Here is a 133,388-nt window from a genome sequence, read left to right on the forward strand (position 1 = left end):
ACTCCTGAAGGTTCTCATATGTGGTTTCCATTTTTAATGCCCGTATTCAACGGTCAAAATTAATTGGCTTCACCCTCTCAAATTCTACATATGTCTGTCCAGCCAATCTCCGTAAGTTCTGAAACCTCTGATGGTAAGCTTCAGGGACTAACTCACAAGCAACGAGAATAGCCTTTTTTGCCATCTCATACTCTTCAGATGCCTCTTCAGAAACCATGGTACAAGCTTCATGAGCTCTGCCTACCAACCTGCTTTGCATAAGCAGTGTCCAGCTTTCCTTCGGCCATTTCATCTGTTTGGCTATTTTTTCAAAAGATATGAAAAATGCCTCTACGTCCCTTTCCCCGAACTTAGAAAGAGCCTGTATAAATTTAAACAACTTTTCGCTGGGTCTTGAGCTGAATTCAGATTCTTCCTGACCCAAATTTTCCCTGGATTCAAGCCTACCTTTTTGTCTTAGTTCCATCTCTTTTAGCCTAAATTCCCTCTATTCTCTTTCACTTTCTCTCCGAAATACTCTCTCTTTCTCCCTTTCCTCTTTTTCCAATTCAAGTTTTCTAATTGCTATTGCCTTTTCTGTTTCCTGTTGAAGCTCCAGTTTTTTTCATTTCTAACTGAATCCTAGTCAATTCCACTGCATTACTCTCTGACTTACAACCTTCTTGTTCCTCATTTTCTCCTTCTTCTTCTAATTCCAGATCTTGAGCTATTATGTCAATTATCTCTGCTTTTTTGGCACCTGATTTCAATTTGAACCACAATTTTGCTGTCAATTCTTTTAATTTGTTCTTAAAGTCATCAAATCACTGAGGAAAGCACCCTGCTTTCCCAAAAACTCTAAAATTAGCTTCAACCGTTAATGCCATTACTATGGTATAGGTGGTACCTTATTATACAAGAGACCTGGGTCCTTTTATTTCTTTGTAATTGGCATTAGATTTAGATCCCAACAATTGAGTTTCCAATTGATATGATCCCAGACGTGAGAGCAATTAATATGATGCCAGATGCAAGACCCCAATTTGTATGTTATCCCAGAGATGAGCAATTAATATGATCCCACACGCGAGCCCTCCAAATTAGTCTGATTCTGATCCCAGACACGTACCGCCTAATTAAAATATGATTCAACCACAGACAAGCCCCTGATTTAATATATTTATATTTTATATTTAGAGATACAGCACTGAAACAGGCCCTTCGGCCCACCGAGTCTATGCCGGCCATCAACCACCCATTTATACAAATCCTACACTAATTCCATATTCCTACCACATCCCCACCTGTCCCTATATTTTCCTACCACCTACCTATACTAGGGGCAATTTATAATGGTCAATTTACCTATCAACCTGCAAGTCTTTGGCATGTGGGAAGAAACCGGAGCACCCGGAGGAAACCCACGCAGACACAGGGAGAACTTGCAAACTCCACACAGGCAGTACCCAGAATTGAACCCAGGTCGCTGCAGCTGTGAAGCTGCGGTGCTAACCACTGCGCCACTGTGCCGCCCATATGCTATGACCATTCAGGAAACAGCCCCAAATCAAAATATCTTATGATTCTGATTGCGGTGGGAGCAACGTTCTGTCAATTCAGTCCCATCGCATCACAGGTCACATCATATTTCTTTTAGTTTTCCAAATCAAAGAAAGAAGCAGCTGATTTAAAACAATCTAGTAATGAGGCGAATGAGGCGAAATAAACCAAGTATGTTTGGATATCAACAAATTAACTGTCATTAAAAAAAACAGGAAAAAACCTTAAACACTAGTAAGATAAACCAATTCCTAAAGAGCTTATAACTTTTTATTTAAAAATCTAGCTCCTGTATTTGCATACATGTACCCAAACTAACAGTAGGTTGTTTTTTAATTAGCTGCCCAAAAAAAAAAGTCTTTGCATATTATGCTTCTGACGAATGGTCTTCAAATTCAACACAGTCCAAGTTCACTTTCAGTCTTCCAAGGTCTGATGAGAAAGGTGTCCTTCCAGAGATAGGGGTCCAACAGTTCAGTTTGGCAGTTGTAGTTCTACACTCTTCTTTTTTCCCAGCGATGAACACAGCAGACCAATAATTTGTTATTTCTTTAAGGAATTAATTTGGATGGAAGCTTTTTAGAATTTTGAGAGCGAGTAATAAATCAGCTTCTCTTCCTTCAGTTTAAGTTGCCTGTCGGAGAGCTCTCCTTCCTTCACATGCTGGGTCAGTCTGTCAACTGTGTGTCTCTGCTAGCCAGTTTCAAAGTCAAAATGGATACATTGAAGCCCTGTTCTCCCTCTCTGTATGGTTGTTGCCTGGCAACTGGAATGCACTTTTGCTCATTGACTTTGGAGTTTGCTGCCTTAAAGAAGTACTGATCTTTTACAGCCCTAAAGGTGCACCGCAATATTTCCCGAGGAGAAAAAAAATTGGATCATGCCAGAGGGTTCCAGAGAATTCACTGAGGCACTCATGTGACTGCCTGCCTTTCTCTGTGAAATACACCAGGGGAAGAAAGCCACCTACAATTTTACCTAGGAGAAAAGTCTCAACCAGGTGGGCCAGCCAGAGACTTCAGGAACACAACTTCAGCCAGAAGACAACGGAATCATCCAACCTCACAGACTTTTTATTCTGGACTCTAATCCAAATACAAATCTACTTCTCACTCAGTAATCTATTTGTGTGTGCGTGATTCGCGTGTGAGTGTGTACGTGAATGTGTAGCATTTTATTAAATTATTTTTATTTAGATTGGGTTTAGATTGTTAAGTATAATAAACTCACCTTTTTCTTGTTTAAACTCAAGAAAATCTGTCCAATTGGTTCTTTTACGATCACAGCAAAGGTAAAAGGTAAAACACTCACTGAAGTGGTAAGCACATCCACTGTTTTAAAAAGGAATAAACCCTGTTGTGGTCAAATAAGAGGAAAGACAACAGAGGAGCCTTGTGACCCCTCCTAACCTGGCCATAACACAATCCACCGGAATCATTCTAGAATCTAGGGAATTTTGGAAAATCATGACCAGTGTATCCATATCTCTGCATCTACTTCTTTTAGAACCCTAGGATGTAGGCCATTAGGTCCTAAGGATTTGTCGGCTTTTAGTCCCTTAAAGTTGTTCCAATAGTTTTTCTCTGCTAATATTAATTACTTTAAGTTCCTCACTCTTATGATCCCCTTGATTACCCTCTATTTATGGTATGTAATTTGTGACTTCTGGTGTGAAGACAAACTTAAAATATTTATTCAATGTCTCTGCCATCTTCTCATTTCCCATGATAATTCCTCCCATCTCTACCTCCTAAGCAACAATGCCCCTCAAGGGTCCTTTTGTGTCATTAGGGAGTGTACAAGGGAAGGAGCCAGCAATCAAACCAGCACTCAAAATTTTAGTTGACGGCTCCTCTATGGTGAAGGACGGGATTAGACAGACAGGATGTGGATTATATGTACAGGATCATAATGGAAAACCTATTAAATACATTGCTTTACAGGTACCGGCGAGTTTAAGTGTGCAGGGTGCAGAACTAGCTACGGCCACTTTTGTGGTGACACAACCACACATGTTTCCCCCACCGGTTGACATATATTCAGATAGTATGTATGTGTGTAACAGTTTAACTGAGTACCTACCTCTATGGGAAGCGAGCGGTTTCGTGTCGGCAGATGGAGAACCTTTGTCGTCTGCCCTATTACTACAGAGTAGCAGCAAGGAGAGGGGAAGGTCAGTATGGGATCATTAAAGTTAAGGCTCATAGCAAAGAGACCCCCGAAGGGAATAGGAAGGCCGATGAGTTCGCAAAGATGGGAGCAAAAGCAGGGAAATATTGGGATCCGAGGGGAGATGACACGAACCCCATAAGTGCGGTAATAGTCTCCCAGCTTAAGATTGAATATCTGGTAGGGGCGCAAGGCCAAGATCCCATGCTAAAACAGATACAGAAGGGAGAGAACTAGTCAGAAGAGTATTCTAGATGGAAGTCAAAGATATAGACAGATACAGGATTGGTACTGAAAGAAGGAAAATATGTGGTGCGATACAGGATAGGAATCAAAAAATTTATCAGTGTCTTGATGTACAAGGACACCAAGGCTACAGAAGGTGGCCAGGAATGGGGGGAGATGTGAAGCATTATGTGGAAAACTGTTTGATTTGTGCTCAAAATAATCCAGACCAGTACGCACAGAAAGGAGAATTATGACACACGTGTCCGGTAGAAGGGCCGTGGACAAATCTGCAGATTGATTATGTGGACCATTGCCTCCGTGCAAGGGAGGATTTAAATACGTATTGGTGATTATTGATATCTTCACTCAATGGGTAGAGGCTTTTCCCACTAGGATTAACATAGCACAGGTAACTGGTGATATCTTAGTGCAGCATGTTTTTACCAGATGGGGGTTACCTCAAAGTATAAAATCAAAGCAAGGGTCTCACTTCACTGCTGAAGTGATGCAGAGTGTGATGACTATGTTGCGGATTGATCAGAAATTCCATATAGTCTATTGCCCTCAATCAAGTAGGATAGTGGAAAGAATGAACAGGACTCTAAAGGGAACATTGAGAGAGGCAGCAGCTAGAAGTCATTGGTGTAGTGAACTACAATCTGGAACAACAGTCGAAGAAGCTACAAGATGAGATTGATGAGATAAATGATTCTACTTGGTGGGAGGACTTATGGAACTAGGGCTCAAATGTGCAGATACACCCCTGGTTTGGAATTATCTCTCATGTCCTGATGGGTATCCTGGTGTTATATGTGACATACTTAATTTGGAAACTTAAGAAATTGATTAAGCAATGTGAGAGGATGCATGAGTGCAGGTTAGACAGTTATATTAAAGGCAATCAGTATTCGAACTTGCTCTATAAAAAGATAGCCAATTAATTATGTAACACAAGGATAATTGCATAACCTATTCATCTATGCTTAAAATGAATTAATGAATGATCAATGTACTCTAAAAATGAAATTGTGACTGTTTTGCGTTCGCACAAGTGATTGATTATGTAATAGTGTTGCATTACACTGCTTATGCTTTTGCTTTGAAAATGAAATTGTAATTGCACAAGTGTACTACATAAGAGACATGAGAGTGTGATCCCTTGGGCATAGCCCTGCAGAATCAAAGATGGGACTGTAGACCCAGTAAAAACACATAAGAACTTAGTTGAAACAAAAGGGCTAGTCATACAACAATACCCAGTATGTTGAAGCAAAGTGGGGATGGGTAGAAAGGGGCCACAGCACACAGACGGCCAAGGAATTGTAGACAGTACAGAAAAACAGGAGATGTTACCAGACAGTGTCCTTGCACGTACCAGATAAAGGAGTCGCCATAGACACAAGATATGTTTAGACTCACAGCAGACAATGGGAAACTGTAAAGAAATGAAAAGTGCTGACCAGGTTCTCACTGAACCAAATAAGGAATTATCATTATGTCATTACACCAGACCCCTATGAGTAAGTAAAAGGGGAGGGTCTTGGAAGCAAGATTTAACCCCTGACTGAAACTGGGGAAGGCATGAGAACCCTGGGGAAAAACACTTGAGAAGATACCCCTGGGTCAAGGACTCAGAGAACAGAGGAGCAGCCGCAAGTCTGAGACTGATCACCTTGTGCCTTGACGGCTAGTATACTGTGCAAGTAGTGAGCTCTTGTACTTAATAATTCTTGACACTTTTCAAGTTAGTGAGAGCTTGTACTTGATGATTTAGTGTGTGAATAAAACATTGACGTACCTTTCACCAATTAGCTTTCGTGAATTTTTTAAGAGTAACTGCAGATTAGGCACAACATTGGTTTGCAAAAAACCAGCAGGAGGCACTGCAGTCAAGCCTGTGTCTGTGGCTTTGAAAGGTATAAGCCTTTGTTCTAATATAATGCAAGAGCAGAGCACATATCAGAACTTATTGCACACAGGAAACATGATTCCTTTTGTATCCCAGGCACCAGACAAGGAGATAACCATCCTCAGGGATACCGGTTGATTTCAAACCCTACTGGCGACCAAACTAACTGAAATGCCACTGGAAAGCAGAACAAATACAAAGGTATTAGTAAAAGAACTTACTGGCAAATGCTTGAAAGTTTCCTTAGATAAAATTTGTCTACAGAGTGACAGTCAGCATCATTCTGAGTTTACTCATGGAGGAGGTAGATCTATTGCTGGGCAATGATTTAGCAGAAAGCACAGTATTGTAACCAGAGGGTCCAGAGCAGACCACAGAGACTGGAGAAACTGAGGGGAGAAAACAAAACTCTGTACAACTGCAGAGGACTGAGAATGTTCCAAAAATCCCACAGAGGGTGATAGAGCCAGAAGAATCTGAAAGGGCCCAGATAAGAGGCAAAAAGATTTAAAGAAGCTATGATAAAAGACAAAAAAACTGAAAGAAAAGCGACCAATGTACGGTTAGCTCAAACCTTTTTTTAAAGATTTTAATAGGGACGAAGAAAGTTCCCAAACAGGAAAGCCAAGAGTGAGGGAGATGCCTCACCTAGTTGAAGTGCCACGGGGAGTGCAATGGAAGTTGGACAATCATCTGCGAGCTGTAGTGTCCCAGAGGTCATGCATCAGATTATATCTCTGAAGTAAAGGAAAAGGGAATGCCCTCAAGTGAACCACACTTGTGAAAATCACAAGAGAGCTAAAAATGAAGTCAGCATGGATCTCCCCAATGAAGAATCACACAATCAGCTTCCAAATCCAAAACTAATCAAACCCAACCAGTCAGAATAAGGGGCAGGACGAAATCCCAGACACCTCGCAGGGGCTAAAAAACAATGTATCACTCACTATCACCCTAGAAATAAGAACTATCAATGTGCCAGAACCTCATTGGTTAACTCCATGTATTGTGGAAGCAGTAGGCAAGGGGTTAAAGCTTGTACAAACAAAGAACCTTGTGACAAGCAATACCAGAAATTTTCATACTACAAGCTTCACCAACAATCATATGGTCCTGGAAATTAACATTCCTAAAGCAGTACAAACTGGTGTGAGAGAAACTACAACCCCATTTGCCAACATGTAACTAAAAGAAATGCAATTCTTTGATGATACCTCATCCATAGGAAGGATGATGAATAGACTTAGGCTGGAAGCCTTAGGAGTGAATGAAATGAATGTTTAAAGTGGTGTGACATTAAACTGTCTTAACTCTTTCTAAACCCCCCAAAAATAAACAATATAAAAATGAAATCCAAGGAATTTCACTGTTTCCCTTTTGGGGGAGGTGTCATGCACATCGGAAGTACGATGATACAACATTCATGGACTAACTCTGAAGAGCTATGAAAAATTGACTTGTATTTAAAAATGAACTTTTATTTTAAAAAGTGAACAATGGTCCAAAAAGGCTACTGAAGAAAAAGTGAATAAGTCTTCTGTGTATTCAAACAGTCTGACAAAGACAAAGGACAAATCCTCAAAGCCAAAAGGTGTTAATGAAACCCATCTTACACTTATCCTAAAAACATTCCAGAACTGAACGTCCTCGTCTAAAACAAAGAAAGTGTGAAATAGCCAGGTTCTGGGCCATTGTGCAATCACCATGGGGACGAAACCACAATGTCTCCTAACAGGAGGTGAGAAGTGTCACAGTTTTATCTTTTAAAAAAGCCAGAGAGAGACAGAGAGACAGAGACTGACCCAAAAGGTGAAGCTACTTGTAACAGCTGGCATTCCAGCAAGCCAGAAAGCACATGTCCTGTTGAAAAAATCCGGCAACTGCATTATACAGCAGAGAGAGCTGGAAGTGACTGACCCACCATTGTCAATAGAACCTTCAATCAAGAGAGAAGTCTACAATCATTTCAGGCCTGCAACCATCTAGAACTTGAGTCTCAAGAGAATGCAACAGGTTTATCATAACCATTCTCCCCCAATAAAAACCATCTTCCTCTTTTCCTTCTCTATCTGTTTTTACTTGCATGTGTGTGCGCAAGTAAATACATGAGTGAATGCGATTGCGACAATTTTGGGATAAGGCATATTGATTAATAAACAATTGACTTACTGTTTATTAAAACCTACAAGCAAACCTGTCTCTGTCTGGTTATTTGAAAAATAAAACACCAAGGGGCTAAACTCTAATACAAATACACCTGCTGTGGTCAGATGGGGAGCATGGGAACCAGCCACGTCACACATAACAGGCAAGTTTTTCTTGTCGTGTTGGCATCAGTCCCATTTTTCTTGTACCAGTAAAAAGCAATTCTATCCTTACAAATTGTGTGTACATCTGAAAATTATGGAATATATAGTTGCAATTCTTGCCCTGAGAGTGCCACTTTTCATTGGGAGCAGGGAATTGGCCCTATAGTTTCAACTTAACCTTTATACTTGTAAGCAGCTGCAGTTTGCATGCTTGCAAAAATAATGTATTTATACTTCAAACAAAATTACAGATGGTATTCAGCCTAAGAACTGATTGCTGCAAATGTAAGCTAGAAGGCTGAAATTAGGACAAATAGCAGGCAGCCAAGTGTGCAAACCTTTCAAATGGAAACTGAGGATTCCTATTTAGTAAGATTTGCATCTAGTCAGCTGTAAACAATCGCATTGCAGCAAGAGGACTTATTACTGCAATGTGATTTTAATCTTGCAACTTCATTCTCAACAAAGAATACGTGGGATACTGAAATGAAAATTAGTCCCAGCGTAACTGAGATTGAGAATTATAAAGCACAGTTGCTGCCAGGACCATCTGAAAGAAGAGGAAGTGAGGAATTTTTGAGATTTAAAGTGTGGAGACTTTCATTCACAATAACTGCAACAGGGAATCACTTTTTTGCAGAAATTTTGTTTTGCCGTCTGCCTACAAAACCTAATGAAGGAGAACTTCCATGTCTTGTATTCTACTTGGGATCTAAAGATCTTACTAATTTGTACTCCTTTGATTTTTTTTTTTGTTCTTTCATAGGATGTGGACATCACAGACAGGCCAGCATTTGTTGCCCATCCCTAATTGCCCTTGAATTAAGTGGCTTGCTAGGCCATTTTAGAGGGTAGTTAAGAGTCAACCACAATATTGTGAGTCTGGAGTTGCATGTAAGCCAGACCAGGTAAAGACGGCAGATTTCCGTCCCTGAAGGACATTAGTGAACCAGATAGATTTTTATGGCAATCGATGATAGTTTCATTGCACCATTACTCAGTGTTGCTTCAATTAATTGAATTTAAATTCCACCTGCTGCTGTGGTGGGATTTAAACCCGTGCCCCCAGGGCATTAGCCTGGGCCTCTGGATTACTAATCCAGTGACATTACCACAATGTTAGCATCTCCCCTCAGGTTGTACAGGATAATTCCTAAAAAGTGATCAAAAACAGGAGTCCTGTCTGATTTTCTCTACACCGGGAGTGTTGAGACTAATTTTCCAAAGTTCTCACAATTCAGAAACTATTTCTTTAGTAAGGAAAATTGCACCTAAAAGGTGAGAGAGGGAAACCATGGAATTATAGACCAGTTTGCCTAGCTACTGTTGTTGGGAAATTATTAGTGCCTATAATTAGAGATAGAGGGACTGAACATTTGGCAATTTTCAGCTAATCAGAGAGAGCCAGCATAAATTTGTAAACAGTAGGTCATACCTGCAAAATCTGATTGACTTTTTTGTGACTAGAATAATGGACATGGGACTGTCTATGGATGTTACTTAGATGCACCTCCAGAAGTCATTTGAAAAACTCGCTCATAAAAGAGTTGTAGCTAAAGTTGAAACTCATGGAATTGAAGGCAAATTATTGACCTGGTTAGGAAATTAACTGAGTAGCAGGAAACATAGAGTAAGGATAATGAGCAGGTATTTGAATTGACGGGATGTGACTAGTGGTGTCTCACACAGATTTGTGTTCCGGCCTCAACTATTTACCATATTTATTAATGAGTTAGATGATGGCATAGTGAGCCTCATTTCCAAGTTTGCTGATGACACAAGATAGGCAGTATTGTGATCAGTGTAGATGGAATCATAAAATTACAAAGAAATATTAACAGATGAAACATATGGACAAAATTGGGGTAAAATAATTTCAATGTAGGCAAATGCAACGTCATCCACTTTGGAGCTAAAAAGGATAGAATAGGGTATTTTCTCAATGGTGAAAAGCATAAAAAGTTTGGTCCAAACAGAATTAGGGTCCAGGTAGACAGATCATTAAAATGTCATGAGCAGATACAGAAAACAATCAAAAAGGTTAATGGAATGTATTATTTCTAGTGGAATAGAATACAAGGGGGTAGAAATCATGCTTCAGCTATACAAAGCCCAAGTTAGATCACACCTGGAGTACCTGGAGCACCACACCTTAGGAAAGATATATTGGCCATGGAGAAAGCATAGCATAGTTTTATTAGAATGATACCTGGACTCCAAGGGTTAGATTATGAGGAGAGATTATACAACCCAGGGTTGCATTCCCTATAATTTGGAAGGTTAAGAGGTGGTGTGATCAATTTTGTATTCATTTGTTGGATGTATGCATCACTGGCAAGTCTAGTATTTATTGACCATCCCTAATTGCCCTTCACAAGGTGGTGGTGAACCGAGTTCTTGAATTGCTGCAGTCCATGCGGGGTAGGTACAGCACCAGTGCTGTTAGGAAGGGAGTTCTAGGATTTTGACCCAGCGACAGTGGGGGAACGGCGACATAGTTCCAAGTCAGGATGTGTTTGTGGCTTGTATGGGAACTTGCTGTGATGATGTTCCCATGCATCTACTCCCCTTGTCCTTCTGGGTGGTAGAAGTCACAGGTTTGGAAGGTGCTGTCGAAGGAGCCTTGATGAGTTGCTACAGTGCATCTTGTAGATGGCACACACTGCTACTACCGTGCACTGGTGGTGAATGTTTAAGGTGGTGGATGGGATTTCGATCAAGGGGGCTACTTTGTCTTGGATGGTGTCAAGCTTTTTGAATGTTGTTGGAGCTGCACTCATCCAGACAAATGGAGAGTATTCCATCATCCTCCTGACTTATGCCTTGTAGATGGTTGACAGACTTTGGGTCATCAGGAGATGAGTTGCTCATCACAGAATTCCCAGCCTCTGACCTACTCTTGTAGCCACAGTATTTATATGGCTTGTCCAGTTAAGTTTCTGGTCAATGGTGACCCCCAGGATGTTGATATTGGGGGATTCAGTGATGGTAATGTCATTTAACATCAAGGGAAGATGGTTAGATTCTCTCTTGTTGGAGATGGCCATTGTCTGGTGTAGTGTAATGTAATATAGTGGATGTTCGGGTTGTTATGGAAAATTATGTAAATAGAATGTGTGCATTATAACAAAAGTGATGTAATGTAATCTGTACAGAACCGCGTGGAGAGTTGTAAAGGAAGCATTAGATAAAGACATGTTCAATAAACTCCCATTATTTTAACTTCAGACACATATATATTCTGTACTACACCTTAATAGTTATCAGAATATTATATGGTGGCAGCAGTAAACTAAAAAGAAAATGGAGAAATCTCTGCCGTTAATGGAGAACTTCAAAAAAGTAACTGGACTGAACCAAGCTGAGGCATGGCCGAAATGGGTCTGGAGATTTGCAAGGTATCGTACTGTATTGGATTTCATGCAGAAGCCAGACAAGGAGCAGGTCAGTACGCTATTGTACGCTATGGGGGAATATGCAGACAGCATCCTCATTACTCAAGGCATAGATGAAGAGAAGGCTACATATGAAGAAGTTATAAAGGCACTCGAGACTTACTTTAATGTAAGGAAAAATGTCATCATAGAATACATCAAATTTAATAAGCCTATCCAGCAAAAAGGGGAAAGCATTGATTCATTGTACTTGTACAAACTCGCTGATGTTTGCGAATATGGCAGCTTAAGGGAAGAGCTGATTAGAGACAGTATTGTGATTGGGATAATAGACGACACCTTTTCGGGTCATCTAAAGTCGAGGGATGATCTCATGTCAACGAAAGTGATTCAGTATAGCAGACAAGCAGAGATTAGAAGGTTTAACTGATTCATTGTTCGAGGGACAGGGAGAGTCCGATCGCGACAGTAGCAGACTCCACTGAATTCGTTAAGAAAACCAAAGGGAAAAATGGTGGGAAAAGACAAGAAAGGTGGGAAGAGCATTTAGAGGTAGCAACAAACAATTGCAGTAAGTGTGGCCGAGAGAGGCACAAGCGAGAAAATTTCCCAGCCAGAGAAGTGGAGTGTTTCTCATGTAAAAAAAGGGACACTTTCAGTTAGTGTGTCACAGTAAAAACCAGTGCTGAATACAATTAAAGGAAAATCCTGAGAGAGCAAAAAAGTTACTGAAGTACATGGTGTTCAAAGTGTGAAAATATCTTTTTTTAGGGGAAATCCAAGGAACAAGTGAAAATTGTTGGATGGCAGAAATTCTTGTGGAAGGAAACAAAATTAATTTTGAACTGGACACAGGAGCAGTAGTTTCAGTACTATCAGACACAGAACCTTGGCTGAAAAAGAAAACTCTCAAACCAATAGGTAAAAAATTATATGGGCCTGGAAGCAATGAGTTGAAGGTAATGGGAGAGTTAAAGACAATATTGAGTTACCTTGGAAAGGAAATTTCTGAGACCTTATGTCATTAAAAATCAAAGTTGTTCATTCCTAAGTAGGAAGGCTTGCATAGACTTATAACTTATATATAAGTTAGTGTGTAATAAGTTCTGTTGATGGGTGTTAAATATCTAGTAGGTGAAGGTAATAGGGTGAACTGGTGTTGGGTGTTGATTAGTTAATGGCACTCAGATGTATATATAAAGAAGAGACAGCCAACACTGGTTGGACGTTGTTAGGAGTGGAGTTGTAAGCAACAAATAGTCTCCACCAAAGTGTCCTGGCCTCTGTCTTCACAAATAGGCTTGGAAGTTTCTCTAACATTGGTAGCAGAGGATGGTTGCTTGAAAGTGAATTTGGAGACTAAGATTTATTTTCAGACAGGAGATTAGAGTTTTGTTTTTTGAGAAGACTGTAATTGGTGATTCATTTTGAAGAAAAATGACTGAAACCAGGTGTATGATGTTGGGATATGATTTTCCACTTATTTTGTGAAAATGAATCTTGTAATCAATGAAAAAAATGAAGTTGATATGGGTTATCTGCTCAACAGAGAAAGCAAGGAATAGCCCTTGCACTTTTGCTTTCTGCCAGAGGCAAAATCAGGTGCTAAGTGTTCTTGGAGCTAAAGGTTCATCAGTTGGACAATGAGGAAGGTTTAGACAATCTCTCAATCTCATGGATAAAGTTTGTATGAAAGATAATTTAATGAATGCTTATGAGCTGTGGCTGGATTTTGATAAATTCAGAAAATGGTTCTTTCATAGAATATATCATGGAGTTTAACTGATGCAAGATTAGAGATTCTAATTGGAAATTCCCAAATCAGTGCTTTCTTTCAAATTGTTGGATTGTGCTAGGATATTTAACATGGATACTCTTGGACTTAACCAGAGTTGGATTCAAAGAAAGATATGTATTTTCTTCAAATGTCTGAAGCCTTAAATGTTTTGGGGAAACATTAATATCTGGCTGCTTTTATGGCACATTTGGGTTCTTCAGTGGTGATACTGAGGATGGTGGATATGATACTAACAGCCTTGAGGCTGTTTCAATGTGTGGCTCAGGTGTCAGTACAGAAGAATTATAAACCAAAAAGTCTAAAGATAGGGACCCTTTTGGCAGCAATAACCAATAGCAAGAATTGGGCAATTATGGCAGAAGGATGAACCCCAGGAATAACCAAGGGATGGTCAACAGATGTTTCAAATGTGACTCAAGGTATCATTGTGTTGAATTGTCCAAAAAAGGAATAATGGGGTTTTTGAGATGGCCCATGACTTGAAGGCAAGGATGACTCTACTGATTGAGTGGAAGGAATTGTACAGGTCATGAAAAGCTTCAGTCTAGTAATGACCATCTTATTAGCAGATTCTTTCAATTGTGCAGTGCTGGACAGTGGCTGTATGTCTATGGTATGTGGTGTGGACTGGTTAAGGTGTTGTATACTTCCTTTTAAGTAAGGAAGACCAAAGTAAGGTCAAAGGATATGTTGAGATCACTAAAGAGTGGTAATTCTGTGTAAAATAGCAGTGGTAAACTACTTTTAGTACAGATGTGGTATCCAGTGAAATACTTTTACTGTTAAGTAAGCCATCTGAGGAAGGCTCAGATGAAATTCAATATGGAACATAAGGCAATTGTCTTTGGGGAAATCTGTCAATTTGAAGTTTACACAGTCGGGACATTGTTTAGATGATTAAGTCTTGTTAAATGAAATAATGTTAAAAGGTATTCATGGTATCTGGGGTTAAGGATTTAAAGGAGAAAAGGCAAATTATTTCAAAACAATTGTTTCCATATCCATCTTGGCATAGGTTGAATGTTCTCTTTAAAAGATGCAGGATAATAGATGACTATACTACACTTATTGAGGATGTCAGTGAAAAATCTAAATCTAAAAAATTAGAGGAAACTATCTCAACCTATAATGAGTCTCCTTAGCAAGAAACTTTTGAAACCATAGTGATGGATTTGAAGGTATAGGATAAATGTTTTTCTCCTACACTTTTTATAGACATAGTGACGAGATTCCATCTGTCAATGGTAATTTATAGTAAGGATGAAGTAATGGACAAGATAATGGGAAGATGCATAGGAATGGGACTGGGAGCACTGGCTCAGTTTCAAACTGACAATGGTGGAGAATTTACCAATGAATTCTGGAGTATGTGAAAGAGTATTGTAGCAATGCGTAAGGCAGCAGAAAGTCCTTTTAGTAATGAAATTTGCAAGAGAAATCATCTCATAATTGAGATGCTCCAACCAAATTGTAAATTGACAACTGCTCTGGTGTCGGCTGTACATGTCAAAAACATGGTCCAAATGGTTAGGGGCTGTAGACCCATCAATTAGTTTATGGCAGGAACCCAAAAATACCTTCAGTAATGTATGATCATACCCTAGCTTTAGAGGACTACAATTGATTCTAATTTTGCAGAACATTTGAATGCCATACATGGAGAGCATTTATTAAGGCAAGGTTTCAGAAAAATCAGCTTTGAGGTATCTTATCAGGCCATCAGGAAAATTTTTATATTGGGGACATGATCTCTTAAAGAGGGGCAGAAAGAATGGAGATCTAGCAAAAGTTATAGGCACTGATGGAAAAACAGTAATTTTGCAACATGGCAACCAAATTGTTAGTACATTCCTTGTGGCTTATTGGCACTGATTATATACTGACAGAATGTGAACAAATGATAGAAACTGATGAATGCACCATGTAGTTGGCATACACATGCCAAACCTGTTACAAGCAACAGATTGTGGTGATGACTGACTGAGAGTGGACACTGATGGTGAAGATTGAGATGGCCATTTTAACAGAATGTCTTCTACTGAAAGTTGGGACTAATGACCTAGGGAATAGTGAATGGAGGGAAGCAACTATTACAGGAAGGGCTGGAAAAACCACAGGGAAATACAAACATTGGCTGTGCAAGATCAAGGACAAGATATCAGACCTATGGATTGGTAGGAGGAAGTAAAAATGTAGAAGGCCAGGAAACTTAGCACAAGTTCAGACAGTGTGCCTGACGATGGATCGTGTCCAAGGAAAAGGTCACTAACTTGAGTCGTCTCATAGGAGGGACAGGTCAAGTAGTAGCAGTCCAGAAAGATAGGAAATCTAGTAGGGGATGTAGTTTAACAAGAGCAAGAACCAAAGAGCAGCACAAGAGGTAGGAGCCCTGATAGTAGCCACTGGAGCTTCTCTACATTTAGATGGTAAGTTGAAGAATGCAAAACAAAAAGCTTGACAGCTGGAGAGCATTTGGCATATAGAGGTGCTCAACAGAGGACAACCAACATCATCCTATGATTGATATTTACAGAGAAAGTACTTTAAAGCTAAGGCCAGACTTGTAGCTTGAGGATTTGAGGAATGACTAGTTGACCAAGAATTGAGTAGATTCCCCAACAGCATGAAAAGTGAGTTTGAGGATTTTCCTAGCCCTTTTTAGAAACACCCTCATGGGAATGTAAGTCTATTGACATCAAAGCAGCATTCTTGCAAGGGGAGAAATTTAAAAAGTATTTTAAAGCCACCAAAAGAAGCTGGAAATAGAGAAGGGAAATTGTGGAAGCCAAACAAGTTTGTGGGCTAAATGATGCATCCAGGATGTGGTACTATTTCAGTTAGGTCTGTCCTACTAAAAGCTGGTTGTATTTGGCTAAAAGCAGATCTGGCAATGGCTTTATTGGTACTTTGGTGGGGGGGGGGGGGTGGGGGGGGGACTAGCAGGCACTTTCTTGATGCACCTAAATGACTTTCTGTGGGGAGGATCTACAGCATTTGAGAAATTTGTCATAGTTATAAAGGAATTTAAAATTGGAACTCTGGCTTCCAGAGCTTTTAAATATATAGGGTTGGATGTCAAGCTAACTAAGTTGGGAGTAACCCTAAATCACAGTCTTATCGAGAGAATGGTAATAGGATCTCTAAGTCAGGCCAGATCCTCACACAAGGAAGACTCTGCAATCAAGGAAGAAGCAGACCATTAAGAGCATTATCAGGCAATTAAACTGTGCACACAAACTAGGCCAGATGCTTGCTATGACATATTAGAATTGAGCACCATGCTGATACATGATACTATTGGGGAAGTGCTGAAAGCAAATAAGACATTGAAGAAATTGAGTTTAGACAAATGTACACTTGTTTCCAGCCTTGAGTGACTCAAGAAATTAAATTAGTCATTTTTAGTGATGCCTCACATGCTAATCTTCCTGATGGTTATTTGAGCACAGCAGGCTTCATTATATTTTTGGTGGGAAAAAATGATAAATGTTGTCCATTAGCCTGGGAATCAAAGAAAATAGAGGATCGTTAAAAGCACCTTAGCTGCTGTGACACTTGCACTGGTAGAGGCGATAGATTATGGGTATGTATTTACCAAGAATTTTAGTGGAATTCTTATACAAGGGACAATCGGAAAAATGTTCTTATAGAATCCTATGTAGAAAACCATTCTCTCGGACAATGTCCATTCAACAAAAGGTATCATGGAAAAGAGGTTGAGGATTGACTTTGAGTATAAATGTTGAAATGAAACCATTTCCAAAATAAAATGGGTTAAAACAAGTCATCAGTTGTCAGATTGTTTTATAAAGTGCCTGTTCAAAGAAATTGCTGGATGTCCTTGATCATCTTGTGTTGAGTTGATACACCATGGAAATTTAAGATCACTTTATAATTCCTAACAATAACAAAACTTTAAAGAAATGGGGGAATATACAATGTTAATGGCTGGTGCTGTTGAAGGTTGATGTTCTTCCTTATCTTGCATTATACCATTTTGTCTCCTTTATAGTTTTAGATATATATTTAAATTAGAGGGAAATCTGTTATGTCTAAGTTCTGTTGATAGATAACTAGTTGAGGGTAATAGGGTGAACAGATGTTGGGTGTTTAGTTAATTGTACTCCAATATGTATATACAGTAACAGCACTGGCTCGAGATTTAGGAGTGGCATATTGAGCTCTGGTAAGCAATAAACAGTCTCCATCAAAGTATTCCAATTTCAGTGCCTTCACAAACAGGCTTGGAAGTTTCTCTAACAATTGAATGGAAGAGCTCAAATGTTAGGAAGACTAGCCTAGAATTTTGAGCTGAATTTCCTGTGAGATTGGTTCTAGGGATAAGGAAATATCAGGTATAAAGATAAATTGGAGAAGTTGGTACCTTCTTCCTTGGAGAGAAGGCTGAGATTCGATAATAGGTATTCTGCATCATGAGGGGTCTGGACAGTGGATAGGGAAATACTGTTCCCACGCATGAAAGGATCAAGAACAAGCAGGCACAGATTTAAATTGACTGGCAAAAGTGACATGAGGAGAAACTTCACATGGTGAGTGGTTAGGCTCTGGAATACACTGCCAAGTGTGGTGGAGGCATTCAAAGGGAATTAGACTGTTTGAAAAAGGAAGAATGTGCAGAGTTATGGGGAGAAGACAGGAATAACATTAGATGAATTCAGAAAGCTAGTGCAGACATGATGGGCCAAATGGTCTCCTGCACTGTATATAAAAAAAAATAATAATTCTGATTTCCAAAGTTTAGAGGACTGGGGAAATTAAAAATGGTATACCATATTCAAAGGCAGCAGAGCCAGCATAACTGTATACACCTAGGAAAGTTCCACATCCACTTCTAGAAAGTAAAGGAAATTGAGTTAATGACTAAAGTTATTTCACCTGTAACAAAACCTACAAGATGGTGCTCCAATGTTTCCAGTGAAGAAATCTAACAGTTCAATGAGAATCTGTGTTGAACTCAACTGAATAAGGCAGAAGGAATAAAAATACATTCAATATCATGATGAGAGTTTGGCAAAAGTAGGGAGGAGCTCATTTTTTACCAATTTGGATGTAAACAGATTTTTGGCAATTATTCTCAAACAAGGAATCTAAACTTCTGACAACATTCATAACACCATTTGGAAGTTTTTTAACATTACAATTTGGAATAACATCACCTGGGATCTTTCAAAGGACAATGTCTAGGATTCTGGAAGGATTTGATGGAATTTTTTGCCTTCTGGATGATGGCCTAATCCATGGAGCTAATCAAAAACAATAGAATGTTTGAGAGAGCAGTACTATGAAGATCAGAAGCAGGAGGTCTTGTGCTGAATAAAATTTTTTCACAGCCAATGGTAAAGTTTCTTCTTCTCTAGAATAGATGGGTCTGATATTAGAGCAGATCTACAAGAGATGAAATTCCCAGAACCTAAAAATGAGAGCTCCAGAAGTTTATCGGAATAGTGAATTAAGTGGCTAAATTTTGATCCAATTTAGCCATGATCAATCAGCCATTACCACAGTTGTTGAAAAACAATGGTGTTGGAAAGAAGCCCAGCAAGAATCATTGAAGAAATCAAGGAAATTTGAATATCTTTGGAGATGTTAGTCAATTACAACAATAGCTGTGGGTGCATCATTTATGGGATTGGGAGCAGTTCTATTTAAAGTGCAGGGAGATGCAGACCTGCATAATTTGCTTCTCGTCCATTAGCAGAAACCAAGCAGATACACAGTAATAGAAAAGGAAGATTTGGTAGCAAGTTGGGCATGAGAAATTTTAAGATTACGGTCTAGGACTTCAATTCAAAATCTCATCAGATCATAAATCATGAGTTACTCTAAAACTCAAAGGAAATTGCCTCTTAGTAGAAGTTTAATTTGAGATTTGATGCAAAAACTGAACACATTTCAGGAAAACTGCAGATGCTATATCATTTTATTTCAGCAGAAGGAGATACTTTGCTTCTCGAAGTAGAAATTTGTCCTTTAATGACAATGAAAACTCTACTGCAACAGCTCAGCAACTGAGATCAGGAATATGCAGGAAACAGATGAAGTATGTGAAAATTGGAATATTGGTCAGTACATTCAACATAACTCTGTTCTAATTCAGTAATCTGAACAGAGGGCTCATCTAAGCATTGATTTACTGATCTCCAGTGACTTCTTGAAGAGATTGCACCAAGGTCATCTGAGTGCTATCAAGTGTTGATCCAGAGCAAGACATTCAGTACTGTGGCCTGGTATATCAAAAGAAATTGGATAAGATATCTAGATGCATCAAGTGTACCATCAATCAGACGAAAGAACAACTCGTCATCTTTTCCATCTAGACCATGGGAATGTCTAGGAATGGATCTTTTGAACACTGAATTAGAATTTTCCTAATAGTTGATTAACTTAAATCCACCTTGAATATTAAACAACTACAATGTCAAAGTTCAGAAGCTGTAATCACATCCTTAAAATTTTTGCTACATACGGAATTCCAAATATTGTATTATCTGACATAGAATCACAGGATCATTACAGTGCAGAAGGAGGCCATTTGGCCCATTGTGGCTGCACTGACACAAAGAGTAATTGCCTCCATTCCATTCTGCTGCCTTCTCATAACTCCACATTCTTTTTCAGATAACTCTCTAATTCACTTTTTGAATGTTTTTTAATTGAACCTGCCTCAATGCTTTTCAGGTAATACATTCCAGACCTTAATCACTCACTGCATAAGTTTTTTTTTCCCCTCATGTCACATTTGCTTCTCTTAACAATACTTTAAATCTGTGCCCTCTCATTCTCTATCCTTTCGAGTGGGAGCAGTTTCTCCCAATCTAATCTGTCCAGATGCCTCATGATTTTGAATATCACCTATCAAATCACCTCTTTGCCTTCTCTTCTCCAAGGTAAATAGTTTTAACTTCTGCAACCTATCTTCATAACTGACATTCCTCATCCCTGGAGCCATTCTCTTGAATCTTTTCTGTACTCTCTGTAATGCTCTCGCATCTTAAAGTGCAGCACCCGGAACTGGACACAATACTCCAACTGCGGCCACGCTAGTGTCTTATACAAGTTCAACATAACTTCCTTGCTCTTGTACTCTATGCCCCTATTAATAATGCCCAGGAAACTGCTTCATTAACTGTGCTCTCAACCTGTCTTGCCACCTTCAATGACTTATACATATATACACTTGAGTCCTTCTGCTCCTGCACCTCCTTTTAGAATAGTACTCTTTATTCTATAATGTCCATGTTCTTCCTACCAAAATGAATACTTCACATTTCTCTGCATTGAACTTCATCTGCCATTTGTCTGCCCATTCCACCAACTTGTCTGTCCTTTTGAAGTTCTACAGTCTACTCCTCAGTTCACAATGCTTCCAAGTTTCATATCTGCAAACTTTGAAATTGTGCCCTGTACACCAAGGTCTAGGTCATTAACATATCAAGAAAAGCAAGGGTCCCAATACTAATCCCTGGGGAACTCCATTACAAACCTTCCTCCAGCCCAATAAAATCCATTGACCATTACTGTTTCCTATCACTCGGCCAATATCATAACTATGTTGCTACTGTCCCTTTTATTCCATGAGCTACAAGTTTGCTCAAGACTCTTGTGTGGCACTGTATCAATGCCTTTTGAAAGTCCATGTACATCACATCAACAGCATTGCCCTCATTTCAAAACTTCAAGTTAGTTAAACATGATTTTCCCTTAAGAAATCCATGCTGGCTTTCCTTAATTAACTCATTTGTCCATATGACTTGATTTTGTCCTGAGTTATTTTTCTCGAAGCTTTCCCACCACTGAAGTTAAACTGACTTGTAGTTGTTGGGTTTATCTTTACATTCCCTCTTGAACAAAGGTGTAACGTTTGCAATTCTCCAGTCCTCTGGCACCACTCCAGAGTTTAAGGAAGACTGAGAAATTATGGCCACTGCCTCTGCAATTTCCACCCTCACTTCCCTCATTATCCTTGGATGCATCTCATCTGGTCCTGGTGTCTTATCTATTTTAAATACAGACAACCTATCTAATACTTCCTCTTTATCAATTTTAAACCCCTCTAGTGTCTGTCTTACCTTGTCTTTCAACATTGCCTGGGTTGCATCTTCCCTGGTAAAGACAGATGCAAAGTATTAATTTAATAACTCAGCTATGCCATCTGCCTCCATGTGTAAATTCTCTTTCTGATCCCTAATTGGCCCCACTCCTCCTTTTACCACCCTTTTACTCCAGTCTCGCTGTCTTTGCTTCTCATTTGCTTCACTTCCTCTCAACTGTCTATATTCAGCCTGGTTCTCAATAGTATTTTCTACCTGGCATCTGGCATAAGCAGTTTTTCTTTATCTTAATCTCTACCTCGTCATCCAGGGAGCTCCGGATTTGTTTGCCCTACTTTTCCCCTTTGAGGAACAGACCTTGACTGTGCCTGAACTATCTCTCCTCTTTGAATGTAGCCCATTGTTCATCTACTGGTTTTCCTGCCAGCTTTTGACTCCAATTTATTCACCCCAGCTCCATTCTTATCCCACTGAAACAAAAACAAGAAATGCTGGATTCACTCAGCAGGTCTGGCAGCATCTGTGGAAAGAGAAGCAGAGTTAACGTTTCGGGTCAGTGACCCTTCTTCGGAACTCGAAGAAGGGTCACTGACCCGAAACGTTAACTCTGCTTCTCTTTCCACAGATGCTGCCAGACCTGCTGAGTGAATCCAGCATTTCTTGTTTTTGTTTCAGATTTCCAGCATCCGCAGTATTTTGCTTTTACTTATCCCACTGAAGTTGGCTTTCCCTCAGTTAATTATTCTTATCCTGGATTGTTCTTTGTCCTTTTCCATAGTTAGCCTAAACCTTATGATACAATGATTACTATCCCCTAAATGCTCTCCTACCGATACTTGATCCACTTAGCCCACCTCATTTCCAAGAACCAGGTCTGGTAGTGCCTCCTTTCTCATTGGATTAGCAACATACTGTTGTAGAAAATTTTCCTGAACAGTCTAGCAGACTCAGAGAGCGGAGTTCCGGAGCGTGAGTATATAAAAAATCTTACCTCGGGGATTCTCGGAGCAGACTCGGAGGGCGGAGTTCCGGAACAGTGAGTTTAGAGTAAGTTACCTCGGGTGGAAAACAAAACTGAAAAGGTGATGTCACAGGAAAGGTGTGACCTGATTGGCTGGTAGGGAATCTGTACCGAATTTGAAAATAAAACTGATAAAAATTGACAAACACTAATTAACAAGTAGAGTAAACCAGAGGGAGGAGATTACTGTATTTAGACAGCATTTAATATTTATTGTAGAAATCTAGCACTAGGGACCACATAGTGAAGTGTATCATAATTTAGTAAGGATTTAATAAGTATTTATTTATTTTATATCAATTAACTAATTAGTGATAGAAATGTCAGAGAGGTGAAGTGCTTCACCTGAGATGTGGGAAGTCCGTGACTCTTCCAGCGTTCCGGGCGACTACATCTGCAGGAAGTGCACCCAGTTGCAGCTCCTCACAGACCGCATGGATCGGTTGGAGTGGCAATTGGATGCACTTAGGAGCATGCAGGTGGCAGAAAGTGTCATAGACAGGAGTTTTAGAGAAGTGGTTACACCCAAGGTGCAGGCAGATAGATGGGTGACTGCTAGAAGGGGCAGGCAGTCAGTGCAGGAATCCCCTGTGGCTATCCCCCTCTCTAACAAGTATATTGTTTTGGATACTGTTGCGGGGGATGGCCTATCAGGGGAAAACAGCAGCAGCCAGAGCAATGGCACCACGGCTGGCACTGTTGTTCAGCAGGGAGGGACAAAGCGCAGAAGAGCAATAGTTATAGGGGACTCTATATAGTCAGGGGCACAGATAGGCGCTTCTGTGGACGTGAAAGAGACTCCAGGATGGTATGTTGCCTCCCTGGTGCCAGGGTCAAGGATGTCTCTGAATGGACAGAGGGCATTCTTAAGGGGGAGGGTGAACAGCCAGAGGTTGTGGTACACATCGGTACCAATGACATAGGCAGGAAGAGTGATGAGGTCCTGCAGGGGGAGTTTAGGTAGTAAGTTTATATTAAAAAAAACAGGACCTCTCGGGTTGTAATCTCTGGATTACTCCCTGTGCCACGTGCCAGTGAGGCTAGAAATAGGAAGATAGTGCAGCCAAACACGTGGCTGAGCAGCTGGTGTAGGAGGGAGGCTTTCAGATATCTGGACCATTGGGCTCTCTTCAGGGACAGATGGGACCTGTACAAGAAGGACAGGTTGCATCTAAACTGGAGGGGCAATAATATCCTGGCTGCAAGGTTTGCTAGCGTCACTCGGGAGGGTTTAAACTAGTGTGGCAGGGGGGTGGGAACCAGAGCAGTAGGACAGCTAGTGAAGTAAATGAGGACATAGTAAATAAGGCCAGTAGGACTAAGAGGATGAGCAGGCTGGGAGATGCTGCTGAGCACAGCGGGACTGGTGGTTTGAAGTGCATTTGTTTCAATGCGAGAAGTATAACAGGTAAGGCAGATTAACTTAGAGCTTGGATTAGTACTTGGAAATATGATGTTGCTATTACAGAGACTTAGTTGAGGGAAGGGCAGGAGTGGCAGCTAAATGTTCCAGGCTTTAGAAGCTTCAGGCAGGATAGAGGGGGATGTAAAAGGGGTGGAGGAGTTGCATTACTGGTTAAGGAGAATATCACAGCTGTACTGCGGGAGGACACCTCAGAGGTCATGCAGTGAGGCAATATGGGTGGAGCTCAGGAATAGGAAGGGTGCAGTCACGATGTTGGGAGTTTACTACAGGCCTCCCAACAGCCAGTGGGAGGTAGAGGAGCAGATATGTGGACATATTTTGGAAAGATGTAAAGGTAACAGGGTTGTAGTGGTGGGTGATTTTAACTTCCCCAATATTGACTGGGACTCACTTAGTGCTAGGGGCTTGGATGGGTCAGAATTTGTGAGGAACATCCAGGAGGGCTTCTTGAAAAAGTATGTAGATAGTCCAACTAGGGATGGGGCCATTCTGGACCTGGTATTGGGGGAATGAACCCGGCAAGGTGGTCGAAGTTTCAGTGGGGGAGCATTTCGGGAGCAGTGACCATGATTCCATAAGTTTTAAGGTACTTGTGGATAAGGATAAGAGTAGTCCTCGGGTGAAGGTGCTAAATTGGGGGAAGGCTAATTATAACAATATTAGGCAGGAACTGAAGAATTTAGATTGGGGGCGGCTGTTTGAGGGTAAATCAACATCTGACATGTGGGAGTCTTTCAAACGTCAGCTGATTAGAATCCAGGACCAGCATGTTCCTGTGAGGAAGAAAGACAAGTTTGGCAAGTTTTGGGAAGCTTGGATAACACGGGATATTGTGAGCCTAGTCAAAAAGAAAAAGGAAGCATTCGTAAGGGCTGGAAGGCTAGGAACAGACGAATCCCTTGAGGAATATAAAGACAGTAGGAAGGAACTTAAGCAAGGAGTTAGGAGGGCTAAAAGGGGTCATGAAAAGTCATTGGCAAACAGGATTAAGGAAAATCCCAAGGCTTTTTATACATATATAGAGGGTAACCAGGGAAAGGGTTGGCCCACTCAAGGACAGAGATGGGAATCTATGCGTGGAGCCAGAGGAAATGGGTGAGGTGCTAAATGAGTACTTTGCATCAGTATTCACCAAGGAGAACGACTTGGTGGATGATGAGCCTAGGGAAGGGAGTGCAGATAGTCTTAGTCATCTCATTATCAAAAAGGAGGAGGTGTTGGGTGTCTTGCAAAGCATTAAGGTATATACGTCCCCAGGGCCTGATGGGATCTACCCTAGAATACTGAGGGAGGCATGGGAAGAAATTGGGGCCTTGACAGAAATCTTTGCATCCTCATTGGCTACAGGTGAGGTCCCAGAGGACTGGAGAATAGCCAATGTTGTTCCTTTGTTTAAGAAGGGTGGTAAGGATAATCCAGGAAATTATAGGCTGGTGAGCCTTACGTCAGTGGTAGGGAAACTATTAGAGAGGATTCTTCGGGACAGGATTTACTCCCATTTGGAAACAAACAAACTTATTAGCGAGGGACAGCATGGCTTTGTGAAGGTGAGGTCATGTCTTACTAATTTGAGTTTTTTGAGGAAGTGACGAAGATGATTGAGGGAAGGGCGGTGGATGTTGTCTATATGGACTTTAGTAAAGCCTTTGACACGGTCCCGCATGGCAGACTGGTGCAAAAGGTGAAGTCACACGGGATCAGAGGTGAGCTGGCAAGATGGATACAGAACTGGCTCGGTCACAGAAGACAGAGGGTAACAGTGGGTGGGTGCTTTTCTGAATGGAGGGATGTGACTAGTGGTGTTCCACAGGGATCAGTGCTGGGACCTTTGCTGTTTGTAGTATACATAAATGATTTGGAGGAAAAATGTAGCTGGTCTGATTAAGTTTGTGGACGACACAAAGGTTGGTGGAGTTGCGGATAATGATTAGGATTGTCAGAGGATACAGCAGGATATAGATCGGTTGGAGACTTGGGTGGAGAAATGGCAGATGGAGTTTAATCCGGACAAATGTGAGGTAATGCATTTTGGAAGGTCTAATGCAGGTGGGAGGTATACAGTAAATGGCAGAACCCTTAGGAGTATTGACAGGCAGAGAGATCTGGGCGTACAGGTCCACAGGTCACAAAGTGGCAACGCAGGTGGATAAGGTAGTCAAGAAGGCATACAGCATGCTTGCCTTCATTGGTCAGGGCATAGAGTATAAAAATTGGCAAGTCATGTTGCAGCTGTACAGAATCTTAGTTAGGCCACACTTAGAATATTGCGTGCAATTCTGGTTGCCACACTACCAGAAGGACGTGGAGGCTTTGGAGAGGGTACAGAAGAGGTTTACCAGGATGTTGCCTGGTCCGGAGGGCATTAGCTATGAGAAGAGGTTGGAAAAACTCGGATTGTTTTCACTGGAATGACGGAGGTGGAGGGGCGACATGATAGAGGTTTACAAAGTTATGAGCGGCATGGACAGAGTGGATAGTCAGAAGCTTTTTCCCAGGGTGGAAGAGTCAGTTACTAGGGGACATAGGTTTAAGGTGAGAGGGGCAAAGTTTAAAGGGGATGTGTGAGGCAAGTTTTTTTTAATGAAGAGGGTGGTGAGTGCCTGGAACTTGCTGCCAGGGGAGGTGGTGGAAGCAGATATGATAGCGATGTTTAAGAGACATCTTGACAAATATATGAATAGGAAGGGAATAGAGGGATATGGGCCCCGGAAGTGCAGAAGGTGTTAGTTTCGACAGGCATCAAGATCGGCGCAGGCTTGGAGGGCCGAATGGCCTGTTCCTGTGCTGTACTGTTCTTTGTTCTTGCCCCTCATTGCCCTTTTACACTAACTATCCAAAGATAGACTGGGATGGTAGTAAAGTCTCCCATTGTAACTACCCTATAATCTTTGCACTTCTCTGCAATTTCTTTGCAAATTTGTTCTCCCCCATCCTTCTCACCAGCTGGTGGCCGATAGACAACACCAAGCAATGTAACCACACCTTTTTTTTTTGTTCCTTTGCTATAGCCAAATTAATTGATTTCTGTCCTTGACCCTGCTGGTACATCCTTTCTTCAGCACTGCAATGCTCTCCTTAACCAATACCACCACCCCTTCCCCTTTTCACCCTTTCCTGAACACATTGTATCCAGGAATATGTAACACCCAGTCCTACCCTCCTTTGAGCCAGGTCTCTGTTCGAGCCATGACATATTTCCACATGGCAATCTGTGCCTATACCTCACCAGTCTTATTAACCACACTCTGTATTCACATCCATGCACATCCACCCTGATACAGACTTTACTTTCTCCCTTACTCTGATCCCATCTAATAACTTTCTATTCCCTACTCTCATGCTATCTATCTCCTCCTCCCTCCATCCTCTTCTCCTCCTTCCCCCCCCCACCCCCCCCCCCCCCCCCCACCACCAGTATTCTGTGCTTTGTATTCCTCTCATAATTTCTCCTGGTTCCCACACCCCTGACGCATTACCATTTTTACTTCCCTCTAATCTGAGCTCAGGTTCTCATGCCCCTGGACAATTTGGTTTAAACCCTCCCAACAGCAGAAACTTATCAGACATCCAACCAGGGAAATCCATCTGGGCTCAAGCCCAAAATTAGTATGGTGAAGTGGTCGAACAATCACCATATCCATATTCATACATTGTCCAAACTAATCAAGGGATGATGAGAAGAAGCAGAAGGTCATTGTTTCTCCTCTAGTTTCTGCCTCTTTGGTATCAAAGGATTGATGAACGACTGATACTGTAGTTATCCATAAACTCGAAGAATGAGTCGGCCAATAGTTCTACTCAAGCACTGCAGAGTCAGAGGAGGAACTAGAAGACTCAAAACCTCAAACACCTTTTTGAAGGAAAGAACTTGTTATGGCAGACTTGTGAAAACGCCAGTGATTATTAAACTGAAAAGTCAGACTTGGGAGATGTAGGGGAGAATTTTATGCTGGCGGCAGGGGTCTTGATGTCAGGAGAAACTGATGCCGAGATTACCATGTCGTCTCTTTTCCAGAAGACCCACCAAATTGTCAATTAAGCATTTACGTGGCAGGCCTTCCATGTTGCCAGAGGTTGCACATTTGAAGAGTTGCTGCCCAATCAGAGGTGGCAACTGCAGCGCCTCCATGGAGGCAATGACTATCCTGGACATCGAGGAGCATTGCTGGAGCCAGGCCTCAGGTAGGTCAGGGTGGAACAGGTCTCGGTTGGGGGGGGTGGTGGCCCTCAACAGTCCTTCCCGAAGCCAGGTCCACCTGTCAGGCACTAAGTGTGTTTGAACAAGGGACTCCCCCACCCCCTGGAGCTGGGAAGCAGCCTACACTGTTTTTCCGACTGCTTCCTGTGCAGCTATAGGGCCGCCCGCCAGACAGGTAATTACAGCTGTGGCGGGACGAGGCCCTTAATTGGAGTTAATTGCCCAGTTAAGGGCCTCAAGGTGGTGGAATGGAATGGCTGTTCACAGGCCTTCCCGCCCTGGACTAAATTTCAGCAGAGGCAGGATGGTGGCAGCAACTTCCTCCACCCCCGCCACTATTCCGCTCGTAGTATAATGTAATATAGTGGACATTGGGTTATTACTGGGCAGATTATGTAACTAGACTGTATGCAACATCACAGGAAGTAGCATAATGTGTACAGTGCCTTGAGTTATAGAGGAAACCGAAGATGCAAAACGTGTTCGATAAACTCACGTTATTTTAACCAACAGACTCTTATATTCTGTGCTAAGCCTTAATAGTTATCAGAATATTCTACCTGACACTTGTATGGTGTGAATGTTACTTGCCTGAATATTGTCCAGGTCTTGCTGCATGCAGGCATGGACAGCTTCCATATCTGAGGAGTTGCAAATGGTACCGAACACTATGCAATCGTCAGTGAACATCCCCACTTCTGACTTTATGTTGAACGGAAGGACATTGATGAAAACTGAAGATGGTTGGGCCTAGGACACTACCATGAGGAACTCCTGCAGTGATGTCCTGGGGCTGAGATGATTGGCCTCCAATTACCACAACCATCTTCCTTTTATGCGAGGTATCACTCAAACCAGTGGAGAGTTTAAGATATTAAGGGGAATTAATGGGTTATATAGAGAGAAACCAGTTCTGCTGGTTGTGGAGTCTAGGACTAATGGGCATTATCCAGAAATTAGAGCCAGTCTTTTTAAGACTGAAGTTTTAAAAAAAAACACTTCGACACACACAACCTGGTTGAAGTTTGGAACTTTCTTCTGCAAATGGCAATTAATTTTAAATCTGAGATTGATAGATTGTTAACCAAAGTTATAAATGGAGCTGGGGAAAAGGCGGGTGTATGGAATTAGGTCACAGATCAGCCATGATCACATTGATGGAACAGACTTGACAGGCTAAATTGCCTTCTCCTGTTTCTATGTTCCAATTGTAACCAACCATTGCTGTCCTGACTTAGATCTACTGCTCAACAGATAAATGTCTTATTCATCTCGAAGAGAAATTGTATAACTACAATAGTAGAGTGCAGATTAATTAAAACTATTAAATGAATAATTCCTGCTTACTGTCCAATCACCAATATTGTAATTGTATTTGAACTAACTCAAGTTCAACTCCCAAGATTAGTAAAAGGATTTTTTATTTCATATCCTCATTTATAATTGTGAAAGAACTATCTTATAAATGGATAATTACCCATAAAGAAATCAGCAGAAATGTCTACTAATATTTTAGAGTCACAGAACTGACAAATGTCCATTGTTACAGAAAGGTGGAAAATGTGTGGCTGGTTTCCGCTTGTCATCTCCCAACTGACTACAGATAGTAGTAGTATTTTGTTAAACTAGTGTTTCAGCCTCTGATTTGCTTGTCAAATAAACAGACAGTGATAGGTTTTCTCGTGGGTTTGAAATGGAAGGTTAAATATTTATTGAGCAATAGTCACCCAGCCACACACACTTACTCCCAAGAAAAGATAGAAAGAAAGTAAAGGGTAAAAGGCATTGGAGTTCAAGGTGTAAAGGTCTGCTGTGGGATCCTCTTGGAAGGTAAGTTGTTTGAAGTTGCTGGTTGTCTTGCATTTTCTGGGATGTTGAAGTTTCCTGGCAGTCAACACATCAGTTTGAAGACGATGCTAGTATTAGTTTAATTTTCACAGGGGGAAGAGTTGTTTCCTCTGCTGCAGCTTGTTGCAAACTCGTCTCAGCATGGATCAACTGCCTTAGCTGGAATTGATCTCTCCCTCTTAGCCTTGTGTTGGAAATAAAGATGGCTTTCCAACTTCTCTAGCTGATGTTTTAATGCTCTAATGTCCTCCTTTGTTCTCCAAAAAAGGCTACCTTTAAAGGTAAAACTCATTGTTAGTCTTGCCCATGTGACTTTAGTTTTCAGTTCCTGAAGGCCTATACAATAGCTTCTGATGGCAGTCTATTTTGATAAGATGAGGTATTGTCATACTTTATTGCAGTGATTTGTAGCTGAAGATAGGGCATCTACGAGTGCCTTTATTTCAGCTCATTTTTGTCGACAGCTCACATCCATGTGTAAGCTGTTTACAATTTCAATGCAGATGGGTTAATGAGTTTTAGTTCTAGTCGACATGAATGTGTATTTCAGTGCAGCAGAAGGTGGATGTCATATGACTTTGTCCTCCCATCTTGTTGAAGGCAAGTGTACCAGTCTGTTAAATTGATTTTTTTTTGTTATAACTCCAGTTTATTTTTGTTTCCATTGCTGCACTTCCCATGAGCTTAACACCATGCAGAACTGGTTGTACACTCATCCTTTCTGCCTATTAAATGGCACATTGGCAAATCATGTTTAATGGAGTTTGAATTATATTTTGGAGAAATTATTAGAGTATGAGGAAAGAGCAGGAAAATGAGACTAGAGAATTGCAGGTTGGAACTGGTATTAGCATATTGAGCTAATATGTTCTTGCATCTGATTCTTTTGTCAGTACACAAAACTGAAGTGCTATCACTGATTTATTTGTCTATTTATTTAGAACAGAATCAGATTTCAGCAATATTTCATCTGATGAGGTGATAGATCAAGATTCAGCTTTAGTTTTCTCCTGCTCCCTATCTCCTGCATGAGACAAAGCACTCTTGCAAGTAGTGGCTCAGCAAAGCTTAAAGCAAGATGTAAAAGACGGAGTATAAATCACATTAAATCATTGTACAGGAAGTGAAATAAAGATGGATTTATGGGAGAAACAAATATCAGAACACAAACTTTTAAAACCAGTTATCTGTTTAAAAGTCAACATTTTTCAACATTCTTCTGAGGGAATGAGACTTCACACTTAAAACTAGTTTTGCAAAGCCTGAGAGGTTGTTCAGCAGTAATTATGACTTAGTATGTCATTAAACACTTAGTAATTCCTGGTTGAACAAGGTTTAACTTTTTCATCAGCCTTTATAGTCAGAATAGTTGGAAATTAGTTTAATTTCATGACAAATCTGCACAGACTGCAATGGTGCAACCTATGGAGGAGTATCATCATCAACTTCTGGATTTCTGCAGTTTACTGCATATGTGCAGATACCAAAGTTGCTGTCAATTTTGCATAGTAATAATGGTGAGTGCTGACAGCCTTGCCTATTATACCACCACAAATTCTAGGCCTTTACTATGGGTAGATAAAATATATCTCTGATCATACTTTTAAGGTGGATCTTGATTTTCCATAATGAAAGCAACTAAACTTTTAACTATCCACAAGCTCAAGTAATGTGGAGGTTCTTTGACCTGTGAGACTATCTTTTGAGTGGGATCGAAAATGGCTAAGATACTTAACGAGCAGTACCTGATACCATGTAATGCGTTCTTTATGTTTTCTGTCGCAACATAAATGAGATGCATGGAGTCAAGTTATGCTGAAGATCTCAACAGGTTTTGTTACAGCTAAGCTGTCCTGTGCAGTATAGAGCAAACTATTTACAGAACCTTCCTCCTAGGCGTTACAGTTGCAGTGTGACTCTGGCTTTGAGTCATATGACTGCATTCTGGTACTTAATTCATTAGCATCCTAAGATCCGAAAGGGACATCACTCTCAAAGGTGATCATCCACCACCTTCCTCGGTTTGGTTTCAGCACTATCAGGATTCACGACTTCGGAGACTGACCTGGAGAGCACAACCAACGGACCGGGTGTTAGTTTGTTACATAAAGGAGTAGCTACAGCTCTTCAGAAAGCTTTAGATGCTTTAACAGCTACTTCTTTGGGTGGAATAGGGTGGGTTACATACAGCATAAGCATTTGATACATTACTGCTACGCATCTAATCAACAACATGCAAGTACAAAAAAGTCAGTTGTTAGCTTTTCAGAAGTTTTTAGGTAGCTTTTCTGTGCTTTGAAGTATGCATGATAAATCCATTTTAAAAAACTGCATTGAGGTAATGTAAATGGAAAAATAAGTAGAGATTGATTCATATTTCAGAAATTTCAAGACGGTCAAGACTGACCTAAAAATAATTGGCAACAAGCTCAAAACCAGAGCTCTCCGATAGAGGGCGTCGACAGGAGCTCTCCTAACCGAGCATGCGCGTCACCAAGGTCCGCTGGCATTTGTAATTTACGTAATTCGGGGCCTTCGTCAATCCCTCGAACTACAATAAAACCAAAGTGCTGGAATACTCGACAGGTCTGGCAGCATCTGTGGAGAGAGAAGCAGAGTTAACGTTTCAGGTCAGTGACCTTTCCTTGAACTACAATTCCCGGCATGCTTCCGGCTGGGACCTGCCCATTTTGATTGGATAATATAACCGGAAGTGGTGGAGCCAGCGTTTCCGCCCGGTGGTTCATGCGTAGTTGTTGGGAGAGCTTTCGGAAAGAATCAGGTGAGTTTGGAGTAGCTAGTAGGGCTCCGGGCCTGTGAAGCCGGTTCAGCGCGCTGACCGGTGTTCCCGAGTTATTCAACAAGGATGCTTTAAAGAAACCCCCGTCTAACCTGGAAAGTAAATGCGTTGAGAGGAAATACCTTTCTCCTGTTGTGCAGGAGTCACATTTGTGCTTGCTTTTCCTTACCGAAATTGAGACAGCGTTCAAAACCCTGTTTTGAATTTCTCCCTCCTTTAGGAGCCCAGTGGAGTCCCGACTGATGCTCCTATTCCTTCCAGTGTCATCAATCCTTGTGACACTTAACAGCCTCCGCACAGCCGATAGCAGCAGAAGCTCAGTTTCTTGCTGGGAGATTTACCCAAAATCCAAAATCAAAATGAAATGGACCAAACCTGCAATTTTCCAGGCCATTTCCACACTGGGCAGTACATTACCATCTAATCAGCGTATTATGGCGGCCTAGCAATTGTATGATTCACTTTTATTTGCATAGTAATACCATACATAGCGCTTGTGATGTTCTTTGGGGCTATTTGTTTCTGATGGTAGGTTTGGTATGTTGCAAAATTGAATCAGAAATAGATTACTCAAAAGCGAATTATGTAACTGGCAAGTAATGGGATAATGCCACTTTAAAATATATCTGCTAATGAACTAAATATTTGTCTTGTAACAATTTATTGTGCAAGCCAAATTATGAAATATAGTGCAGATCGTGTGTTAATTCACTGGGAGGGGTATATCAAATAAAAAAGGCATAATGTACCTTGAAGGAGTTTTAAAAAGAAAATCGTACTCTTCTTTGGCCTCCTTATCTCGAGAGACAATGGATACGCTTCTGGAGGTGGTCAGTGGTTTGTGAAGCAGCGCCTGGAGTGGCTATAAAGGCCAATTCTAGAGTGACAGGCTCTTCCACAGGTGCTGCAGAAAAATTTGTTTGTCGGGGCTGTTGCACAAGGCTCTCCCCTTGCGCCTCTGTCTTTTTTCCTGCCAACTACTAAGTCTCTTCGACTTGCCACATTTTAGCCCCGTCTTTATGGCTGCCCGCCAGCTTTGGCGAACGCTGGCAACTGACTCCCACGACTTGTGATCAATGTCACAGGATTTCATGTCGCGTTTGCAGACGTCTTTAAAGCGGAGACATGGACGGCCGGTGGGTCTGATACCAGTGGCGAGCTTGCTGTACAATGTGTCTTTGGGGATCCTGCCATCTTCCATGCGGCTCACATGGCCAAGCCATCTCAAGCGCTGCTGACTCAGTAGTGTGTACAAGCTGGGGATGTTGGCCACCTCGAGGACTTCTGTGTTGGAGATACGGTCCTGCCACCTGATGCCAAGGATTCTCCGGAGGCAGCGAAGATGGAATGAATTGAGACGTCGCTCTTGGCTGACATACGTTGTCCAGGCCTTGCTGCCATAGAGCAAGGTACTGAGGACACCGGCCTGATACACTCGGACTTTTGTGTTCTGTGTCAGTGCGCCATTTTCCCACACTCTCTTGGCCAGTCTGGACATAGCAGTGGAAGCCTTTCCCATGCGCTTGTTGATTTCTGCATCTAGAGACAGGTTACTGGTGATAGTTGAGCCTAGGTAGGTGAACTCTTGAACCACTTGCAGAGCGTGGTCGCCAATATTGATGGATGGAGCATTTCTGACGTCTTGCCCCATGATGTTCGTTTTCTTGAGGCTGATGGTTAGGCCAAATTCATTGCAGGCAGCTGCAAACCTGTCGATGAGACTCTGCAGGCACTCTTCAGTGTGAGATGTTAAAGCAGCATCGTTAGCAAAGAGCAGTTCCCTGATGAGGACTTTCCGTACTTTGGACTTCGCTCTTAGACGGGCAAGGTTGAACAACCCTGATCTTGTGTGGAGGAAAGTTCCTTCTTCAGAGGACTTGAACGCATGTGAAAGCAGCAGGGAGAAGAAAATCCCAAAAAGTGTGGGTGCGAGAACACAGCCCTGTTTCACGCCACTCAGGATAGGAAAGGGCTCTGATGAGGAGCCACCATGTTGAATTGTGCCTTTCATATTGTCATGGAATGAGGTGATGATACTTAGTAGCTTTGGTGGGCATCCAATCTTTTCTAGTAGTCTGAAGAGACCACGTCTGCTGACGAGGTCAAAGGCTTTGGTGAGATCAATGAAAGCAATGTAGAGGGGCATCTGTCCTGTATCTGACGAAGGGAGAACAGCATGTCAACGGTCGATCTCTCTGCACGAAAGCCACACTGTGCCTCAGGGTACTAATGTAAAGATAAATAGCTGGATTTAGTTATCTTCACTGTTTTATACTGTGGGTAATTTTCATTGATTTTTGAAGTTTGGCTGTCTCTTAAAAGAAACAGTTTGGCATTGATTGACATTTTCAGTGCTAATGCAAATTTATAAATAATCAGAAATGGGAAGAGGATGCTTGAGTACTTGCCAATATTGGTGAAATTCAGTGGTTCTGTGTTTACTGTAAGTAGATCTGGGTAGATCCACAGTTGTCCATTTAAATTTATATTCTGAAATGCAACCTAACCCAACAACGGAGCACTGGACTTGTATGCTGGAGACTTGGTTTTGATCCCAGCTACAGTTAGCCCCTGGTGGATTTGCTCTGGTTGCTCTCAGCTAACTTGAGTTGGGGAAGGGGACGTAAAAGCTGCAGCAAGCAAATCCATCAAGCATATGGAATGCAACTTTTGACAGGCAGTACATGGCTGCAAAGACGTCCATGCCCCAATATGTTTCAGTCTTCTATATGCAGACAGGATAATTTTTTCTAGCCTATAGTAGTAGATCCTACATTGAAATTTTAGCAAATGCCTTTGTTTTTAAAACATTCCCTATCGTGATATTGTGTGGATAAACCCTAAACAGATTTTCTATGAAGTAGCAATGGCTAAATTTTAAGATTTAAAAGGGCTTATAGTGTTATAAACTCTGTCTGCTGGAAATATTGCATTAGGGCTCCACTAGCTGTGTTCCTTAGAAGGGTCTCTTAGGTGATATGTCACCTAGCAATGGCTTCCCTTCTAAAAAGGCATATGAGGAAAAAACTGAATTTACCCAATTTTACTTAAGATTATTTGCAAAAATGATGATGGACTTAGTTGTTCATCTGGTTTTAAATTATATTTCTATTGTGATAGTTGAAGGAAAGAACTTCCATTTTATATAGTCTTTTACATCCTCAAGTTTTTGCACTGTTTCACAGCCAATGAAATGCTTCAGAAGTGTCGCTGTTGTAATGTGTGGAAACATGAAAGCCAATTTGCTTACATCAAGGTCCCACAACAGCAATGAGATAACTGAACCATTCTAGTGATGTTGGTGGATTGATAAATGTTGGTTAAGACACTGGAAGAGGCTTCCCTGCTCTTCAAATTGTGTTTTTAGACATTTCATACTTATCTAAAAGAGCAGATGTGACCTCTGTTTAACATCTAGTCTGAAAGATGGCACTTTCAACAGTACTGAGCCAAGGCTGACACCTACATGCATTTTTCTCGAAATAGCTTGACTACTTTTAAAAAACTTTCTGCATTTTTTTCAACATTGGAGAGGAGAGATGTGGTGAGAGCAGAGGAAAAAAATTGCTCATGGTTCATACTTTAAAGAATTTAAATGTATGGGGAATAGTTGCAAGAATTGATTGAGTGTATGGTTACATTTTGAATTAATGCTTTCAAAAGATCAGGGCTGTTTGTCAGAAATTTCTGTTGCTTGATAATGTCTCCACTAAAATGCTTTTCATATTGTTGCGCATTATAGTTCTGTTTCTTCATACAGTTGAATATATTAAATAATGCACTTGGTTTACCAACTTTCTGATTTAATAGATCAGATCTGTAAATGGATCGTGAATCGGAAGACACAGAGCTTTCTGAAAAATTGGGAACTGTTCTAAATGTTTCGGATGGTGAGACAGAGGAGAAGAAAGTGTCATCTGGACATTTAAATTGTGAGTCAACTTCAAGCAGACTATCACCTGTGGAGGGTGATATTTTGGGAGCCAGTGGCAATGCTGAGAAGCCACAATCAGATCACATTGCAGATGATGAAGGAACAGTAGAAGAGCACTTCTTCGAATGCAGAGAATCACTGGGGACTGATGGGTTTGTGGGCATGGAAGATGATGAGACAAATTTAGAGTTGGAGAACGATTCTGAAATAAAGGAAACCAAAAAGCTCGAGTTTGATGAAGAATATTTACGAGAACTGGAAAAAGATCTGCCTGAAGAAGAAAAAAAGGTAATCCTTATGACTTTAGTTCATCAGATGGGATTTGATTTGTATTTCAACCTGGTCTTCAGTTTGTTTTGTTGATTATAAATGGATTATTTTTGTTTTATAATTTAACTGATGTATTTGTGTGCTGGTGTGTTTCAACTTCTGAAATCTAAGCATAAGCAAAGCCTTCAGTCTCTGGGCTCCAAGTATATACAGTTTAGCACCTATTTTATTTTTACAAAAGAAGCATGCATGTCGTGTCATGTGTCCACAACTGCAGGCTTATATCACAATACATCATGCTTCCTTCTGTGGCCTGAATTTTGGGGTCAGCATTGAACCAAGGGCGCTAGCGTCTGGCCTCGAAGGGCGTCTGACTGAGAGTTCAAGTGGCCACTGTGGTGAGAATTTTACCTCTCGCTGTGCAATGGATTGTAACATTCTTCCATGGGGATTCCCAGAGTGGAGCTACAGTGATGTTGTCAAGCTGTCCAAGTATCCAATCGCATTAAAGAATTCTCACGGACAGCCAACCAGGAAATGAAAAGAACTAAAAACAAATCACTTTTTAAAAAAAATTTAGAGTGAAATAAAGATCAGAACATACACATGGGGTGAAGGTAGAAGCTGAAATATCACAAACTTTAAAAAAAATTATTTTAAAATTTGGTTGAAAAAATATAGTAATCATAATTGAGACATTTAACAACACGCCAGAAATATTTATTTTTTTCGGGCCACGATCTGTTCAGCAATATTTATTATTCAGATTGTTTTAAAAACCGAGTAACTCCTGATTGAACAAGATGTAATTTTTTAATGGGGTGTCTGACAGCGATCTGAGGGCAGAAAAGGGGATGTTTTTGCCACACCAACTGATTTCACTGTTGGTTCGGAGGGTGGGTGTGGATGATGTCACAGTGCAGCTTGTGGCGATGCAGTGAATGACAGGCCAGAACTTCAGGATTTCCACATTAATCTGTGTTTGTGCCAGACCCTGAAGTTGTGGTCAGTTTCAGAAGGGTAATGACAATGAACAATGACATTCATTTTAAACCCCTCACCCACGTCCCAAAGAAAATCTGGACCAATTTGTCTGTTAACTTAAAAGCATGGTATAGAATTCATTTGACCCATTAAATCCACTCTCTTGAAGCACAAAATTTTCACTACCCATACCCGTTGTAAATTTCTTGCAGTCCCTTTCCCAAAATTATAGACAAAACTCCAGTATACCTATCCAATCTTAAATGCTGTTACATGTCTTTGGGAAGGCTGCCTTGGTGTGAAATTTCCATGGTGTCAGCATTTCAGGAAGCAACATGTTTCAATCTTCCATCTGTACTTTTGTTTCGAACCTACAGTACGGTGGGGGGGGGGGAGTCATAGGTGGTTTTTAAAGTAGTTTATTAAGCAGCAACAATCTAAGTATAATGTATATTAAGCAGCAGTTTAAATATGATGCATAAGCTAAATAGACAGAAAAGACTTTCGACTGTAACAGTTTGAACAGATTATCATTCCCAGATCAAATGGTGGGCCAGAACGGTATTAGTAGTCTCCCTGATGGATGATGCAGGGGAGGTAATGGTGGTCTCTTCGGTCCTCCGTCTTCATGAGCTAACCAAAGTGTCAGGCCAAGACCCAACACTCGGCCGAAGCCAAGCTTTGGGAAGCTCTTCTTTGTCCTTCAAAGACTGTGTCTATTTTCTTCCCAAGCACCTGTTTGTATAATTTATTTCCCGGGGCTGGTAGTTTACCATGCCAATCACTGGGCAATTGGAATCGAACAAATCATCAAGGGACAGGTACAAAAAGTAAACACACTACCCCTTCCCCCTGAAATCGCTTTTCACCTTCGCTCATGCTTGGTATCTTTTGTAACCTTCTGCCAGGCACTTGTCTGAGAGGGTACGAGGCTCCTTCTTATCAGCTTTAGGAATGTTTTGTTTCAGAGCTTGTGTTGGAGTCATGTCCTTGGCAGAGATAACAGGCCTACGTTGTCCTGGCTGCCTGCTACAGAATCTTTCTAGAGAGAGAGGGAACTATTTTTCTATAAGATGCAATTAGTTTCTTAAGATTTTATAAGGTTATTAGAAGGTCATTTCTTGCCAATTACCCCAGGTTTATGCAGGGTAGAATGTGGAAGTTAAAATAGTCAAGTCTGGAGGTAACAAACATGGATGAGAGATTCAACAGCAGATAAGCTGAGGTAGGGGAAGAGTTGATGGTGATACAGAGGTGGAAATAGGCAGTCTTAGTGCTGGCATGGCTATGTGTTTGAAAGCTCATCTTGGTCAAATATAACTAAAATCATTGGTTATTGAAGTCAGTGTTAAGAGGAGAAGGCTGTAGGTTTTTCTTCACCAAAACTGCCGCATGTTCTAAAATGGAGCATGCTAAAAGTAGAAATTGTACCAAGAACCAGGTGGCATTTAAATTATCTTGTGTTTTACAAAAAAAATTAGTAAAACGTTTAAGAATTTGAATTTGTTAGGCTAATGAGAAAAAAAAAATTGTGGTATGCAAATTAAAACTTGGAAAACATTTGTCAAAGTAATTTTCTAATTTTCTCCTCTTCCTGACACTTCGCCTTACCTAAGACAGATCATGCTGTAAGTTTGCGCTGTCTATTCGCTTACATCTCTCTACTGGGTTTGTAGGACTAGAGGAACCTGAAAAGTGATGAGCTCTATATACGAGACCTTACAGTTGTTAGTCTGTGCTCAACAGATCTTTGGTGGCAATAGTAGGATTTAGAACATCTTGTATCCCAGGCAGCGGAGGCACTCAGGTTAAAACCTCCCTGTACATGGATGATGCCGCCGTCTTCTGCTCGGATCTGCTGTCTGTGCGCAGATTGATGAGCATCTGCGACCAGTTCGAACTGGCCTCGGGAGCCAAAGTTAACCACGGCAAGAGCGAGGCCATGTTCTTTGGTAACTGGGCTGACCGATCCTTTGTCCCCTTCACCGTCAGGTCAGACTACCTGAAGGTGCTGGGGATATGGTTCGGAAGGGCCAGGCGTGCACCAAAACCTGGGAGGAGCGAGTAGCCAAGGTACAACAAAAGTTGAGCATGTGGGGGCAGCGATCTCTCTCCATTGTGGGTAAGAACCTGGTTATCAGGTGCAAGGTGCTCACATTGCTGTACGTGGCGCAGGTCTGGCCCATACCCCACTCCTGCGCTGTGGCGGTCACCCGAGCCATTTTCCGCTTCATCTGGGGATCTAAAATGGACTGGGTCCGGAGGGACACGATGTTCAAACCTCTGGATAAGGGCGGGAAAAATGTACCCAACGTGGCCCTCATCCTGATGACCACCTTCATGTGCAGCTGCATCAAGCTGTGTGTAGACCTCCAGTACGCAAACTCCAAGTGTCACTACGTGCTGAGGTTCTATCTGTCCCCGGTGTTGCGAAGGATGGGCCTGATCACATTGCCGCGGAACGCTCCATGCAGTTGGACCGTGCTGTACCACCTATCCTTCGTGGAGCAGTTTCTGCGGGAAAATACCTTTGACCACGATCCATCAGGCAGTGGTCTGCACGGAATGTCCTCGAGGCCCTACGGGAAAAGGAGACTGGGGATCCTGTCGGATGGTTCCCCGAGCAGACCGCCAAAGTCATTTGGCGGAATGCCTCATCACCAGAACATTCAAACAAGCACCAAGATGTAGCTTGGCTGGTGGTGAGAAGGGCCCTCCCTGTCAGATCGTTCCTGCATGCCTGAAGTCTCGCCCCCTCCGCACAATGCCCCCGCGGTGGCTGTGGTGGGGAAGAGACGGTTGCCCACCTCCTCCTGGAATGTGTCTTGGCAAAGCAGGTGTGGAAAGAGATGCAGTGGTTTTTGTCGAGGTTCACCCCAAGCAGCTGCAACACAGGAGTCTGTGCTCTCCGGGCTATTCCCAGGGACGCACACCGAGACAAACATCAACTGCTGCTGGAGGACTATCAATTCGGTGAAAGACGCCCTTTGGTCTGCCCGAAACTTGCTGGTCTTCCAGCGCAAAGAGTTGTCCACGACCGAATGTTGCAGACAGGCACATTCCAAGGTCCAGGACTACGTGCTGAGGGATGCACTAAAGCTTGGGGCAGCCGCAGCAAAGGCTCAATGGGGAAAGACCACAGTATAAGGTCCCCCCCACCAAGCTGAACTGAGGGGCTGGATCCATGGGAAACCCCTCGAACTGTATCGGGAAAATTTTGTGTGCTGTGAAATGTAAAAATGTAATTGGCATGACAAATGTGAAATGGAAGGGTTGTGAGTCAACTCATGTAATGAAGCAAACGGACCTCCTTTGCACTGTTTGTATTTTTTGGTGCTGTGTGAAACTGTTTGGTAATGTAATTCTTACAGATTTTTATGAATAAAGTATATTTTGGAAATAAAAAAAAAAAAATCTTATATGCCTGTCCACCATCTACAAGGCACAAGTCAGGAGTGTGATGAAATATTCTCCACTTGCCTCGATGGGTGCAGCTCCAACAACACTCAAGAACCTTGACACCATCTAGGACAAAGCAGCCTGCTTGATTGGCACCCCATTTACCACCTTCAACATTCACTGCCTCTGCCACTGATGCACAGTGGCAGCAGTGTGTACCATCTACAAGATGCACTGCAGCAACTCACCAAGGCTCCTTCGACAGCACCTTCCAGACCTGCTGCCACCTAGAAGGACAAGGGCAGCAGGTGCATGGGAACACCACCACCTGCAAGTTCTCCTCCAAGCCACACACCATCCTGACTTGGAACTATATCGCTATTCTTTCACTGCCGCTGGGTCAAAATCCCGGAACTCCCTTGCTAACAACACTGTTGGTGTACCTACATCCCAAGGACTGCAGCGGTTCAAGAAGGCAGCTTACAACCACCCACTCAAGGGCAATTAGGGATGGGCAATAAATGCTGGCATAACTGGCAATGCCCCGAACGAATTTAAAAAAAAAGGGAAGTTCTGGAACATGAAGCACAGCATTGTAGAACTGAAGCTTCATTGTCAGTTTTCTGTTACAGCAGTAGCTATTGTACAAATAGTGTAACAAAATATATGATGACAGTAGAATTTAAAGCCTTGAATTCCTATAGAGATATTTAAAATGGGAGGTTATTGAAAGGGGTGGTGACCTGAAGGTGTGTACATATATAATCGCATACACTTTTCACTGTTGTGACATTGTACTTGGAAATGCTGCACTTCATATTCATGCATCATTCTGTTTTACAGCGAAGGCAAGATGAGAGTCTAGCATTGAAAGAAGTTGGAAATGGGCAATTTAAAAAAGGAGGTATGTTTCTTTTAGCATGTTTTAGTCCACGCACAATGGAGTTAGACAAATATAATGGTCATTTAGCTGAACATGGCTACGATGCAGAAATTTGAAATAGTTGTGACAATTAATCATTTGTGCATTTACTCATGTTGCCTAGTTAGTGTGTTAACATTGAGAATAAAGTTCTCTATTTTTCCTCATTTCTTGATCTCCACTATTGTAGCTGAGATAGGATGATCTGCTTCCAGGTCATGCACTCTCCTGTTCTGAAGTGTTTTCCTTGTCTCTGTATTGGCTCCAGGCAGCAACATTTTCAGACATGAAATCAGCTCTCTCATATACGCTGCTGGCATCTAGCTTTCCTTCGTTGCTGCCAGTCTTAGTTTTTCCTGTCTTACTGTGTAGCTAATGTCAAGTGCTCACTGAGCAAATCTTTCCTTCTAACTCATCAGAGGCAAGACAGAAACCATCCCAGTAAGCTCTTTAGAACCTGATTTCCTCTCCCTCTGACTGTCAGCTTCCTTAGATTGCATCCAATCGTGTACGACGTTGGGTGTTTGACCTTCAGTAGAGTTTCCAGTTCCATATCCTTGTCACTGCCAAGATCATCTATTTCTGCCTCCTTAGCTGTGCTCTTTTCTACCCCTACCTCATCCAGACTGCTGCTGTAAAGTCTTATCCACAGCATCATCACTTCTGGACTTGATTATTGAGATGACTCCTTGCTGGTTTCCAACTCTGCCCTTCACAAAGAACAGTACAGAACAGGCACAGGCCATTCGGCCCTCCAAGCCTGTGCCAATCTTGATGTCTGTCTAAACTAAAACCTCCTGCACTTCCGGGGTCCGTATCCCTCTATTCCCATCCTATTTATGTATTTGTCAAGATGCCTCTTAAACGTCGCTATCGTACCTGCTTCCACCACCTCCCCCGGCAGCAAGTTCCAGGCACTCACCACCCTCTGTGTAAAAAAAAAAAAAAAAACTTGCCTCGCACATCCCCTCTAAACTTTGCCCCTCGCACCTCAAACCTATGTCCCCTAGTAACTGACTCTTCCACCCTGGGAAAAAGCTTCTGACTATCCACTCTGTCCATGCCACTCATAACTTTGTAAACCTCTATCATGTCGCCCCTCCACCTCCATCGTTCCAGTGAAAACAATCAGTTTTTCCAACCTCTCATAGCTAATGCCCTCCAGACCAGGCAACATCCTGGTAAATCTCTTCTGTACCCTCTCCAAAGCCTCCACATCCTTCTGGTAGTGTGGCGACCAGAATTGTATGCAATATTCTAAGTGTGGCCTAACTAAGGTTCTGTACAGCTGCAGCATGACTTGCCAATTTTTATACTCTATGCCCCGACCAATGAAGGCAAGCACGCCGTATGCCTTCTTGACTACCTTATCCACCTGCATTGCCACTTACAGTGATCTGTGGACCTGTACGCCCAGATCTCTCTGCCTGTCAATACTCCTAAGGGTTCTGCCATTTACTGTATACTTCCCACCTGTATTAGACCTTCCAAAATGCATTACTTCACATTTGTCCGGATTAAACTCCATCTGCCATTTCTCCACCCAAGTCTCCAACTGATCTAGTCACATCCCTCCATTCAGAAAAGCATCCTTCCACTGCTACCTTCTGTCTTCTATGACCGAGCCAGTTCTGTTTCCTTCTTGCCAGCTCACCTCTGATCCTGTGTGACTTCACCTTTTGTACCAGTCTGCCACGAGGGACCTTGTCAAAGGCTTTACTGAAGTCCATGTAGACAACATCCACTGCCCTTCCTTCATCAATCAAGTTGTAACTTGTCCAAAACTGAACTGCCCGTGTCCTCTGTCCATACTGAACTGTTCTTGCCAACCTTATTTGGCTCCCTTTGTATTAATGAGGTGAAGTAAGTGTGATTGCTTTTGATATCAAGGCAGCATTTAACAGAGTGTGGCTTCAAGGAGCCTTAACAAAATTGAAGTCAGTGGGAATCGGGGGAAAAAAACTTCATTGGTTGGTGTCATATCTAGCACAAAGGAAGATGGTTGTGGTTGTTTAAAGCCAATCATCTTAGCCCCAGGACATTACTGCAGGAGCTTTTAAGGGTAGTGTCCTAGGCCCAACCATCTTCAGCTGCTTCATCAATGACCTTCCCACCATCATTAGGTCAGAAGTGGGATGTTTGCTGATGATTGCACAGTACCCAGTAACAATCATAGCTCCTCCGATACTGAAGCAGTCTGTGCCCACATGCAGCAAGACCTGGACAACATTCTGGCTTGGGCTGATAGGTGACAATTAACATTCGTGCCACACAAGTGCCAAGCAATGACCATCTCTAACAAGAGAATCTACCCATCTCCCCTTGATGTTCAATGGCATTATCATCACTGAATCCCCCACTATCAACATTCTGGGAGTCATCATTGACCAGAAATTTAACTGGGACCAGCCATATAAATACTGTGGCTACAAGAGCAGGTCAGCAGCTGGGATTTCTGCAGCGAGTAATTCAACTCCTGACTCCCTAAAGCTTGCCCACAAGGCACAAGTCAGGAGTGTTATAGAATATTCTGCACTTGCCTGGATGAGTACAGCTCCAACAACATTCAAGAAGCTTGACACCATCTGGGACAGAGTAGCCCACTTGATTGGCACCTCATTCACCACCTTAAACATTCACCACGCACCCCCCCCCCCCCCCCCCCCACCCCCCCAACCACCGGAGCACAGCAGTAGCAGTGTGTACTATCTACAAGATACACTGCAACAACTTGCTAAGGCTACTTTGACACCACCTTCCAAACCCACAACCTTATCTACCTAGAAGAACAAGGGCAGCAGGTGCATGGGAATACCATCACCTGCAAGTTTTCCTCCAAATCACATACCATACTGACTTGGAACTATATCACCATTCCTACACTGTCGCTGGGTCAAATCCTGAAACTCTTTCCCTAACAGCACTGAGTGTATGCACCAGATGGACTGCAATGGTTCAAGAAGGCGGCACACCACCATCTTCTGATGGGCAACAAATGCTGGCCTTGCCAACAAAGCTTGCATTTCACAAACAAATTTTTAAAAAGTCAAAATCATTGTCATTGTCTAACCTACTCAAGGTTTGCTCCTCCCTACCTCTGCAACTGTATTCAATCCTGTGTTTCTGTCAATGCCTTCCGCTCATCTGCGTCTGGTCTCTAGATTCCCTCTTCCCTGCATTTCAGTTGTTGGTCCTTCAATTGTTTCATCCTCATACTCTGGAAAGCTGTCTTCTGAGCCTTCGGCCTTGCTTTCTCTTGTTCCTGTTCCAAAGCTTCCTAAAACCAGCCTTTTCAATTCTTCTTTTGGACATGGTCCATAATTCTCCTTCCTCAGTTCCAATTTTTGAGTTCTGTAAAGTGGTTTTGAAGTTTTATTATGCTGCAGGCACTCTAATACAAAGATGCTGCAATTACAGAGCATAACTTTACGCATTCAACTCCCCAGTTGACCAAAACAGTTCATCTCCTGGTGCATATCCCTTGAGTATGTTAGTTAGGCACAGTGTTGGCATTTGACATTGTGGTCGATGGTAAGTAGATCCCAATGTTTGTAGCTTAGAACACAGTTACTTAAATATTAAACAATTCAAACAATTGTAATATTGAAATTGTGCTCAATAATCAAAACCAATTAAAATACTTGAAAAGCAATTTCTGTGGGTCAGTAAAGTGATATATTTTTATTGTGGAAATAACATCTTGTTGCCAGGCATCCAACGTATTCTTGGCCAACAAAAAAAAACTTGATGTAAGTTAGATCCACTCTACATAGCCAACTCTCCCTTGCTTTCTCTTTTGTTTATTTCTTTACACATCTAATGGAGAACAGCCACAGACTCATCTTTTACCCATGTTGTCTTTTACTTGCAGAGTATACAGAGGCTGAGAACTCTTACACAGCGGCTCTTGGTGTTTGTCCAGCGTACTACCAGAAGGACAGGTCTATTCTTTATTCCAATAGAGCTGCTGCTAGAATGAAACTGGTAAGCGCTTCTCATTGTGTCTACGCACAGTTCTGCAGGATGGATTTGTAGACAGCAGATGAACATAGATTATCTGTTTCCTATAAAGGACTGATCTGTTTGTAGCAAATTGACTTGTTGAATGGCTTTCTTGTTGAGTTTTGATAGCACAGAACCGTGATAGAAGTGAACTATTGATATTCAATGTTTGTCAATTGAATTGAGAGTTGACAAGGGCCAAATGTGCGATTACTCAGATTTGCATAGATACCTGTTTGGCATGATGATATGCCGTTTCTTTACATCTTTCCTTCAACTTACTTACCTTCCTTTACAGGAATCCAAATATGGTCATTTGCTTTTTACAGTACTGAAAATTCAATTTCTAAAAATAAAACAATGGCAGGTGTTGTCCGTTCCACAATGATTTTAAAATCATTTTCCCCCAAGAAATCTGATGACATTTTTGCATGAATACAAGTTTGAGAAATCTACTGTCTGAAGGCACCTTGCTGTGAAGACTAAATAAGACACCAGTGCCTCCAAACAGTGACTTGTGCAAAAATGTTTGTAAAATCATTGATCTTTCTTGATGCCTTGTTTCATTTTGTAAATATCATGGCACTAATGCTTCAGCTGCTTCACTGTTCTCTAATAATGAAAATGTAAGGGCGGATTGTGAGATAAAATCATCTCACTTGGTCACACTGACCTGAAGGTAAATCGTTGGTTGCTGCAATGTTTCCAAATCTGCAAAGTGGATTTTTTTCCCCCCCAGAGTTCAGAAAAATGAAATGCTAACCAGATAATAGAAAACCACTGCAGGAATAATTAGTAATTAATAACATTGTGTATAATTTGGGATTTTTTCAGAGTAGTGAACTCATGGTTCAGCTCTATGTGAAATTTAAGGTACTTATAATGTCTAACCCAGCCAACTCCTTGTTAGGTCATGGTTCCATTGGCTTCAACTATATTCCAGTACCTCATGCAGGTGACTACTAGATGTAAGCCCTACTGGTGATTCGACCATAAGGGGGTATCATAGCCAATCTTAATCCTGAAGCAAAATACTGCGGATGCTGGAAATCTAAAATAAAAATAGAAAATGCTGGAAATACTCAACAGGCCTGGCAGCATCTGTGGAGAGAGAGACAGCTAACCTGACGAAAGGTCACAGACCTGAAACGCTAACTTTGTTTCTCTGTCTGTGTAGGTGCTGACTATTTCCAGCATTTTCTGTTTTTATTTCAGTCCTGATCCTGCTCTTGTCATGAGGGAAGACTTCATCGAGAATAGTCAGCATGGTTTTGTTAAAGGGAAATCATATTTAACCAATTTATTGGAGTTCTTTGAAGGAGTAGCATGCGCTGTGGATAAAGGGGGAGCCCATTGATGGATTTCCTGAAGGCATTTGACAAGATGCCACGTAAAAGGTTATTGTGCAAAGGAGGAAATCAAGGTGTAGGGGGTAGCATTATTACCGTGGATAGAAGATTGGCTGGCAGGCATAAATCGGTCCTTTTCTGATTGGCAGGATGTGACAAGTGGAGACCTGCAGGGGTTTGCTGGGACTTCAACTTCATACAATTTATATCAGTGACTTAGATGAGGGGAGCAATGGCATGGTAGCTAAATTTGCAGGTGATACAAAGGTAGGTAGGAAAGTATGTTATGAAGAGGACATAGGGAGGTTGCAGACCAATATAGATAGGTTAAGTGAGTGGGCAAAAATCTGGCAGACTGAGTATAATGTGGGAAAATGTGAATTGTTCACTTTGGCAGGAAGAATAAAAATGCAAAGTATTAATTAAACGGAGAACAACTGCAGAATTCCGAGGTGCAGAGGGATCTAGGTGTTCTAGTGTATGAGTCACAAAAAGTTAGTATGCAGGTACAGCAAGTTAATCAAGAAGGCCAATGGAATGCTATCCTTTATTACAAGAGGAATTGAAAATAAAAGTAAGGATGTTATGCTTCAATTATACAGGGCATTGGTGAGACCACATCTCGAATTCTGTATGCAGTTTTGGTCTCCTTATTAAAGGAAGGATGTAAATGTGTTGGAGGTGGATCAGAGGAGGATTACTAGATTGATGCATGGAATGAGCAGATTGTCATATGAGGAAAGGTTGGACAGACTGGGCTTGTTTTCACTAGAGTTTAGAAGAGTGAGGGGAGACTTGATTGAAGTTTATAAGATCCTGAATGGTCTTGAAAAGGTGGATGTGGAAAGGATGTTACCTTTAGATTAGAGATACAGCACTGAAACAGGCCCTTCGGCCCACTGAGTCTGTGCCGACCATCAACCACCCATTTATACTAATCCTACACTAATCCCATATTCCTACCAAACATCCCCACCTGTCCCTATATTTCCCTACCACCTACCTATACTAGGGGCAATTTATAATGGCCAATTTACCTACCAACCTGCAAGTCTTTGGCTTGTGGGAGGAAACCGGAGCACCCGGAGAAAACCCACGCAGACACAGGGGGAACTTGCAAACTCCACACAGGCAGTACCCAGAATCGAACCCGGGTCCCTGCAGCTGTGAGGCTGCGGTGCTAACCACTGCGCCACTGTGCTGCCCTCTTGTGGGTAAGTCCAGAACCAGGGGACACTTTTACAATTAGGGGTTGCCCTTTTACGACAGAGATGAGAGAATTTTTCTCTGAGGGTTGTGCGACTTTGGAACACTCTGCCTCAAGAGGTGGTGGAGGCGGGGTCATTGAATATTTTTAAGGCCATATGATCATACGAATTAGGGGAAGTAGGCAATTCGGCCCCTTGAGCCTGCTTCGCCATTCAATAAGATCATGGTTGATCTGTTTCTGTCTCCAATTCCATGCTCCCAACTACCCCGATAACGTTTGATTCTCTTGCCTAACAAGGAACTATCTACCTCTACCTTAAAAATGAGTCACAAGTAGAGGTAGGTAGATTCTTGAGGCAAAAGAATTAAAGGTTATCGGGGGTAGTTGGGAGCATTGAATTGGAGACGGAAACAGAACAGCCATGATCTTGTTCAATGGCTGAACAGGCTTGAGGGGCCGAATAACCCCCTTTTGCTCCTAATTCATATGTCTCTTCACACTAGGTGTAAATCCATTCTTGTAAATCTGTTTATGATACTACTACATGGTGCACACATGAAAATAGAATGCTTTAGTAATTGTATTGTTTGTACATTTAATATGAAGATTGGTCATCAGTGTTTTCATTTATCTGGGAAATTGAGACAGGCCTGATGAGAACGGAACATGTGAATCCTTTATAATGCAATCTGTTGATTTTACTATTTGGGAAAGATAAATTTCATATGAAGAAATTGTGGATTTTTTTTTAAAAGTTACTTGCAATGCTTTAGTCAGTATATGCACAATACTGTAGAAAAAGAATAATGAAAGACCAGCGTAGTCTGATTACATTTTGCAGGATAATATAATAGAGCAAATGGTGGTGTGATTCTGTTCACCAGCTGAACTGGGTCCTGCAATTGGTTACTTTGAAGTTTTAATTATTTGGCATATTCAGTAATTTAATTTTGAAAAAATAAATTTGCGTGACATTCTATTTAAAATTTACAGAGATGTTGTCAAATTGCAATTAGCTTGTACCGAAGAGTTGTAAAGCATTGCTTAATTAAACCATTGTTCTCAGAATTTATTTTGTGTGATATTCTTTGTTACAGGATAATAAGGAAGAAGCCATATCTGATTGTACCAAAGGTAAGTCTTATGTTTAGTAAATTTTCTCATAACAAATTGTTACAGAAATTAAGATTATCATTTTCGATTTTGGAGCCCTCTTAAAAATATACAGCTTACCAGTTTCATTTTTATGCTAGTTTCCCTGATGCTGAATATTTTGCACTGCAGTTTACGCTATCATGGGGCATTCTTTTTTGCAATTTGTAGCTATTGAATTAAATCCCAATTACATCCGTGCTATACTGAGAAGGGCAGAGCTGTATGAGAAAACTGAAAAACTTGATGAAGCTCTGCAAGACCATAAAACTATTATAGAAAAAGATCCATCAATAGGACAAGCCAGAGAAGCCTGCATGGTAAGTACGATATAATCGAATTTATGTTACAAACAGGAAATGAAATAAGTAGTAATTGGATGATCTGACCTCTTGTCGTATCGACGAATAAGCTACCAAATATTGCTTGGTTTCTCAATTCAGAGTTGCTTCTGTATCTGCATTGGATTTGGCATTTAGAAAAATTGTTTATCTTTTTCTCTTTTACAACTTATTTCTGTCTCCATGCATTATGTCATTCCTTTATCAAGAAGCAGGGCAAATAATTTACCCTTTTGCCTCTCCTGGGTGTGGGCAAAATTCATGGGATGGAGGATACTCGTTATGTCCATGTAATTGTTCCATCAAAATTAGGAGCTTGCTATTTGGAGGATCGTGCATCCTTTCCCTTTGTTGCACTGCACAGTATAGCATCAATATCCAGTGCCACCCTTGAAAAGCTATTTTTAATTTAAAAGGGATCTGAGGATTGCGTAATCAGTTTCACACACATTGGTACTCTGGTCTGAGCACTTGGGTCTCTAGAGAAGGTGTTTAGATTTAATGTAATGAATTAAACGTTGACTGTTCAAATTCCTGTGAAAATGACTGCACTATGCTAGCTACATGTTGATTGTACCATTCTATTTTGTTTTTGCTCAGTACAGCCATCTAAAATGGGTTTGGTACTGAACTTGGAACCAGAAACTTCTATTAGGATATTAGAAAGAAAGGTTAGAATATTTTTGGACTGACTGGTTGGAAATGATATCCCATTCTGTGGTTGGTGATTTCAAGATATTTGTTTAATCCTTATTTTGTAGTCAGCATGTTAATTTTAATTGGCATTTACGAGTTTAAGCTTCAGTAGTTCTGTCCATGAGGACTTTTTGGTTCTTGCTTGAAGGAAAGTTTTGCATAAATTTTCTGTAATTCTGATCATTTTTATTCCTGATCAAAGTAAGCTTTTATTCATTGCTAAATCTAATTTCTGCATTAATTTGAGTCCAGATGTGCAGCAGCTTTCATAACTTGCTATTATATGGATATTTTCTCTTCAACCCCTAAATGTATTCTGATCCTGACAAAGACTTTGACACCATTGTTTACATGGGTGCGGCGAGACCAAAAGGGCTAAAGAACCCGGCAAGGCCAGGGATGTGAAAGTCCTGCTGAAATTAGTGGCAGGATCTTATCATTTTGTGAATGTGATTCCTGTCTTGTAGCCGGCAAATTGACCACCTTATCAGTAGGAGGGAAAACCAACAGCTGGCAGGTGGGGGGAAGACTTGGAGACGGAAACCCCAGCAAACATGGCTTGGGGTGGGGAGAGAGGAATAGCGGGGAGTTGTGGGGGGATTGAAGAGGCCACAGTTGGCAGAGAGGAGGCCAAAGATTTATTTGAGGGGGCAGGGAAGCACTCTTGCTGGCTCACAAGGAATACAAAATATTTGACTTACAGCAGCTGCCTCCCTTTCACTGCTGCGTTTCATGACTTCTGTGAAACCTGAGTAGCAGCCAAGAATTTTAAATCCGGTTCCCAATTGCGCAGTGGGGGCCCGATTAAAATATGTTAATGAAGTGTTCCGCTTCACCACAGCAGATGCTCGGACACCACGCTATCTGCTGTCGTAAAAAGGCAACGTGCATAGCAGGTTGGTGTTGCATTTCCTGCATTTGGCAGTTTAAGCACTCCTTCCTCTATTTTGCCCCCCTTCCCCCACCCCGGTCATCTGGAAGTTAATATCGAGACCTTAATGTTTATAGGTTACTGAGAGAGGTACAAGTCAATAAATACATAATACTGTCTAAAGCTATTTATAGATCATGATGAACTCTTGGAAGTAATTATGAAAGTGAACTAAACTCAGAGTAGCAGTTCTGAAATTAGGTGATAACAATGAAGTTGGTTTGAATGCTGCGGTGGCCTAATTTTCAGTTGGAATTTTTTTAATAAAGAAAATGACTGAGTAGATTTAAATTATGTACATTTGGAGCGAACCAAATATATGGTGTGGTGAAAGTCATGCTTTTAATTGAATTGTTAAAAGGAAAATACAGTTTTAAAATCAATACAATTGTTATGGGTATTGAGTATGCAAAATTCTCATTCTGAAATTCCTTAATGTTTTTCTGGATTGAATGCTTTTTTTTCATACTGCTTTTTATGTTTCAAAGTATTTCACTCATTTTATCCACAGATTCTTTGTTTATAGCAATTTTTAAGTCCTAGTGTTTGGGACTGCATTAATAGTTTTTATGCTCCCTGCCATGATATTCCATGAGCACCTTTTTTGTCCTCTAGCTTCTCTTTTTCACTTTTCATTTTTGCCAGCTGATGTGGGCAATTTGGTGCGAGGAGGAAATTGTAGGTTTGACTTAGTCTTCAGCACAATACTTTGGTATATCACATTTTAAAGTAAAAAGCAGAGGAGTTAATGGGGTTGCTAGCTGAGCTAATGGCACAGCCCTTGCTATAATCAGCAACCTCCATGGGATTATCAGCTTTTCATTTTAAATTTACAAGTTTAGACATTTCTATGTTATACTAAGGCCTCAGCATTACAAATGTACAAGCAATATACTATAGATGCTGGAAATTTGAAATAAAAACAGAAAATGATGGAAATATTAAGTAGATCTGGCAACATTTGTGGAGAGAAACAGAGTTAACGTTTCAGGTTGATCTTTTGGCAGAACTGAGTCATCAACCTGAAATGTTAACCCTGTTTCTCTCCACAGATGCTGCCAGACCTGAGTATTTCCAGCATTTTCTGTTACTTCATTACATGAAGGGCTGCAGAGCGAAGTATAACTGTCTGTAGTGTGAGTAAACTGTCATATTCTGCATGTCGGACTGTGTAAGTGAGGAAAAATACACTAGCAACATGTACACAGAAAATAAATGTATATCAATCCCATGCAAACCCTATAAAGACTTCCAGAAAAAAGGAGAGAAAAAGTACTTCAGCTGTCATCCTATGCCATAGAAATATTAATTGCAGTAAGATCAGGACAAGAAAATATCATTTGATGAAACGAGATCCAACCTCAGTATGTCTACCACAGTTCCATTATCAAGTACTTTTAAGACTTTGGCTGTGAAGTCCCCTAGTAGGAGTTTCTAATGACACTGCAATGCTCTGACATCTGTAGTTACAGGCTTTGGCCTCCGAGTGGCTTTTGCTACAAATTGCTTTGCAGAAAATATTTCTAACCACTGATTTTGTTCTCAGTAATTGAAATTTCAAATGTTTAAGGGTTTTTAAAAAAAGGCATATTTCACAATAACTTGATTTAAGTTTATAAATTACTTTGTCTTGTAATCCCTTCATTACAGTTTTTATTTAAAAGTTAAACTGTCAGCTTTCACTGTCATTACCCTGTGAAACTGACAGCAACTTCTGGTGTCTGCATGTGTGATATTAAATGCTGAAATCCAGAAGTTGCTGTCCATGATTCTCTGCTGCTCCACAGGGCAAGCTGTTGAACTCCCCCACAGACGGCAATCTTTTAGAAATCACTAAAATGACAGGAGCTTCCCTTTTATGCTGTAATATTGCTGTTAAAATCCCCTGAAAAAGTTATGACTTGTTAGTAATATGTACCTGGATTTTTAACAGCATACTAAGCCATAACTACTGCTGAAAAACTGCTTTGTCCCAGATACTAATTTTATACTTGTCATGTCAAATTATGATAAAATTCCATAACCTTTGAACATTATTTTGATATTTCAGCTTCTAATGTGTTTTTCTTTATTTCTCTGCGTAAATTTATATAAAAAGTAGAGGATAATCGGTACATTTGCTTCCTGATTTGCGCTCTGAGAATTTTTCAAAGTAATTGACTGCATGATGACATCACTGTTGCTGGACGCCTGGAGATCTCCTTGACACGGTGCCAGATTCAAATCAACGTTGGGAAAGGGGAAATCCTTGTCGAGTGTTGTCGCTTGCTGCTGACCGTAAGATCCATGCCAATATTTTTGCATAGAACTATGAATTTGGGAGCTGAATTTAGATTATGCAATCTGAACATGTGCCGAGCTCCTCGATTTCCCAAGATGAATCAGGCCCATGCGTTGTTTTAGATTTTTCTTTTACTTGCTAGCAGTTTTTGCTTAGTTTCTCAGATTTGAAGAAAAGCTAGTTTCAAACTTTATTCAGGAAACTTTTTATTTGGATTTTTAAGTGTCTGAGAATAAAATGGCTACTAATTACACACCTGTTGTAACTTCTGTATCCTATATTCAGAAAGCACATTAAGCTGAATGTTTTTTCCTCATGGTAATCTTAAATTTTCCAAAAGAAAAGTTGAGTTTTGAAACCAATTCATTATCTCAGCTGTTTTATTGACAGTTAGAAAAGATAAATGCTCTAATTGCTTATATATGAAAGACATGCCAAAAGTGAAAAGGGCATAGTGTCTTTCCTCATTGTAATTAGATTTTTCTCTTAACAAACGTTGAATTTTGAAAACAACTAAAGCCTCTTGAAGGAAATTAATAAAAGGGAAGTTGGCAAGAAGTTGGTCATAGTCATAGAGCACCAAAACAAGTCCTTCGGCCCCCCAAGTCCGCGCCGACCATCAACCACCCACTTATACTAATCCTACATTAATCCCATTTCCCTCTCCCATCCCGACCTTTCCTCAATTCTCCTACCACCTACCTACACTAGGGGCAATTTACCATGGCCAATTTACCTATCAACCCGCAGTTCTTAGCAGGTGAGAGGAAACCGGAGCACCCAGAGGAAACCCACGCAGTCACAGGGAGAACTTACAAACTCCACGCAGGCAGTACCCAGAACTGAACCCGGGTTGCTGGAGCTGTGAGGCTGCGGTGCTAACCACTGTGCCGCCCTGTGGGTGAAGATGAGAAACATGGTGAGAGGGCCTCTGTCCTCTCGCCATTTTCCCTGCAGGGGAAAAGATGCAAATGTGCAAAGTAGATAGAGGGTTAAGAATGAGTTGGATGAGTTGGGGGTTGGGAGGGTACAGGGGTTCATGAGGTAGCTCAAAGGGGAAGAGACAGGAATAGTGATTAGAGTGAGGAGAGGGTGTTGAGCAGTTGAAATGTTAGGGTATGTGCCTGGAGCAAGGTAGGGGGAAACAAGTGATTGGGGGAGAGGGATGGAAAGGAACACACTGAAAGCCATATTTACTCACCACCCCACCAATCCAAAATGTAGCCTACAGTCATTGATGGCTCCCTTTCTGCCACACCATCTATCGCTAATTGCAAGGAAAGAAGAAAAAGAGAGAAGCAGAAAAGGACAAAGATAAGTGAAAGGAACTATGGAGAGAGAAAATGAAGCAGCTGGGAACAGACAGAGTCACAGTGACATAAATACAACAGACTGATGACAGGCAATGGGCTGGATTCTCGTTGTAGAGGTAGGAAATGGAGGTTGGGACCATTTATGGGTCATGAACCCACCCCAGAGGGGAAACAGCAGTGGGCCCCCAATTTCACAGGGGCAACCACTTAATTGATATGAAGACAGGGTTGGCGGCCAGTTAACGGCCGCAGGGGCGGGAAAGGAGGCAGGCCAACTCAAGTGCGGGACTGATTTGAGCTCACCATGGCAGCCATTTCTGTAGCTGCTGTTTCAAAGCTGTGATTGAACAGTGAAGAATTACAGAAAACGTCATTTCCACAATGTCTCAGGAGAGCATGAGGCCTGGAACGCAGGGTAGGGTAGCCCTTTATTTTTCAGACCCGGACCTGGAGGCCATGTGGGAGTGGAGGGAGGACCTCTTCTTGGAGGGTGGCAGGTGATTGCACTATGTTCAGCACCATTCGTGACTCCTCAGATACTGAAGCAGTCTGTGTAGAAATGCAGCAAGACTTGACAATATCCAGGCTTGGGCTGATAAGTGGCGAGTAAAATTCGCGCCACACAAGTGCCAGGCAATGAACATCTCCACCAAGAGAGAATCTAACCATCTCCCCATGACATTCAATGGCATTACAATCGCTGAATCCCCCACTATCAACATCCTAGGGGCTACCATTGACCAGAAATTGAACTGGAGTAGCCATATAAATAACGTGGCTATAAGAGCAGGTCAGAGGCTAGGAATCCTGTGGCGAGTAACTCACCTCTTGACTCCCCAAAGTCTGTCCACCATCTACAAGGCACAAGTCAGGAGTGTGTTGGAATACTCTCCACTTGCCTGGATGGGTGTAGCTCCAACAACACTCCAGAAGCTCGACACCATCCAGGACAAAGCAGCCCGCTTGATTGGCACCCCATCCAGAAACATTCACTCCCTCCACCACCGATGCACAGTGGCAGCAGTGTGTACCATCTGCAAGATGCACTGCAGCAATGCATCAAGGCTCCTTAGACGGCACCTTCCAAACCTGCGACCTCTACCAACTAGAAGGACAAGGGCAGCAAATGCATGGGAACACCACCACCTGCAAGATCCCCTCCAAGTCACACACCATCTTGACTTGGAACTATACCGCCATTCCTTCGCTGTCGCTGGGTCAAAATCCTGGAACCCCCCCTTCCTAACAGCACTGTGGGTGTACCTACCTCCCATGGACTGTAGCGATTCAAGAAGGCAGCTCACCACGACCTTCTCAAAGGCAAATATGGATGGGCAATAAATGCTGGCCTAGCCAGCGATGCCGATATCCCATGAATGAATAAAGAAAAAAATTTGAGAAAATGGTCAACCTCATGGAGAGCCTTGTGCATAGCACTTGAAGTGCACGCAGGAACTGTGCACTGATGTACACAGGATGCATGCCACGCTATGTAGCCTGAACTGGTCAGTGGTGTTGGTGACGCAGAGCTGTTTGGAGAGGATCTAGTTGAGCCTCAGCTGGTGCTCCCCTCCAGCTATCTGGAGCATCAATTCGGGCTGAGTATGAGGGTGTCGCCTATCATGGGACGCCATCATTTTAAGCCTCCTTGGCTCCTCTGCCAGAGGGAGCATCAGTGCAGAAGGACCACATTTAGAGGCTGTCCCTGCAATGATGCAGGTACAGCAGCTTCTGGAGATGCCCCCATGTGCACCTCCACAATGAAAACTACTGGCACATTTATCTCGGCGACAAGGTGAGCAGGCTGCCTCCACTTCCTCCGAGGCCACAAGGGGAGCACCCATGTAGAAGTAGCGAAGTCTGGAGATCACCATGTTGCGCAGTGCAGTGAGTGTGTGTCTTGATGTAACTATGCACTGTTTTCCTTTCTGAGCACTACATAAATAATAAATAATGAGACTTTTTTATTGATAACGGGACAAGAAATGAGCTATGCGGCGCTGAAGGAGATCAAGGGTTCCTCAATGGTGACTGCAAAATGTCTGGGCGGATGTGCATCCTTCATTGGCGGTAAGAGTTCACATGTTCTCGGCTGCATCTTCAATGGAAGTGTTAGCACAGCCACCTCAGAGTGCGTTCCATGCCATGCCATTCATACAGGGTCAGAGGAGCTCAATTGCAACGTTCCAGAATATGGTGATCCCTGACATTTGTGGCATCCTGACTAGACCTTTGAGCCCTGTGCTGTGCCTGGCCACCTCCCTGTGCAGCTGGGGCACCTCAGTTTTCTGTATCCTCCTCTTCTACATCCTGCTCCTTTTTCTCCAATGAGCTGTCTCTTTCCAGGGCTTCACCATCCTCCAGGTCCACACCTCTCTGGTTATGGAGAGTGCAGCAGGCCACCACAATGAGTGAGACCTTTGCAGGAGTGTATCGCAGGGCACCATCTGACTGGTCCTGGCACCAGAACCACATCATGTGAAGCCCAATTACCTGCTCAGTGGTGGTCCCGGTGAGCAGATGGCTTTGGTTCTATCATCCTGTATTGTTAAGAGTTTTGTTTTTGTATTGGAAACTTCGAATTCTGTGTGTTTGTAAAAACTGAGGAAAGGATTTTCTGTGGACATTGATTGCTGAAACTTGGTGGGTTTGGACTGAGTGAAATACACAGACTGCAAGGCATCTGTTCCCAAACAGCTCAGCAGGGGAATGACAGGTCAAGATTTATGATTGTCATGTGACTGGATTGTTGAAGTTAGTTTCACTTTTGGATTGTAAAGGACCAGTGAGCTGGACAAAGAACAGGCATTTTGAAATTTGGCTGTGACCTGCCTGCAGATTAGAGAAAAAGACCTCTCTCTCTAAAGGAAACCTGCATCTCTTGAAAAGAAATCCTGCATTTGAAAGGTGGCAGATTCCTATTGCTTCCTGTCTCTGAAGAATTCCTGCATCCAGTGTGGTTCTTGTTGCCTCCTGTGTTTTGGGAAACTCTGGAACCGGCAGAAAGCTTCTACTGCTATGTTGCTGTTGAGTCCTGAGCAGACCGGATGCCTGCTGCTTACCCATCGCAGACTGTTCATCAGTCTCGTCTGAAGGGACTTTGAATGGCAACCGACTACTGGACTCTGGGAAACCTCCCCATATCGACAATGTCCTACCAAAACATGATTGAATTTATCATTTTATTTTTTCCTTTTTATTCCTAAGAAACAGCTGTAAACCAAAAATCCTTTTCCCTGGTTAACTTTTTTTTAATGTGTGCGTGTGTGTGTGCATGAGGGCTAAGGATCTTTTCATATGTTATAGTTAAGATTTATTTTCTAATAGTTAATTTTGTTTTTGTTTAAAGAAACCTGGTTTGGTGTGCTTTATTCTGGAGGACAAATAGTGTGCCTAATTTGGCTATCCTTTTGGTCGGTGGAAAACTTCCTAGATATGCTGTGACCTGTGGAGTAGTGGGACTGAATGAACAGTGCATTACTCCCACCTTGGTTGTACCAATACCTCTGGAACTTGTGTAGAGGGGTGAGTAGCCATCTCTTCAAGGGATATCCCTTGTCCCCTAGGATCCTGGGGGTTGGAGTGAAGAGTTGCGGCAGCTTGAACTGACGGAGGTTGAAGAAGTCGTGGCAGCTGTCAGGAATGCTAAAGTACACATGATGGAAGCTCTTGTTGTGGTCATAGACTAGCTGAATGTTGAAGGAGTGGAAACCCTTCTTGTTGTATTTCACTGACTGGGTGCCTTGATGGCCACATGGGTGCAGTGGATGATGCTCTGCATCTGGGGAAATCCAGCAATGGTGGCAAAACCCACTTCCTTCTGTGTCTGCGAGGCTGTGTCTGTCATGAACTGAATATATGGTCCCGCTCTGGCAAATAGGGCATCAGTAACCTGCGAGATGCAGTGTTGTGGTGCCGTTTGTGAGATGCCACTAAGGTCTGCGGCTGATTCTTGGAAGGAACCAGAAGCGAAGAAGTTCAAGGTCATAGTGACTTTGACGGCTGTTGGAAGGGCATGGCGACCAGTGCTGCGAGATGTGAAGTCTTTGGCGATGAAGGCACAGACGTCTGGAGAGGCGCAGTCTCCTGGGGTATTGGCTCTCTGTCATCTCCAGGTAGCATATCTTCGTTGGTAAATCCTATGCTGAGGGTATGGCCTCAGTCCTTCCTGACCTTGTTCCACTCTCCTGATGCCCGGGGTTTCGCCCTTCCTGCAGAGGATATTGCTCCTCGTCGCCACTGGGACCAGTATCTGAGAGTCATGTCTCCATTGCCAGTTGCTGCCTTCCTTGTCGTCAAATGGCTACCCAGTTGTCCTTGACAGCCTTGGCTCTGCTCTTGTGTCCTGAAGATGCCAGGAGGATGTTGACCCCCTGCACTGCCAGAGTGCTTACTGCCCACTGTCCCTGCCAACTGCGTTACGCCAATGGCACCTGCTTCCAATGACCAAGATCCCTTTGTGCTGTTCAGCCTTTTATGGGGCACAGGTAATTCCTTGGGGTGGCCATGACTGTCTTCCCACTGTGTACCTGCCTCCCTTTGCCTGGTCTGCCCCAGACAGCACGTGGAGCCTGTGAGCCCCTGAGAAAATCACAGGACTCCCATTAACAAGCTCTCCATGAACTCCTTAACCAGCTTAATTGGCCTTAATCAGGGATCGGGCAGGATCGTGAGGTCTTCCTCCTCATACCTTAGTCAACATGGCCAATGTTGGGAAACCGGCACGTTGACCAGTACCAGTATTTTGGAGCCCCAGCCGCCTCCGTTCCTGCTCCTGGTGGGACCAGAAAATCCAGCTCATTATTCTCCTTCCTTACAACAGCAAAGGAGATCAACTTTTAATATATTGAAAATCTTGTCCATATTGTCTGTGTGCCCTTTCAGTCTGCAAAACCTATTTCTTGTCGTTTTTTATTAGACTTTTGTATCCGCTTTCCCCATTCTAAATTCCTGCAAATTATAATAATTACACCCATCACCAGTGGTGGTGCTGTAGCACCTCACTCATGCCTCTCAGCTCCTGAGCCTGCATCACAGAGAAGTTGTTTCTGAAATAATCTCAAGCTTTGCTACTTAGCTGTAAATAATATCAAATTAAAGTATCTCAAAGATATACAGACAGAATATAAGATTTTAAGATAACAACTGTATTACCTCTGCAAACTTTGATCCAATTATTCCTTGCACTTTAATTCACTTCACCAGAAGACCGACTGTGCTTGTTCTTGGCTCTCTTTTCCCCCCCCCACCCTCCCGCCCAGCTCCTACCCCACGCCCTCCTGCATATGCAGTACAACAGGAGATCACCTTGTACTATATAAATACTTATGGGTATTGTGCAGTACGAATTGCATTGTCTTTGGCATTTACTTGTTATGCAGCTAGTGTGGCCTTGCTGCTTCTTAAGCTGTTCTTTGAAATGACATCTATGTAAAAACTGATCTGATTAGATAATTTCAGTTTGAGAAATTCAAATTGGAAATAATAAAATGTCATCGCAGTTTTAGATGTTTCTACACTATATGAAGCCAAACACAGTCCTTTCCTTCAAACCTCTTCCTGTCCCAATCCTGACTCATCATCTTGCACCTCAGCCCCTTACAAATAATAGGAGAAAAATCTGCTGTTGAGCAGTTCTACTGTGGATAAGGTCATTGACAATAGAGAGATAATTGCTTCCCCCCTCCTCCTCCTACCTAGTTTCCTTAATTGTATAATAAAAGCAAAATACTGCGGATGCTGGAAATCTGAAATAAAAACAAGAAATGCTGGAAATACTCAGCAGGTCTGCCAGCATCTGTGGAGAGAGAAGCAGAGTTAACGTTTCGGGTCAGTGACCCTTCTTCGGAACCCGAGTTCTCTCTCCACAGATGCTGCCAGACCTGCTGAGTATTTCCAGCATTTCTTGTTTCTATTCCTTAATTGTATGGCTGGTTTACATTCCAGTGGCACCAGCAGCCCTCCAATAAATCATCGAGTGGCAATTCTTGATGTGTCATTTTAAACATTGTATGTTGGCATGCTACATAACATGAGGTGGAGTCAGAAATCGTAGCCTAGCATCTTCTATCAGTATCCACAACGGACACTTCGCAACAGGTGGGGGAGTGAATGTGTCCTGCTTCACAGCAGTTAGCAATGGAGACCCTAGTATTTGTGTAACCTAGTTTATTTTCAAAAATACATTATGTAACAGTTCAAATTTGACATTACATGTAGTGCCATACAGATCAGTTTCTTTCAATACAGGGCACAAGAGGTACCTCACTACACTTTTACAGGTTATATTTATAATGTATATTTACATTTTATGTCAAACATTCTCTGATGCATACAACCTGAGGGGTTTTACATGGGTTCCAGCCTGTTGGTATATTTGTTTATAGTCCAGGTGTACTGGTATTGTGCTGCTAGTGGCATCGTCGCTGAGATCGGGAATCTAATCTGGCACCCATTAATCTCTGTAGCCATGTTGCATGCTGTCTGTATTCAAGGCAAGAGTACTATTTTCTCTGGTCTTGCCACTCTAACAGCCTTTCTTTGGCTCAAATGCTTATCCACTTTATATATAGTACACTTGAAGTGAACCAAAAGACTGCCTATGGGGAGAGGAAAAAAGTCTTTGTTATGCCAGTAGAATGTACTCTTGAACTAGTTTCTCATTAATTCACAAATTATCTCTTGCATGCTGGCAGAGTATATATTGTATTCCACTGAGCTAAAATGTCTGCTAATCTTAGTGGTGAGTGAATTTAGCAACTGCTGCAGCATGAAAAATAGCACACAGCAACAGGACATTGCTCCTCAGATCACTCAGATGTCAGACTGAATTCTGTGAAAGATTAAGTAATATAATTTTTAGGCTTTCTATTTGTAACTTAGGTGGCCAGAATAAAATTTTAGTCGAGCTTTATAAACCAATGAACATTTTCTACTTGATTATTTGTCAAATTAACAATTACTTTCAGCTTGCAAATGTGATTTTGCGAATGATACACTTGATGTGTTATTGTGCCAGTGGTGCTTAATATGGTTTTTCATGAGTGAGAAAACATAAATAATATGTGATATGTCAGACTGTTTCTTTTGTGAATGAGACTTGCACTATCTGGCTTTAGTATGTTGCTTTATGTGGTGCAATATTTGCATAACATCGTTTGAAACAATAATGATTTCTATAGTTTAGCAATGAGCATATAAGCTTCCCTTTTATATATCATTACATTGCGAAGAAAACTTCTAAAACTTCAGAGACATTATTGCACAGAGGATTAAATGCTGAACACTCACCTAAATGTCATGTTCTTGTAAATCAGAATTTTCCCAAGACAAAGAAAATTTGTGGTGCCTGCAAGTACATTCAGTTATAGTCGAAGGTACTTCTAGCCAGGTTATGTTGTTCATCGTGTAGGTGCTGATTCAGTAGTTTACACCTGGGGTTCTCAAACGGGGTTCCGCAAGAAGGTTTCAAGGCGACACCCAGAAATAACCAGAGAATGTGTAGAATGTGGGTCATTTGCAATTTGCCTACATCCCTCAAACTTTTAAACCCATGCTTGAGTGCCATGACCGTTCAACTCGGCTTTGCTGCGCATGCAAGCTCATGAATAGTCACAGCCGCTACACCCCTCACCTGAACCTTCATCTGGTATTCATTGCCCTCACCTGAGCCTCGCTCTGGTAAACCGCTGACTGGACTGACAGCCGAGTATCACCTTGTGCCACTGGAGCCCTGCAACAGCAGGTAGGGGGAGAAGGAGAATCACCGGGCCCAAGAAAATTTCCCCTCCTCTCGCCAAGTAAGTACTGAGCCAGGGTGAACATTGACCATGACATGCATGTCTACTTGTTGAAGATACCTCCACGTCTTGAAAGAATTATTGCTCAGTACCAGCAACAAGTTTCACATTAGGCAAATAAAACAAAAAGAAGTTTAATTATATAATTTTTGTTAAGAAAAAATACCCTTGTGTTACAGGGTATCCATGGAATTATGAGGGGGCTTCAGCAAAAAGGTTCAGAACCCCTTGTTTACATAATAACATTGACACTATGTGGCTTAGTGTACCATCACCACCCCAAAGCTGTTGCCAGATTTTTATTCTACATTTTAATCTTTTTTTAAAAAGCTTAAGCAGAGTTTTATTCAACTCTTAACCAACATGGGTAACCTTTTACCAGCAGATAAACAGTGAATTAAAGAATCATGTCACTACTAATGGTATTTTGGTATCTTGAGAGGGGAAAAAAAGCACGATTGAAAAAAACGCATTTATTGCAAACTACCCTAATTCTTTCTCTGAAAACAGGAGAGGTAAAAAGGCAGGTATTACACCTCCTGCGATTGCATGGGAAGGGGACGAGGTGTTGAGGATGATGGAAACATAGAAAATAGGAGCAGGAGTAGGCTATTTGGCCCTTCAAGCCTGCTCCGCCATTTGTTATGATCATGGCTGATCATCCAACTCAGTAGCCTGTTCTGGCATTCCCCCCCATATCCTTTGATCCCTTTAGACCCAAGAGCTATATCTAACCCCTTTTTGAAAAAAATTCAATGTTTTGGCCTCAACTGCTTTCTGTGGCAGCGAATTCCACAGGCTCTCTGGGTGAAGAAATTTCTCCTCATCTCAGTCCTGAAAGGTTTACCCTGTATCCTTAGACTGTGACCCCTGGTTCTGGACTCTCCCACCATCAGGAACATCCTTTTTTTTTTATTCACTCAGGGATGTGGGCGTTGCTGGCTAGGCCAGCATTTATTGCCCTTGAAAAGGTGGTGGTGAGCTGCCTTCTTGAACCGCTGCAGTCCATTTGGGGTAGGTATACCCACAGTGCTGTTAGGAAGGGAGTTCCAGGATTTTGACCCAGTGACAGTGAAGGAACGGCGATATATTTTCCAAGTCAGGATGGTGTGTGACTTGGAGGGGAACTTGCAGGCGGTGGTGTTCCCATGCATTTGCTGCCCTTGTCCTTCTAGTTGGTAGAGGTTGCCGGTTTGGAAGGTGCTGTCCAAGGAGCCTTGGTGCATTGCTGCAGTGCATCTTGTAGATGTGCAGCACTGCTGCCACTGTATGTCGGTGGTGGAGGGAGTGAATGTTTGTGGATGGGGTGCCAATCAAGCGGGCTGCTTTGTCCTGGATGGTGTTGAGCTTCTTGAGTGTTGGAGCTGCACCCATCCAGGCAAGTGGAGAGTATTCCATCACACTCCTGACTTGTGCCTTGTAGATGGTGGACAGGCTTTGAGTCAGGAGGTGAGTTACTTGCCTGAGGATTCCTAGCCTCTGACCTCTTGTAGCCACAGTATTTATATGGCTACTCCAGTTCAATTTCTGGTCAATGGTAGCCCCTAGGATGTTGATAGTGGGGGATTCAGCGATGGTAATGCCATTGAATGTCAAGGGGAGATGGTTAGATTCTCTCTTGTTGGAGATGGTCATTGCCTGGCACTTGTGTAGCGCGAATGTTACTTGCCACTTATCAGCCCAAGCCTGGATATTGTCCAGGTCTTGCTGCATTTCTAAACGGACTGCTTCAGTATCTGAGGAGTCACGAATGGTGCTGAACATTGTGCAATCATCAGCGAACATCCCCACTTCTGACCTTATGATTGAAGGAAGGCCATTGATGAAGCAGCTGAAGATGGTTGGGCCTAGGACACTACCCTGAGGAACTCCTGTAGTGATATCCTGGAGCTCAGATGATTGACCTCCAACAGCCACAACCATCTTCTTTTGCGCTAGTTATGACTCCAGCCAGCGGAGGGTTTCCTCCTGATTCCCGTTGACCTCAGTTTTGCGAGGGCTCCTTGATGCCATACTCGGTCAAATGCTGCCTTGATGTCAAGGGCAGGTCACTCTCACCTCACCTCTTCAGTTCTGCCCTTTTGTCCATGTTTTGAACCAAGGCTGTAATGGGGTCAGGAGCTCAGTGGCCCTGGCGGAACCCAAACTGAGCGTCACTGAGCAGGTTATTGCTAAGCAAGTGCCGTTTGATGGCACTGTTGACACCTTCCATCACTTTACTGATAGAGAGTAGGCTGATGGGGTGGTAATTGGCCTGGTTGGACTTGTCCTGCTTTTTGTGTACAGTACATACCTGGGCAATTTTCCACATTGCAGGGTCGATGCCAGTGTTGTAGCTGTACTGGACCAGCTTGGCTAGGGGCGTGGCAAGTTCTGGAGCACAGGTCTTCAGTACTATTGCCGGAATATTGTCAGGGCCCATAGCTTTTGCAGTATCCAGTGCCTTCATTCGTTTCTTGATATCATGCAGAGTGAATCGAATTGGCTGAAGTCTGGCATCTGTGATGCTGGGGATGTCAAGAGGAGGCCGAAATGGATCATCAACTCGGCACTTCTGGCTGAAGATTGTTGCAAATGCTTCAGTCTTATCTTTTACACTGATGTGCTGGGCTCCCCCATCATTGAGGGTGGGGATATTTGTGGAGCCACCTCCTCCAGTTAGTTGTTTAATTGTCCTCCACCATTCACGGCTGGATGTGGCAGGACTGCAGAGCTTAGATCTGATCCGTTGGCTATGGGATCACTTAGCTCTGTCTATCGTATGCTGCTTACACAGTTTGGGATGCAGATAGTCCTGTGTTGTGGCTTCACCAGGTTGACCGCTCATTTTTGAGGTATGCCTGGTGCTGCTCCTGGCATGCCCTCCTGCACTCTTCATTGAACCAGGGTTGGTCTCCTGGCTTGATGGTAAGGGTAGAGTGGGGGATATGCCGGGCCATGAGGTTACAGATTGTGGGTGAGTACAATTCTGCTGCTGCTGATGGCCCACAGCGCCTCATGGATGCCGAGTTTTGCATTGCTAAATCTGTTCGAAATCTATCCCATTTAGCACGGTGATAGTGCCACACAACACAGTGAGCGGTATCCTCGATGTGAAGGCGGGACTTCGTCTCCACAAGGACTGTGCGGTGGTCACTCCTACCAATACAGTCATGGACAGAAGCATCTGCGGCAGGCAGATTGGTGAGGACGAGGTCAAGTATGTTTTTCCCTCGTGTTGGTTCCCTCACCACCTGCTGCAGACCCAGTCTAGCAGCTATGTCCTTTAGAACTCGGCCAGTTCGGTCAGTACTGGTGCTACCAAGCCACTCTTGGTGATGGACATTGATGTCCCCCACCCAGAGTACATTTTGTGCCCTTGCCACCCTCAGTGCTTTCTCCAAGTGGTGTTCAACATGGAGGAGTACTGACTCATCAGCTAAAGAAGGGCAGTAGGTGGTAATCAGTAGGAGGTTACCTTGTCCATGTTTGACCTGATGCCATGAGACTTCATGGGGTCCGGAGTCGATGTTGAGGACTCCCAAAGCAACTCCCTCCCTACTGTATACCACTGTGCCACCACCTCTGCTGGGTCTGTCCTGCCGGTGGGACAGGATATATCTGGGGATGGTGATGGCAGTGTCTGGGACATTGTCTGTAAGGTATGATTCCGTGAGTATGATTATGTCAGGCTGTTGTTTGACTAGTCTTTGGGACAGCTCTTCCAACTTTGGCATGAGCCCCCAGATGTTAGTAAGGAGGACTTTGCAGGGTCGACAGGGCTGGGTTTGCCGTTGTAGTTTCTGTTGCCTCGGTCGATGCCTGGTGGTCCGTCCGGTTTCATTCCTTTTTATTGACTTTGTAGCGGTTAGGTACAACTGAGTGGCTTGCTGGGCCATTTCAGAGGGTATGTAAGAGTTAACCACATTGCTGTGGGTCTGGAGTCACATGTAGGCCAGACCAGGTAAAGACAGCAGATTTCCTTCCCTAAAGGACATTAGTGAACCAGATGGGTTTTTACAACAATCGACAATGGTTTCATGGGCATCATTGGACCAGCTTTTAATTCCAGATTTATTAATTAAATTCAAATTCCACCTTCTGCTGTGGTGGGATTCGAACCCATGTCCCCAGAGAATTACCCTGGGTCTCTGAGGTACTAGTCCAGTGATAATACCACTACACCACTGCCTACCCCTACCCCTTCCTGCATCGACTCTGTCAAGTCCTGTTAGAATTTTGTAGGTTTCTATGAGATCCCCTCTCACTCTTCTGAACTCCAGCGAATATAATCCTAACCAACTCAATCTCTCCTCATACGTCTGTCCCGCCATCCCAGGAATGCGTCTGGTAAACCTTCGCTGCACTCCCTCTATAGCAAGCACATCCTTCCTTAGATAAGGAGACCAAAACTGCACACAATATTCCAGCTGTGGCCTCACCAAGGCCATGTATTATTGCAGCACGACATCTCTGCTTCTGTAATCGAATCCTCTCACTATAAATGCCAACATACCATTTGCCTTTATTACCGCCTGTTGCACCTGCATGCTTACCTTCAGCGACTGGTGTACGAGAACACCCAGGTCTCACTGCATATTCCCCTCTCTCAATGTATAGCCGTTCAGATAATCTGCCTTCCTGTTTTTGTTACCAAAGTGGATAACCTCACATTTATCCACATTATACTGCATCTGCCATGCATTTGCCCACTCACTCAACTTGTCCAAATCACCCTGAAGTCTCTCTGCATCCTCCTCCCAACTCACTCTCCCACCCAGTTTTCTGTCATCTGCAAATTTGGAGATATTACATTTAGTTCCCTCATCTAAATCATTAATGTATATTGTGAATAGCTGTGATCCGACCACTGATCCCTGCGGTACCCCACTAGTCACTGCCTGCCTTTCAGAAAAAGACCCATTTATCCCTGCTCTTTGTTTCCTGTCCGCCAACCAATTTTCTATCCATCGCAATACACTACCCCCCCTCCCATGCGCTTTAATTTTGCGTGCCATCTCTAATATGGGACTTTGTCGAAAGCCTTCTGAAAGTCCAAATAAACCACATCCACTGGCTCCCTCTCATCAATGCTCCTAGTTACATCCTCCAAGAATTCTCGTAGATTTGTCAAGCATGATTTCCCTTTCATAAACCCATGCTGACTCTGCTATAAAATCTTTGAAAATGGACTCTAGAATTTTCCCCACTACTGACGTCAGGCTGACTGGTCTATAATTCCCTGTTTTCTCTCTACCTCCCTTTTTAAATAGTGGGGTTACATTAACTACCCTCCAATCTGTAGGAACTGTTCCAGAGTCTATGGAATCTTGGAAGATGACCACCAATTCATCCACTATTTCTCAGGCCACTTCCTTAAGTACTCTGGGATGCATACCATCAGGCCCTGGGGATTTATCGGCATCAGTCCCATCAATTTCTCCAACACCATTTCTCTACTAATACTGATTTCTTTCAGTTCCTCTCTCTCAAAGTCCTGTGTTCCCCAACATTTCTTGTATGATATTTGTGTCCTCCTTTGTGAAGACAGAACCAAAGTATGCATTTAATAGGTAAGCCATTTCTTTATTCCCCATAATAAATTCCCCTGTTTCTGACTGTAAGTGACCTACATTTAGGGCGGCGCAGTGGTTAGCACCGCAGCCTCACAGCTCCAGGGACCCGGGTTCGATTCCTGGTACTGCCTGTGTGGAGTTTGCAAGTTCTCCCTGTGTCTGCGTGGGTTTTCTCCGGGTGCTCTGGTTTCCTCCCACAAGCCAAAAGACTTGCAGGTTGATAGGTAAATTGGCCATTATAAATTGTCACTAGTATAGGTAGGTGGTAGGGAAATATAGGAACAGGTGGGGATGTTTGGTAGGAATATGGGATTAGTGTAGGATTAGTATAAATGGGTGGCTGATGTTCGGCACAGACACGGTGGGCCGAAGGGCCTGTTTCAGTGCTGTATCTCTAATCTAATCTAATTTGTCTTCACCAATCTTTTTCTCTTCACATACCTATAGATACTTTTACAGTCAGTTTTTATGTTCCCTGCAAGCTTGCTCTCGTAATCTATTTTCCCCTTCTGAATCACTGCATTATAGGAAGGATGTGGAAGCTTTGGAAAGGGTGCAGAGGAGATTTACTAGGATGTTGCCTGGTATGGAAGGAAGGTCTTACGAGGAAAGGCTGAGGGACTTGGGGTTGTTTTCGTTAGAGAGAAGGAGGAGGAGAGGTGACTTAATAGAGACATACAAGATAATCAGAGGGTTAGATAGGGTGGATAGTGAGAGTCTTTTTCCTCGGATGATGATGGCAAACACGAGGGGACATAGCTTTAAGTTGAGGGGTGAAAGATATAGGACAGATGTCAGAGGTAGTTTCTTTACGCAGAGAGTAGTAGGGGCGTGGAACGCCCTGCCTGCAACAGTAGTAGACTCGCCAACTTTAAGGGCATTTAAGTGGTCATTGGATAGACATATGGATGAAAATGGAATAGTGTAGGTCAGATGGTCGGCGCAACATCGAGGGCCGAGCCTTTACTGCGCTGTAATGTTCTAATGTTAATCAATCCCTTGGTCCTCCTTTGCTGAATGGAGGAGTGGACCAGGGTGTTGTGGAGGGAACGATCCCTTCGGAATGCTGATGGGAGGGTAAGGGAGGATGTTTGGTGGTGGCATCACATTGGAGGTGGTGGAAATGGTGGAGGATGATCCTTTGGATGTGCGAGCTGGTGGGGTGAAAAGTGAGGACAAGAGGAATCCTGTCGCAGTTCTGGGTGTGGTGTGAGGAAATATCGTCAAGGTAGCCGTGGGAGTTGGTGGGCTTATATTGGAATATTAGTGGACAGCCTATCCCCAGAGATGGAGACAGAAGTCGAGGAAGGAAGGGAAGTCTCGGAGATAGACCATGTCAAGGTGAGAGAAGAGTGGATGTTGGAAGCAAAGTTGATGAAGTTTTCCAGTTCAGGGCGAGAGCAGGAAACTGCATCTATACAGTCATCAATGTACCAGAAAAAGAGGTGAGGGAGGGAGGCTGAGTAGGACTATTCATCAACTTTGCTTCCCACCAACTACCACGGCTACCCTGACTACACTTTCTCACGCTGTTTCCTTTAATGACTCCATCCCATTCTCCTAGTTTCTCCATCTCTGATGCATCTGTTCTGAAATGGAGATTAGAAATTGAACTTTGTTGGAGAGAATAGATAGGTTGAAGGTGAGTTATTTTGAGGCGGTAGGATGACTTGCTAAAGATGAGAGGCTGGTGCCTGAGGAAAAGGAAGCCATTCAACACCGAAAAGCAGAATATTTTTGTAAAGATGAGACACCAGTAAATGTTGGTATGCAGAGGGTTTTGGAAGTTCCTCACTCGAATCACAGAGTTAACATGCAGGTATAGCAAGCAGTTAGGGGGCAAATGGTAAGGTTAGTCTTTATTGCGAAAGTGGGGTGGGGGAGTGGTAGGGTGTTTGGCATATAGGAGTAAGGAAGTGGTACTGCAGTTGTGCAGGGCTTTGGTAAGACCGCACCTGGCATACTGTATATAGTTTTGGTCTCTTACCTAAGGAAGGATATATTTGCCTTGGAGGGGGTGCAACAAAGGTTCACTAGATTGATTCCTGGTCCTAGCCCTGAACTTGTATCGTTCTTTAGTTTCTCTTGTATCTCTCCTCATACCCTCCCCAAGCTCACCTTGACCATGAGATCCACCACCTGTTCCCTCCATCCTATTCCCACTAAACTGTTGAACACATAGATTCCCTTCTCAATCCCCATGTTAACTGATATTGTTTACAGTTCCTCCTTGGGTATTGTCCCCCTCGCTTTATAATCTGCCATCATCACCCCACTCAAAAGACTTGCCCTTGATCCCCTCTGTCCTTGCAAACTACCGCTCCATCTCCAACCTCCCTTTTCTCTCCGAAGTCCTTGAATATACTGTCACTTCCCAAATCCATGCCCATCTTTCCCTGAGCTCCGTGTTTGTATATCTCCAATCAGGTTTCCACCCCTGCCACAATACCAAAACTTCTCTTATCAAAATCACATTGATATTGCGGCTCAGTGGTTAGCACCGCAGCCTCAGAGCTCCAGCGACCTGGGTTCAGTTCTGGGTACTGCCTGTGCGGAGTTTGCAAGTTCTCCCTGTGTCTGCGTGGGTTTCTGCCGGGTGCTTCGGTTTCCTCCCACAGCCAAAGACTTGCAGGTTGATGGGTAAATTGGCCATTGTAAATTGCCCCTAGTATAGGTAGGTGGTAGGAGAATGGTGGGGATGTGGTAGAGAATATGGGGTTAATGTAGGATTAGTATAAATGGGTGGTTGTTGGTCGGCACAGACTCGGTGGGCCGAAGGGCCTGTTTCAGTACTGTATCTCTAAATAAATAAAATAAAAATAAATAAACTAACAAAGGTAAACTATCTCTCCTCGTTGTTCTTCAGCCAATGATATGCTGACCACACCACCTTCCTCCAACACCTCTTCAGTGTCATCCGGCTGGGTAGGACTGCGCTCGCCTGGTTTCATATCTGATCATATCCAGAGTATCACTTGCAATTATTTCTCTTCCTGCTCCTGCATTGGTAATTCTGGTGTCCCCCCCAAGGATATACCCTTGGCCTCCTCCTATTTCTCATCTACTTGCTGCTCCTTGACGACATAATCTGAAAACACAGTGTCACTTCTCACAACACCCAGCTCTACCTCACCACCACCTCTCTTGACTCCTCTACTGTCACTAAACTATCAGACTACTTGTCCGACATCCAGTACTAGATAAGCAGAAATTTCCTCCTATTAAATATTGGGAAGCCTGAAGCTATTTTCCTTGGGCCCGTAACAAACTCTGTTCCCTAACTGCAAACTCCATCCCTCTCCTTGGAAACTGTCTGAGGCTGAAGCAGACAGTTCGTAACCTTGGTGTCACATTTGACCCCAAGATGACCTTCCGACTACACATTCGGGCCATTAAGACTGCCTATTTCCACCTCCATAAAATCTCCCGACTCTGCCTGTGCCTCAGCTCATCTGCTTCCGAAACCCTCATCTGTGCCTTTGTTACTGTTAAATGGCTTCCCATGTTCTGCCCTCTAAACTTGTCATCTAAAACTCTGCCTGTGTCCTTGCATGTTCCTAATCTTGCCTAATCATGTTCGCCCATCATCCCTGTGCTCGCTGACCTCATTGGCTCCTGGTGAAGTAACGCCTCGATTTTAAAATTCTCACCCTTGTTTTCAGATCCCACCATGGCCTTGCCCCTCCTGTCTCTATAATCTGCAGCTCCACAACCCTCCGAGGTATTTGCACTTTGCCAATTGTGGCTTCTTGAACATCTGTGATTTTAATCACTCCATCATTAGTGGCCATGCCTTCAGCTGCCATGGCCTTAAGCTCCGGAATTCCTTCCCTATATCTCTCTGCCTCACTACCTCTCTTTCCTCCTCCAAGGCATCTGACTGAGTTTTTGGTCATCTCTAAAATCTCTTCATGTGGCTCAGTGTCACATTTTGTTTGATAAAGCTCCTGTGAAGTGACTTGAACATTTTATTATGTTAAAAGTGCTATATAAATACAAATTGTTGTATGAAAGGGCTGTCTATAAGGAGAGATTGAGCAGAATGAACCTATCATCTCCTGTGTTTGGCAGAATGAGCGATAATCTTCTTGAAATGTGTACAATTCTTAAAAGGTTTAAGAGTCATAGACATTTACGGCACAGGAGGAGGCCATTCAGCCCATTGTGTCCATGTTGGCTCTCCACAGAGCAATCCAGTCAGTTATAAAGGTTTAGCATAATTTTCTTGCTTTTGTGCTCTATGGACCAGATTTTAACTCTCAAAAACAGGGGTGTTGGTTTCAGGTCAGAGATTAAAATTCAAAAAATCTGAAACAGGAACCCAACCCTCCTTGCACCAGCCCACTTCGGGATCTGACGGAGGCAGGGAAAAGAGTGGACGGCCAATCCGCTCACTGGTGGTGAGTTGGTCATTCAAACATTATAACGAGGCTGCTGACCTTCATTATAATAGTCATTCTATTTCCAATTTGTGTCAGCTGGGTTTCTCAGGCCTGTGGAAACCCAGCAGCTTAAAGGAGGTGAGAAGGGCTGAATTCATGAGTTAAGTGCCTTTACAGCAATGCTCGTGGGTCAGGAGGAGCCTTGACAACCGTTGGATCCCTGAGATCTCATTTACTCCCCAACTGCACCTACCTGGTTTCCTTGGCTGTGGCCTTGTACTGCAGGCTTTCTCACCTGAAAAAACCTTCAGCCTGTAAATTAGGCTGCCTGTGAACAGGAACCCAATAGTTAAATAGTTAAATGATACCTGCAGTTCTCACATTTTTCCCAACCTCAAAACAGCACACTGCACGGAACTTGCTTCCAGTCTAAAATCGAAATCTATGTCTCTATTTATGAAACCTCAGATCCCATATGCTTTTTAAAAAATCTTATCAACTTGTCCTGCCACCTTCAAAGATTTGTGTATATACTCCCAGAGGTCCCTGTTCCTGCAGCCCCTTGAAAATTGTACCATTTAGTTTATATTGCCTCTCATCATTCTTCCTTCCAAAATATCACTTCATACTTCTCAGCATTAAGTTTAATTTGCCATGTTTTCATCATTTCACCAGTCTATGTCCTTCTCTGCTACTATCTTTACTTTATCACATTTCCAAGTTTTGTGCCATCTGCAAACTTTGTAATTATGCCCTGTATACTCAACACCAGGTTATTAATATATATCAAAAAAGAAATGGTCCTTATACTGCCCCCGGAGAACCCCACTATGTCTAGCACTACTTTCTGCTTTCTGTCCCTTAGCCAATTCTGTATCCATACTGTCACTGCTCCTTTAATCCCATGGGTCTCAATTTTGCTAATAAGTCTATTACGTAGCACCTTAACAAATGCCTTTTGAATGACCATATACACAACATCAACTACACTACCTACATCAACCCTCCTTGTTATTTCATGGAAGAACTTGATTAAGTTTGTCAGATATGATTTGCCTTTAACAAATCCATGTTGGCGGTCATTTATTAACCTATTTTCTTCCAAGTAACAATTAATTTTGTCACATATTATGGTCTCTTGAAATTTCCCCACCACTAACATCAGGCTCTCTGGCTGTAGTTACCAGGTTTATCACTTTTTTTTGAACATTTGCAATCCTCCAGTCCTCTGGCACCATTCCTCTAGCCAAGGAGGATCTGAACATTGTGGCCTTAAGCCTCCATTATTTCCATCCTTGCTTCCTTCAGCAACCTAGGATGCATCCCATCTGGACTGGATGACTTTTCTACTTCGATTGTTGGCAACCTTTTAAGTACCTCTTGTCATGCAGACCCCTACCTGCCAAGAATGAGGCATATTAATTTTTTCATATGAACATTGATTTTAATTTGTTGCTGGAGCGAAGAAATGACTTGTTAAACAGATGATCACCAGACATGGAAAGTGAGGAAGCTCACATTCCAGGATGACTTCTAAGATGGCCGAATTCACAAACCGACCTGGTCAAAGCAGCTAGTCACATGAATAACTTGCTGGGCAACTTTAGTTTTTTTTGAATTGTATAGAGAGTTTGAGGAGAGAGAGAGAGACTGTTTGTTTACTCCTGGACTGAGAAGACCTCTCCTGTCTGCTCCCATCTCTTTCTCACAAGCCCCTGAACCCACTGAAGGGAGACCTCAAGGGAGAAAAGTCTCCCATATCGAACAAGGTTTAAAAAGAATACTGGGCCCCAACAAAAAGCAAGACCTACCTATAATCAAGGACTCTATAGTGACCTCAAAGAACAGTAACCAAAACCATCTTCAGATATTGCCTCAAACTTTACCTCTTTTCTGTCTCTATCTGCATGTGTGCATCACATATGCATGCTAGCGTGGGCGCGTTGTGTATCCGTAGGTGAAAACCGAATTAGAGTTTAAATTTAATAAAGTTCAACCTTTTTTTCTTTAAACCTAAGTAAACCTGCTTGGCTGGTTTCTTTGCCTTACAATTGGAAAGCAGTGAACAAGGATTCACTAAGAGGGAGCTAAAAAATATGGTGTGTTTTAACATAAATCTTTTTTACGATAAGGCCAGGTGACGGTTGAGAGGGAACCCTAGACCCCTTTCACTGGTCGTAATACTCTCCTTTAACTATTTTTGTCCTTTCCTATTTCTAAGCCTACCCACCCCTTGCCTCCTTTACTGTAACGTTGACAGCATCCCCTTCTTTAGTGAAGAGAGGTATAAAGTACTCATTTAGTACCTCAACCAGAGGGTAGCTGCTGGGAGCCTGTTTCTCCTGGTTGGGGGATCGAGAACTTAAGACATTTCCCAGGATAAAGAATCAGTTATTTAGGACTGAGATGAGAAATTTCTTCTGAGTGTTGTGAATTTTTGGAATTCTCTGCCCCAGTGGGCTTTGGATGCTCAGTCAGTAAATATGTTTAAGACTGAGGTTGATTAATTTTTGGCCACTAAGGGAATCCAGAGATATGGGTAAGGGTGGGAAAGTGAAGTTGACCATGATCTTATTGAATGAATGGATTAGGAGGATTGAAGGGCCATAGGGCCTGCTCCTGCTCCTATTTTTTACATTGTCATCTTGGGTTATTCATTAGGGATTGTGTTTAGCAGAGTTTAACTGTTAAAATAGTTTGTTGGCAAGGTCCCGCAAAATATTCCCAGGAGCACTAAAGTATGAAGTTTGGTGAAGAGGGCAATTGAAGATTGGATACCATGTGAATCACCCTCACAATTATTTATGCATATCGTTATCAAGTGTTTTCCATCTAGAATGGATCGCCAGAGAAATCTTAAAAAGGAATGTAATATTGATCTAATAGCTGGGCATCAGCTGTACTGACTATATAGACTTCTATACTTAAAAAAAGAAAAACTTGCATCTATGTAGTGCCTTTCATGACCAGTGGACATGTCAAAGCGCTTTGCAGCCAATGAAGTACTTTTGAAGTCTAGTCACTTTTGTAATGTCAGAAAATATTGCCAGGCAATAGGTCAAGATATCCTGGCATTTCTATATTGCCAGTTAAGAGTGGCAGAGATATGTCAGATGCTTTCTTTACTCAATTACGTTGGAAAGAGCTGTGATGAATTCATCAAGATGCTTCAGAATTGTCTTAAGAGCTGCCTGAGCCAGGGAAAAATTGTTAGTTGGTGTTTCAAGAATTGGACATCCTGAGTGGTCAGAAACTTCCATTGAAACTCATGAAACCAGGGCATCTGCTGGTTACGTCACCAGAGAAGGTCATAAGAGAAGATGTGATCTCAAATGGTGTGCAATCGTGAAACAGACCACAAAAAAGTCTCCTGAAAGATGAAAAGGATTGTGGGATGTGGGTTTTGTCTTTAATGAGAAAGGTGCTCCTCCTATCGCTAAGCTGTTCCTTTTCCTTAAGGCTTGTATTCTGGGAATTCTTTGTCTTGGAAGATGTTGGGACTGAGTTATGTACAACAGTATGTGATTAGTGAATTAGTGATTGAGTTCAGTTCTCAGGCTACTTCTGTTCACTGTGTATATGAATGATTTGGACACGCCTTCAGGGAGTTGTGTTAAAATTTGTTGCTGATGCCAAAGAGCTTCAAAAAGAGATTTATCAAGATTCTATAAAGGCTTAACCATTTTTATGTTCTAGTTCTCTTGAGACAAAACCTAGAATGCTATTGACATTTTCTTTACAGCTTTATCAAATGAGGTGCTGTGAACCTGTACCCCCAAATCCCACTGAGTCTACTTCCATTCAGCATATAATTACTGCTGTTTTTTTTAAAACCAAAGTGTGACATTGGATTCTACCTGTCGCCTTTTAGCCCCCTTCTGTCATCTCTATCAATATCTTCTTTGCAACTTATTTGGTCTTACAAATAATTAACTATGTCTTTCTCTCTGGTAATCTGCAAATTTCAAATCACTCCCTCTCAGCCTGTATCCAAATCAATGATGTTCCACTTCTATTCACTGTGTACGTCAGCACAGACTTCCAACCACTCTGAAAAATGTCTTAACTCATAAATTTCTTCCTCCTAACCAATTTTCTATCCAGTTTGCTATCCTCCTCTAATTCCAGACCCCTTAATCTTCCCTAGTAAACTTCCATATCAAAGGCTTTCCTAAAGTCCACGTGCAATACATCCACTGTATTTCCATCTATCGTATCTGTTACTTCCTTAAATCATTCTAAGTTTGCCAAGCACACTGGTGCCTTTTGAAATACTTCTAGCTCTTTTCCCTTTCATTCTGATGGTGTATATACAGTATGCTTGTTGAAAAAAGAATAATGCTGCGGTACTAGATGCATTTCAATAGCTGGTGTACAAAGGGTTCTTTTGTGATCTGTTGGTCTCGTTTGCTTGGAAGTTGGGAAGGTCATATTGTAAATGATGCAAGGTCCACTTATGGGAAAGATTGGTTACCCTTAATTTAGAATCACAGAAAAGTTATAGCACAGAAAGAGGTCATTCAGCCCATCGTGTCTGTGCTGGCTGACTAACCGCCCATTCTAATCCCACCTTCCAGCACCTGGTCCGTAGCCTTGTAGGCTACAGCACTTCGGGTGCAGGTCCAGGTACCGTTTAAATGAGTTGAGGGTTTCTTCTTCCACCACCGATCTGGGCAGCAAATTCCAGACACCCACCACCATCTGGGTGAAAATGTTTTTCCTCCTATCCCCTCTAATCACTCTACCAGTTGTTACAAGGTTTTTGTTTTTGTATTAAAACTTAGAATGCTGTGTGTTTTTAAAAAACTGAAAAAGGATTTTTCAGTGGACAGTGACTTCTACAAATAGCTGAAATGTTTGGATGTTTGAAAGGAAGCTGACTTTGTATACAAGGACAGGAAAGCGGGCAATTTCAAGGAAACCAGCAAGGGGTTTGACCACCTCAAAGCAACTCTTTGAATGACAAGGGAGACTCTATGGACATGTGACCTCTTAGGAAGGTTTTGCTTTCACTTTGGACCATTTGAAAAGCCACTGAGTTGGACAGAGAGCAGGCATTTGAAATTTGATTTTTGACCTGCCTGGAGATCAGAGAGGAAGACCCAGAAAAAGTGTTGCCTCTCTCTGTAAAGGAATCCTGCATCTCTTAAGAAGAAACCCTGCATTTCACGGGTGGCAGATTCCTAATGCCTCCTGTCTCTGAAGAATCACTGCATCTAGTGTGGTTCCTGTTGCCTCCAGCGTTTTAAGGAATCTGAAGAAATCTACTGCTATCCTGCTGTTGTAAAACTGAAGACGACTTGTTGCACCCCTGATGAAGGACCTCTGTGAAGCCTGCTGCAGTTGAATTGCCTTGAACGCCTGCCCATCACATACTGTTCGTCAACCTTGCCTGGAGAGACTTTGAGTGGCGTCTGACTATTCAACTCTGGGGCATGTCACCAAACTGAAGAACTTCTTACCAGAACATGACAACCTAAGTTACTTTATTATTCCTTTCATTCCTATGAAACAGCTGTAAACCAAAAAATCCTTTTTCCCCGATTAACCATGTGTGTGCATGAGGGCTTGGGAAATGAGCTTTTCATATATCGAGTTAGCTCATTAAAATATATAATAAAATAGTTAATAATGTTGATTAAAGAAACCTGGTTGATGTGCTTTTATTCTGGGGGACAAATAGAGTATGTAATTGGCTGTTTTTCAGTAGGTGGAAAAATTTAACGATGTGCTGTGACCGGTGGAGAAGTGGGACTGAATTAACAGCGCACTCCTCCAGCCTCGTTCGTAACACAATACCTTAAATCTGTGCCCCTGGTAATTGATCTCTCCGCTAGGGGAAACAGGTCCTTCCTGTTTGCTCTACCTAGGCCCCTAATAATTTTGTAGACTTTCATTAAGCCACCCCTCAGCCTCCTCTGTCCTAAGGAAAACAACCCTAGCCTATCCAATCTTGCCTCATAGCTGCAATTTTCAAGCCTTGGCACCATTCTTGTAAATCTCCTCTGTACTCTCTCCAGAGCAATTATGTCCTTCCTGTAATGTGACCAGAACTGTATGCAATACTCCATTTGAGAGAATATTTGCATAAAGCAGCACATAAAATTCTGTATTTCTCCTATATTTTGTTTAGGAAATGTACCAATTCCAGTTACGTCTTGTGCCATTATTTCACAAATATCGGTGAACAATTTTATGGGGTTGTTTTTACTTGGCCAGTGTTAAGGCAACGACCGCTCAAGACAAAGTCCCCAATTAATATATATAATTCTGACTGCGGTGGGAGCAATGCACTGTCAATTCAGACCCGTTGCTCCACAGGTCGCATCATACATATCTTAAAACTTTCCAAATCAAAGAAAGCCACAGCCGAATTGAACCAATCTAGTAATCCCTCAATGAGGCAAACCAAACCAGGTATCTTTTAGATATCAACAAATTAACTGTTTATGAAAAAAAACTAAAGTCTTAAACACTACTAAGATAAACCAATATCTAAAAATCTTTATAACTTGCATAAAGAATCGAACTCCCGCATTCACATATTTGGTGTTTAATTAGCTGCCCGAAACATAGAAATAACAAAGTCTTTGTTATGTTACATTTCCTTACGAAATGGAATCTTTGAGGTAGACACAGTCCAAGGTTGCTTCAAGTATTCGAGGTTGTCCGATGGGGGGGAAAAAAACAAGTTCTTCAAGGATAGGAAATTCAGTAGTCTAGTTCAGCAGTTGAAGTGTTACTCTTTTTCCAGCGATGAACACAGCAGATCAACAATTCGCTACCACTTTCAAAAGAATCAATCTGGCTTAACTTTTTTAGAATTTTGAGGGATAAACAAATTAAATTTTTCTTCCTTCAGTTTAAATGGTCTGACAGCATTCCTTTCAGGTTCTAACACAGCTGTGTCAACTGTCTCTGCAAAGCCAGTTTTCAAAGTCAGATGGCAATGTTGTATGTCTGCTGCCCCTCTCTGTATGGTTGTATCCAGGCAACCAAGATGCACCTTCACTTGGTAACTTCTGAAGCTGGCTGCCTTAAAGAAGTACTGATCTCTTGCAATCTTAAAGACACACTGCTTATTTCCCGAGGAGAAAAAAAACCAGGATCATGACACCTCTGCCCCTGGCAAAATGAAACTCCATCCCCGAAATGCGTTTCATTACAATGCAAATATAGTAATTGAGCAAACACTAACATTTGTTTTCTGATACATAGATACACGATTTTTCAAAAATAAGACTACAGCAACAAGTTCCATCAGAACATTTTCAGCTTTAAATTTTTCAGAGGTTGTCCCAGTTAGTCATTTCAAATTTCCAAACGTCGTGTCCCAGTTGTTTCGTGTGTCCATTCCAAGTGTCCCTTTTGTTAATCACCTCAGCCAGTTGAACTGCACAGCTGTGAGCACTGCCCACTACTGGGTTCGCTAGTCTCTGAGAATTTTCTCGAGTACCCCTTAATCTGTGTGGCATCACTTGATACTGTAAAATCCCGTCCGGTGTAGCAGAAGCTGATTTTTCCTTATCCTGGGGTGTCAAAGGAATTTGACAGTATCCCTCCAACACATCTGTCTCTTTAAGACACATGGTGTTGCCCACTCTATCCATATAGTCCTTTTTAAATGAGAATTTGGGTAGGAATCAGCCGTCTTTACCGCAGCTACTTTTCTACAGTCTGTGCACTTTTAAGCCGTCCCACCAGGTTTAGGTATCAAGACCACCTGTGAATTCCAGCTGTCCTGACTAGGTTCAACTAAGCTGCCCTTCAGCGTGCATTGTACCTCTGCTTCCATTTGGGCCTGTCTGTCTGGACCTAAACGGCAAGGATCTTGTTTTAAAGGAATGGTTCTCCCTATACCCACATCATGTGTGGCTAAGGTTGTACATCCTGGCTTATCCCTACAAACTCTTTGAAACATTGTGAAAAGCCTGGTTAAGTCTTCACGTTGTTTTGCCTCTAAGTGCGAAAGCATATTGTCTAACTTTCCCAGCTATTCTGTACTCGCTAATCTGATAGTTGGAGGTTCAATCTGAGAATTTCCCCGGCCTGCTTCTGCCTCATCCTCACTATCCTTTTTCTTCTCAACATTCCCGATTACCTGACATACCTGGACTGGCTTATCCTCCTCCCTGTGGTAATATTGCTTTAGCATATTGATGTGACACAATCGGTTCTTCCAGTGATCAGGGGTGTCAATCAAGTAATCTATCTTCCCCATTCTTTACGTCACTCGATATGGGCCACTGAACCGTGCTTTTAATGGTTCTACCTGCAACAGTAACAACGCTAATATTTCATTCCCTGATTGAAAAACATGGGCTTTTGCATTCTTGTCTGCCCATTTTTCCATATTGGCTTGGGTTACTTTAAGGTGTTCCTGAGCCACAACACAAGCATTCGTGAGCCTTTCCCAGAACACAGGTACATAGTCTAGTATCGAAGATTCATTCTTTGTTCCAAGAATCTGTCTTTTATAAATTTTAGAGGACCTCTTACTTCATGTCTGTAAACCAATGCGAAAGGACTGAAGCCTGTAGACTCATTCGGTGAGTCTCTGGTGTCAAATAAAAGTAAGTCTAGTCCTTTATCACAGTCATGTGGATATTTGTGACAGTATGTTCTAATCATTGTTTTGAGAGTCAGGTGAAATCTCTCTAAAGCTCCCTGTAACTGTGGATGATATGCTGAAGATTTCAACTATCTAATCCTCAAATTGCCCATGACTTCTTGAAATATCCTAGACATGAAATTAGAACCTTGATTTGATTGAACTTCAAGTGGTAATCCATATCTCGTAAAGAATTAGGTTAACTTTTCTACTCTAGCAGTAATTGTCCTCCAAGGAATGGCCTCTGGAATTAGAGTAGCCATATCCATGATAATAAGTATGTATTAATGTTCCACTTTTGTTTTTGGCAAGGGTCCTACACAGTCTACTAATACCCTGCTAAATGGTTCCTCAATCACTGGTATGGGAACTATTGGTGCTGGTTTTATGGTAGGTTGTGGCTTTCCCACCATTTGACAGGTGTGGCATGTCCTACAAAATTGTGTCTCATCCTTTGTAAGACCTGGCCAGTAATAATGTTGGCTTATGCGTGATTTGGTCTTGCGAATTCCCCTATGTCCTGCAAAAGGAATGTCGTGTGCTAACCTTAATCCTTGGCAATATTTAGGTGTTAGAGAGATTTCACCTACCTGTTCAACAGCTGTCCAGTCTTCATCGGCAGGTCTATGAGGCGATGTCCATTTCCTCGTCAAAATCCCGTTTGCCATATAATAGCCTTCCGGAACTCCTTTCGCCTTAGCTTCTGACAGCCGTCTGTGCCAGTCAGTATATCTCTGGATCAGCTTGCTGTGCTGCAGTGATAGACGATCAGTTAAACATCTCATTTGGTGATTTAGATAATTTAAATAAGTTTTCAGATACTTGGTTATCTATTTGTGGTGCCCCTTTTACCTCCGACAATGGATTCTGTTTAGCCATTGCTCGGGTGACTACACACACAGGAAATATTCCCAGAACTTGTTCCTGTAATTGCTCCGTTTCCTTAATTTCACTTGGTTGATAGGAGAAACTGATACTTTTGACCCAGCCAAATCATTTCCTAGGAATAGATCAATTCCCTTTACTGGCAAACTGTGGACAAATACTATCCCAGATATTAAATCACTCTCTAGGCATACCTTATACAAGATATGGGTATATACTCCCTGTCAATTCCATTAACTAAAACTTTAGCGTTCAAGGTGCACTCTGGTGGACACCTCACATCTTTCTCCAGCAAGAGTGTTTGTTTGGGTTGCTCCTGTGTCCCTGAGTATAATAGGTTTTCCTGCCTCACTTACAGGATATGGAGTTACTTTCCCCTTTGACAGAAATTCATTATAACTCTCGGGTATTTTATTCTCAATCTCTACACTCCTTTGGTAGTACACAACTGTCGTTAAAGCTACAGCCTGGTCTGCTATACTGTCAGTCAGTCTTTTTGTCTGTTCTAGCTTTTCGTACCCCAACAAGTCCTATGGGTTTACCTCGCAATTTCCAGCACTCTGAACAAAGATGACCCGTTTTGTGGCCAGGATTACACTTTGGCTTACGAACCTCACTTCTGCCCTCAGCACCTTCCTTTCTGATCTGAGGTGGTGATCCTGGGGCATTCTCAGCTGCTCATAGTTTTAGGATAAGGGGTAGCAGATTTAAAACAGAGATGAGGAGAAATTACTTCTCTCAAAGGGTCGTGAATCTGTGGAATTCACTACCCCAGAGTGCGGTGGATGCTGGGACATTGGGTAAATTTAAGGAGGAGCTAGACAGATTTTTAATTAGAAATGGGTTGAAGGGTTATGGAGAAAGGGTAGGAAAGTGGAGTTGAGGCCAAGATGAGATCAGCCATGATATTGAATGGCGGAGCAGGCTCGAGGGGCTGAGTTGTCTACTCCTGCTCCTCGTTCTTATTGTCCCTGGCTACTTGCCTTCCTTCACTCTCCCACTTGCTATCCTTCTCAGGTTTATGGGGGTGACGAACAAAAGAGGTTGGCTTATTCACAAGCTCAAAATCATCATCAATTTCTGCTGCTTGCCTCGCTTTCAAAACTTACAGGTTATATGAATTCTCACTACTGAAGGAATGGAGTTTTTAAACTCTTCTAAGAGAATCAATTCTCGAAGGTTCTCATACGTGGTTTCTATTTTTAATGTTAGTATTCAACGGTCAAAAGTAATTTGCTTCACCCTCTCAAATTCTAAATATATCTGCCCAGCCAATCTCCGTAAGTTCCTAAATTTCTGACGGTAAGCTTCAGGGATTAACTCGTACACAGCGAGAATAGCCTTTTTTGCCATCTCATAATCTGCAGAAGCCTCTTCAGGAAGCATGACGTAAACTTCATGAGCTTTGCCTACCAGCCTGCTCTGCGTATAAGCAGTGTCCAGTTTTCCTTCAGCCATTTCATCTGTTTGGCTATTTTTTCAAAAGAGATGAAAATCCCTCTACGTCCCTTTCCTCAAATTTAGGAAGAGTCTGTATAAATTTAAACAACTCTTCGCTGGGTCCTGAGCTGAATTCAGATTCTTCCTGACCTGAATTTTCCCTGGATTCAAGACATCCCTTTTGTTTTAATTCCATCTCTTTTAACTTAAATTCCCTCTCTCCCCTCTCACTTTATTTCTGAAATGCTCTCTCTTTCACCCTTTCCTCTTTTTCTGCCTCAAGTTTTCTTATTGCTATTGCCTTTTCTTTTTCATGTTGAAGCTCCAGTTTTTTTCATTTCTAACTGAATCCTAGCCAATTCCACTGACTTACGACCTTCTTGTCTCTCGTATTCCTCCTCCTCCTCTTCTAATTTCAGATCTTGGGCTATTATGTCAATTATCTCTGCTTTTTTGGCACCTGATTTCAATTCTAACCCCAATTTTGCTGCCTTTTCTTTTTATTTGTTCTCAGTTAAAGTTACCAAGTCACTGAGGGAAACACTCCGCTTTCTCGAAAAAAAAACTCTGCTGTAACTGCTAATGCCATTACAATGGTGTAGACTGTACCTTTATTATACAGAAGACCTGGCTCCTTTATTTCTTTGTAATTGGCATTAGATTTAGATCCCAACAATCGAGCTTCCAATTGATACGATCCCAGACGCGGAGCGATTAATATGATGCCAGACGCAAGACCCCAATTTGTATGTTATCCCAGGGACAAGCAATTAATAAATCCAAACGCGAGCCTTTCAATTAGTCTGATTCTGATCCCAGACGTGAGCCACCTACTTAAAATGTGATTCAACTGCGAAAGATTAATACGTTATGGCATGACCGCTCAAGACAAAGCTCCCAATCAATATATATAATTCTGATTACAGTGGATGCAGTGCACTGTCAATTCAGTCCCGTCGCTCCACAGGTCGCATCATACTTATCTTAAATATTTCCAGATCAAAGCAAGCCACCGCTGAACTGAACCAATTTAGTAACCCCTCAATGAGGTGAACCAAGCCAGATATCTTTAGATATCAACAAATTAACTGTTTATGAAAAAAACTAAAATCTTAAACACTACTAAGATAAACCAGTATCTAAAGACCTTATAACTTATTTAAAGAATCGAACTCCCACATTCGCATATACATACCCAAACCATCAGTAGTTTGCTGTTTAATTAGCTGCCCGAAACATAGAAATAACAAAGTTTTTGTTGATTTACATTCCTTACGAAATGGAATCTTCAATGTAGACACAGTCCAAGGTTGCTTGAAGTCTTCGTGGTTGTCCGATGGGGGAAAAAAACAAATTCTTCGAGGATAGGAAATTCAGTCGTCTAGTTCAGCAGTTGAAGTGTTACTCTTTTTTTTTCCAGCGATGAAAACAGCAGATCAACAATTCGCTACCACTTTCAAAAGAATCAATCTGGCTTAACTTTTCTTAGAATTTTGAGGGGTAGATAAACAAACTAAATTTTTCTTCCTTTAGTTTAAATGGTCCGAGAGCACTCCTTTCAGATGCTAACCCACAGCTGTGTCAACTGTCTCTGCAAAGCCAGTTTTCAAAGTCAGATGGCAACATTGTATGTCCTGCTGTCCCTCTCTGTATGGTTGTATTCAGGCAACCAAGATGCTGCTTCACTTGTTAACTTCTGAAGCTGGCTGCCTTAAAGAAGTACTGATCTTTTACAGCCTTAAAGGCACACTGCTTATTTCCCGAGGAGAAAAGAAGGGACCATGACACCAGTCATGTGACTAATACAAATTAGAACCATGAAAAATTTGACAGATTTACAATTGCTCTACCTTTTTGGGGAAAATTTAATTTTTTTGATATTAAATGTAAATGTCAGATTTAAGAACTACCCCAGTTTCAAACTAAAGTTGGATTATGTCATGTTATGCTGTCTGTATGTAGATGTGAATGAAAGTGCTTAATGCAACATTCATTGGTTGTTGTTGGGTGTAGATAACTAGAAGTATTGTTACAAGAGAAATGTTTCAGAACTGATCCCACAGGAGCGGCATGCATGTTTTATTATGTACAGTGCATAAGAGCACTTGGGCTGCAGGCTAACCTGTGGATAGGTGGTGCAAAATTTATTGATCATTTTTGGCATTTGCACTTGCAGCATTGTATCAGAAAATTTACAGGTGTGGTGCTGTAATTTTACAAATAAATGCACACAAAAGTTTCAAGAATTTTGTAAATAGTATAAAAATGTGGAAGTTTGGCCACACAGCAGTATACAGTGACTTTCAACAAAACTGCACTTAAAGTAGTATTAATTATGCATATTCTCTTGTCTGTTTTTCTTTGGAACTTCTTACCCTCTTCAGCCTTTCCTGACCTTCTGTAGCCTTTTAAAAACCAAGCTCAGTGTCACCTAGCCACTATTGCTGCACAAGATGGATACAAATAAGTCCATTTGGCCCAGGTTAGCTCATTCACTTAGGAAGAGCATATAGTTCCCTCCTTCATTACAGTATCCAAATCTTTTTTGACTTCTTATAGACATTTTGCTCCCAGCCTATTAGGAAATTCATCCAACAATGGACACACTTCTATCCTATTTCCTCATTTCAACCTTAGTGGTGTCTTTCGCTATACTTCTTGTGTAATTTTATCATGATGCATTCCTTTAAAAAGCAGCAAGGTCACATGTCAATGGCCTAACTGTTCTCGTCTTTTTTAAAAGAAAATTCATTACAGTTTCTTGTGAAATAATGTTGAATCTGCATCTAACCTTTTTTGTTCACAATATATGAATATTCCTAGTTTCCAACTTAATTTGCAACGAACATCTAGGCTATAAATCAATGGTTTAAATAATTTGTTAATACATAGACAATTGTCTTGACACTATTGATTAATCAAGCTATTAGATCAGTAAATTTACGTTTCTATAAAACAAATGTAATTGTAATGTGATTTATTTACGAAAGTTTAAATTTTAAAATGTAAGTTGAAGTGACTGCAAATATTTAAAAATTCACATCCTAACCAACATTTTAACTTGCATAAGAATTTGCTTAAAAAGCGATGATTACACTTAAAAAGTAATTCATTGACTGCGGGATATCTTAAGGGCATGTAAGGCACTATATACATGTTAGTTCTTTGAAATCCTGGTACTTAATTTAAGAACAGTCTATTGTTTAGTTTAGAGATACAGCACTGAAACAGGCCCTTCAGCCCACCGAGTCTGTGCCGACCATTAACCACCCATTTATACTAATCCTACACTAATCCCATATTCCTACCACATCCCCACCTGTCCCTATATATCCCTACCACCTACCTATACTAGGGGCAATTTATAATGGCCAATTTACCTACCAACCTGCAAGTCTTTTGGCTTGTGGGAGGAAACCGGAGCACCTGGAGAAAACCCACGCAGACACAGGGAGAACTTGCAAACTCCGCACAGGCAGTACCCAGAATCGAACCCGGGCCCCTGGAGCTGTGAGGCTGCGGTGCTAACCACTGTGCCGCCCCAGAGACTTGGCTGCTGAGGTCTTCTCGGTTCCAAATTTTCAACAGTTCTCAGGCTCCCACTCCTGATATCTTCCCTTAAGTCTGATTAGCCACAAACTTGAATGCACTTGGCACATAATGGGTTAGGCCACTTCAAGCTCTATTGTGCTTCTCTCTCCTCAGCTAAATCCTCCTAATACTCTAGGACTATCGTTGAGGGCCGTGTCAGCCTACAGCTCTCTTTGTGCCATGACAAAAAGACTTCTGAAACCTATTTTTCCTGCATCCCCAACTCATCTCTAGCACCAAGTGCAAGGAGCCATTGAATTTATTTGTTTCAAAGGCTTATTCCATTTATGCTGCCTCTGAAATTACCTCTCCATCCTCTTCCCCTCCACCACATCTCTCAATAAGCCCCCATTTATCCTACCCCATTACTCTAGTTTTTCTTCCATCCCCATACTCTTTCCATATTAATCATTTTACAAGACCCATGAAGCCACTCCCCATCCAATTCCTAACAAATCAGTTACCTTTCGATCCACATGCTTGCCAACATTGTAACTATTTTGCCCAGGTGTCATCCAGCTCCCTTTCAAAACCCACTTAAACTTTTCACCAGCAGCTCTCCTCCCCACCCCCAGTTTAAAAAGCCCATCCTTACACGGTTTTCTGCAGCCAACATCTCATCTCTAACCTCCCTTTCCTCTCCTATGGTCCTTCAATGTGTTATTACAGTCCAGCTCGATACCATTCTCGCTTAAATTGTAGTTGGCGTAGAAGCACCTGTGGTGGCTTACGCTAGAACTATCATTCTTCCCTATGTGACAGCATCTCACTTTCACTCTAAAATTCATACAAGTTGGCCCATTTGAGATGAAAAACGGTCTGGATGGGAAATTGTGATCATGAATGTAGTTCTTCCAACATCAGCTCATTATTGAATATAAACAGAAAATGCCGGAAGCACTCAGCAGTTCAGGCCGTATCTGTGGAGAGTGGAAGTTAGGGTTAATATTTCAGGTGAGCGACCTTTTGTTAGAACTGGGCGATGTTACAGATGAACAGCTTATAAGGAGGACCTGGGCCAGTGAAAAGAAGGCAAGGGAGACAAAAAAAAAAAACAATTGACTGTGATTGGATAAAGGACAGGACGTGAATAAATAACACAAGTGATAATGGCATGACAAAATGAGGCAATAATTTAATGAAACAAAAGATGTATCTGAGACCAAGAGGATGTGTAAATGTTAGCAGAATAGCAGCGCACAAGGGCAGTATAGAAAAGCTGGTATAATGGAGAAAGGTAGTGGAAGAAAAAGGTGATACCAGTGGGCTAGTGCCAGCCCACATCCTCCTCCATTCCTGGAAGCATTGGTGCTGTTTACGATGGTGCAGGGGAGTTATCGGCCGAGGAAAAAGGAGGACATTTCAGAAGCTCCAGCGGTAAAAGGGCGTCATCCAAGCAGGTGCCACATGGAGAAGCAGGAAGATGGGATTAGACTCTTTACAGGAATTGGGATGAGAAGGGAGAGGTATAATCAAGATAGCTGTGGTCTTGTAGCAAATACCAGTCGACGTCTGTCGTTAGAGTTGGAAATGGGAATACTGCCTGACCTGAGTTTTTCCAGCATTTTCTGTTTTATTTCAGATTTTCAGCATCCACAGTATTTTCCTTTTTTACTTCCATCTTAAAGACCATTAAATGTTAAAATCCAGCTGTTTACAATTTTCTAGTTACATGAGCCAAGGCTCCCAACTTGTGACTAAATAGCATAGTTAATGAGATAGTGTGACCTTCAGAAAGTGACAGCATTTTCGGAAGTGCTGTTTGACATGGAAAATAGACCTGACTTTGGTGGAATTCTGCTGTAACTACTGAAAACTAGGCCGGGACCTGGACAAACAGGATTGCCGTGTTACACTAGCATATCCAAGGTGGCCTATTGGGTCCAGAATGTCCTCTTGCCCTAAGCATGACCATCGTGAGACTGGGGGGATGAGAGGGGGGCACTCCAGTTGGCGCTCCCACAGCACAAACACCAAGGGTGGAAATGTGGTCTGGACAGTGCTCAATCCCAAAATTTAAACAAAAATTGTTTTGTTCAGTGGCCTTTTTGCAAGGGCGCAGTGAGGGAGGTGTTTGTCTTTGTTGGGAGCCCTGACAGATAGCACTTGCCATTGACAGAGAACCTCTTGAACCCCAGAAAGTCTGCTCAAGTCTCTCCCTTTCCCTGCCTGTGCACTCCTCTTTCCACCCTACATGTTTACTCCTCTCTTGCTCAGATACTGGCACCATGATCATTCTTCACCCAGTCCATCTTCATGCAGCAAGCATACCTGCCCATAAAATTGTTGCAAAAAATTATTCACTTCCTCTTGCACAAAGAGCTAAGTTATTTTATGGAATTCAAACCCAGATTGTAAAATTGAAAGGAAATATGCTGCTTAGGAAATTGGACCATGTTGATGGGGTTGGGCTAAAATAATGCATTCTCTTTGTGCAAAATGGTGACCTTTATTGTGGTGCTGTGGCATGAATCTCACTCTACTGGTCATGTCTTCCTTTTTGGGGCGATAAAACTTGGCAGATTGTTTTGAGGTAGCATTGCAATTGTAGCAGTCGTAATGCCAATATTCCAAACTTCTAAATCTCAAGGTAAATAATGTTAGCACTTTAAACAGAAATTAAGTTTAGAGTCAGCAGTGAAGCATTTTGTTCAAATTCTTTTTAAATAATGAAAAGGATTAGGGAAAAAAGTAACTTTTTTTTACAGACTGATCTAGTTTGGAACTGGAACATAAAAACTAGACTTCTTGAAATCAAATTTTTATCTAAAAACAGAACATCTTTCAAAATGGACCCAACTGTAGGGAGCAGGCTAAGCACAGATTATAAGACTGATATGTGAAGTCCATATTTTTTGGGTACTAGATCATTGTTTTGCTATGAGCTGTATCAGACTCCAGATCTTAATTTGAACAGAGAGTTTAATCTGTTATTTTCTGACTCCATAATCTGCAGATTTTAGGCATCCTTGGTCCTTTGTTCCTTCATGTGCCTCCACATGATTGTAGTAAATATTCGCTTATGTTTGAATGATTATCAGGGAAAGCAAAAATGACATGATCATTTGCTGACACTTGCTCTCATTTTGTTCTTTTCTTTTACAGCGATTGCCACAACAGATTGAAGAAAGAAATGAGAAAATGAAGGAAGAAATGCTAGGTAAACATTTTTACCATGTCATAATACTTCTAATGTACAACTTCAGTAAGAGCCAATGGTATGCACAACATTTTCTTTCCACATATATACTTATCAAGGCAAGGGTGAGTGATGGGAAATGGAACATGTATTCCACTTTATATTAATTGACCTTGTAAATTATACATAAGATATGTATTGTTGCGCTCACCCATACTACTTTAAATCTAGTGCTAAAAAATTATGCTTTCGAGAGGAAATTAATTTTTTATTCTTGACCTTGTAAAAGAATTTGCCTAGTTTGTGGTTTGAGATTGACAGCATTGTGTAACTCTTACCATCTTCCTATGTTTTCCACTGGTCTGTGTGCATGCCTAAACAACCTGCTCCGTTTCGGACCTGTCTGCATCCGTATTCAAGGCCTCGCTTCCATTGTCCAGTTGAATGGGGCTTGCCCTCACCTGGTTTCGCTCTTCCCTACCCAGTCATAGCCAGAGGATCTCCTGCAATGGTTTCTGTTCCGGCCCCGCACCATTGCTTGTGGAATCACCCGGGATCTATCCTTGGCCGCCTCCTATTTCTCATCCACATGCTACCCCTCGGAAACATCATCCAAAGACATGATGTCTGGTTCCATATGTACACTAGTGACACCCAGCTTTATTTCACCACCTTTTGACCCCTTCACTGCCTCAGGGAAACCAAGCTAGTTATTTGACATCTACCCCTGATAAGCTGCAATTTCCTCCAATTAAACGTTGGGAAGACCAAAGCCATTGTTTTCAAATCCCTCCATGGCCTCGCCTCTCCCTATCTCTGTAATTTCCTCCAGCCCCACAACCCTCCAAGATATCTGCATGCCTCTAATTCTGGCCTGTTGTGCATCCCTGATTTTAATCACTCCACCATTTACATATGAACATACAAAGTAGGTGTAGGCTATTTGGCCCCTCGAGCCTGCTCTGCCATTTGATAAGATCATGGCTGATTTTGTTTGTGGACTCAACTCCACTTTCCTGCCTACCCCCAATACCCTTTGACTCCCTTGTTTGTAAAGAATCTGTCTACCTCTGTCTTAAAAACATTCAATGACCCCGCCTCCACTGCTCTCTGGGGAAGACAGTTCCACAGACTCACGACCCTCAGAGAAAAATTTTCTCCTCATCTGTCTTAAATGGGAGACCCCTTATTTTTAAACTGTGCCCCTGGTTTTAGTCTCTCCCACAAGAGGAAAAAATCCTATCAACATCCACCCTGTCAAGTCCCCTCAGGATCTTGTACATTTCGATAAGATCACCTCTCATCCTTCTAAACTCAATGAATAACAGACCCAACCTGTCCAACCTTTCCTCATAAGATAATCCTCTCATCCCAGGAATCAGTCGAGTGAACCTTCTCTGAACTGCTTCCAATGCAATTATACCCTTTCTTAAGAAAGGAGACCAAAACTACACAATACTCTCGATGTGGTGTCACCAATACCCTGTACAACTGTCGCAAAACATTTGTACTTTTATGTTCCATTCCCCTTGCAATAAATTACAACATTGCATTTGCTGCGCTTTCAGTTGGCTAAACCCCAAGCTCTGAAAAACCCTCCCTGCAACTCTCCACCTCTCCACCTCACTTTCCTGCTTTAAGATACTCCCTAAAACCTTCCTCTTTGACCAAGCTTTTGGTCATCTGACCTAAAAATATCTCTCTGATTTGTTATTTTACCTTGCTTTATAATGCTCCTGTGAAGCGCCTTGGAACGTTTTATTAAAGGTACTATGTAAATATATGTTGTTGCGTTGGGTCCCCAATACAAATTCTGTTCCCTCACCAGAAATTCCATTCACCTCCCTGGTCACTGTCCTGAGGGGAAACCAGTTGGCAACTTTAGTGTCCTATTTGATCCTGAGCTGAGCCTCCAATCTCTTATCCAAAATATAGTTTGTCTTCGCCTCTGCCTCAGCCAATCAGATGCTGAAACCTTCATCTGTGATTTTGTTATCTCAAGATTCGCCTGTTGCAGTGCGTTCCTGGTTGGCCTCCCAACTTGAGCTCATCCAAAATTGCGCTGCCCATATCCTAACCTGCATCAAGTTTCTGTACTTAGTATCTTCACATCTCTCCTGTCTATGCGAGCCTTTTATTAACTAGCTCCTTGATAAATACACTGACAGTGGTGATGAGCAACGCATTCGAGGATGATCTTGGGCTTGATCCTTGGTTGGGACTGAATTAGCAGATCACTGCTAAGGTAGCCTTGTGTCACGACATTTGGCATCAGTGTCCTGAGCTAGAGTGATCATTGCTAGAAAATGTGCAATGGCAAAATACTTTTTATTGTGATGTGAGTTTCACTGACAAGGCCAGGATTTGTTGCCCATCCCTAATTGCCCTTGAGAAGGTGGTGGTGCAGATGTTGGAAATCTGAAATATAAACAGAAAATGCTGGAAATACTCAGCAGGCCAGGCAGTATCTGTTGAGATAGAAAAGCAGCTTGAAAATGTATGTGTTTTGAGAGTTGGTACTTTGGTAGCACAGTAAGCTGTTATACTTAACGTGCTATAAGAGATAGTATGAAATAAGTCTGCGGCCAAATCTGTATCTAAATTGAACCCCCTATCTCAGAAGAGTCATTAGATTATTAACAAAGCAATACTTTCCTATCTGAATTGGCACATTCAGAAGATTATTGGTCTGATTTGATCTTTTACTTCCCTAGTAGCCAGTTTGCAGTGACGGCAGAAACTTTGAGTCATGTCATTTGGCAAGCCTCTGGAAGTAATTGTGAGGGCGAAGAACAAATCAATTGGAAATTTATTCCACAATTTTATGAAGGATGCAGAGACTCAGTGGATATAATACTTAAACAACGGGTGGACCCAACCAAAAAAATGTGTTGGTGTGTTTTGCCAATGGATCCACCCATAAATAGATCCATTAGCTTGCTGTAAAAAAACAAAAGTCATAGATTCAGTTAACTGGGTAAGTAATTGGTCTTCTCTGCTAAGTGGCAATGTTATTTTCAGTAAATGCTTTGCTTTACTGTTCTTCTCGTAATATGTTCTCTTTCCATGGAAAGGAAGATATTAGAGGTTATATGGGTCCAGTTAAATGCTGTTAAAACTGATACAGACTTGCTGCACATTAAGGTGATATATATGTTATGTTGTCATGTTCTAGAAGATATGATCTCTTTTTTTAACAGAAAAAGAAAGGTTCTCTGGTTGTCATGGCTGTAAATGCAGGGACGGTTTTAATTACTTTGTTTAGGTCTGTTCTTTGGCTGCTTGGTTGCTAGGGGAACGCCTGTGGGAGATTTTCTGCAGCGTTGGCTAAAATTAGTTCAGTTTTTTTTAAGCAGTAATTATGCTTTTTTTTTCTCCTCTTTCATTAAATGACGATATATTTTCACCAAATAACATTTATTTGTAATTTCTTAGACTTCAAAAAAATTGTGCTGGTCAAAGTGAGGGATATGACTACATCCAGAAAGTGGAGGAGTATTTTACTGTCCAGTTTTAGAAAGAGAGAATGTCCTTGAGGGGTCAAAGACAGAATCTATTCGGTTTGGTTAAAAAAAACAATAAAAAGGTTATTCAATTTGGTGTATTTTATAGGTCACATATAGTGGGAAGGAGCTAGAGGAGCTGTTCTGCAAGAAAATTCCTGAGAGGTTCAAGAACTATAGAGTAGTGATAATGGGAGACTTTAACTACCCCAATCTTGAACTTAGCAGTGATTGTGATGAAGGAAGGAATTGCTGAAGTGAGTACAGGAGACTTTTCTTGATCAGTATGGTTCCTGCCCAACGAAGAAGGAGGCATTGCTGGATCTAGTCCTTGAGAAATGGATCGAGTGGAGAATGTCACAGTGGGAAAGCATCTCGGGAATAACGATCATAGTGTCATCAGGTTTAGATTAGTTATGGAAAAGGACCAGGAGAAATCTAGGATAAAAATACTTAACTGGAGCAAATTAAGGAGGGATCTACCCTAGAAAAATTGAAGTCAAAGACTAGCAAGGAGAAATGCATTGATGCCATGGGCAGCCTTTAAAGAGCAGATGCTTCAGGAACAGTCAAGGTACATTCCCACAATGGTTTGTTTCCTGAATGACGGAGGAATTAGTGGGTAGGATGTGAGCTTGATTCATAAAAAGGAGAATCAGGCTAAATATAAAAAAGTACAGAGGAGAAGTGATCAAGGAAATAGGCAAAGAGACAAAATGAGAATAGATTGGCGGCTAGCATAAAAGAGAATGCCTTTTAACAGTAAAAGCGTTGTCAGAGGAGCTGTGGTACTGATTAAAATGGGGATTTATTGATGGAGGCACAAGGTCTGGCTCAGGTACTAAAGGAGTACTTTCCATCGGTGCTTAATAAAGAGTAGGACTTTGCCAAAGCAATGATATACAAGGAGGCTGTCATGATATTGGATGAGATAAACATAGAGAAAGAAGTGGTGCTAGAAAGGTTGGTAGTACATAAAATAGATAAGTCACCCAGTCCAGATGGGGTGCAGCATAGATTGCTGAGGGAAGTGAAGATAGAAATTGCAGAAGTACTGGACACAATCTACCAATGCTTCTTGGATACAGGGGTGATGCCATAAGACTGGAGGAAAGACCTGGGAGAGGGGGGTTTGTGCAGGAATTTTTGAAGGTGGCAGGACTGGTTAATATACCAGTTGGTAAAGCTTATGGGATCCTGGGCTTTATAAATAGAGGCATAGAGTGTAAAAGCCAGGAGGTTATGCCAAACTAAAATAGAACACTAGTTCAACCGCAACCGGACTATTGTGTCCAATTCCAGGCACCACACTTTAGGATGAACGTGGAGGTTTTAGAGAGGGCACAGAAGAGATTTACTAGAATGATTCCAGGTTGAGGGATTACAGTTATGTGGATAGACTGGAGAAGCTGGAGTTGTTCTCCTTATAGCAGAGGAGGCTAAGCAAAGATTTAATATTAGTGTTTAAAATTATGAAGCATTTAGATAGAGTAAATGAACTGTTTCCTGTGGTTGAAGGGTCAATAACCACAGGCCATAGATTTAAGGTGATTGACAAAAGAACCAGAGGTGACATGAGATCTTGTTTTATGTAACCAGTGGTTAGAATTTGGAATACACTGACTGATAGGGTGGTGAATACAGATTCAGTAGTAGCCTTCAAAAGGGAATTGGATAAATACTTGAAGGAGAAATAATTGCAAGGATATGGGGGAAGAGTGGGTGAGTGGGACTAACTGGATTGCTCTTCGACAGACCCACTGCAGACTCTGGTCCAAATGGCAGCCTCCTCTGCTATGCTGTTTTGATTCTTTGATAATTCAAGTACTCGATAGCCAGAAATAGTATTGTCTAGATTGTAAAGCTTGTTGCACTGTTGTCTGCCAGTGAGTGTGCCTTCAATTCTAGAAGAGGGCCAGCTATTTTATACTAGCCTCAATTTTCTTGTTTCCCTATATCAATCATTCTTCTAACTTTGCTGAACCAGATTGCCAGCTAAGTGCCACAGATCCGCATCCTCTGCTAAACTCTATTCAGATAGGGTCCTGCATTGAAAGGCAGAAGAAATGTTGGTCACATAAGTGTGAGGTATATTTAAATCCAGATTCTAAAGATGAAAGAGCAGTTTTCTTTCCTTTCTCCCACCTTCATGTCTTCTACTCTTTGATCTTCACCGCTCCAATAGATAATAACTCCAGTCATGCCATAGAGTCGTACGGCATAGAAACAGGCCCTTCAACCCACCACGTCCATGCCGACCATAATGCCTATCTGTACTAATCCCACCTGCCTGCATTAATTTCATATCCCTCTATGCCTTGCTCATTCAAGTACCTGTCCAGATGCCTCTTAAATGTTGCTACTGTTCCTGCCTCCACCACCTCCTCTGGCAGCTCATTCCAGATACCCACTATTCTTTGTGTGAAAAATTTACCCCTTGGATCCCCTTTAAACCTCCTCCCTCTCACCTTAAATCTAGTTTTAGTCACCCCTACCATGGGAAACAGACTCTGGCTACCTACCCTATCTATGCCTCTCATAATTTTATATACCTCTATCATGTCCCCTCTCAGCCTCCTTCGTTCCAGGGAAAACAGACCCAGCCTATCCATGGTGGAATATTGTTCCATGAATGTTGGCAGTACTCGTACATTAGCTAAACGTGATTCTCCATGTGTTTGCCAAGATGATGATTGTCGGCCAATTATATTCATATACATGATTATATAGATCAGAAAAGACACCCTGTACTCACCTTTACTGGCATGCAATCCCAGCAAAGGAAACAGTAGCAATCAGGAGCTGAAAACTGTCAATTTTTAACTCTTTCACCATGAGATGCAAAAGCCCCACTGTATCGTCATCGCTACTGTTCAAACTGAGATCAACTAACTCTGTAAATTCATAAACCTAGATCACACCTGGAACTTTCCTGGTCTGTATGACTTAGTGCTCCATTAAGCAGTACTTTTACCTTCAGAGTTGTCCTGTAGCTGAAAGGGCTGTAACATACAGTGCTACTAGTTCCCTGTTTTCTTGCATAACATTTTCAGGCCAAATATAAATAAATGTTTAACTTTTCCAATACAACCCAGTAAACAACATCAACAATGTGTATTTACATAGTAAATCAACACTTCACAGGAGTGTCATCAAATAAAATTTGACACTGAGCCATACAAAAAGATATTGGCAGATTGTTCATTGCATATTCATTATGTAATAATTGTATTCAGATGATGGTATTGCTTGGATACTCACTTGTATTCATAGAATCGTTTAAGCACAGAAGGGGGCCGTTCGCCCTGTCATGTCCATGCCAGCTGTCTGTAAGAGCAACTGAGCTAGTCCCATTCCCCCGCCTTTTCTCGTAACCCTGCAATTTTTTTCTCTTCAGATAAATATCCAATTCCTTTTTGAAAGCCACAATTAAATCTGCCACCACCACACCACCAGTTCATTCCAGATGATAACTACCCGCTGTGTAAAAAAAAGTTTTAAATCAGTGTTCTAGGTTCTTCACCTTTCTGCTGATGGGAACAGTTTCTCCCTATCTACCCCTCATTACTTTGAACACCTCTATCAAATCTTCTCAGCCTTCTCCTCTTTAAGGAGAACAGTCCCAGCTTTGCCAGTCTATCCACGTAACTGAATTCTCTCATCCCTGGAACCATTCTCATAAATCTTTTCTGTGCCCTCTCCAGCGCCTTCACAATTTTCCTGAAGTATGGTGGCCAGAATTGGACACAGTTTTTCATTTGAGGTTGAACCAGTGTTTTATAAAGGTTAATCATAACTTCCTTGCTTTTGTACCTTGTACCTCTATTTATAAAGCCCAGGATCCCATGTGCCTTATTAACCACTTTCTCAACCGGCCCTAACTACTTCAATGATTTGTGCACATCTGTTCCCAGGTCCCTCTGCTTGTGCACCTCCTTTAGAATTGTATCCTTTATAGATAGGAGCAGACTGAAAGAGGTTGTTATTTGGAGGTGCACGATATGCAATGCGTGTCTCTTAAATAAAAGCTTATAAGTGTATAAAGACGAGGCTCCAATGTTCTATCCTTCACCACCTGACTTTGAGTTCTAACACAGATGACCAAAAGCTTAGTCAAAGAGGTAGGTTTTAAGGAGTGTCTTAATGGAGGAGAGAGAGAGGTGAAAAGGTTTAAAAAGGGTATGCCAGAGTTTAGGGCCTTGACAGCTGAAGGCACGGCCGCCGATGGTGGGAGCAATTAAAATTGTAGATGCGCAACATGCCAGATTTGGAAGAGCACAGATCTCAGAGACTGTAGGACTTGAGGTTATAGGGATATGGAGGAATTGAAAACCAAGATGAGAATTTTAAAATTTGAGGTTTTGCTTAACAGGAAGTCTATGTAGGTTAGCGAGCACAAGGGTGATAGGTGAATGGGAGCTGGCCGCAGAGGTTTGGATGAACATGGAAGGTATGCAAGTTGTGCATTAGAATAGTCAAGTCTAGAGGTAACATGGGCATGGATGAGGGTTTCAGCAGTAGATGTTGGACCAAATGACCTGTTTCTGACCTGCATTTCCTATATAATGAGCTGAAGCAAAGATGGAGTTGGGTGATGTTTTGGAGATGGAAATAGGTAGTCTTAGTGCTGATGTGGATATGCGGTCTGAAGTTCATCACAGGGTCAGGTATGACACCGAGATTGTGAACAGTGTGATTCAGCCTCAGACAGTTGCTAGGGAGAGGAATGCAGTCGGTGGAGAGGAAAAATCATTATATCTTCCACCTGACGATTATCTATGTCATTTTGGCATAACTTTAACACTCATCCTTTTACTGAAACCACAGTTTACATCTTATAAACCAGTGAATAGTAGTGAGTCAGTAAAAATCTAACTTTCAGGGGCTCAGATGATGTTTGAACCTGTTGATTTAAATTGTAGCCATATTTCCGTTTCCCAAACAATTCATGATTAGCCTTTCAGTGTAATTTTACAGCCTGATTATAGGGTTTCTGTAGGCAAGATAGTTCAGTTGATCGACGAAATAATTAGCTTGCTTTGGTAAGTGGGAATTTTTTCATTCAGTAAATAAATTAGCATAATAAATTCTCTGCAACACTTTTAAGAATAGATTACTTTTGAGGCTTATAGTTCCCCGCAAATAAACATTATGCTTTTAAATTTTTAACATTTAAATACATCATTCACAGTATTGCTGTCCCACACTCGATTTGAGTGCAAAATATTTGGAGATAATCCAGAAGGCAAAATTTGAGCCTATTTTTAAAAAAAAATTCAATTTTAATGTTGATCTACTATTGATGTCCGTGAACTCAATTTATTTTATTAAGCAAGTTTACCTTCATCAAAGCTACTGTTCTCATTAAACTTCATTTTTACCTCTTTAAAATATGTCAGTTATGATCCTGCATATTTACCAGTTGCACTTGAGAAGTTAGAGGGCCATGCATTCCTAACCATGTCCACTAGTAATTTAAATCTATATATACTGTGTGTTTCGAATGTGCTAATGTTGCAAATTAATCCATGTTAACCACATACTACAACTGGCCAATCTGGTTGTTGGGGTGGGGGGGGCGGGCGTGGAGGAATACTGCTAGGGTGGTTCTTCATTTTCCTGACATTCATGCTCCACACCAGGCATTTCACCCACTGCTCCCTCCCAAGCTTCTCTTCTACTTCAGGGCCCTTAACCTTAACAGCAGTGCAGCAGACCCCCACCTCACCTGGCCAGACCCAATCTGACAGTCAGTGGAGTGTAAACATTGTGTGACCACTTAAATGCTATTAAAACAGTGACATTGTTTTTTGTATGTTGGAGTACAATCATAATTGTGTTCTGATTTATAATTATTGATCTATATTTGATTCATTATCTAATGGTTTAAAGTGTTTGTATCAAAAATGAAATTATCCAATGTTGAGTACCCAGTATTAAAAACATAAGTGACACAGTGGTAATATAATCCTAAAAAATTTAATTTGAATCATTTATTTTAGCTGACTTTGAATTAAAAGTATACTCTATTTACTATTTAAATTTACATTAAAGGTTCTGAATATAATTGTCCATCTTTTCCCAGGATCTGGTTTGTTCTGTGCTAACTATGTGGCTGTTAATATACTATAACTCATGATTACAAGGGCTGCTTTTTTTCTCAACTTCCTTCCCATCCTAACTATTCCCATTGCCTTGCACTTTGACCCAATCTTCTCCACTACATCCAAGCCACAGGCCAACTTCACTCCCCCACCTGCCCCCCAACCCCCTGCAACAGACCTGGTCATGTGCTTTGACCATTTCAATTCTCCAGAACTTTCTTGTACAAAGACAATTAAAGGACACACTCTTGGCTCCCATTCCTGGAAAGAGACAAGATTATTTCTCTGGTTTTCAGAAGTTTGTAGCCCCAACCTGCCTCCAGGTCTCTGACTAATGAGAAAATAAGAGAAGAGTACAAAAGACAGATATGCAGACAAAATTGTGAAAGCATAGAAATGTAAAAAGAGGAGACGGCAAGCAGGCTTGTATAAAAGGGGTAGGGGGAAGAAGAGTGACAAAAAGTCACTTGCAAACAGGAAATAAAAGGAAGAAAAAGGGATGAAGTGAGACAAAGAATGAGGGTAAATTAGGAGTTACAAGAAAGAGTGATTAGAATTAGAATATTACAGCGCAGTACAGGCCCTTCGGCCCTCGATGTTGCGCCGATCATCTGACCTACACTATTCCATTTACATCCATATGTCTATCCAATGACCACTTAAATGCCCTTAAAGTTGGCGAGTCTACTACTGTTGCAGGCAGGGCGTTCCACGCCCCTACTACTCTCTGCGTAAAGAAACTACCTCTGACATCTGTCCTATATCTTTCACCCCTCAACTTAAAGCTATGTCCCCTCGTGTTTGCCATCCTCATCCGAGGAAAAAGACTCTCACTATCCACCCTATCTAACCCTCTGATTATCTTGTATGTCTCTATTAAGTCACCTCTCCTCCTCCTTCTCTCTAACGAAAACAACCCCAAGTCCCTCAGCCTTTCCTCGTAAGACCTTCCTTCCATACCAGGCAACATCCTAGTAAATCTCCTCTGCACCCTTTCCAAAGCTTCGACATCCTTCCTATAATGCGGTGACCAGAACTGCACGCAATACTCCAGGTGCGGCCTCACCAGAGTTTTGTACAGCTGCATCATGACCCCGTGGCTCCGAAACTCGATCCCCCTACCAATAAAGGCTAACACACCATGTGCCTTCTTAACAGCCCTATTAACCTGGGTAGCAACTTTCAGGGATTTATGTACCTGGATACCAAGATCTCTCTGCTCATCTACACTACCAAGAATCTTCCCATTAGCCCAGTACTCTGCATTGCTGTTACTCCTTCCAAAGTGAATCACCTCACACTTCTCCGCATTAAACTCCATTTGCCATCTCTCAGCCCAGCTCTGCAGCCTATCTATGTCCCTCTGTACCCTACAACACCCTTCGACACTATCCACAACTCCACCGACCTTCGTGTCATCCGCAAATTTACTAACCCACCCTTCTACACCCTCATCCAGGTCGTTTATAAAAATGACAAACAGCAGTGGCCCCAAAACAGAACCTTGCGGTACACCACTAGTAACTAAACTCCAGGATGAACATTTGCCATCAACCACCACCCTCTGTCTTCTTTCAGCTAGCCAACTTCTGATCCAAAGCTCTAAATCACCTTCAACCCCATACTTGCGTATTTTCTGCAATAGCCTACCGTGGGGAACCTTATCAAACGCCTTACTGAAATCCATATACACCACATCCACGGCTTTACCCTCATCCACCTGTTTGGTCACCTTCTCGAAAAACTCTAAGGTTTGTGAGGCACGACCTACCTTTCACAAAACCGTGCTGACTATCGCAGATGAACTTATTCTTTTCAAGATGATTATAAATCCTGTCTCTTATAACCTTTTCCAACATTTTACCCACAACCGAAGTAAGGCTCACAGGTCTATAATTACCAGGGCTGTCTCTACTCCCCTTCTTGAACAAGGGGACAACATTTGCTATCCTCCAGTCCTCCGGCACTACTCCTGTCGACAATGACGACTTAAAGATGTAGATTAGGTGTGCTGCCCTAATTTGTAGTAGAGAAAAAACTTAGATATAAACCAAAAAATAATGGTCTCAAGCCTCAATAAGTCAGGGAAAAATTGTCATGTGAATTATCCTAATAAAATTGAGTTGTTTTAAATCAATCATGCATTATACGTGCTTCATGCCTCTGAATTTAATACAAAAAATGAATTTCTGCATTTATTATCATTTTTATGGTTTACCAAGCTATTAAAGAATGATCTTTACATAAAAAAGGAAGTCTGTTTCTAGATTGCTAGTGGAATGATCCACACACAATGGGTTGTGCCACTGAATGCCAAAATTCAGGCTGTTGGTCAGATTTTATAGACACTTCTACAGGTTTGAGTTATGCTTCACCAATAAGCTGTGTTTCTTTCAGTCTGTTTCAGTACAGATGTATTCAGTTGTGAACCTGTACTGTTAAGAATCCAAATTCTGATCATGTCATATCTGACCAAAAAAGTCCAAAGATTCACAACCTAGTTTTAATCTTGGTGTCTGAACCTAGTAACAGCTTAAGATGGCAGTGGATAATGTTCCATACTGTATACTTTTTATTTTGATTGGCTGTACATGTGTAAAGCATTCAATTTGGTCATCTGTTATGATGTGAAGTTGCCAGCAGCATATATTAACTTCTCCATTCCAAAACACAATCTGATTTCTGCTTTTTGAACCTCCATTTGAAATTATTTTAGACAGTACCAATCCAGTAGAGTTTTGACTTTTTATATTTTATTCACATTTTAGATGTTTTATAGCATGTTGTTAAGTACCACCAAGGATCATAATATTTGGAATTGAGTTAATGAGGCTGTTGGGTGCATTGAAGCTGTATCAAAAATCAAATTGTAGCCTTCAACTCGACATGTCCATGTTCCATTTAGTTTAGTTTTAGAGATACAGCACTGAAACAGGCCCTTCGGCCCACCGGGTCTGTGCCGACCATCAACCACCCATTTATACTAATCCTACACTAATTCCATATTCCTACCACATCCCCACCTGTCGCTATTTAATGTGTTTGTGAGTCTTTTTTAACAACTGGTATTAGCTGCATTATATGACCTTTTTTAAAAATTGAGTTACATGTTAGACTGCTTCAGAATCTAAGTTTGAGATCATATCTGGATCATGAAATCTATTTGCAGCTGTTGCACCACAGTACTTCAAGTGGGCAGCAGAGGACCATGATATCACTATTGTGATTGGAGAGAACTGAATTTGATATATGGGTAAACTGTTTTACTTTACTGGAGGGTTTTCTCTTTCCCAGCTAGCAAATGCAGCTAATTTTGGTTTTCTTGAGGTGATTTTATGTTGCACAAGACTGTGCTAATGCTGAAGCACTGGGTTAACACCCAGTTGCGAACCGATGTTAAACTCTTGAAATTTGCTCAGACTGGCTGCCTGAAAAACTAATTTTTAGACAGATGCTGCAATTGTGCTTAAGTTATGGGGAACATAATGCAGTGTTTCAGCCAATAATCATTATTCAGCATTTGCTGCTGGAAGTGCATGCATGTGGCACTGATTAAGGATAGGATTGGACTTCGCTGTTGTCTCTCGCTCTCTAATTTCCAACATAATGCATTCTCTCTTTGCTATGGTGCTGTACGTGACCATATTCTAGCAAGGAGTAAATCCTCTTTGAGAACATTGGAGGGAAAAGTTGACAGAAGAAAGGATTTGGGGTGGGGGATAGGTGGAGGGGAATTGGTGGGGGAGGGAAGTGGAAATCATTGATCTCTGAATTTTTTTGTTTAACCACTTTCTTCCACCTAACCACTGCCTTCCAGTTGTCTCTTTTATTAGCTGTGATATTGACATCCCCCAATTTGACCACATTCTTATTCATTGCAGTCTCTCTTGTTCAGCTGTTAGTATTGATGGGGTCCACCTTTTACTTTAGTGCCTGTATAATTAGCTTCCATGCATATTGCTGCTTGCTGAATCCCTTCTGCAAAAGATACTGAAATACCAGATACATTTTCACAAAAAATGCCATTTTATCTAACGTAATGAGTTTTATGTATGTATTTGATATACGGGTAAACTATTTTACTTGAGGGTTTTCTCTTGCCCACCTAGCTTTTTTTTTGAGAAGGTGGTGGTGAGCTGCTGCCTTCTTGAACTGCTGCTGCTAATTTTGGTTTTCTTGAGATTTTATGTTGCACAAGACTGGTGCTAATGCTGAAGCACTGAGTCACAATATTTCATATTCTGAGTTCTCTCATGCCTATCTTCCCTCACAAGCATAGCTTGAAGTAAAGAAAGTTGATTGTACCATATTTTCCTAGCTAATCTACCTTTTATAGAAAATTCATTCAGTTTATTGGGTTACTTATGAACTATGCGGCTATATCTTGAGGTGATAAGTACTGGTGGACAGTTTGTTGCAACATGATTGTGTAGTAGGGCTTTTTAACATTTTGAATATTGACAATGGGAACTTTTGACCAAGAATTTGTGTCTCTTGCAAAGAAAAACCTATCACTGACCGTGTCCTTTTTTTAAATTGTCTGCAGCCTAAGTCCTTTGTTAACTTGAAATGCCACCCTACAGTCTATTTTCTTTTTGTTGTAGGCAAGCTGAAAGATCTTGGCAACATGGTTCTGCGACCCTTTGGCCTGTCCACTGAAAACTTCCTGTTAAACAAGGATCCAAACTCTGGCTCATACTCCATCAACTTTGTGCAGAATCCAAATAACAATAATAGATAATGGTTATTTCTGGTAACAGCTCAGCTGAAGGGTGTGCTGTAGCAAAGTTTGGTTATATAAGTATTGCTTTTCTAGTCGCCCAATAAACTGATCTGTTCCAACTATTGCTATATGATAGCAGGTATTTGTTTATAATTAGAATCTGAATAAGTTTTAAGACACTTGGTTTGAGCTGCTTGTTGGTAAAGGCCAGCAGTGAAACCATAAGCTTTATTTTGTCATTACATCTGGATAAGTGTTAACCCAAGTATGATAAAGTCTTGGCGTTTAGAGACTGAAATATTTTATCAGTTTCACTAGCTGCACGTGAAAGTTGCCATGTAACCACTGGTTAGATTTTTATTTGCCATGCACATTTGAAATCTGCGAACTACTGATGCTTGATGTCTACTTGTATACTGTTGATCATGCTGAATATATCATTAATACCCATTGCCTTATTTTCTGTGGATTTAAAAAAAAAAATAAAGTTAGACTATGAATCAGCATGATTCAGAGAACTTACTTGAAATAAAAATATCAAAATTGTACTTTTCTTCATGACACTTATATTGCTTCAATATACAATTGGAATTAGCTAGCCCAGGTACAAACAGGACAATTGATCCTGACAGAACTGCATGAAGTATGGTTATCCAGATGGATTTTAAAATAATATTCACAGCGCCAAAATCAGCCATTTGGCCCAACAGATCCATGCTGGTGTTTATACCCCTCACGAGCCTCCTCCCACTCTTCATTTAATCCCATTAACAGATCCTTTTATAAGTTGTTATTGCTTTCTCCCTCATTTGTTTAGCTAGCTTCTTCTGAAAAGCATCTATGCTATTCGCCTCACCTGTTTGTGGTAGTGAGTTCAACATTCTAACCACACTATGGGTAAAGAAGTTTCTTCTCAATCCCCCACTGGATTAATTAGTGGCTATCTTTTATAATTATGGTCCTAGTTCTGGTCTCATCCACAAGGTGAAACGTCGTTTCTATGTCTGCCTTGCCACTTTCAGAATCTTGAAGACCTCTTATCAGGTCACCACTTAATTTTGTCTTTTCTACAGAAAAGAGCCTAGCATGTTCAATCTTTCCTGATAGTTTATACCCATCAGCTTTGTTATTTTAGTAAATCTTTTTGCACCCTCTCCAGTGCCTTTTTATCATTTTTATGATATGGCGACCAGAAATGCACAGTGGTCCAAGTGTGGTCTAATCAAGATTCTATGCAAGGTTAACATAACATTTCCGCTTTTCAATTCTATCCCTCTAGAAATGGACTCCAGTGCTTTGCTTTTTTTTCATTGCTTTATTGACCTTTGTTGTTACTTCTAGTGATTTGTGTATCTGTACCCCCAGATCCCTCTGTTCTTCTACCCTACTTAGACACTTATTATCTCAGCAGTATGTGGCCTCCTTAATCTTACTACCAAAATGTACTGCTTCACACTTCTGTATATTGAAGTTTATTTGCCTATTACATGCTCATTCTGCAAGTTTATTAATGTTTTCCTGTGTTTTGTTTCAGTCCTCCTCTTTGTTAACTACACCCTCCAATTTGGTGTCATCCACAAATTTTGAAATTGTACTTCTGATTCCAACTCAATTCATGTAAATAGTCACCTCAGCTGTGATCCTTGTGAAATACTACTTCTCACCTCTGCCAGTCTGAGTTACTATCGTTAACCTACTGTCTGTCTTTCTGTTTTATAGCCAGTTTACTATCCATTCTACTGACTGCTTATGTTCTGACCTGAGTCATTCATGAGTCTATTAGACTTATCAAAGGCCTTTTGGAAATCCAAATATAATTACGTCTACTACATTACCTTTATCTGCCCTTTCTGTTACTACTTCAAAAATTCAATAAGGTTGATCAGGCTTGGCCTTCCTTTTTGGAATCTGTGATTATTTTATATTTTCAGTTTCTAGATGTTTAACTATTGCATCTTTGAGTGAGGATTCCTTTATCTTTCCTACCACTGACATTAAGCTAATTAGTCTATTGTTCCTTGGGTTTATTCTATCTTCCTTTTTACAGATAGGAATCACATTAGCTGTCTGCCAGTCCTCTGGCACTATTCCCTTCTCTAACAAATTAGCTCTGAACTTTTCCGATGCTCATTGGATTGGACACCATTAGCTAGCATTTATCTTCTTCAAGCTTGATCCGCTTGCGATTTATGAGCAAAAGTGTTCAAATCTATTGCAAACTAGAGAAACCGAAAGATACTGTTAGGTTGAACTTTGTTAGAACTTGTGACAAGCCAGAGGAATGAGGCTTATTCATTCAGAAACATAATTATTACTCATTTCTTCAGTTTCCACAAGCAATAAGATTCTTGCTGTCATCTTGGGGGCCACAGAATCAGTATTGGACTTTTCCTATTTAAGAAAATTGTGCCTTGAGTGCACACTCAATGTTCTCTGCTCAACAGTGAGGTCAAGTTCGCTAAGTTTTTTTTTTCCCAATCAATTTTCCTTTCTTGCCTTTCAAAAGCAGTTTCTTGTACTCCTCGCCAAGGAAAGTTGCCTTTTTTGGGGGGTAAAAGGCTTTAGTCTTCTCATGAACTCTGAGTTACAGGAAAGAAATTTAGTTGAAGTTATTTGAATTGCAAGAGGGCAACTTAGTTTTTGCTTGCAATTTTTTTGTGCTGTTTTCATCAGCATGAGCTTGAGGTTTCCCTCAGTTGTACTGATATTGATTCCTGCTATGTAATCATAGGTGCATGCATGCAAATACCACAGATCCTTTCCAACAACTGACTTTCTTGACCTTTCTCATGGCTGCTGTCATGCACTATTGCACAACTCTGTAGTGTGTGAAACAGAAGGGTTTGGTGCAAGCCTGGGATCCATCATCTGCTGTTTTAGCCATCTATCAGGGAAGTACTGAACAGGCCAAGTGTTCTCCTACAGAGAGAAGTAAAATGAGAAAATGGTATTGTGATATGTGGAAATTGGGAGGAATAAAATACCCCACTTAAAGTTTTGTCTATTGTGTGGATTCTAGAGGTTGCTGTAATGTCAATTTTTAAAGCAACTTGTCTCACTTGTTACTAAAAGAACTACAAAATATGAAGAATACTTTAAATCAGACATTTTAAAATGTTCAAAGTAGTAACAAATGTCGTATATTTTATAATCACAGTCTCTTTGAATATTTTGAAGAGTAAGTTTGCCTTCCATCATTTTTATTGTCTGTGTTTTAGTATGAATTTGCTATTGAAGGGTTGCTGAAGCTGTGTTACATGTGGAGGTCTTTGGAAGTGTGTAAAAAGTAAGGTAAACAGTTAGTATGACGCTATTAATAATGTTAAGCAAAGCTGCCTTACTGATGTCCTGGGCCTACTATGTTGGAATTTAACTCGTGTGGAAAGCTCAGCCATATCTTGCACCCTCTTCCATTCCTAAGACAAGTGAAGCAGTGTTATGTGATGTTTGAGTATGTTGTCCTAAACATTATATTTTTTAAAGTATTTGAGAGGGACAAGGGCCTTTTGAAAACTACTTAAGCTAGATTACTCTTTCTGAAGCTAGTACATATTTTAGAATATCATTGTATGTCAGTTCATCCAGAATAAAGCTGTTTTATTGATTTCTGCCCTCTTCCTTATTTTCTAAGAATGTTAATTTAATTCTAGCCAGTGCTGTAATAGTGCAGCCATTTAAAACTAAGATGCTCATAACAGCAGGCTTGGTAGTAAGTCAAGAATGATATACAAATAATGGAGAAAGGTTATATTAACTCTTGAAGGAATAATATTTGTAAACAGCAACAATAGCTTGCATTTATATAGTGCCTTCAACATAGCAAAATATCTTAAGGTGCTTGACAGGTGTTATCAAACCAAATTTGACACTGAGCCACATAAGGAGCTATCAAGATAGATGACCACAAGCTTGGTCAAAGAGGTAGGTTTAAGGAGCATCTTAAAGGAGGAGTAAGAAGTAGAAGGACAGAGAGGCTGAAGGAGGGAATCCAGAGCTTTGGTCCGAGGCAGAATTAGCAAGGGGCCAGAATAGGAAGGGTGCAGATATCTGAGAGTTGTAGGGTTGGAGGAGGTTGCAGTGATGGGGAGGGGCAAGGCCATAGAGGGAAACAAGGATGAAACTTAAAGTTGAGATTTTGCCAGACCAAGAGCCAGTGTAGGTCAGCAAGCATAGGGGTGACAGGTGAACAGAACTTGGTGTGAGTTAGGATACGGGCAGCAGAGTTACAGATATCTCCAGTTTCTGGCAGGTGGAAGATTGAAGGCTGGTCAGGAGAGCACTGAAATTGTTAAGTCTATAAGTAACCGAGGTATGGATGAGGGTTTTAGCAACAGATGAGCTGAGGCAGGAGAGGAGTTCGGTGATATGAGAGGTGAAGGTAAGCAAAGCAGTCTTGGTGATGAAGTAGGTATGTGACCAGAAGCTCATTGCTGTGTCCAATATGACACCAGTGTTGAGAACGTTCTGGTTCTGCCAGGGAGAGGGATGGAGGCAGTGCCTAGGGACCAGTGTTTGTGGCGGGGACCGAAGACAATGCCTCCAGTTTTCCCAGTATTTATTAGAGAAAATTTCTACTCATCCAGTACTGGATGTCGCGCAGGCAGTCTGACAGATAGAAGAGGCATCAAGAGAGGTGATTGTGAGGTAGAGCTTGAGTGTTCTCAGCGGACATGTGGAACTTGAGATGTTTTCAGATGATATTGACAAAGGGCAGCATGTAGATGAGAAATAGGAGGGAGCTAAGGAAAGTTCTATGGGGAGGCTCCAGAGGTGCTGGAGTGAGACAAGAACCCATTACAGGTGGCTCGCTGGTTATGACTGGATAGATGAGAATGTAACCGGGTGACGGCAGTTCCAACCAACTGGATGACGGAGAAGAGGTGTTGGAGGAGGATGGTGTGGTCAACTGTTGAAGGCTGCAAACAGGTTGAGAAGGATGAAGGATAGCTTACCACGGTCACAGACACACAGGTTGTCATTTGTGACTTCTATTAGAGCTGCTTCAGTACTGTGTTGGGGCGAATACCTGATTGGAGGGATTGAAACATAGAATTGCAGGAAAGATGAGCACAGATTTGGGAGGCGACAGGAGCAGGAAGTGTCTTCTGGACAAGATGAGCTTGGAGAAGGCATGATGGGAGGGTGAAGGGAAACTAGAGAAAGATGCGAGTTCAGGACTAGGGCAAAGGTGAAGACTTAGTGGAAAATGAAACATTTTTATTATACCTGTAATTCCATTTTAAAAACATTTTGTGGTTTAAAATCTTAATTGGTTTATGCTGTGTGACGGAAATCACACCTGCCAAATGGAAACATAATTTCGTCATATGGGACACAACTCAAAACGTTTTAGCTGGACGTTGCAAAGAATTTGTTTAAAAAACAGAACTGACCAGTTGAAAACATGGCTGCACATTTGCATTCTGAGAAGACGAGGACTGGCTGTGAGACAATGGGAGTGCTCACTGATTCACTTAATGAGATGGGTTTTGTCAATAGTGGTGATCAACATCCTTTGACTGTGTAAGAGCCAGAACCCCCCTGGCCACTGAGTGTGTGGAAAGCTTTGAAATCCATCAACCTCCAAGAAGCTGCTGTTTCAAACAAAGAGATGGTCAAAGCTGCTGGCCAGACTGGGGCTTTTGTGAAATGTGCCTCACAGAAAGGAATCAGACTGCAATTCGAACAGAAAGGAGAAAAACTGCCACTGGACTAGCGGAAGGAAGATATCTCTCGGTCTGTGTCTCCGCATCGCTCTGCGTCTCTCCAGCAGAGTCCCAGGAAAACCACGGTGGCAATTTCTACTCTTCAAGACCACAGACAAAGCCTCTCTTCAGCCTTCTGGTACCAGAGAAGCAAGCTTGAAATTGTGCATTGAGGCCTAGTGACGACTCCAAGACCTTAACTTCAATTGTCGTCGTATCAAGGACATTACCACCCAGTAACTGAATTCCATTTATTACAAACTCCACTTCAATGCGCCACCCGCCCCCCCCCCCCACCCCAAATTCTTTTTTTCCCCTCTGTATCTATTTGTGTGTGTGTGTTTCTCTCGTACGCATACGAGCGTGGCTGTATCGCGTGTTTTAGTCATTTTTAACCAAGTTACAGTGATAAGGCTAATAAACTTGCATCTATCTTGTTTAAACCTAAGAAAACCTGACTGGTTCATTTGCAATTACAGTTAGAGTGCAGTGAGTAAAGGCTCACTGAGGTGGTAAGCTAAAAATTACTGTGTTTTAAAAGAAACCCTGTTACGGCCAAACCAGGAAAGGGGCAAGAGGGTAGCCTGAGACCCCTTCCTCACTTGGTCGTAACAGACATTTGGGAGCTAGCATCCAGATTGGACCCAAAGACAAAAGTGAAATTGGAAGTGGGAAATTAAATTGATCCCAATCAAAAAGAGAAAACACTTCATTACAGGTTTTGTTGTAGTTTGTGTGCAAAACTACTAACGCGACCGAAACCAGTAACTCTCCAAGCCAGGTGAAGTAACTTGGGATAAGTTAAAGGCACTATCTATGGAGGAGTTGAGGAATGTGTGGGATCATTTTCCGTGCCAAAGCTAGTAAATCGGATCTCCTAAGTTTAGTGGCCAACCATTTTCCCCTCAAACCAGAAGAATCAAGAGACAGGGTTAGTATTAGAGTCAGACAGGGTAATGTTAGCTAAGATACAATTGGAACAAAGGAAGCTTGAATTTGAAGACAGAGAGAGAGAGAGAGAGAATTTCCCGGAAGGAGCAGGAGGAAAGGGAGCTTCGGCGGCTTGAGATAGCTAGGGGGCGACAGAGTAACCCCAGTGAAAGCATAGCCAATTTGGCTAATACATGTACTGCAGGGTTGTGTGCTGAGTTTTTTTTTAGTTCCCAATTGATTCCAAAATTCAATGAGGGAGATGTGGAAGCATTTTTGTATCTTTTGAGAAACTTGCAAGGCAGTTAAAATGGCCAACTGAGAGCTGGACTCAACTTGCTTTGCAGCAGGAAACAGGAAAAGTCCATGAGGTTTATTCCCTGTTGCCAGACAGAAGTTCATCAAATTATGAACTGACTGAAAATGCTATCCTTGGGGCATATGAGCACATACCAGAAGCCTACCACCAGAAGTCCTGAACCCTCAGGAAGCAAGCTGGTCAAACTTACTTCGAGTTTGAGAGAAGTAAGCAGCTGTCTTTTGACCAGTGGCTGAGGACTCTTAGGAAGTACAGCTCACGTATGAAAACCTCAGAGGTAATTCTCCTCGAGGAATTTAAAATCTCTCTCCCCCTCTCCATAATTACCCATGTGGAGGAACAAAAAGTACATAAGAGCGAGGCAAGCTGCAGTTCTGGCTGATTAGTTTGCTCCAATGTATAAGTCGATTCCCCAGGGAAAACCTTTCTAAGTCACTAAGACCTGTGTGCTTCCGTTGTAATAAGGCAGGTCATCTAAGAGCTGACTGCTGGAAACTACGGGGAAAGCCTGTAGGGTTAATCAGGGCACACCCGCTCAGTGCAGAAGAAAGGACCCTGATGGAAAGCACAGCTGAGCAGGCTGTGGCTTTAACTGCAGCAGCAGTAAGATCCAGAAAACATACTGCTGCCGGACAATTTAACGAGAACCCTGAAGGCTATCAGGATTTTGTATTTGAAGGGAGAGTAACCCCATATCCCTCAAGTGGGGAAAGCAAGCCCATCGTAATACTCAGGGAAACAGGCTACCAGATCCCTTTTGCTGGGAAAAGGCATGACCTTTCCCCCAGAGAGTGCAGTAAGAGAATGATAGTAAATAGTATTGGAGGGCAGTCTGCACCTGTACCTTTACATTAGGTGCACTTAGAGTGCGACCTAGTTTTGGGACCGGTGACTGTAGGGATTGCCCCTTGTTTGCCTGTGAATGGGGTTGACCACCTAGGTAATGATGGGTGGGGGGCGGCGAGGGTGGTAGCTTCTCCCAATAGTGATAGAGAGACCAAAGGAGGTCAGCGAGACAGGTCTGTGCCAGTAGACAGTCCCCTGCATGTGTAGTGAATCGGGCCATGACCAAACCAGCTCCCCCCAGATGAGACTGAATTGGCGCTGCAGACAAATGACCATGCTGTCTGTGTGAAACTTTCTTTGGAAAGTTAGAGGACCCAGGGAATGGATTAAACGGATCTTCCCTAGCTGAGGCTCAGCGAGCCGACCCAGTATTGAGAAAGTTAGTTCCGAAGAAGGGTCACTGACCCAAAATGTTAACTCTGCTTCTCTTTTCACAGATGCTGCCAGACCTGCTGAGTGGTTCCAGCATTTCTTGTTTTTATTTGAGAAAGTTAGCACAGGCTGCCCAGACTGAAATTGAAGCAAAGGGAGTTCCTGATTGCTAATATTTAAAGAATGAGGTACTGATAAGGAAGTGGAGTTCTCCTCACAGACCTGAGGGCAGAGTGGACAGTGGTTCACCAGTCAGTGGTACCAGAGAGAAATATTAAGGGCCCAGGAGATTACAGTGGCTGTACATGTCAGTATATGTAAAACCAAAGCCTGCATAAGGCAGCAGTTTGACTGCCCAAAACTCCACAAAGATGTAGTGGAGTACTGTAGAACTTGCCATATGTGCGAGGTTGTGGGGAAGCCCCAACCTGTTGTGAAATCTGCACCCTTAATTCCTCTACCTGCTTTTGGGAAACCCTCCAGCAGAGGACTGGTGAATTGTAAGGAACCTTGCTGAGAACAAAAGGGGACAGACAGTCACAGGTCTGGCAAAAAATTAGAGAGGAAAGGCGAAAAAGGGACAAAGAGGACAGGTTAAAGCAGGTTTGGGAGGATTCCCAAACAAAAACCCCTACTGTCTGGTCAGCCAAGGTTGGAAAAATTAGACCCCACATCCTCCTATGTAAATGTCGATAACAGAAGCACCCTAGCAGGGCTGCTAACAGCATTTGCAAGTAACTGCAAGGACAAAGAAAGTCTTCAAGAGGGCAAAAAAACCATGAGGGTGATGCCTCATCTAGTCGAAGTGTCGCAGGGGTGTGCAGTGGAATTTGGACAAATACCTGTAAGCAGGAATGTCCCAGTAGACAAAGGGAAGATTAGCAAAGAATCCTCCCCAACAGTCAGGAGACAAGGGAACCAACAATGCCCTGAAGTGAACAGCACTTGCATGACTCACCAGAGCACTGAAAGTGAGATCAGAGTGGATCCACCCACTGCTGACTCCCAGGATCAGAGCTCCAACGCAAAGCTAATTAAATCTATCCATCCCCCTGCAGACCCCAAAAGGAACAAAAGCACCCTAGACAATCATGGAGATGTGCAAACCCCAACCTTCCCAAAGATTACATGTTTATTAGGATGCCCATTCCCAACATATTGCAAGCTGATAGTAAAGAAACTTTAAACCTATTGGGCAACACATAACTAGCTCAGACGCACCTCAAGGGAAAAGGGCTGTTTAAAGCAGCACTGCTACAAAGAAAATACAGGCTGAAACAATTTTGAAGATTTCAGAATGAGAGAAATGCATGTGTGCTTTCCTATATTTTCTCTTCCTTCTAACTTCTAATGAAATGCTCTCAATGTTGCATTTCATTTGGCGAGGGACAGAGGTGTGACGGAAATCACATCTGCCAAATGGAAATATATTAATTTCATCATAATATTGGACATTATTTGAAACTTTTTTGCTCCACAATGCAAAGAACTTGTTTTAAAAACAGAACTGGCCAGCTGAAAACATGGTTGCACATTTGCATTCTGAAGACGAGGACTACAAGAACATAAAGAACATAAGAAATAGGAGCAGGAATAGGCCATTTGGCCCCTCCAGTCTGCCCTGCCATTCAATAAGATCATGGCTGATCTGCCCAGACCTCAACTCCTCTTTCGTGCCAGCTCCTCATTGCCCTCAACTTCCCGATGTTTCAAAAATCTATCTACCTCTGTTTTAAATTCTTTCATTGATCTAGCCTCCACAATGGGCTGGGGTAGAGAGTTCCAGACTTTCACTACCCTCTGAGAAAAGAAATTCCTTCGCATCTCCGTTTTAAATGAGTGTCAGCGTATTCTGTAACTATGTCCCCTAGCTGTGAGACTGTTGAATAGAGAGAGAATGGGAGTGCTCACTGATTCAATTAACAAGATGGGTTTTGTTAATAGTGGTGATCAACATCCTTTGTTCTAAGAGCCAGAACTCCAGCCCCCCCCCGCTCAACCAAGTGTGTGTGGAAAGCTTTGAAAACCATCAACCTCCAAGAAGCTGCTGTTTCAAACAGATGGTCACATGACCTACCTGCTGGCCAGACTGGGGCTTTTTTTGAATTGTGCCTCACAAAAAGGAGTCAGACTGCAATTCGAACAGAAAGGAGAAAGACTGGCAGAAGGAAGATCTCTGTCTCGTCTGGTTCATTTGCAATTACAATTAGAGTGCAGTGAGCAAAGGCTCACTGAGGTGGTAAGCTAAAAATCACTTTTAAAAGATAAACCCTGTTACGGCCAAATGGAAAGGGGCAAGAGGGGAGCCTGAGACCCCTTCCTCACCCGGTCGTAACAGCTGAATCAGGTTAACTAAAATCGGGGCTAGCTGTCACTTCGATGTATTTCAGCCTAGATTCATATTACTTTCTGTGTTTATTCTGACCACTTTAATTCTTTTACCCCTGCCATGATCTTTGATTTCAGCATAAGTAATGCCACTACGTGTCAGCATTTAAATTTGATTATTTTAACTGTTGAATAAGAGATATAAATAAAAAAGATTACTTTAGTATGACCTGTTTAGGTTTGTTTAAAATCCATGATGGGTTTCCATAGTTCGAAGTAGTTACCTGCCATTAAACTTTACTAGGGGCGGAAAACCAATCAGGCCTTAAAAAGCATGAAGAAAAAACAAATTCCATAGGTCAGTCAAACTTATAAATGAATTGTCTTGACACAGCCACTAGAATCAAGAACAAGGGGGAGATGAACCAACCATCATGTGGAAATGAGGTTAGAAAAAGAAATAAAGGAATAACTTGGCAGAAGGTTTGCATTTTGCCTCATTCAGATTCATTAATCATTCACCCAGAGAGTGAGTAATGTTATGTCGGTGTTTCTATATTTTCAAAGTATTTTTTGAGGACTCATACTTGAATTGTGGAGGTGGAAAGCTGGAGATTTTATAAATGCTGGACTTTGCTTTGTTGTTGAGTTTACTGAAAAAACATTGAGATGTTGTTTGAAAACAACCTTTGCTGGAAATCATGTGCTTTAAGCTCAATAAACAACAGAAACCTTGGTGACGTGGGGAAGATGTTTACAGAGAAGCCACATGTCAAGATTTATGGAGGTCAGGAGGTTGACTTTTTGTTCGTGGTTTTGCCTCTGAGATGTTGTTTTGGTTCAGTTGGGGTGTGAACTGTTTTAAAGACAGCTGGTGTATTGCCTGCCAAAGAAAAAGAAACCACCCAGCTCACCTCTTTCTCTACCTCTTTGAAGAAACCCTGCAAAGATCTAGTGTGGGAGAGCTAAAATCCCTTGTGCTGCATCTACTGAGAAGCTGGAAAAATTTGCCAGATTAATTCTCGATGTCACCTGAGAAGAACTGCTTTAGAAAAGATCCCAATGACCCTTCACCATATACCTGGACGCCAGACCAGAAGGGGCAACTGACTTCCTTCCATATTTTTTTTTTCTTCAAGAATTAGCAAGTATTTGGCCAAAGTTGTTTTTTTTTGTAGCAGACCTCTGCAGAGAGAATTTCTATATTTTTTTCAGTGTGTGTGTGGGGGGAGTTTAAAATGGGAACTTTCATATTTCAATCTGTGTGTTAATGCTTTGCTTCGTTACTGGATAAGTCTTGTTTGATAAACTGATAATTCTGTTGTTTATTAAAGAAACCTGGTTGGTGTATTTTATTCTCGAATAAAGAGTAGAGTAAATGATGACCGAATCAGTAACTGGGTAAACATTTTTAAAATATATGTTGTGACCTGCAGTGAAGTGGGACTAGAAAAGACAGTGCACTCCTCCTACCTCTGTCGTAGCAGTAGGCTTTACAAAACATTTGTTTTGGCAAAAGAACTTTTGTGTGGGATGTGGTAGTGAGAGAGAAGAACAGAAGACTGTGTGAGTTAATGGTAATCTTTCATCCATAGGTTCTGTATTCAGACTAACGAAATAAAAGTCTCATTTTTTTAGCTGAGAGTCCTACCCAAAATGAGCTTCAGTCACAATCTAATTACTAATGGAAGAGGTTGTGATAAAAAATACCCTTAATTTGGCATAGATTTGTACTAGATTATCAGTCTACTCAGCATGGTCATAAGGGTGGGGATAGGGTGAAAAATATAAAAATCCAGTTTGTGAAGGGATGTGCTTTTCTAATGTGCCATGGAAAATGATTGGGCTAAATTAAAGGAAGTTTTACTGATACTTAATCTGAGTCTTTCGTGTTGACACTTGGTGAAAGTGGACTTGCTTGATGTTGACAGAAGAGAACTTGCTGCAATTTTGACTGATCTACTAATCCCCACAGCTGTTCTTACCCACTTATGAAATTAATGTAATTTTCTAAACCTCATCAGAGAGGTGCTTGCTAAAATGGTGCTTTCATACAATGCACCTCTCAAGCCAACTTGGTATACAGCCAAGATCATTTTACAATTTGATGACCTAACTGCTGATTAAAGCAGCAAGTTCTGGAATTACAACATCAAAGCTGCAATGTCGAGTAGCTTGCATCTGAAGAGAATCTGAAGTTCATTGTCAACCTCTCCAAGTTGCGTCAAATCCTACTTTGGTCCTCATTTTAATTTGTTCCTGTTTTCAAATTTAACTGTGAAGGTCGAACATTCTCGCCGCTGTAATGCTATCATGTCTATACCTATGCAATTTCATATGTTCATCTGAATATGCATCTTCCACAAATTTTGTATCATGCTAATGCACACATACTAAATTCACAGTTGGCAGATCATATGTTGGGACTCCTGCATTACAGTCTGAAGTGCATCGAGTGTAGCTTGGACAAGTCTCTAAAATCAGCATTAATTCTAGCAGGGTTGTTTCAAGTTATGATAAGAGGGACAATACCTTGCACATCAATTCTTTGAGCTATCCAGTTACTTTTGGGCTTGACAATTTTGGACAAAGTTTTTTTTAAAAATATTTTGTATCCATTAAACAAAGGGCAGTTAATGCTTTGGAACGGAACGTTTTAACAATTTTATCCAATGCCGCCCTCTCCTGAAGGCTTTGACTGGCACGAATATGTTTCCACATGTATTCTCCAGTATTTTGCTTCAGTGATCATACTTTATATGCAGGATTAAATGCTATCAGCAGGTTTTAGTCACTCGAGCTGAGGCTGAATTTTGGGGAAGTTTTGTGCCATGTGCTTGAGCCTACATGCAAGTGGGTTCTGGTTTTCCAGCTTGATTTCTTATGGAACCCCCATCACAAGAGAGAATGCTGTACCCTGAAACACTGGTGGAGGCAGAATCCAGAATCACTTTTAAAAGGTAAGTGAATAAGTATGTAAAAAAGAAAAAAAATTAGGTATATGGCAATGGAGCAGAAATGTGGGATGAAGTAGAGAGCACTTTGGAGGGGTTGTACATGATTGTTGGGCCAAATGACTGCCTGTGCTGTAAAATTCGATGATTTTGCATGGATAGTAATTAACACCTATATGGAAAACAATTGAAACTTTCACATATTTTAAATGTCTTTGAAAGAAGTATATTTTTACTGTTTAATATGCCATGGGGTGAAGGGGGTCCAGCTAAGCAAAATTACTTGAACAATTTTTGTTAAAACTTTATTGATCATTTCAAATGAGAATATTTGATTTCTGAATTTTGTAAAAGAAATATTTTCTAATGTTCTTCAGAAAAACCAGCCATGTACTCTATAGAGTAATTTTGAAAAGCTGATATTTTGAAATTATTTATTTATTGAGCTGAAAATTACAGGAATTACTGTCATTAACGTAGGTTGTTTCAGTGATTTTTATTCACCCCCTTATATTGGTCCTCAGTAACTCATTTGAACCATTTCCCTCTATTCATCAATATTGACTTGTCATATGAAAGAACTGCCCACTGTACTACGTTTAAATAATTAGAATTGGCTATAATATGTGTACGGGCTATGGCTACTTTTCAAAGCTATATCTAGTTAAAATAGCAAGTACTGATATAATCATGACCAGAACTGACTTGAAGCTGCTGTGCTCAGTTTTTTTTTGAATAAAAAAAATTTGCAAGTAATTTTAAAACACTAGACTCATTTGAAATACCTTTTGCTCAAGCTACTAACCAAAAAGAATAACATCATAGCATGCTTCACGCAAAACAAGAGGAACAGCAGCCAGAAACGAGAGCAACTGGTGGTGGAACTTCAGAGGATACAGACAGCCAGGTTGGTACACTAATTTTATTACATTGACTTTTGTTCCATTTTTTATAAGTTTTTTATTTTCAGAGGAATGCAGTTTGTTCACTTATGAAGGAATACATTGCCACATTGGGACCTTTGGAATTTTTTTATTAATTTGTGGGATGTGAGCGTTGCTGGCAACTGTGAAAGAGCAGCAATTTAGTTCAAAGTCAGGATGGGAGGGGAACCTGCACGTGGTGGTATTCCAATGCATATTCTCTTGGTGGTAGAGGTTGTAGGTTTGTAAGGTGCTGTCAAAGGAACCTTGGCGAGTTGCTGTCGTGCATCTTGTAAATGATATACACTGCTGCCATGGTGCACCAACGATGGAGGGGGCGAATGTTTAAGGTAATGGATAGGGTGCTGATCAAGTGGGCTGCTTTGTCCTGGATAGTGTCCGTTGTGCACTCCGAGGCAGTGCACTCGTAGGGAATGGGAGTGGGACAGGTTAATTTTAATATATCAAGGATCCTGTCCACATAATGAACCTGCAGGGTAGATGTCCTTTGTGGAGCATTAAAAGGGGTTCTTAACATGTGGCCCCTTTCTGACTTTCTATGGGGTCTGAATGTGTATCAAGTCATGCTATCTCTTGATTTCCAGGCAGAATATATATATATATATATGTTCTGAATGGCATATTTCCTATTGCTTCATTCTATGCTTGCATTAGTAGTTTATAAGTCTAACCCAGTTTGCCAAAATCAGCACTTGCTGGTACTGAAATTGTGACACCTCTTGGGTGTTACAAAATTACTTTTCAAAGAAATGACCTATATTCTTCTCTGCTTTCTATTTTCTAAAATATCTTTACATCACAAGCTTAACTTCCAGGCTCATATTTCTCTATTTCCTGCTGTTGGTCTTTCATGGCGTTCCTTTATTTAATGTTGTTCAACATAAAGAAATGCCTTGGATGTTGTAAATTAATTAAGTACAAAATTGCATTTTCTTTTTCTGGTGGCCTTTTTATCGTCTGATAGCTCTTCTGACACTCCTTGGTTCATTCCTGCGCTTGTAGTCACAATTTCTGCTTAACTATCCTCACTTAATTTCCTGTATATTGATATTAGTGCCTGAGTTCCAAGCCACCCTTTCAGCTATAATTTATTTTAGATATATAATTTTACTTAATATTCTTTTTAAAAATCCTTTATTAACAGATTTTTTGTGTCTTGAGTGGACATAGTTCCCCAACCAAAATCTGGTAGCAAGAACAATTGAAATGACTAGTCAGTGGAGTTCACATGGCATCAACTTTTTTTCATGTATCTTAAATGGAATGGAATGACAAGAGGATGCAGTCAGTGGTTATAGTGGCAGATACAGATATGCTCATGGTAAATACTGAGAGCACAAAGACTGAAATTATATTGGACTATCCAAAAGAATATCTAACAACTGGCCCCACTCCATCCAGTCTCTTAGTGGTCAAACAGTAGCAGATGACATATTGTATTTGTTTGTCACTGCATCACATATTGCTTTGAAAACAGGGTAAGGGGTCAGGTTGGCAGAATGACTGCTCTCTGCCAAATCACTTGCAAAATGACAGTACTGGCAGAGTAATAAAAACAGAGTTCCATGTTTTAAAAAAAAAAAAAGCAGATTTCTTAGAGTCATAGTCATTTACGGCAAAGAAGGAGGCTATTTGGCTCATCGAGTCCACAGAGCTATCCTGTCAATCTCATTTCCCCCACTTGCTTCTGCTTTGTAATAGCTTTTGGAATTCTTTAAAATCCCTGTAGCCCTGCAAGTCTATTTCTGTCAGGTGGCCATCCAACTTCCTCTTGAAGTCATTGTCTCCACTTCCACCACCCTTGCAGGCAGCGAGTTCCAGGTCTTTACTACCCGCTGCGTTAAAAAAAAAAAAGTGCTTCCTCATATCTCTGCATTTTTTGCCCAAAACTTTCAGTCTGTGTCCCCTAGTCCTTGTACCATAAGTTAATGGGAACAATTTTTCCTTCTCTAACTTATATAAACCTGTCATAATCTTGTACACTTCGATTAAATCTCCTTAGTTCTAAGGACAACAAACCCAGCTTTTCCAACCTAACTGTCAAGAAAACATGATCTGTCAAATGAGGAATTTTAATCCATCGGTTGGAAACTTACATTAAACTTAAACAAAGGAAAGCTGGAATATTACAAGACAATTTTAGAAAGACAGCTAAAAATGGCCACCACAATTTGCATTTGAACACCTTACACATTCCAAGGCATCAAAGAGGAGACAAATGTCTGATGAGCCTCTACCCAGGACAATGGTTTTCCCTGTTGTTTGATTGAACTATCTGAGATTGCTTTCATTAGCAAGACATTGAAAGTCATCCTGAAATTTAATATGATAAAACAGGATCTGGCCAAAGTGAACTGGGAGCTGCTACTTGTAGGAAAGTCTACATCAGACCAGTGGGGAGTCATTCAAAGAGGAAATAGTGAGAGTACCCGTTAAGGTGAAGGGTAGGACCAACAAGTCCAGGGAACACTGGATGTCAAGGGATATAGAGGATTGGATCAGGGAAAAAAAAAGGTTTATGGCAGATTCAGAGCGCTGAAAACAGTGGAGGCACTAGAGGAGTATAGAAAGTGTAGGGGGGGTACTTAAAAAATTAGTTAAGAGAGCGAAGAGGGGACATGAAAAACCACTGGCGGGCAAGATAAAGGAAAATCCTAAAGCATTTTATAAGTATATTAAGGGCATGAGAATAACCAGGGAAAGAGTAGGGCACATTAGGGACCAAAGTGGCAATGTGTGTGTGGAGCTGGAGGACGTAGGTGAGGTTTTAAATGATTACTTTTCATCTGTGTTCAGGATGGAAAAGGATGATGTAGGTGTAGAGATCAGGGAGGGGGATTGTGATATACTTGAACATATTAGCATTGAAAGGGAGGAAGTATTAGCTGTTTTAGCGGGCTTAAAAATGGATAAATCCCCAGGCCCAGATGAGATGTATCCCAGGCAGTTATGTGAGGCAAGGGAGGAGATAGCAGGGGCTCTGATACAAATTTTCAAATCCTCTCTGGCTACAGGAGAGGTACCAGAGGATTTGAGGACAGCAAATGTATCATTATTCAAGAAGGGTATTAGGGATAAACCAGGTAATTACAGGCTGGTGAGTCTAACAGCAGTGGCGGGGAAACTATTGGAAAAAATTCTGAGGTACAGGATTAATCTCCACTTGGAGAGGCAGGGATTAATCAGGAATAGTGAGCATAGCTTTGTCGGGGAGATCCTGTCTAACTAACTTGATTGAATTTTTCGAGGCGGTGACTAGATGTGTAGATGAGGGTAAAGCAGTTGATATAATCTGCATGGACCTCAGTAAGGTTTTTGATAAGTTCCGCATGGGAGATTGGTTAAGAAGGTAAGAACCCATGGGATCCAGGGCAATTTGGCAAATTGGATCCGAAATTGGCTTAGTGGCAGGAGGCAGTGGTTAATGGTCGAGGGTTGTTTTTGCAAGTGGAAGCCTGTGACCAGTGGTGTACCACAGGGATCGGTGCTGGGTCCCTTGCTGTTTGTAGTGTACATTAATGATTTAGACGTGAATACAGGAGGTATGATCAGTAAGTTCGCAGATGACATGAAAATTGTTGGTGTCGTAAATGATGAGAAGGAAAGCCTTAGATTACTGGACGATGTAGATGAGCTGGTAAGATGGGCAGAGCTGTGGCAAATGGAATTTAATCCTGAGAAGTGTGAGGTGATGCATTTTGGGAGGACTAGCAAAGCAAGGGAATATACAATGGATGGTAGGGCCCGAGGAAGTACAGAGAGTCAGAGGGACCTTGGTGTACTTGTCCATAGTTCACTGAAGGCAGCAGCACAGGTAGATAAGGTGGTTAGGAAGGCATATGGGATACTTGGCTTTATTAGTTGAGGCATAGAATATAAGAGCAGGGAGATTATGATGGAGCTGTATAAAATGCTAGTTCGGCCACAGCTGGAGTACTGTGTACAGTTCTGGGCACCACACTATAGTGTGATTGCATTGGAGAGGGTGCAGAGGAGATTCACCAGGATGTTGCCTGGGCTGGAGCATTTCAGCCAAGAAGAGAGACTGAAAAGGTTAGGGTTGTTTTCCTTAGAGAAGAGAAGGCTGAGGGGAGATATGATTGAGGTATACAAAATTATGAGGGGCATTAATAGGTTAGATAGGATGAAACATTTTCCCTTAGCGGAGTGGTCAATAATCAAGGGGCATAGATTGAAGGTGAGGGGCAGGAGGTTTAGAGGGGATTTGAAGAAATATTTTTTCACCCACAGGGTGGTTGGAATCTGGAACACAGCCTGAAGAGGTAGAAGCAGGAACCCTCACAACATTTAAGAAGTATTTAGATGAGCACTTGAAATGCCATAGCATACATGGCTATGGGCCAAGTGCTGGAAAATGGGATTAGAATAGTTAGATGCTTGATGGCCGGCACAAACACAATGGGCCGAAGGGCCTGTTTCTGTGCTGTATGGGACATTAACATTGAAAGGGCGAAGGGGAGAGATTGAAATTCCTAAACTTGAATCTCATTAGAAGATACCAGAGAATACATTGAAGCAGACATGTGACCGTCTGTCCATCTCTGTGAAAGCTGGGAGTTTACCTTGGACAACAGACAAGCCACTGATTCAATCTGCGGAAGCCAGAAGGTCGGTGTCTCTCTCTTCCTGCAAACCATTCCCACCCCCCCAAAGGTTGATGGGGCGTGCAAAGCCTAGCTGCCAGTTGCTAGGTCCAAGACAAAGATACTAGGGGAAGACAGCCACCTACAATTCTATCTCCAAGGAAACTCTGAACTAGGTGGGCCCCAGCCACAAAGTGTACTTCCAGCAGCCAAAGACTTCAAGAACACAACTTCATCCGGAAGACAGCGGAATCACCTGACCCCCACAGACTGTGTATTAATTTTTATTTGTTCTGGACTCTAATCCAACCACAAATTTACTCATCACTCTGACCTATTTGCGTGTGTGTGTGTGCGTGAATGTGTAGCGTAATTTTATTATTTTATTTAGATTGGGTTCAGATTGTTAATAATAAACTCACCTCTTTCTTGTTTAAACTCAAGAAAACCTGCCCAGTTGGTTCCGATCACAACAAAGGTAAAACACTCACTGAAACATCCAGTGTTTAAAAAAGGAATAAACCCTGTTGCAGTCAAATAAGAGGAAGGGCAAGAGGGGAGCCTTGTGATACCTCCACAACTGGCCCAAACAGAACTTTGAGAACTCTAGTCTGTGATTGTAACCCAGTGACAAATGAGAAATTGGAAGCGAGAAACTAAATTGATACTGAGCAAAAAAAATAATAATTTTTTTTGTTTCAATACAGGTTTTCTTGGGCTTTTCACTGCTAGAGTACTAACATGTCCGTATTAGAGGCCAGTACCTTCCTAAGCCAGAATGCCCTATCGAAGAGTCGAGGAAAGTAGCTGGGCAGTCAGGGATTACTATCTGTCAAAAGGCTCGGAAACCCAAAATCCTAAATTTGTGGCGAACCATTTTGCACTTGAACTAGAACAGAGGAGACTAGAATTAGAATTCCAGAGAGAGAAAGAGCAGAAGGGGTGTGAAGGGGAAAAGAAAGAGCTTTCCAAAGGGAGTTATGTCAGCTTGAACTAACTAGGGGAAGACCCAATACACCTGGTGAAGGTGTGGCTAATAAGGGACCTACCCCTAGCTCAAGACCGAGTGCTGAGCTCTTAAAGTTTTCCCAAAGTTCAATGAGAGGGATGTGGAAAGCATTTTTAATCACTTTTGAAAAGCTGAAATGGCCAGCAGACAGCTGGACTCTGTTGTAAAGCAAACTAACAGAAAAAGCCCATGACGTTTATTCACTGTTGCCAGATGAGAGTTCAGCAGACTATGAGATGACTAAAAATGCCATCCTGGGTGCATATGGCCTAGTATCAGAAGCGTACTGCCGAAAATTCTGAACCCTCCAAAAGCAGCCTGAACAAACTTTCCTCGAGTTTGAAAGAGTTAAGCAGCTTGCTTTTGACCAGTGGATACGGGCACTTAAGATACAGCCCACATATGAAAACCTCAGAGAGGTGAACCTTCTCGAGGAATTCAAAAACTTGCTTCCCCTTTCCATCAAAACCCACATAAAGAAACGAAAGGTTCCAAAAGCCAGGCAGGCTGCAATTCTGGCTGATGAATTTACACTTGTCTACAAGCCCTTACCCTAAGGGAAGCCCTTCCTTAGTCATCCCTATAAACCTGAAAAAGATAAAAGGTGGGAGGGTGATAGGAGCCCAAACAGGCATGAGTGAGAAGGGAAAGCTGGACATGCAGGGGACCCTCCTCAGGCCAAAAACAATGGTACTGAGAGCAGGAGTGATACCTGAAGACCTGTGTGTTTCCATTGTAACAAGACAGGTTACCTTCGAGCTGACTGCTGGAAGTTACGGGGGAAACCTGTAGGATTAATCCGGGCCTACCAGACCAATGCAGGACAAGGGGGCCCTGATGGAAAGCATAGCAGAACAGGCTGTGGCTTTCACCTGCGGTAGTAAGACCCAGTAAACATACTGCTGAGTGTGGGAAAATTTAACAAAATCCCTGAAAGTTACCAGGATTTTGTATCTAGAGGAAAAGTAACCCCACACCCATTGAGTGAGGCAAGCAAGCCCATAGTCTGTTTAGATACAGAGTAAAGCTCCCTCTACACTGTTCAATTAAAAACAAAAGGGTTAGATTCAGAGTAAAGTCTCTGCTACACTGTTGCATCAATCACTCCAAGGATATGTACTGCACTGATTAGCTACAACTGGAGTATATGATTGACACTGAGAATGGCATTTTAATTTGAGTGTTTTGTTTTGTTCGATTTTAATTTTTTTTAAAAATTGAAGCTACAGAATAAAACTCCCTCTGCGGAGGGAGGAACCCTTCCTGGATCGACACCTTTAAAAAAAGCCCATAGGCATACTTTGGGATACAGGCGCCACCCAATCCCTTCTGCTGAGACCTTTTCCCCTGGAGAGTGCATTGAATGCTAGATTGTTAGTGAATGGTATCGGAGGGTGGTTTATGCCCATACCTTTATACCGGGTGCACCTGGATTGCGACCTTGTTTCGGGACCGTTAGATTAGGGACAGTCTCCACGGTTATTGGTGGATGGGGTCGACCTGCTCCTGGGTAATGATCTGCCAGGAGTAAAGGTGGTATCTTCACTAGTAGCTTTAGAGAGACCGAAAGAGGTCAGGGAGACGGGGCAGTTGCAGAAGGAGGTTCCCGACATTTATCCTGATTGTGTGGTGACTCGGTCCATGGCCAAACAAGCTCCATCAGAGCAGACTAAACTGGCACTGCAGCAAGATGACCCTGCTGTCTGGTTATCTGAAACCTCCTTTGGAAAGTTAGAGGACCCAAAGGATGGGTTAAACAGATGTTCCTTAGCTGAGGCTCAGCAAGCTGACCCAGTATTTAAAAAAATTAGCACTGACTGCCCAAACTGAAGCTGAAGCAGAGGTAATCTCAAAGTGCTGCTATTTAAAGAATGAGGTGCTCATGAGGAAGAGGAGACCTTCTCCCAGACTTGCAGACGAAGAGTGGATAGTGGTTCACCAGATGGTGGTGCCAGCGAGGTACTGTAACAAAATACTAAGAATAGCACATGAACTTCCAATGGCTGGTCACACTGATGTATGAAACACCCAAACCTGCATAAGACAGATTTTGACTAGCCAAAACTCCACAAAGATGTGGTGGAGTTCTGCAAAACTTGCCACATGTGCCAGGTTGTGGGGCAGCTCCAACGTGCAATAAAACCTGCACCCCTTAATTCCCATACTGGCTTTTGGGGAATCCTTCAGCGGAGTACTGGTGGATTGTGTGGGACCCCTGCCAAGAACAAAAGGGGGGCTACCAGTTTCATACCATTATGGATGTGGCTACCCGATTCCCAGAGGCCATTCCCCCCCCAATACTTTCTCTGCCAAGGTAGTGGTGGAGGTGCTAACGAGTACCCTCATGACTGGGACAAAGGGCTGGGATTTCTCCTGTTTGCCACCAGGGACTCGCCCAATGAGTCCACTGCTTTAGTCCCGTTGGTCTATGGACACGAGGTGAGAGGTCCTTTTGAACTAATCAAGGAAAGGTTAGCCAACCTTGGAATGTTAGAAAAATTAGACCCCACACCTACTTAAATGCCCTAAAGAAAAAAGCTGCTAACAGCATTCATGGAAACCTGCAGGGACAAGGAAAGTTCCCAAAAAAGCAAGCCAACAGTGAGGGAGATGCCTCACCTAGTTGAAGTGCCACAGGGGAGTGCAGTGAAAGCTGGACAGACACCTGCAAGTGGTAATGTCCCAAGGAACATGGGGCAGATTAGAAAAAAGACTCACCCCACAGCAAAGGAAAAATGTCCAAAAGTAAACAGCACATGTATATCTCAGATGAAAACTGAAACTGAGGTCCGTGTAGATCTACCCACTGAAGAACCCAATGATCAGGTTCTAAACCCAAAGCTAATCTAAGCCAGAAATTTCAATTCAGACTCAGCAAGAACAAGGACCTGGAGGAAATCTCAGGCACCTCACGGGCTAAAAAAACAATTTATTACCCAATCTAAATCTAAAAAATCTAAAATCACTGTCACTATAGAGGAAAATATTATCAGGATGCTGGAACCTGAATGGTTAAAGCCACATGTTGCAGAAACAGCAGTTGAAGAGTTGAAGCTTGTACATAAAGGAGGACTTGTCATGAGCAGTAATGAAAATTTGTCTACCCCAAGAAGAGATGAACATTCCCAGAGTACCACAAATTGATGCTAGAGAAACTTTAACCCCATTTCACAACACATAACCCAAAAGAAATGCAATTTCTTAATGGTACCTTCTCCAAAAAATTAAACCAGAATAGCTGTTGCGAGCAATGCCAGCTGCACCAATTCTAAGATTAATGTATGACCTTGAGAAGTGTGTGTTTGAGAATGAATTTTTTTTCTACAACCCTGTAATGAAATATTCCTACCATAACATTTCATTCCATGTAGGGCGAAGGTGTCAAGAAAACATAATATGCCAGATGGGGAATTTTAATCCATCAGTTGTAAACTTGCATTAAACTTAAACAAAGGAAAGATGGAATATTACAAGACAATGTTTACAAAGACTTGGCCACAGCTAAAAATGGCTGTTACTATTTGCATTTGAACACCTTGCACATTCCAAGGCATCAAAGAGGAGACACATGTCTAATGAGCCTGTACCCTGGACAATGGCTTGCCCTATTGATTGAACTACCTGAGATAGCTTTGAATGTCTTGCTAATGAAAGCAATCCTGGGACATTAACATTGAAAGGGTGAAGGGGAGAGTTTGAAATTCCTAAACTTGAATCTCGTTAGAAAATACCAGAGAATACACTGAGGCAGTCATGTAACCGTCTGCCCATCTCTGCAAAAGCTGGGAGTTTCCCTTAGACAGCAGACAAGCCAGTGACTTAAACTGTGCAGAACCAGAAGGGCAGGGCGCTCTGTCGCCAGTAGACCTAATGGGGCATGCAAAACCTAGCTGTCGGTTGCTAGATCCAAGACAAAGATACCAGCGGAAGACAGCCAGCTAATGTTCTGCCTCCAAGGAAACCCTGAACCTGGTGGGTCAGCCACAAAGTGCACTGCTACCAGCCAAAGACTTAAAGAACACAACTTCATCCAGAAGATAGTGGCAGTGGAATCACCTGAAGCACCCGCTCTCTCTTTCCCCCCCCCCCCCCCCTGCAGACTGTGTATTAATTTTTATTTGTTCTAGACTCTAATCCAACCACAAATCTACTTATCACTCTGATCTATTTGTATGTGTGAGATTCTTGTGTGAGTGAACTTGTGGCGTAATTCTATTGTATTTAGATCAGGTTTAGATTGTTGAGTATAATAAATGCACCTCTTGTTTAAACAAGAAAACCTGTCCAATTAGTTCTTTATGATCACAACAAAGGTAAAACACTCATTGAAGTGGTAAGCACATCCACTGTTTTTTAATTTAAAAAAAGGAATAAACCCTGTTGCGGTCAAATAAGAGGAAGGACAAGAGGGGACCCTTATGACCCCTCCTTACCTGGCCATCACATAACCTATCTAAAATCCCCCATCGCTGGACCCATTCTGGTAAATCTCCTCTGCACCTTCACATCCTTCTTGAACCCTGGTGACCAGAACTGGATGCAATATTCCATCTAGGGCCTAACCAAAGCTTTATAAATGTTAAGCATAACTTCCCTGCTTTTATACTCAATGCCTCGATTTATGAAGCCCAAGATCCTATATGCTTTACTAACCACTCTCTCAATATGTTCTGCCCTGCACTCTTCAAAACTGTGCCATTAAGTATATATTCCCTCTCCCTTCTACCAAAATGTATCACCTCACACTTGTCAGTATTAAATTCCATTGCCACCTGTCTGCCCACTCCAGTGGCCTATATTCTGTTGCAGGCAGTTTGTGTTATTCAGTTTGCCACACGTCCAAGTTTGGGGTCATCCTTAATTATCTTTGAGAAGGTGGTGATGAGCCTTGTACCACTGCAGCCCTAGTGTAGTTACACCCACAGTGATGTTAGACGGGGAGTACAGAATTCATGCCCGTGATGATGAATAATATATTTCTAAGTCAGAATGGTGAGAGACTTGGAAGAGAACTTGGAGGTGATAGTGTTCCCACACATCTGCTGCCCTTGTTCTAGTTGGTAGAGGCCATGGATTTAGAACGTGTTGAAGTCATCTTGGCAATTTGCTGCAGTGCATCTTACATGGTACACACTGCTGCCACAATGTGCCAGTGGTGGATTGGGTGCCAATCAAATTGGAGTAGGGATGAGCAGATTAGGCAGGTGAGCACGTGGCTGAAGCAGTGGTATGGGAAAGAGGGCTTCCTGACAAATGAGAGATACAAAGAATAGCAAAGAGTAACAAAACAGGCACTAAGAGCTACAAAAAGGAATTATGAAAAGAAACTTGCAAGGGACATCAAAATCAACAAAATATTTTTAGTTAAGAGGGTGGGCCCCTTAACTGGTAATGGTGATAGTCAAGGAAATGGATGTGCTGACTAATTACTTATCCTCCATTATAAATACTGACATGTCAGCATGCCAGACATCCCCAGGATACTAATATTAAATCAGGGAGGGATTCACCAAAACGTAAACAGAACAGTAATTAAGGAAGTAATGGCACTAAAGAGTGGCAAATCCCCAGGACCAGTTAGATGGTTTCCATCTCTAGGTTTTAAAGGATATAGGCGAAAACATTGCAAACACCCTAACCCCAAAGTTCTTTCAATTCAGGAACTGTTAGGCATGATTTTCCAACATAAAGTGTCACTCAGCAATTTAGTAAAGATGAGAGCAGGAAATTATAACCAGTTAGCCTGACATCTTTGTTGAGAAATTACTAGTTTCTATAATTAAGGATAGAGTGACTGAACACTTCATATTTTCAGCTGATTAGAGACCTGACTGAATTTTTTGAAGAGGTGACTGAAGTAGTAGACAGGGGTATGTGGATGTTATTTATATGGACTTCCAGAAGGCATTTGATAAAGCCCCTCATAAAACATTAGCTAAAGTTGAAGCTCATGAGATCAAAGGCAAATTATTGACCTAGTTAGGAAGTTGGCTGAGCAGCAGGAGTAGGGATAATGGGCAGGTACTCTAATTGGCAGAATGTGCCTAGTGGTGTTCCACAAGGATCTGTGTTTGGGCCTGGACTATTCACATCATTTATGAATGACTTATGATGGTATAGAAAACCACAAATCCAAATTTACTGATGACTCGGATGGGTGGCTTTGTAAGCAGCGTCAGTGAAAGCTAAATTACAAAGATATTGATAAATTAAGTGAATGGGTAAAACTGTGGCAAATGGATTTTAATGTAGGCACTTTGGACCAAAAGATAAGTACTTTTTAAATTGGTGAAAAGCTAGAAACATTGGAAGATAATCAAATAGGCTAATGGAATAATGGCCTTTCTAACTAGAGAACTAGAATACAAGGGGCTAGAAGGTTATGCTAAGCTATACAGAGCCCTGGTTAGACCACACGGGGAGTATTGAGCAGTTCTGGGCACTACGTCTTAGGAAGGATATATTGGCCTTGGAGGGAGTGAAGAGTAGGTTTACCAGAATGATACCTGGACTCGGTGTAATCTCTCCTCATAGGTTAACTAAGTAGAAATTGTATTCCTGAAATTTGGAAAGTTAAGAGTGATTTCATTGAAGCTTTCAAGATATTAAGGGAAACAGATAGAGTAAACAGTTTCCTTTGCTTGGGCAGTCTAAGACTAGGGGACAGAGTCTATAAATTAGTCAGACCTTTCATGAATTAAAAACAAAATACTGCAGATGCTGGAAATCTGAAATAATCAGCAGGTCTGGCAGCATCTGTGGAGAGAGAAGCAGAGTTAACGTTTCAGGTCAGTGACCCTTCATCAGAACTGGAGTACAGTACTGATAAAGGGTCACTGGCCTGAAACGTTAACTCTGTTTCTCTCTCTACAGATGGTGCCAGACTTGCCAAGTATTTCCAGCATTTCTTGGTTTTACTTTCATGAGTCAAGTTAGACAACACTTCTATACACAAGGTGGTAGAAGTTTGGAACTCTTCCACATATGCCAGTTGATGGGACAAAAACAAGAAATGCTGGAATCACTCAGCAGGTCTGGCAGCATCTGTGGAAAGAGAAGCAGAGTTAACGTTTCGGGTCAGTGACCCTTCGGAAGGGTCCCAGTTGATGGGAGGTCAGTTGTTAATTTTAAGTCTTGAGATTCATAGATTTTTGCTAACCAAAAGGGATTAAGTAAGGAATATGGGGCAAAGACAGGTATATGGATTAGGTCACAGCTCAGCCATGATTTCATTCAATGGCAGAGCAGTCTCAAGGGGCGAAATGACCCACTACTGTTCCTGTGGTCAAGGCGATGGTATTTATACTGGTATTCTCCCAAATGAGGAACAGTGTACCACATGTAAATACTCAGTATGAGAATTATCAGTGTAATTTGGACATGCAGTATGGATCAGGTTTTGTAATAGTTCCGCTAGAATTCAAACCATCAAACCCCAAGTAGGTTTCAGTGCAGCAAGCTCAAATTTGAGTCCCACTGCATGCCTTTCATAATTTAAACTAGGGCGACACAATGGCGCAGTGGTTAGCACCGCAGCCTCACACCTCCAGCGACCCGGGTTTGGTTCTGGGTACTGTCTGTGTGGCATTTGCAAGTTCTCCCTGTGACCGCATGGGTTTCCGCCGGGTGCTCCGGTTTCTTCCCACATTGACAGGTAAATTGGCCATTGTAAATTGCCCCTAGTATGGGAAGGTGGGGATGTGGTAGGGAATATGGGATTAATGTAGGATTAGTATAAAAATGGGTGGTTGATGGTCAGCACAGACTTGGGCTGAAGGGCCCGTTTCAGTGCTCTGTGACTCAAGGGTGAGATGCCAGGTGGAGCTATGGATCCCAGCACTATCTAAACCACAGGGGTGTTCTTTGAAAAGCCTGTGGTGTTATACTTTGAGCCACATGAATTTATAGGGCAGAAGGATTAAGAAAACAATGGCATCACTCAATCATAATACAATCTAAATTTTAATCTCTCGAATAATTGTTTTACACCACATTCTTAAAACATTCAATTTTATGCAAACCTTAAAGCTGAATCACATAATTAAATGTATTCAAGTCCACAAAATAATTGACATCGGGCTTTTTGATATGAAGACAAAACTAAACTGTGGACCATAGCTTAAATATTAAGCAACTAAGCAAAAAAGTG

General features: G+C 41.8%; 1 protein-coding gene across 1 annotated transcript; it reads left to right on the top strand.

Annotated features, from left to right (window-relative positions):
* The first annotated feature begins 32,628 nt into the window (after positions 1-32,628).
* Positions 32,629-105,731, top strand: ttc1 (tetratricopeptide repeat domain 1). Its single transcript, XM_068043361.1, has 8 exons — positions 32,629-32,694; positions 36,523-36,934; positions 42,143-42,203; positions 46,093-46,205; positions 49,880-49,916; positions 50,106-50,254; positions 90,865-90,919; positions 105,110-105,731. Exons 2-8 carry the CDS (start codon positions 36,536-36,538, stop codon positions 105,244-105,246), a joined length of 951 nt encoding a protein of 316 aa, XP_067899462.1. The 5' UTR covers positions 32,629-32,694; positions 36,523-36,535; the 3' UTR covers positions 105,247-105,731.
* Positions 105,732-133,388: the final 27,657 nt, after the last annotated feature.

Source organism: Heterodontus francisci, chromosome 12, assembly GCF_036365525.1.
Source record: "Heterodontus francisci isolate sHetFra1 chromosome 12, sHetFra1.hap1, whole genome shotgun sequence".
Taxonomy (NCBI): domain Eukaryota; kingdom Metazoa; phylum Chordata; class Chondrichthyes; order Heterodontiformes; family Heterodontidae; genus Heterodontus; species Heterodontus francisci.

Excerpts from the sequence above, each read along its gene's own strand:
- ttc1 (XM_068043361.1), top strand. The coding sequence starts at position 36,536 with ATGGATCGTGAATCGGAAGACACAGAGCTTTCTGAAAAATTGGGAACT. Across the intron at positions 36,935-42,142 it reads TGCCTGAAGAAGAAAAAAAG|CGAAGGCAAGATGAGAGTCT; the intron begins GTAATCCTTATG and ends TCTGTTTTACAG. Across the intron at positions 50,255-90,864 it reads AAGCCAGAGAAGCCTGCATG|CGATTGCCACAACAGATTGA; the intron begins GTAAGTACGATA and ends TTTCTTTTACAG.